General features: G+C 40.9%; 1 protein-coding gene and 1 long non-coding RNA gene across 8 annotated transcripts; both read left to right on the forward strand.

Annotated features, from left to right (window-relative positions):
* The first annotated feature begins 9,876 nt into the window (after window positions 1–9,876).
* On the forward strand, window positions 9,877–102,977 carry OLA1 (Obg like ATPase 1). 7 transcript variants are annotated; one of them, XM_083712336.1, is made up of 11 exons: window positions 9,877–10,126; window positions 11,199–11,299; window positions 13,223–13,366; window positions 17,985–18,112; window positions 51,368–51,543; window positions 60,865–60,945; window positions 61,225–61,322; window positions 94,065–94,205; window positions 94,889–94,985; window positions 96,899–97,021; window positions 102,440–102,977. In XM_083712336.1, exons 2-11 carry the CDS (start codon window positions 11,199–11,201, stop codon window positions 102,539–102,541), a joined length of 1,191 nt encoding a protein of 396 aa, XP_083568462.1. In that variant the 5' UTR covers window positions 9,877–10,126; the 3' UTR covers window positions 102,542–102,977. The 7 variants fall into 7 exon arrangements, with proteins under 7 accessions (XP_083568462.1, XP_083568465.1, XP_083568461.1 ...); XM_083712335.1 differs by lacking the exon at window positions 9,877–10,126 and adding an exon at window positions 10,904–11,070; XM_083712337.1 differs by lacking the exon at window positions 9,877–10,126 and adding an exon at window positions 10,927–11,046.
* On the forward strand, window positions 97,029–102,432 carry LOC310833536. Its single transcript, XR_014558762.1, has 3 exons — window positions 97,029–97,320; window positions 97,534–100,067; window positions 100,329–102,432. It is a non-coding gene; the product is annotated as an uncharacterized lncRNA (long non-coding RNA).
* Window positions 102,978–131,815: the final 28,838 nt, after the last annotated feature.

The raw sequence follows: 131,815 nt of genomic DNA on the forward strand, positions 1-131,815 counted from the left end.
AAGTCATGCAACTGCAACATGAGCAATACCCTCCAATATTTCCAGATCCCAGAATGTTCCGCTTTTCTTTAGGATGTCCCTATTTTTATGGGAGAGATGTTGGAGGGTATGAAATTATGTGGCTCTGAGCTAAGGAGATAAATAACTATACAGCCTTTAGAAGATGTCTATACAGTAGCCCTGTGTAGTTTTATAATGTTTTTATGTGTGTTGGAAGCCACCCAGCATGGCTGGGGCAACCCAGTCAGATTGCCCGGGTATAAATAAGAAAATAATAATAATAATAATAATAATAATAATAATAATAATGGAATAGGACGTCTCTATTTTCATCGGAGAAATGTTGGAGGGTATACAGTAAAGATACAATAATAATAAAATTCAGTCATGGATGATTTGGGGTCTGAAGCAATTGCTATCTAATGATAGGGCTGGCCCAGCTTCGCCTATGCTTTCCTCTTAAAATTCTTCTTCTTCTTCTTCTTCTTCTTCTTCTTCTTCTTCTTCTTCTTCTTCTTCTTGCCAATTGCCTCCTGGTGGGAGGCTTCTGTGACTGGAAGTAACCCCCAGGCAAAAACCAGCTTGAAAGGCCAATGTGTGTGCTGGGGAAAAATCTAGCGTCTTCCTCCTGCTGCCCCCAGCAGCGCTGGAATTTTAGTCTGCCACCCACCCCCTTCTTTATAGGAATTCAGCAAGACCCAGTTTTTTTTAAAAAAAACTAGTTTCTATTGCCAACAAAGGCCCATATAGTTAAAGCTATGGTTTTCCCAGTAGTGATGTATGGAAGTGAGAGCTGGACAGTAAAGAAGGCTGATCGCCAAAGAATTGATGCTTTTGAATTGTGGTGCTTGAGGAGACTCTTGAGAGTCCCATGGACTGCAAGAAGATCAAACCTCTCCATTCTGAAGGAAATCAGCCCTGAGTGCTCACTGGAAGGACAGATCCTGAAGCTGAGACTCCAATACTTTGGCCACCTCATGAGAAGAGAAGACTCCCTGGAAAAGACCCTGATGCTGGGAAAGATGGAGGGCACAAGGAGAAGGGGACGACAGAGGATGAGATGGTTGGACAGTGTTCTCGAAGCTACCAGCATGAGTTTGACCAAACTGCGGGAGGCAGTGGAAGACAGGAGTGCCTGGCGTGCTCTGGTCCATGGGGTCACGAAGAGTCGGACATGACTAAATGACAAAGTTTCTATTAAAGTTTTTTTGTTTGTTACAAAACAAATAAAGAGGGAAAGGTAATGTCTATTGCCTCCAGTTTCGATTTGTAGTCTTTTTTGCAGTCCGTTTACATTTAGTGAGAGACACTTTTGTCATGCATTGGGAGGGGGAGCAGAGAGAGATGGGGTATTGTTCTTTCGTTCTGTTGCCACAGTGTAGGGGGTTTGTGTCAGCATCACGTGGGGATAGGTCCTTTGTTTATATATTTATATTTCTTTTTGTTGATAGTGCAAGAGGTTAGGAGTCCCGAGCTTGGTTGGCTGTGTTCAGTTGACTGCAGTGTGGCTTGTTTGTTTGTTGTCGGGTAGGTTGTCAGGTCAGGTTAGTCATATTGATTCATATGGTGTTGCGGGGGAATAGGTCATTGTCCTGTTGTACTGTGTATGTGATGAAAGGGAGCCATATCAGGGTGAAGGCATCCTCCTTTGCTTGTCCCTGTGCTAGTTTCAGTTGGTTAACTTCTCTAGTAGGACAGCTTCGCATACATTTTGGTACCAGCAGTCTATGTTCACTCCTGATAGGTCCTTCCAGTAAGCAAGACCCAGGTTGGTGTGCATCACTCGCACATCTAATTGTATTCAACGACACCAACAAAATCTGTATGACTAGATGTAACCAGGGGTGGATCTACACACAGAAAAACCCCCGCTATAAATAAATCAGAAATTAAATAATTATCACATTTTTTTTCAAAAAAACAACAACTCTATGGAAAATCAGTTTTTGTTGTTTTTTTTGCTCGCCATCTGGTGTTGCATGCTTATAACGCATTCAAAACACTGGTTTTTGACTAATGTAGCTGAGTCCCATGAGACAAAATAAAAACTTGTGTGTGCCATGGAAAGTAAATCCTTTGTTAGATCACTTCCAGTTCTCCTAAGAATTCCTTATCTCTGTCCAAACTTAGATGTTTTGAAATCCCAGTTATGTGATTTCCAAGGTGTTTTAAGATTACATCCATTAAGACATTAGCATTGTTTCCAAGGCAAAGCTTCATACAGTGATAATTGCTACTAAGCAGTATTTATAACAAAACCCAAGGGTGGTTACTAAGGCCAGCGTATTATATACATACTTGGGATATTGCCTGGCGTGGTTATAATTTTTTCCAAATAACTTTGTCTGAATTTATTCGTTCCTCTTTTGGACCATTTGTTTGCTTGCTTATTTACTCACTTACGATTTCCTGCCCCCTCAGTTTTTCCATTTTCAGAGCAGCTTATGACAAATAAATTACAATAAGAAGAAGGTTGAAACAGTCAAACTATATTAAAACAGCAGAGCATTAAAAAAAAAAAAATGCCGGCAAAGGTTAAAACCATATTCAGATTATTAAAAGGCCTAAAGTGTTGTTGTTTTTTAATCTTCACCTGGTGCCAATAAAAAAGTAGGCATTGAGGAAACCTCCATGGCTAGGGATTTTCATGGTTTGCACCCACAAATTGAACCTATTTGGTCACTACCAATGAGCCTCTAAAGTGGGGGTGAGGATCCAAAGGGGGGGGGCTCCGAAAAGTCTCTTTACAGGCAGATTCCTGCAAGCTCATTTGTTATCTTAGCACCCAATTTTCTTAAACACCCAATTATACAACACTTTAAAGTTGAGAAGAATGCTTCCTCAGCCAGGTCAGGACATCTGAACACTTGAACAACTGAGAAAAGACCAGCTTTTCCAGAAATGAAGTTCCATAATGGCGAGAAACTGGCGGCTGAGCCTGTCACCCTACGTGTTGAAGCAAGCGTTACGCAACTGTGGGAATTTATTATCTGTTCAGATCGGTTTCCCACCAGCCTTTTCTTTCTGTCAACCACTTTGTCCTTGAATGTTGTCCCCCCCCATCCCATTTCCACGCTTCATTTCACTCTTCGAGGTTGTTAGACATTTCCACATGCTTAGTGCTTCGTATTAACTTTCCTTCGCCATTCGTTCCCGGCTTGAATCTTCCCCGAGATGCGGAAATGCATTTTGCTATTATCTCTTTTTTTAAAAATGCCTTTGAGGATTTGTTTCTCTGACCTATTGCTGTTCCGAACAGACAAGGATCTTTTGGCGCGTTAGCACGTTGTAACTGGGCCCTGTGACAGAGAAAATGCTGTCTTAATAGGCACTGGGTGAGGAAAATACGCATTATCCCTTTATTCTGAAGATTATGAAGACCCAAAATGTTTATTTTGTCTGCAGCTTCTCTGATGAGTGGCAGCTGCGTGTGCTTAGAGCATGGTGCTGATAACACAAAGGTCGCAGGTTCGATCCCCGTGAGGGACAGCTGCATATTTTTGCATTGCAGGGGGTTGGACTAGATGATCCTCGAGGTCCCTTCCAACTCAATGATTCTATGATTCTGCCTGTCACTTAACATGATAGAGTAAGAGAAAAGACGAGAGGTGGTTTTAGGGTAGCACAACCGGTGAGATCGCACTGGGTGCCACACAGTAGGGGGGCACCAAAACAATGCCAAAGTATGGAGCGCGAGAGATGGGGGAACACCAAGTTTTAGTGTAGCACAGAGTGCCACTCAGTCTGCTACCGAAAAGACTATTGGCAACATAACAATTTCACCCTTTTATCAGCTTATCAGGTCTCAGTTACTTTGGACCAACACAGCAAAATACAGTGGTACCTCGGGTTACAGACACTTCAGGTTACAGACGCTTCAGGTTACAGACTCTGCTAACCCAGAAATAATACCTCAGGTTAAGAACATTGCTTCAGGATGAGAACAGAAATCGTGCTCCGGTGGCACAGCGGCAGCAGGAGGCCCCATTAGCTAAAGTGGTGCTTCAGGTTAAGAACAGTTTCAGGTTAAGAACGGACCTCCAGAACAAATTAAGTTCTTAACCCGAGGTCCCACTGTATATAAATTAGTCCTGTTACTCTGCATAAATAAAGCAGGTTTAAGAGCTTGCATTGCACAATCATATTTTATTAAGTTTCAACATTTTGAGCACATACAATCAAAAGACAATTACGCCTTTTTTCTTATTTTTTTTTACTTCCCAATCCCGTTTTCCATGGAGCTGCTGTTTCTCCCTTTCTGCTGCACCCTATCTTCTATCAATTAAAACATAACCACAATATTATAACCTAATTACTTTTGTTGCTTATAGCTCCAATCCTGCTCATGAGTTCATTATACTATAGTGTTTCTTTAATTAATCCGAAAAAGGCATCCATTCTTCCATAAAACACTCATTTTGGATTCTCTTAATTTTGCTGCTAAGTTTTGCCAGTTCTGCATAGTCCAATATCTTGCACAAAACAGGTTTCTACATACAAGTCAGCATTCTGTTCCATGGGGAGGCAGGGAAAACAGCTTCCTGAAACTTGAGTGAAGCATTTCCAGCCTCCGGGCGGAAGCAGTGGCGTAGCGTGGGTTGTCAGCACCCGGGGCAAGGCAAGTAATTTGCGCCCCCTAAGCCATGGATTTGTGCCCCCTAACTCGTGGATTTGCGCCTCCTAACCCTAACCCCCAGATGTTGCGCCCGGTGTGGCCGGGCCCCCCTGCACCCCCCACGCTACGCCACTGGGCGGAAGAATGTATGTAATAGGGTTGCCATATTTCAAAAAGTGAAAATCCGGACACAAAGTTGTTGACCTTTTTCTAGAAGAAGAAAAAGAAGAAGTAGCAGCAGCAGCAGCAGTAGTAGTAGTTTTGGAGCTATTTTTAATGAAATTCTCCAAAATCTAGATCCCAAGCACTTGGCATCACCATTCATGGCAGAGGCAATGCAAGATGGATGGACATATGCACTCAGATCATAGCTTGTGCTTATTGAATAAGCCAATGGAAGTAGATTTCCACCAATTGTTCTCCAACAGGCTTATTTGCATAGATTCTATTCTGTGGAAGTTTTGACAGTTGGGATTTCAACCATGAGCGTAGCCAGGATTTTTGTTAGCAGGGGGCTGGCCTTTTGTTGGGGGGCGGGTAGAACCGGCACGATTGGTCAGTTAGCTAAGTAGTCCTATTGTTTTACTTGAAGGGGAGGAGCTGCCGCTACCTGCCCCGCCTTGGCTATGCCCATGCTTTCAGCTGACTAGCGGTTGGGGGAAGAAGAAGTTGGACCAGCAGTTGGCTGCGAGGGGCTGTCTGGTCAAATCTGTCAAGAAAAAGAGGGCATTTTGGAAGAAAACGTACTAATTCCTCACAACTTGGAGAAGTTTCACTTGGCTTTGAGCAACATGGCAAGATCCTGTTGCCTCGATCTAGCTGGTATTTCTTCAGATTCGTTTCCGGGGATAGCCGCTTTCTTGGGATTACTTGTGAATTGCTGGCGGATAATTTGGCAATTACTAAGGACATCCGAAGAAGTGACTGTGGTGGTGACTTTGAAGTGACTCTTTCATTTGTGCTAATCATTTCGTGATTTTCATAAGCCTAGCTCTGTAATCCTCTGCATGGTGATTTGAGAGGAAGCTCTGTTGAACTCAGGGCAATTTAGGTAAAGGTAAAGGTACCCCTGCCCGTACGGGCCAGTCGTGTCCGACTCTAGGGTTGTGTGCCCATCTCACTTAAGAGGCCGGGGCCCAGTGCTGTCCGGAGACACTTCTGGGTAACGTGGCCAGCGTGACGAAGCTGCTCTGGTGAGCCAGCACCAGCGCAGCACACGGAAACGCCGTTTACCTTCCCGCTATAAAGTGGTACCTATTTATCTACTTGCACTTAAGGGTGCTTTCGAACTGCTAGGTGGGCAGGAGCTGGGACCGAAAGACGGGAGCTCACCCCGCCGCGGGGATTCGAACCGCCGACCATGCGATCGGCAAGCCCTAGGCACTGAGGTTTTACCCACAGCGCCACCCGCGTCCCTCAGGGCAATTTACTTATGAGTAAATATGCAGAGGCTCAGGCTGTACATAGAACAATGTTAGTTTTGGTTAACATGCCCTTTTTTTCTTAAAAAATGTTTAGGAGTACTCTCATTTTGACTCAAGAAGATTGCCGGGAAAGGAAATGAAGCCGCCATCGGAGGTGGTGGCAATGAAACTGACCAATCACCGTGCTAGATTCCAACTCCTACTTCACACATTAAACACTCGCTTCCATCTGAGACTCAGGAAACACCATGACAGGAAATGAGGCCGCCATCGGAGGTAGCAAGGGAACTGACAATTCACTCTGCTAGAGAAAAAACATATATATATAATTTTAAAAATTGTTTCTTCTCCCGTTAGATTCACAAAATGTTTAGGGATATGCGTACCCCTGCATCCCCCCCAGAAAAAAAGAACTGGTGTATACAGGCAATGGCCATTGCATGTGGGGGTGCTATTCCCGCCCCCCTGTGTGTGTAGGCAGAGTGTGCCTAAGTGCGCCCTGCCCCATTTCACTCCTGTTCTATCCTATTCCTGGTCCAAAAGGACCCACGCTTCGGGGATTTTGCATCAATTGGATGCGCCTAAAATGGTTGCCACCTGTTAATAGGTCAGTTAGGTCTGTGGAAACATATAATTGGGGATGGATTAAAGCTCAGTGGTAGAGTACAGTGGTACCTCGGGTTAGGAACTTAATTCGTTCTGGAGGTCCGTTCTTAACCTGAAACTGTTCTTAACCTGAGGTACCACTTTAGCTAATGGGGCCTCCCGCTGCCACCACGCGATTTCTGTTCTTATCCTGAAGCAAAGTTCTTAACCCGAGGTACTATTTCTAGGTTAGCGGGGTCTGTAACCTGAAGCGTCTGTAACCAGAGGTAGCATTGTACATGTCTTGCATGGTTGTAAGCAAGGTTCAATCCCTAGCATCTTCAGTTAAAATTGTCTCTAGTAGCGGACCAGGAAAAAGCTAGTGATCTTGAAGAGCTGTTACCAATCAGTAAGAAGATACAGTGGTACCTCGGGTTACATACACTTCAGGTTACAGACTCCGCTAACCCAGAAATAGTGCTTCAGGTTAAGAACTTTGCTTCAGGATGAGAACAGAAATCGTGCTCCGGCGGCGCGGCAGTAGCTGGAGGCCCCATTAGCTAAAGTGGTGCTTCAGGTTAAGAACAGTTTCAGGTTAAGAACGGACCTCCGGAACAAATTAAGTACTTAACCCGAGGTACCACTGTAGTGCTGAGATTGATGGACCAATGATTCTGGAAAGAAGCTCACAGATGTTGCTCTGTGCAAGCTGAGCTAAACCAAGGCTTGGCTTAGGATGTCATCCAAACCAGAACTCCTGGTTAAGCTCTCTGCTCACTAATCATGAGCTTGTAGCCAAGAACAAACCTTGCCTTAGCACAGTGCAGTGCAGCAGTAAAAAAAACTCCAGGGGAAACCTGAGCAACTATGTGCTTCCCTCCAGGAGCCTGCATGTTTGTGTGTTTCCAGTAAGTAAATTTGGCTGACACAGCTGTGCAAACCAGTGGCGTAGCGTGGGTTGTCAGCACCCGGGGCAAGGCAAGTAATTTGTGCCCCCTAACCCGTGGATTTGCGCCCCCTAACCCTAACCCCCAGATGTTGCGCCCGGTGCGGCCGGCCCCCCCTGCACCCCCCCACGCTACGCCACTGGTGCAAACTAGGCCTGTACGCGACGTGGTAAGGCTATTGTGAGGATGCAGCAGTGGGACTATATGGTTCTTCAGCAAAACGCTGATTTAGTTTAAATTTGAATTTAAAGCAATTTGCCAACAAAAATATGAGTTGCACCGGCTGATGTCCAGCGCTGCAAACAGGCAGAGGCACTCAATAGTGAGGATAAGGAGGAAGAAATGCTTTTTTAAAAATGATGTACAGGTAGAATCTACTTGCCAATATCTGCCCACATTATTGATCCTGTGAAAAGAATGTTGACCTGCTTGGCATTTGCTGCTTGAAATGGGGAAAGGACTTGAATGCAACAGTTTGACGTGGCAACTTGTGTGGAAAGGAAGGGCAGATGGCAATGAAAAACTGGGGGGTGGTAAAGGAAGAACTCAGGTGTGGACAGTCTTAATTTGGCTAGATTAGAACAAATTCACAGTATCCTGTACACTTATTTCTGCCCCTGTCACTCCATACAGCAAATTTTAGAGGAAAGGGCCAAGGCTGATGTATTAGCAGTTCTTAGTAAGCACCTTTGCCCTACTAAGAGCATTGGCTTCTTTGCCCTGAAAGTGATGATAGTTGTGTGCAGTGCAGTAGAGGAGGCAGAGGCCACACATCAGAAATCTTAAAGGGGCTGGATAAAGCAACAGGGCCTTATGTTAAACACCCATGGCTTAAATCTAATTAGTTCTCAAAGAAAATAAACGAGATGTAACCTAGGGAACTTCCTGTCATTCCAAATGACACAGTAACTTGTTTTCTTTCCATTTGTGCAGAATGTTTTAAATTGCTGATGTTGGCTAGAGAGTGACAATGAAGTGAGGTACTCAGTGCTTTGGCTGTCATTTCTACATGTCAAATGACCAGCACTTGGGTTTGTTATTTTCAGAACAGATTATTGTACAAAGCACATATGGGGAAAACAGTCTTTGTCTTCTGCTCCTGGTGTAGTTGGAATGGCAGTTGTTAAAAAAAAAAGTGACAAAAAGAAACCCATACTGGGATGGTACTGGTGTTTACTCAGTCTGGAAGAAACCAGGGCCACAAGCATCCTTAGTTATGGAGATTCTTCGTTATCGAAGGTTTGGCAAGGTGCAATCCTGTACTGTACACATTCACTCAGGACTAAACTCAATTGAACTCAGCAGGTCTAACTTCCATGAAAACACGCACAGGACTTCATAGCCTTGGCTCCACCAGGATTGGCAGCGATAATCCTATTCCCCCAGGTGGTCACCTCACAAAGGTTTGCCTGACCTCTTAACACTTGTTGATTTGGCTAGGATTACAATGTCCAATACACAACCCAGGAAGTGCACTTACTTATCAGTGGGTCCACCACTCCCCTTACTCTTACGCTCTAATACACACAAGCCTGGCTTTTTCCACTGAGGAAATTAGCTCTGACACCCCCTAACCTTAATTAAACTATAGCACCTATAAATCTCTGACAATACGTAACTTCTGAGGATTTCAAAAAAGAAAACTTTGTTTCCCATATTTGGGAAACTTCAGCTGCGGTCTCATGCACACTTTTCTGGGAGCAAGCCCCAGTGAATTTATTCTGCCTCCCAATGAAGTTTGCAACGGAAACGAATCGAGAGTTGCACAAGGCTTAGCACATTTACTCAGAAGCAAGTCCTATTGATTTCAATAGGGGTCATTTCCCCAGGGTTTAGGACTGAAGCCTTTGTAAACTCTGAGGTCCTCTTGCTGTGCTTCCCCAAACTTGGGTCTCCAGCTGTTGTGGGACTACATCACCCCTAGCTAGCAGGACCAGTGGTCAGGGATGATGGGAACTGCAGTAAAAAAGAAGAAGAAGCTGGAGAGACCCAATTTTGGGAACACCGGCTGATGCAGGTTCCATTCCAGGCAGGCAGGCAAAACCCCTGAGGAGCCAGGCGCAAGAGTCGGGAGCAGGAAGCAGCGGCAGGGAAGCGATGAGAGTCTTTGAGCCACGTCCAGAGGCGGGAATCTCCATCTCCTTTTGCGTCTTTCCAGGTCTGGCATCCCGGAACCCGGAAGTAAGAGGCGGCATCGGCGTCGCCACCTTTCCCTGCCCCCTCCCGCCCCCACCCCTCGCGAGACCCGCCCTTCCTTCCTTCCTCCCTCCCTCCCTCGCGCAGGTATACTCAGGCAACCCAGTCCTTCAACACGTACGCACGCGGGCGCGCACGCACACCCCCCACCCCTCCTGCGTCCCTCCGCTTCCCCTGCGTGACCTTTGCCCTCGGGCCGAGTCCCCGCCCAATAGGGAAGCTGGCAGTCCCGCCTGTTCCGCCGGCTGGCTGAGTCGGGCGATAGGCAGCGTGTCGGCACGCGCGAGGGGTCTTCTCGCGGTGGGGGAGAGCGCGAGCGAGAGTCCCAACCGTCCCTCCCTCCCCCCTCACAGACAACGGTGAAGACGCTCAGCTGGGCCCGCGCGGCTTTCGTGAGGGAGGCGGGGTGGGGTGTCCGCGTTTCATTCTTCGCCGCGTGCCTCTCAGGCGGCGGCTCGGAGGAGGAGGAGGCCCAGCTCGGCTTTTCCCGCCTCAGTTGTTGCGGCGGCAGCGGCTGCCACGCGGGCCAGGCCGGCTGGAAAGAGAGAGAGAGGCCTGCTGCTGCCGTCGGTGCGTTGCGTGGCTGGGAAGCGACCCTCTGAGGCTGCGTCGGGCTCCGCTTGCCCACCGCCACCTGCCAGCCCGCTGTGGTTTGGGGGCCGTGGCCGAGGTGGGGTGGGCTGGGCCGCATGCCTTACTGGTTGTTGTGACGGGGTGGGGAGGAAAGCGAAGGTGCTCCCCTTGCCCTGTTCGTGAGGCGGCGGGGTGGCTTAAGGTAAATGGGTCGCCCGCTGTTTTCGGCCGCCCGAGGCCGTGAGGTAGGGCAGCCGGTAAGCCGAGCCCTTTCTCCGCGTGCGCGCAGGCGCGGTGCTGGCAGAGAAGCGGGCGGTGTTGGCTCGCTCGGCTCCGGGGTTTTGCTGTAGGATCCTGCTCTCCTCGCGAGCCGCCAAGTTGTGCTTCTCGCCCGGCCGGTGTGCTGCTCCCTCCGCTCAGCCCTCCCGCCAGCTCGTTTGACTGCCCGGGGAAGCCTCTGCGGCTGCCACTCGGAGCCGAGCACGTCAGGTGGAGCCGTAGCGGGTGCTGAATTTCAATCCGTCCTTTGGGATCCGAGCCGGTTATTTTTAGCACGGCATTTCTAGGGACTTTGCAGAAGCTGCAGCAGCAGTAGCCCAGTCCAGCTGGCTTGGGATTTGTGGTGCCATGCGCAGCCCTGTTGTGCCTGGCTGGTGGCTGGCCCTTGGGCGTCCCAGAGGATATTCTCCTTGCCTTGCTGTTATGTGTAGATGCCATGGCTCCCAAAAAGGTATTGGGCATGTTTTAGAAAGCTGACATGTTCGCCTCGGTTTATGTATCAGAACGCATGTTGCATTGGGAGTCCTGGAGGTAAGTAAGGGAGTTTGGGATTTAAGTGGCTTCTGTTTTTCATTTCAGATGCCCCCCAAAAAGGGAGGTGATGGACTCAAGCCACATCCAATCGTTGGAAGATTCGGGACAACCTTGAAAATTGGCATTGTTGGCTTGCCAAATGTTGGGTAGGTGATTCAAGGGGGATAAACTTTGCTTAGTCATCCTAAAGATAGTAGGCCCTCCTGAATAAATTAGTGTTATGCTGCAGTATGAACACTGTGAAATATTGGTTGAGATTAGCATTTATGCTTATAAGTTCATGCTTATGTTTTACTTAAATTAGATCATTTTTGAACAAAAGGTGTTTTGAGTTGCTGTTTGAAAAAAGACATATTTTACTGAACTGGGCTTAATGAATAGATTGATAGATAACTGATAAGAAATGAAATTATTTTAATGAATGGAAATAACTTTATAAATAATTGAATTTTCTCTACAAACATTTTAAACTTAATTATCCAACAGTTGATTTTTTTGTGATGTTATTTTGCCTGTAAATTATCTGGAAAGGAGTAGTTATTTTTATTGGAAATATCTGTAAAAGAACACAAATCTTTGTTTCATATAGGCACTTTTCGTTAGACCAGCTTCCTTGGATTGTTTAAAGATGTGAGGAAGTTTAAAAATTTACTATTAAAAGCAATGCTGCACTGAAAGCACATTAGCTGACAGCTTCTAACCTATTTATGGCTGATACATGCAGAATAATAATAATAATAATAATAATAATAATAATAATAATTTACTATTTATACCCCCCCATCTGACTGTATAGATACAGCGGGTGGAGAGATGAAGGTAAAGAACCTTGTCAGACTGTCAACTTTTTTTCTGTTTAGTTAGGTATTTAAACTCTACTTGATAAAGGTAATTATACTATGCAGAAAGAAGGGGCACAGTTTATATAGAAACTTTCTTTTGGGGTCTGTCTCTTTCAGTATTTAGTTCCAACAGTGTACTAGATGTTCTGAAGAATTGGTGCTGTGGCCTCTCTCTAGAGCTTGTGAAGTCTGAGTCAAGAACTGACAGATACATATTGGGGAATAGTAGTGGAGAGAGGTGTAGCAATAGTAATATAGGAATATATGTTGGTGTGGTTCACAAACAGAAAGGAGACCTGTTTTGGAAATGGAGCAGTATAGCTGAAACTGTGGGAATAGTACTGGAAGGTGGAGACAGCATTTAAAGTTGTTTGTAAATAGAATTATGATGGGTTAAGATGCAAGAGACACAGAGATACATAAGAATTTTGCCACTGATTTCTGTGATAAGAGATGCTGTCATGAGATATTGATGAAATAGTGGTCACAAATTGTATTGCGGGTACATTATTGCACTTCAGGTCTTCAAATAAGTGCTTTGAGTTAGAAACCAATGTAACCTAAAACACACTCATCTTTGGTAGAAGAAGTTTTTGCTGATCTGCCAGTTTTGTTAAGAGTAAATAGGCTGGCTTCGCTTTTACCTAAGCTTCTTTCAGATTATGCCATAGATGCCATAATGATGCATTAGACCAAAATGTTGGAATTGTTTTAGCAAAAGCAACTTTTTTTAAAAAAAAAATTCATCTTGAATAACTGTTTCCCAGAAAGAAAGAAAACTTGGAAGAGGCCCTATAACTGGGAAGTTACAGTGACAGATGGGTATTGGTTTCATGTTTGTGGGCTTCTCAGAAGCATGTGATGGATTGCTGAGGGAAGCAGGATGCTGGACTAAATGGAGCTTCTGTATGATTGAATAGGGCACTTGTGATAACCAAAGCCTGAACATGAGCTGTCCAAATCTAGAAAGTCATTACAGTGGGTAAGAATTTGAAATGTAACTTTAAAGAATTGCAACTTCGGAGGGATTCCAGTGGAAACCTGGAAAGACTTAGATATTTCCCATGCTGTCTGTGCAAAAATAATGCAAAGGTATAGGCGGCATTAAAAATATAAAATATAAAAGGACACGCCCAGCATCCAACACAAATGTACACTATTTAATGTTGCACATGTGGTATTATTGGGAAGCTGATCTCAAATGTTGCAACATTTTCTTTTTTAAAGGAAATCTACCTTTTTCAACGTATTAACCAAGAGTCAAGCTGCAGCAGAGAACTTTCCTTTCTGCACTATTGATCCAAATGAGAGCAGAGTACCTGTACCAGATGAAAGATTTGATTTCCTTTGCCAGTACCACAAGCCTCCAAGGTTAGTACCACACATGTTATCAGTTGGTTGTTTCTACATAAAGAAATAAGCTTCCCAATAAGCATTATTTTCACAAAATCCATTTCTAAGTATTTAAGTGTTTTGAAGTTGTGTTGTTTGGTTTTTTAAAAAAGGATTGCTTTTGAACAAGAATCTAGTGAGAGGACCTCATAGTTTGAAAATGGGAATTCTTCAGGCAACTTGAAATAATCTTGCAAGCAAGGCAACATGCCTGAACTTTCTTATTAGTCTGCTTGTTCATACATGTGAAAGCCATTGTGGCACATGAACATCTGAAAAGAGTGGGGAAAGGACTGTGTTTCCACCTACAAAATTCTCCTTACCTGGATATTATTCGTATTTACCACATACAAGTGGCTGCTTAGATGTCTGCCTTTAAAGCAGATCACATAAAAAGCTTCACTATTGCCTATTTTTTTCATACCCTCATATCTAAGGCAGAGTGAACAGTGAACCAAGAAATTAAAACCACAATTTGTTCCTTTAGTTTTAAACACTAAAACTAAATTCTTTCCAACTTCTAATTGCATTTGCCCCTGATATTTGGAGCATCAATTCCCACTACTTTCCCACTTCTGTTATATGAGCTGATGGGCCTTCTGGGATCAAACAAACTTCTCTCCCATGGAACTAATTCTTGTAGAGTCCTCTGCTTGTGACATATCTCCTTCTATCACCATTCTGTATAGTGTAGCATTATTTTCTGGGCTCTCTTTGGTGTTGACTGTAGAGAACTTAAGCCATTATCCTTAGGATGCTTTGCAGGGGGAAGTTCTTCTGCAGTTGGTGGGACTTGCTTCTGAGTAAACAGGTTTCACAATTGTATTGTTTAAAAAAGCTATGTTGAGCTCCTGGCTCTTTTAATCTGATAGTCTGTTAAATCATTTTTGTTAGTAAAAAGTTAGTTTGTTGTATATTCCAAGCTTTAATGGAGTTAAGGCATGCTAACGTGAATACAATGTCTGTAAAGATTTAGTAAATATCCTATTTTTCCAAAGGACGTTCTTTTAGTTGAAGATCATTAGTAAAGAACAAGAAATTCCAGTTTTTATAATCATACATAGATAACTTTTTTTGGTGTCTAAACATTTTGATGTGTTTTCAGTTTTTGTTTTGGTTGTGGGTAAGAATGCATTCCAAAGTTTATACAAGAATATACAGTATGTGAAGTATTGTCTGATGTCTCCTTTGTGAACTAAGACTCTTTAACATAAGTGTGGGGAATGTCAGGCCTGGGAGTCAAATTTGGCTCTTCAATACTCTCTATCTGGCTCTTGGGAGGCCTCACTGGCTCTGCTGTGTGTCTTCCTTGAGTGCTTGTGCTGTGCTGTGTATTTGAATTGTGATAATGTGTCTTGCTTGTCTGCATGATGTGATATGTTTGGAAATTGTCTGCATGGTATGATGTGTTTGGAAATTATTATTTTTTAAATTTTTTATTATTAAATTTTATTGAGTACAAAAAAGAAAAAATATACAAGTAACCAACTACAAAAAGATAAAGAAAAGTACATGTGTTTGGAAATTATTTGTTTTAGGTGTATGGCCCTAAAATATTAAACAAACAATAAAAAACCCAAATCTGATCTACTGTACAAAGACAAGAGTTCACCCCCCCTTTTTTTGTGTCTCTGGTCCCGCCCACTGTTAAGGCATGATAGCTCAGTTGGTAGAGTATGAGACTCTTAAATCTCTGGGTTGTGGATTCGAGCCCCATATTGGGCAAAAGCTTCCTGCTTTGCAGGGTTGAACTACATGACCCTGGTGGTCCCTTTCAGTTCTACAGTTCTATGATTCTGTGAGGCACTGTGGCTCCTGCCTGAAAAACATTTCCCGCCCTAATACTTAAGTCATGAGCTAAAGTTTCTGACTTTAAATAACCATTTAGGTATTACCTTGAAGATTTCATGATCATGCTATTAAGCACAGGAGCTTAACATACTCAAAATGCCCCTTTCTTCAGGAGGAATTTTCTATCCTTTAAGTTGTCCCACCCTAAAGGCAAACTAAATCATAACTATTTATGATTTAAGTTAATACTTAGCAAAATGGAATTAGAAATATAATTCAGATTTTTATTAACCTGTAAGTACTTGGGTTATTGCTATTGTGTTGCAAAACATGTTAGATATAGTGCATAGTTTAGCTATGTCAGCAATATTAAATATTTATATGAACTACTTATCTTGTACTTTTCTTTAGGAAATGAATGTTTGCCAAATAGAAGTCTGATTAAAATCAATTCTATATATAAAGTGCTGGTTTTAAGCTTTAAAGCAAGGGTTGCTAACCTGAGGCCATCCAGATCTTGTTGCCATGCTGAGTGGGGGCTGTAGTCCAGTTACATCTGGAGGACCACAGGTTATGCACTCTTGCTTTAAAGCTTTAAATGGCGTGGAGCAAGGTTACCTGAAATAATTGGTTTTTCCTATATATACCTATTTGAAGCTTAACATCTTCCTCAGAAACCCTTGTCTAAGTGCCATCCAAGATGAGGCAGGTAATCACCAGGGAGAGACCTCTTTGGTAGTAGCCCAATTATGGAAAGTTTTCTCATACAGGTTTGCTTGATGGCACCTTTGTAGTCTTTTTGGAACTGGAGGAAGAGTTTAAAAACCACACACAACAACTTAACATATTATTATCTGATTATCTTATATTTAAAATCTTAATTGTGCTTTTAGTTTAAAATCATTTTTAATGTATTATAAGTTTTTGTTTGGTAAGTTGGCCAGGCAACCTATGTTAGGGAGCGGCTCTTTAAGTTCCATTAGAATAAGATTTATCCTTGCTGGTGGAAGGCAGTAGGAAGTTTCAAAGACTGGGAAGGCCTTTTTAGGGTGGCTTACATAGAAAGGATAATTCCAATATAATACAATCAAAGTTAAAAAATGATTAAAACATTTCAAAAGCCAGCACACACCCATCTAAAACAAAATATCAAGCAAACTATTAGTTTGAAACTAGCAATAATATAAAACCCTAAAATGATTAGCACAAAGTAGCTCAGAATAAATAGGTTTTAAAAGCTTGTTCAATAGCCAGCATCAAAGGGGTTAAACATATGTACCTTGGGAGGGATTTGTAATCTAGGAGTCATATACTCCCTATAAGTGGCTTTTTTAAAATAAAGGCCTTACCACCACCTCTTTAGGCCCAGTGGAAAATTTCCCTCTTCTTGAGAGGCATTGGCCACTTCCATTATTTTAGTAGCTGCTGCAAATAATAATAATAGTTATTATTATTATTTATTTCTTATATCTTATTTGCCAGGAAGGACAAGGGTTGAATGTCCACTAGTGGCCAGAATTGTGGAAACCTTTTTGAAAATATATATTTCTGAGCTTTGACACCAGTCATTTTTAGAATAGTGCCATAAAATTATCTATCATTAGAAATATAATTTAATGCATAATATAATGCAATAAACTGTTGAATTATCTTTATTCTAGTGAAAGTTATAGCCAAATAAAATAAGTTATGCACAGAAAACCATGATAAAGGGTATCTCATAACTTCTCACCATTTCTGTTAGTACTTAGTGTGGAAACCTTTTGCTGCAGTTACAGCCCTACAATGGCATCCCATTGAGTGAACCAAAGATTTTAGTTCATCAGGTGTTATAACGTGTAACCAAGATTGTATGATTGCTTCTATCAATTGTGCTCTATTCCTTGCTTGCTTCTGACTGACAGGTTTCTTTAATCGGCTCTACAGATTTTCTTTTGGATTCAGGTCAGGGCTACTATATCACTTTCTAGGTGACTAGTCTACTCTTTTCACTCTGTTTGTCATTGGTCAATTTTTAGTTAAAGAAATCACCTTCATAAGGCAGTTGTGCTTTCTTTTTCTGATTATTGGACTATAACATTTAATAGAATAAAGATAATTTGACATAGTTTCTTGCATTATATTCTGCATTAAAATTTCTTTCTAATGATACAAAAATTTTATAGTATTATTATAAAAAAGATGGATGTTATGAGCCATCAGACCTTAGAAATGCAACTTTTTCTAAAGGTTTCCACAATTTTGGCCACAAGTATGCATGTGGTAGGTCTCAATTCTTAAAGAGTCCTTTCCACAACTTCAGGATCTGCAAATTGAAAAGTCTACAACAGCAAATATTGAAGTTACAAGGGGTGTATGTTTTCTTTATTACTAGTTTCAGCTGTTCACTTAAAACTGCATGTAGGTGTTCAGAGTACAGGGTGGGTGGCTAATTTGTGGCCCTCCGGGTATTTCTGGACTCCAGCTTGGATCAGCCCTAGCTGGCATGATCAGTAACCAGGGATGATGGAGGATATAGATGGAGGATATATAGGACTATATGATGTATAGGGAAGTTTTTAATGGTTGGTGTTTTTCTGTGGTTTTGTATGTGTTGTAAGCAGCCCAGAGTGGCTCGTGAAACCCAGCCAGTTGGGTGGGGTATAAATAATAAAATTGTTATTATTAGTCCATCAACAACGGGAGGGTCACATGTTCCCCAGCCCAGCATAGATTTTTCTGGGTGTGTGTGCTCTGAAGATACTTGCAGATATGTGGTAATATTGAACTATGTTTCTAATTACAAAAATCTTAAATTATCTTTCAGCAAAATTCCAGCCTTTCTGAATGTAGTGGATATTGCTGGCCTTGTGAAAGGAGCCCATGCTGGACAGGGACTAGGAAATGCCTTTTTGTCACACATTAGCGCCTGTGATGGAATCTTTCATCTACTGCGTATGTAAACTTTTGAAATTTTTTTATATTATTTAAGGATGTGGCTTGCCTAAGAACTGGGGCCTCAAAAGACAAGCTACTCAAGCCATATTAAATGTGCATCTGCTATGATTAAGTCATAACAATATGATAACCTTACTCCACCGTGGTATTCTGAGGAGAACACAGTACAGTGGTACCTCAGGTTACATACGTTTCAGGTTACATAGGCTTCAGGTTACATAACGCTTCAGGTTACAGACTCGGCTAACCCAGAAATAGTATCTTGGGTTAAGAACTTTGCTTCAGGATGAGAACAGAAATCGTGCTCTGGCGGCACGGCAGCAGCAGGAGGCCCCATTAGCTAAATTGGTGCTTCAGGTTAAGAACAGTTTCAGGTTAAAAACGGACCTCCGGAACGAATTAAGTACTTAAGCTGAGGTACCACTGTAGAGGCTTCTGCTGAAGAAAGGGGTGGGTGAAACTCATTTTTTGGCTGTTTTCCCCTTGAAAACCCTCTCCCCAGCCATTTCCTACACTATTCTATAGGGTCCCCAGTCCACCCAAGCAGATTTTAGGGGCTCAGGAGGATATAGGTAGAAGAGAGTATCAGCAAAAATAACCCATCCTCTAGCAGCTGAAATGTCTTGTTAGTGGAGTTTCAGTGCTGAAAAATATGGACCCAATCTTGTGTTTCCATTGTAATGCGTGGCTTTGCCCAAATATACTTAGCATTTAGTATATGATGAAGAATAATTTATTTCAGAGATACTGAATTGTATTTTTCATAACATTTCAAAATGCTGAGCAAGGTAACAGTATTTATTTAAGATGTGAAGGAAATAAGCAGCTATCTTATCTTTAAAAGATATTTGAAGGCAGCCCTGTTTAGGGAAGTTTTTAATATTTAATGCTGTATTGTTTTTAACACTCGATTGGAACCCGCCCAGAGGGGCTGGGGAAACTCAGCCAGATGGGCGGGGTATAAATAATAAATTATTATTATTATTATTATTTATTATTATTTATTAAGGTATAGGACCAGGGAAATATTATTTAACCATAAAGAATAAATTTTTCATCCAGTCTAAATACTTTGAGGCAAAATGTTTATGTCCCAGTGAAAATATCCATTTGATGTTCAAAAGTCAAATCCATTTAGAATAAGTAGCAGCGGCACCGAACTTGGGCCCCAGATTCTTGGTGCCCACCGTTCGTGACATGACGTCATGACATCATGTGCCCTGTGGCCTCAGGACCTATCACTGGAAGTCAGATCCCGAGGTCTCACAAGGCTTCGGACATGACTTGTGGGTGCGCGGGCCGCCAGGGCCCCCTAGAGATGCTGCCACTGATAAGTATTGGACTTAAGTTATATTTAGGATAATTTCCCACTGCTATGGATTTGTAGTAGTTTTTGCTTCTTCATTTTGGAAAAGCACTACTGCCAGAACATTTCTAGTGTAAATATATGCAGATTGAATTTGGTTTTGGTTAGAGGAAGTTGCCATTCCCCAAGAGTGGCAAAAACATATTGGTGAATCAAATTTCATTAGGATAATTGTGGTTTGAATGCATTGAGGATCAGAGGCTAGTTCTACTGTAAGGTAAATCTGTAAATAAATCAATCTATTGATATTGATTATTGGAATTTGGTCTGCTAAGTCAGTTAATATTAAATTACTGAATAGTGCTAGATTGAGTATTCAGCAAATGATATTTCCCATGGGAATAAAAGTTGATATTGTTCTGCTACACAAAGTAAACTTAACAACATACATAGCGAAAAATAATTTTCTTCAAGATCAATACACTGTAAAGCAATGGAAAGATAAAATTACTGTCAAGTCTACTCAGCTCTTGTAGTCCTACTTCAGACCTATTTTTAAACAGTTATCTGCTGTTACAAGCAATGCTGAGGTGTAACTTCAGATATGAAATGGTGGTTACTTTATATCTTATTTTCTCCATGGGAGCCAATGAGACAATATTGGTCTCTTATCCTTTACTGTGGTACCTCTGGTTACAAACACTTCAGGTTACAAACGCTTCAGGTTACAAGCTCCGCTAACCTGGAAGTAGCTGCTCCTGGTTGCGAACTTTGCCCCAGGATGTGAACGGAAATTGTGCACCGGAGGCTCCTTTAGCAAAAGCGCGCCTCAGGATAAGAACGGTTTCAGCTTATGAATGGACCTCCGGAACAAATTAAGTTCATAACCAGAGGTAGCACTGTATTGCATTCTGGTTCTTCCATGAAGTCAGAATGAAGTAGGGGTGTGTGTGTGTGTGTTTCTTTAAACACAACTGAGGGCAACTTGTTTAGTTTGTAAAGGTTTTTTATTTTTTATATAAACTCTGCTCAGTTTCAAGATACATCCAGGAATATGTTTGCACTTCCAACTTAAAAAAATATGTTTTGTAAGACTTGTTTGTTTTACCTCCTGCAAGCTGAGTTTTTGTATAATGTGGTTGCTAGATGGTGACAGCTTACCTAGATGTCTTCTTTGTGGTTAACACACTGTTGTAACAAATCACAATTAGTTGAATGCTACGTATACATTTTTGCTTGAACTTTTGGCAAGTTTTCTTACTTAATATGTATATCAGTATTGCAATTTGCCAATACATGCTGTTTGAACTCAGAAAATATGCTTTCATGAACGTGTCACAGCAAAAATAAGCAATGTGCTCTGCATTAAAGGTGATTTGAAAATGCAAAGTTTTGTGAGAGAGATTGGTTGGTTTGACAGTCACTTCAGGAAAAAGCTTCTACAATGACTAAAAGTTTGGGGTGTGCACTGGATTTTCAGTAATCCTGAAACTAAAGTGGGCCACTTCAGATGGATTTGGGGCTTATCCAAGCCGAAGAGGAATCTTTCTTAAGCTCTTTAAACTGAAGAGGGGATCTCCAAAGCGTTTTTGAGATTTCTATGTTAAACTCTGCAGACACAGTGTCTGCAAAACCTGAAACTTTTCTCTCCCAAGCTTGTCATGCGAGGAAAACACTGTCAGGAAGCTCTTTTGTGTCCGACACATCTTGCTTCTTACCAGAGAAAACCAGGATTTAACCAGGTCTCTCCAATAACATTGCTTTAGGGTAGGGAAGTTGAAATAATGTAACATTTTTCTTGTCTGTTCTGTGGTCATTTGCTAGTTCTGCCTAGTGGTGCTTGGTTGGAAAATGCCAAAATATTCAAGTCCTGCCTTTGTGTAGCATGTCCACAAATCCTCTCATGTCAAGCCAGCTTGGCATTTAGTTTTTGTGACTTTGGATGGCACTTCATCAAAATGCAAGCCCGAAGCTTTTCATTTTATGCATCAGAACTCCTTAGCCCTTACACCTAGCCTTCTTAAAATTTGCAGGTTATTTTCCCAGGAGCACATATTCATAAGAAAGTTGTTGCCCGCAAAACTAGAGGGAGGGCAGCAAATCCCTTTAAGTTCACCCATGCCAACAAAGTCAACTTTAAAGGTGCCTGGCACAAAAACTGCCATATACCAATTTGTAATTTGGCAGATTTCTTACTTAGGGACATCTCTGTCATGTATGCTATTTTATACAAGTTGCTCATAGAAGAATAGGGGAGCGTAAGTGAATCCTTTTAAAAATCACTCCCCAACTGTAAAGGCTAGCCTTTCAGGAAAGTCACTGCAATTTTCCTTCTGAAAATTTGGCAGGTCTCAACCTCTCAGAAGTGACAAACAATCCTGCAAATTTAATCCATTTCTGCTCCCCCCGCTCCCCCAAATCATAGACAGTTCCTTTAAAAAATAAATTCTAAAGGTGACCAGCCACCAACCCTCTGGACCTATTTGTCTGTAATTTTGCAGACTTTATTTAGTCAAGTGGGGCAACTTTGCATGAAAATTTCATCCAGTTCTGTCGAAAGGGACTTGGATGTAGCATCTGCAACATCTTCCTTTTTTTTCAAACTCTGTATTCCCCAGGCACATTGTATTTTTATGTTCTCAAAGTAGAAATCATCCCTGCTGATAGATATTGCTGGAAGCTGCTTGCAGCAGAGGAGAGACGTATGATGATATCACTTAGCCACACTCCATTGCACCACCATTTTAGTGAACAAAGCAAGAGCCACATCTCATCCCCTCAGCATGTGTGGCTTTCCTTTGCCAATTATAGTAGTACTGTTTGTGCAGCTCTATTTACGCTGTGACACTTTAGCACATCTCTGAAAACTTGTAACTTTAGGTGTCACATGCATTTTGAGATGAATTTAAAATCGCAGAAGTGACAACGTATAATGCTTCATTCAGGTAGGATATATTTTTAATCATTAATGCAGGGGTGTCTAATCTCTGGCCTGAGGCCTCTGAAACATATTTATCTTCCCTCCACCCCAAGAAAAAGAAGGCACAGTATTGGGCATGAAGAGAGGTAAATTTGGGTTCTGTGTGGTGCATGTGCAGGAGTGTGGGGTGCCCACATCTACGTTTAGCCATACTTACCCTTAGAAGGCTGGCAAAGAGTGAGCGCTATCTTAACGACTCTTGATTTAAGGACTGTAAATCTTCCATTATACATGCCTAGACACTGTTCTGAAACTGTCATTATTAGTTAAAATCTTCTATCTCCTTTTTAGCTTCTGAAGGCTTAGACTTGGCCAATACCTTGCCTTCAGACAGCTTTTGATTGATACAGACCAATACCTATTCAGTAGATTACATAGATAACAATGGCAGGGACTGAAATGGATGCAGGGGGTATGCTGTACAAGCACTGGAACCTTTCAGTTTCGCCTTATGCTATCCATAAAGCTTCTCCTGAAGGTTGCGGAGCTTCTAGAATGAGATTTAATGTGGTATAATGGGATTTCTGGAAATGAAAATGAGCAACTCCTCCCCTCCTCTGTGTGTGTGTAAATAGTAGTGGCTGGTTCAGCAGCATGGGCAGGGCAAGCATTGCTCACTTGGCTTCCCATTGCTGGCAGGAGTGTCATATTGGCTCTGCTTTTGCTTCCACACTGCATTAAAGTACTCCTTGCTGCGCCCCTCCTTTTCTCGCTCTTGGTAACTAGCAGCAGAGAGGAGAGGGTTTGTTGCGGTTGTTTCTGGTTGTTCACATCACTTTTAAGATTAGCATGATGTCTCTGCATGGCCCATGTGTCTTAAAGATTTGTGGCCAAGGAATGTTGCAACTTTTACATTACAGTGTAACACGCGATTTAGTTTTGCATCTTACATGGTTCTGTTTGTTTGGGGGGCGGGGATGCTTGACTTGAAAGATTGTGTCACTGTGAGTATTTTGAATCTACCATTGCAACAGGCTTGTTTTTGGCGAGTCATAGGTGAAGGCTAAGGGTGGCCTGTTTTAGTATTTTGTAGCTTGTCGCGGTCTTGAGTAACTTCACAAAATGTGAACTTGTATACTGCTGTGTGATTTTAAATTGTGTACTCTGTTTTTAAAGTGGTTAAAACTGCTAGAATGTGTGATCTACAGCACATGGCCGACGTTCGTGCTTCATTGTTTCAGAGTTGCAGATTCTAGAGATTCTGAGGACAGATATCTACATAGTCCAGGCTTCCTCAAACTCGGCCCTCCAGATATTTTGAGTCTACAATTCCCATCATCCCTGACCACTGGTCCTGCTAGCTAGGGATCATGGGAGTTGTAGACCAGAAACATCTGGAGGACTGAGTTTGAGGAAGCCTGGCATAGCCTGTGTTGATTAGTTTAGTGTTACAGAATTCCTTACCTTTCCCTTCCACTTCCTGTCTGAATTTTCATCACAGTTGCTATTCTAACAGTTCATGCAAACAGCCTAGTGGGCACCCTGTGGATTTTGGCTAAAAGACAGAAGAAGGCATAAAGAGGACCAAACAACTTGGAGGGAAATGTTCTGGGGTGGGAGTGGTATCCCGAGCATGTAATTTCTCACAATTCAAAATAGGAGTTTATGTCTCATTTTGTGTTTGGTTTTCAGCAACATGAGATTAAAATGTTGTTCCTATATGATGGTTTCTCCTTTCATCAGCACTTTTGCATTTAGATGTGGTAGCGATGTGAGTTTTTGGGAAGAAATTGAATTTATCCTTCCCCTTCCCCGTATAACCTTCTTATGCAAATCAGTAGTTTGCACCAGAATATTTTCAGTTTGCATTGGGGAAAAATTCTGACAAACATTGTACCCACCCATACACCACAAGTATATGATCTGAAGTATTTGAAAGGAGGGGGGGAGGAATTAAAGCACATCTGATGTGCCTTTATGTATAATTTTTAATTTGAATATTTGTAAGAAAACAAAGACAATAGCATGTTCTTAACTTAAATTGTTTAAAAGTGAGAGTTGGAATCCAAAGGTACACACTAATACATTTCAACAACTCAAAGAACTGTTCATGATATGCTGACTTACATATTTCCTAGGCATAATCCCTTGAAAAACATTAATAGCTTTGAAACTGTTGTGCTTGCCCAGTACTGTAGTTACAGCTGGCATCTATTAATTGTTACCAATGAACTTAGGGAATTGAATGTTGTTAGTGGAAAAAGAAGGCATGGGAAAGTTTTCTGTACATTCTTGAAAGTTAACTTAAAATATTGCAGTTCTTGGTGAAGAGAAGACTTCATGCAGCTACACTCTTGTTTTACTTTAAAATGCAAGTGAGATTTATTTTAGAAGCTTATATTCTGCTACTTTTCAAAAAAAAAATTGGAAGTGGCATTTAACAATAAAATATGCATACAGTTTGCACTTTAGTCATAAATCTTGTCAAATTGAGTGTACCGCACTATATTCTTTGTTTGAATTTGATGATATCACTCTGTTCTAGCCTAGCTTAGCCTAGCTTTTGGACCAAGATTGTTCTAAGCACCTCTGATCTTTTTACACAGCAGATAAATCATAAAAAGCCCATATGTCTGAAGGACAACCATCTCTGGCAATAAAGTAGTGACAAGTGGCATACTATTTATAGACAGCATTTGCTAAGTTTCCCAGCAGGGACTTATATATCTGACATTGTAGTCCAGAAACAAGAGAGCTGCCTGCTAAGCAACAATGACAGTTTTTCTTACTATTCCAAACAGTATATCAAGATAATATACTGTACCAAGAAGGTTGAAGAGTAATGTGTTGCCTTGCAAAGCTTACTATACTTTTTATGGCTTCTTTTGGAGTGAGTTTTAACTTTTTAATCCAAGCTCCTTGAAACTGAAATGATAAGTGTGTAATTAAAACAACAATCTGGTGAAACAGTCCCAAGAAAGACCAGGGGGAAGCTCATCATTCTGCTTCTTATCCACCAAGGATCCAATTTTTTTGGATAAAGGGTAGCATATAAATTTAATAAAAACAAAACATTAAAAATGCCCTGTTCTGTCAGGGTAGTGTGCATCCCACCCTGTTATAATTGAAAGTACAGGGGGCAACCATTTTGTTCGAGGGTTCCGTTCCTGGCCTCCACACACATTGGTGTAGGAAGCCAACCTCACGGTTCCATCTTCTGGGTCCAAAAGGACCTGCATGTCAGCGGCCGCACGTCAATTGGACATGCACAAAAAGGTCACCCCACCTGTACTGTAAGGAAAGTACTAATTCTTCAAGAGTCCACATTCTCCCAAAGTCCCACTGAATCATAGTCTGGCTTTGCACAAAATGTGAACCAGGTCATTCTCTGCTTGCATTTCTTTTGCCATAGTTTGTGTTCCTTTTTGTTCTCATTTGGACCAGATTGTCATTTTCTGAAGGAAGCCTTCGTGCCTTAGCTTCTGACATTCAACTTGTTAACCATGCTAGAAGTTTCATGACCTTGGTAGTGAGTATTCTGATCTGTGGTATATGTTCTAGCTGAGCTTCTATTATTGTGGACTTTAATTATCATCCTAAGCATTTTGGGGAGATTTGACCCTCTTGACTTTCCTTTCAACTTCCCTTTTACCAATCCCCTCATTTTAAAGAAATTTTCTCTTTTGAAGTGAAATCTGACTGTACTAGCCTTTGTGAGCAATTACTCACGTATATGTTAAATTTGAAAGCACTATGGTCACTGTTTCTAACTGCCCACAGCGCTTTTATATTGCACCAGGCCCTGGGCACCACTTAAGTCCAGGGTTGCCTCCCCTTTGGATCAACTCCATGACCAACTGTTCTTGAGCACAGTCATATAGGGTATCTAGAAATTTTATCTTAGTTGTGACTGGAGCAAGCATTTATCCTTTTTTTGTTTGGGCAGTTGAAGTCATCCATTACTACAACGTTTCCTCCTTTGATGCTTTTTTGAATTCATTATCTCAAGACCACTCTAGGCATCTTGGTCATGGGGATGGTAATACACCCTCTTTCCTAAGCTACTCTTGGGACTTGGTGTGCCACTTGCATCTATTCTGTGGTGAAATCTACCCCTTTTGGGATTTTCAGCTCCTTGAACACTATGTCCTCTTTGATGGTGCAGAGTAGCATTGTCTCCAGCATGCCATTCCCTGCCCTTCCTATAGACTTTGTACCCAGAGATAATTGTGCCCCACTGATTCTCTCCTGGTTTTATTATAATGCCTAGGAGAATACCTTCTACTAAAGTGCTCACTCACATTGAATAGTCATGATACCATATGATTTTTATTTACTTTATTGCACTAGATTTTAGCTTCATACATTTTATATTTCAGCATTAGGTAGCTAATACTTGCATATTCCAGCTCTAAGCTTGATTTTAAATGTCAGTGCTATTGTACTGGTTTCATTTAAATAATTTTGCTTTACTTTGTAAGTCTATCAAACTAACATGTTGAGTGTTTGGCTGTTGGAGACTTTGTAGGTGATCTAATAAATCATTTTGTAAAAATGCTGCTCTGAATGGGTTAAAACAGTTCTTTTCAGTGTTTCTTTTTACAAGCCACCTGTTGCCTTCGATGCATAAGTGTATAAATTTGAACAAAGTGCTCATCACTTGTCAGCCATCAGTGGCAGCATAAAAATTACTTGTGGTGCTTGCTTTGCAAGAAGTTCTTTTGTGTTTGTGACACCAGCTTTGTTTTATACAATTAAAGTATTACACGCTAGAATAATCTAAATTGCAGCCACTAAACGGTGATGTAGTTCTTTTTTTTCATAGAGCTGAATTTGTTTACTGATTGTATGCAGCTATTGACTACTGCTTTAACATGACAGGTCCCTTGGAGAAGTGCTTTTCCCCCTGCTAGTATGGAAAGCTTTTCATGCTCATTAAAAAGTTCATTTATTTATGATTAGTCTTTTATTCCCTATATTTTTTTAAAATAGCAAACTAAGAGCATTTTTAAGTGATTTTGAGATCTATAATAAAATGAAGTAATTTATACTTCAAGGGAGATTGTATAATGTTTTACAACATGGTTAGCAGTTACAGTGTATAACATTGGAACTGTGCTAGTCCCTTAAGGGCAATTGGGCTCATGTACCAGGTGCAGCTCTATGCTAAGTGACTCTGTCTGCTGTACCTCCAAACTTTGCAATTCTTTATATATATATGGGGATGTGTGGGGGTGTACACCTATCTATATTGAAAATCCTCCCATCCAAAACATGTAAAGAAAAACATTGTCTACAGCTTGGCTCTTGGAATCAAATGCATTTGCAACAACAAAGATAAATATCAAAAAAGGATCGTTGGACTTAAAGAGCACCTTCTACATATCCACATGTAATTGATTGCAACACATGTAATTGATCCACTGGGCTTCCATTGTGTCTAGAGAAAACCTCCTCCATCAAAATGAGGTGTCAGTAAACAAAGAATGTTTCCCATTTGTGGTAGCTTTCCATATATCTTCCATTGTCTGGCAATCAGAGAAAGATACCCCTGGTTAGCAAATTCTGAATGTCATGCTAAAGCTGTCAACAAGCCTCCTGGTAACAGCATTTTGCCAGCCTCCAACTGAATACATGCAGACTATCAGTGAGAGCTTTATTGAATCCACTTAACAACATTCCTGGATCTCATCTTTGTAACACTAAATACTGTATCACCTGTTTGCATCTCATGGAAACCGCTACTTTCAAAAGCACCAGGACAGGTAGGACATACTACATCAAGCAGAATATCACTTGCAGGTCCTGCAGTATAATCTCTATTGAGTGCAAAAAAAAAGAAGAAGATGTCATATCCAGTACATAGGTAAAACTACAACTGACTTATGCACACGTGTTAGAAACCACAAATCTGCAATTTTGACAAAAAATCGAGCAATCAGTTGTTAAAACATTTCAGTTCTGAGAAACACAGACTGTCAGGCATATCAGTAACTGCTATAAAGGTGCTAAAAGATCCAACAATTTTGGTTAAGAGGCAGAACGTCAGACTGGGGCCATGTGGTGCCAATGTGTCCAGTGTGTACATGCAGGAAGATAATACTAGTATCACTTAGCATCAGCAAGTGAAGCCCGTTTGAGCATTCCATCTTCATCACAGCAGCTGATGAAGGTGGAAGCCAAAATGTTTTGCCACATAATTTTTAAAAATACATACAGCTTGGAAGAATCTTTTCTGACTTGCCAGAATAATCTGAAATTGAACTGGTTTCTCCAGAGAACATTTCTTTAGAAAGCAGAAATATAGAGGAAAACCCAAGATCAGCATTCAAAAATCCCCATTGTTCTAGGTACATTTTGTGACAGGGAATTTCCTTAGCGTGAGCAGTTTCTGAGCTCTGAGTACTGCACCTAAGATATCAGATTAAAACTGCAGAGTGGAAGGAAAGGAGGACCTTTTTCTGCCTCCCAACTTCCAGCTACTCTCTGAAAACTGGAGAAGATACCCTCTTAAGAATATTAGGGGTGTGGGGAGGGGACGGACTAGACCATGTGAAAAATGAACACAATATTTTAGCTGCAGTTCATTCATTTTTAGCTTTGAATAAAAAAGTGCACCTAGACATTCCGTTGTTGCGCCCATAACCTAGGTTTAAGGTGCCATTTAGCTTCTAGCTTTCATATCTGTTTCGAACACTGCCCAAGAGTTTCTCAAGTGAAAGCATTCAACAATGGAGAAGCAATGTAGCTCAGTGGTACACATCTGCCTTGCATATCAAGGTCTGAGGCTTCATCCTCACCATCTCCAAGTATAGCTAGGAGACACCCCTATCTGAAACCTTGGAGATCTGCTACCAGTTAGTGTAGACCGTACTGAGCTCAATGGAACAATGGTCTGACTCAACATAAGGTGGATTCCTACATTCTTATGTCCCCAAGCATGAAATTGAATGATCAGGATCTTCTACAAGTTTGTTCTGGTATCTTTTTAATGACATTCAGTCAAATAAGAAGCAAAGAACAACTTTTTTGTAGGGGAAGTGGAGAATCTAGGCCAGTTTTTCCCCAATTTGATGCCCTCCAGAAGTTTTGGAGTACAGCTCCCATCATCCCTGATCATTGGCAGTGCTGACTGGAGCTGATGGGAGTTGAAGTCCACAGCATTTGGATGACACCAAGTTGAGGAAGGCTGACCTTGGCTAAAAGCAAGCCTCCAGTTGCCCTATACTAGCATAAGATTTCGAGGCTTTATATGTGAGTCCTGAGAATCATTGCAGGTTGCAGAAGGTCCTTGTGTGAGTAAGCATTTGTGTATTTCGGAATCCAAAGCTCTACAAAACAAGGTTGGTTCTGTCCTCCCCCAGTGTGCGGAATATGACATGTATCAATTCAGTTGCTAACATATGTCCCTCTTGCAGGCCAATCTTCTGCGTGGGGGATTATGTAGCATGCTTGGAAGTTACCAACTTATTGAATTGTTTCTGGATTTGCTTTATGGCATAGGCATATCCAGCAGGTTTCTTGGTAGTGGAAGTAGGAAGTAGGTATTCTGGCTTTCTTTGTCGTGGAAGTCGGAAAGGGAAACCAGCGCCCTCTTGCATTGATGTTTTTCATCTGCCCCATAATTTGCTGGAGATGATCAGCAACAGTGTCTAGGAAGAGAATTGCCAAGATGCTACAAAACTCCAAACAGCAGAAATTGAATCTTCCAGTGATGGTTAGCATAACTGGTGACGATGGTCAGGAGCAGTGTAGGGCAGTGCCATTAGTCCCACATAATCAAAGGCAATAGTTGAAGCTGGGAAGTGGAAGGCATTGCACACTAAATCTGGTTCTAAAACTGCTGTTTAGTAAATTAACCCATTAAGCCGCCCAGGAGCTACTAGGGTGGCACTGGCTGCCAGAAAGGCGGTGGGAGTGGAAGACTACATTTTACCTTTGTATTTTAAAACTACAATAGCTTTGAGTGTTAATGGAACAGAATTGCTATCTTCAAGCAAATTATTGTTGATTTTTAAAGAAACCTTTTAAAGTATTGCTGTTAGGCTTCTTTAAGGCTATTGTTACAAACTGAAAGTATAGTGTAAGTACATTTAGTAAGGTAAAGGTACACCTTCAAACTGAATTGACCTGACAACCCCCACAGTGATTTTGTTCACTAAAGCGCTACAGGATTTCAGTGATTAGACCCTAAAAGGAGCATGCAAACAAGGTTACTACCTGTTTTGATTGTTTTCTAAATGACAACCTGAAACTAGTTGGAAGCTTTAAGCACATGTGAGTACAATTTCCTATAGTTTCTCCCTATTTTTGCGGTGTGCTTAGTGTGATGTTACAGTGGTAAAAGTGTCATCTACGGTACTTGTAGAAGTAAAACCGGCGGATGCTGGCAAATGTGGTGGAAGAAGAAAAAGTTTGTATAAATATATAGAACTGCTAGCTTCAGTGTACATTTGTGTGCTATTTGTGTGGGGCAGCAACGTATGTCTCAGAATTATGAGAACAATGAATTATGCGAACAATTGCAAGTTCATTAATTTTGCAATTGAGATTGAAGATACATCGGCAGAGAGTGGCTTTGAGATTTTTTAAAACTAAGACCTTAAAATATTTTATTTAAGAAAGTAGCTTCCAAAAAGTAAGCAAGAATGGAAAACGTAAACAACCTTGTTACATACATTGTATTGGCCTCCTTGTTTTGTTTTGTTTTGTTTGTTCAAATATTCTTCACCACTGCCAAATAAGGAGAATCTGATTTTCCTATTAAAAAAACATGTACAGTCATCAATATTTTTAGAGAAATTATTTTGATATTTCCATGTATTAACTTTTCTGCTACTTTACATGGAGTGAAATGGAGCATGTATATAAGAGTAAGGCACTGTGAGTGTTGCTGCTGGTAGCAAAGGGGCTGGTGATGTTTTACCCCAGAAATTATACCCTAGCAGCACATTGTCTGGTTCTTCCATAGTTTCTTATACAATAGGCAGTTCAGAGATCAACAGTACATTCCTAACTATGTCTACTCAGAAGTAAGTCCTACTGAATTAATTGGAGCTTACTTCCAGGTAAGAGGATTTAGGGTTGCAGCCCGTCTCAATTCCCTAACAGGTAGATTTTCCATAAGCGAAATTCTGTCCATTTGTAAATTGAAAATATCCATATATTTTATAACATCATTGGCCTTCTGCTAAGTGAAGCTTTTTATACTATTAATTAACTAGTGAATATTGTTTTCATTATTCTTCCATTACTGTATGTTTTGAAATAATTGTAATAGCTTTCTGGATTGTTGACGGTGTCTTAGCACATCAGTGAGATTTAGGTTGTTGCAGAAGAGGTAAACAAAAAAATGGTACCTTCTCCTGGGTTTCCTAATAGGTGACTATTAGGTAATAGTTACAGGTGACTAATAGGTAAGAGTTACAGACTGTCTGCAATACAGTGGTGCCTCGCTAGACGAAAAGAATTTGTTCCGCGATTCTCTTCATCTAGCAGTTTTTTCGTCTTGCGAAGCAAGCCCATTGACAGCTTAGCGGATTAGTGCTAGAGCTGTCAAGCGGCTTCCAACGATCAGCTGTTAAGCAGCTTATCAGCGGAACAGCTGATAAGCGGCTTAGCGGCTTAGGAAAAGGGCAAAAAAAGCAAAAAAAAACCCCGCCGGGGGATGCAAGATTTTTTCGTCTTGTGAAGCAACCCCATAGGGAAATTCGTTTTGCGAAGCGTCTCCAAAACGGAAAACCCTTTCGTCTAGCGGGTTTTTCGTCTTGCGAGGCGTTCGTCTTGCAGGGCACCACTGTATTGGAGTGCCCCTGTAAAGTTGTGGCCTATTGAACACAGTTCTGTTTGTGCTCTTGACCTTTTGGTTCATCCTATTCTGTTTGATGGGATGCGGGTGGCCCTGTGGGTTAAACCACAGAGCCTAGGACTTGCCGATCAGAAGGTTGGTGGTTTGAATCCCCGCGACGGGGTGAGCTCCCGTTGCTGGGTCCCTGCTTCTGCCAACCTAGCAGTTCAAAAGCACATCAAAGTGCAAGAAGATAAATAGGTACCGCTCCGGCGGGAAAGTAAATGGCATTTCCACGCGCTTCTCTGGTTCGCCAGAAGTGGCTTAGTCATGCTGGCCAGGTGACCCGGAAGCTGTACACCGGCTCCCTCAGCCAATAAAACAAGATGAGTGCCGCAACCCCAGAGTCGGTCACGACTGGACCTAATGGTCAGGATTCCCTTTACCTTTATTCTGCTTCATATTTTAAGCAAAAATGGATTTCTATATACAGTATAAAACAAAAGGGAATAAGGTGTGCTGACTGTGTTCATACATCATGTTAAACCATAGTTAATGTTTAACTATTGTTAATATGAATGGGAAGTGTATTGGTGCATGCTTCTCAAAAGTCATTGCTTCATTTCTTCTCTGCTCCTAGCCATGCCAGGAGCAACAAACCACATCACATATGTCATCTGATCCTGGGCTTATGGTTTTAAACTCCAAAACAAATCAAGAGCAGTAAGCAAAGAATGAACACTGCTTATAATTCCCACAATTGTGCCCATGATACAAAAGTATTTGTATGTCACAGTAACTACATGTGGTTTTAAAGGGAATTTCCACATCAAGGATCTATAATAGGCTACCTCTGGAACTTCATATGAAAATTCTATATTAAAAATAAGATCATTTTTGCCATATATAACACAGCCTGGCTCACATAGAAAATATAGCATCAAAGTGAGTCTAGGGCCTGGTTCAGACTGTCATTCCAGCCTTCATAAATATGGCTTATTTGCCTGGTTCATTAACTGACAAGCATTAAGCCAGAGTTGCTCATTATGGAAATAATTGTGAACGCGGGCTTAGTGCCATCTTAGATCTTGGTTCAGAAGCTGGTGCACAGTGAGAAGAGAGATGGGGAGTTGCAAGAGAGCCATGCTTGGCTTAGGTGGTCACACCCAACTTCACAAACCATGGCATGACCCATGTGGTTAAACTACTTTAGCTTCCCTTTAGACCAGGGGTCTGCAACCTTTAAGACAAAAAGAGCCACTTGGACCCATTTCCGAAGAAGAAAAAAAACTGGGAGCCGCAAAACCATTGCGACATTTAAAACAAATATATCTCCAGAGCCGCGATCTGACAGCGGGTGGGAAGGTGACGTCGGGACAGTGCGTGACTAACGCACGCACCGCCCCCATGCGACATCACAGCCAGTACAGCGCCCGTCACAGTGGGGAGTGTCAGGGCGCACAATGCGCCTCCTCCCCTCGCTAGTATCCGCCCCGGAGCCGCGGCAAAGGTGTAAAAGAGCCACATGCGGCTCCGGAGCCGCGGGTTGCAGACCCCTGCTTTAGACTTATTAAATCTGAGTAAGATAAACAAACTGTGGCTTATGAAGCCTTGAATGGTTGTTTGAACCAGCCTAAATCTGTTTGCAGTGCAGATTAATATGGGTTTTAGACACAGAAGCAGATCAAATGCATATTAGTCCAAACATAAGCTAATAATTAGAAACCAATTTCATTTTATTGGCAGTTACTGGTTAAACCTCTTTTTGGTCTTATTCAGGCTGGGTAATTAAATTTTATAGTTTATTGTTGAATTTGTTTTTAAAAAATATTAGGACTTGAATCTCTCTAAATTTGTCCTTAGTATATTTTACTAAGATTTAAACATTTAAAAATTTAAAACTATTTTTTTATTAAGCAGTAAATGCAGATTTCTAAATAATTAAGCAAAATCTGGTGAAGTTTGTTGTGTAGATTTTATTAAGGTTGGACTAAAATGTTAAGAATGTGCCACCTACCACATTTAATGCTTTAGTAATTAATGGCTGCAGTACTTAAGAGAAAAAAATGTTGCTTTTCAGGAGCAAACCAATATGAGGAATGCCTTAGGAACATTATTAATGCTTTAGTTTACAAACTTTACTGGCACATATTCAAACAACTTCAGAATTTTACTGATCATTTCAATTCTTTTTAAGTGCTTTAAGCCAAATCTAGTATATAGAAATTTTCATTTATTTGCTTCCATGCATTTGTTTTTAAAGAAAAGTATGAATACAGCCTTTTTACTGTTTGTAAGAAACATTTACAGAAGCAGGCTTAGAGTGCAGAGATGCATGTCAGTATTCAGAATTCATATTTCCCTTGAACAGATGATTGTGATAAAAATGGTGCATGGTGTGTTTTCATTGCCTGTTGAAAGACTTGCATGCAGTTAAAATAAGCATTTTGATGGTGGTTGAATTAAGAGTTTTTTTTTTGTCAGTCTCTTCTCATCATGGATGATTAGACTAAAATGTCTGCTTGTCTTGACTTGAGATCACCACAGCTTCAGATAACATGCTTTGTGATTGAAGGTCGAAATATTTTGAATTCTAATAGGCTGCCAGATGAATTGCTTGAAATAGACTGTAAAATTTCAAGGCTTCCTTTTCCATCTGCTGTGAAAAGAACCATTGGGAATGGTCGAGCTTGATGATCATAGAATTACTGGATGGTGATTCTAAAACCCTCAAAGGGAAGTTGCTATGGCGATCTAGTTCCAAACTGTGAAATGATTCACCTTTGAAAGGCTTCAGGGTCTGAGAAGCTGAACACATCATTGTTCAGGTGGTCATTGGTTAGGAAATTGCTGGTGCCTGTGTAATCAGCACTCCTGTGGTAGTTAACGATCTAAAAAGGTTTGTTCTGAATGATGTGGGACAACAGCAATATGCATGAGATGGCTTCTCAATCTTAGTTTGTTAGTCTGGTGCATGTAAAATATAGTCAACTAAATGTGGGAGAACAGAACTGCTTTATCTGGAAGCCTTTTTAAAGACAGAAATTTGCTCCATGATGGATGTGGCATGTAAAGTGGATAGAAGTGGAAATACGGTCTTCTAGCATCCATCTGGGCAAAAATCCTTTTTAAATAAATGAAGGGAATATGGTGTGTGCATTGGGTGGGGTATTCATAATCACATTTTTTAAAAAAAAATATTTGTAATACTACTAAAATGTGATTTTATTGTAACTCAGGATCTACACAATATTTAGAATGAGCCTTATTACCAAGCAAATTCCAATTGTTCTTGGGCCTTCAAGGAAATACGCTGGTTACATTCTGCTTATGAAGAAGTAGACTACAATTGAGTTGGGGTGTTGAGCAAGGATTTAAACGTTTTTTGGTTATTTGGCATCTTGTTGTTCAAGATGGAGAAGCTAAGAACCTCAGCTAGCAAAGCCCCCAGTTTGCTGTTATCAGGAAGGATGGACCTGTGTTCCTTACACAGCTGACTTGCCAGCGTTCACTTATTTATTTAATTTGTCTATTGTCCAGTAACACATGTTCTCTGGGTAGTTTACAAGTGTAAATTCAGATAATGAGGTATAAAAACAGGACTTGAAATATGAAACAAAAACAAATCTATATATAAAGGATGCCAATTCACAATGATATTAAAGGTAGTGACGGATCCTACAATACGGGAAGGAAATAAATTTATGGAAAGAAAGTTTCCCTTCTTCTCTGCTTCAAGCAACCTTTTATTTTATTTTAAAAATTTTGTTTCCAAAATACAAACACAAAGAACAAAATGGTTACATAATGCTGTTACTAACAGAAGGTGATGATGTACGTAAGATTCTTTGGCATCTTGGCAATTTTCTGTATATTTTATCATAATATTACAGTTTGTACTTAATTTCCCTAATCTGAGGAAAGCCCACTGTGAACAATGTGTTTGATCAGTCATGGGCGGATTGCTGCTGGGGAGAGTGGGTAGTTGCCCAAATTGAGACACCTACTGGTTTGGGGCTGTAGCAGATCCTGCCTCCCCACCAAGGCTTTTCAGGAGACGGGAACCACAGGGGTGAGGAAAAGATAGAAAAGTTTTCTTCCGTTACCTTTTTGCTGTTTACATTTTAAGATCCAAGCAAGCATCTTCCAGACTTCAAAATCTCCTTTTACAGATTATTTGGCAGATTCCAATCATGCTCTCAACAGTCCCATTTAGGCTGCAAAGTTGATAACTAGTTAATTGCAACATGCAAAAACAGTAGTTCTGTTTGAGACAGCTTGAATTTGCTAGGCCATTCACTATTGACTGGATCAACCTTTTTCAGATGTTTCAGCAGCAAGAAAAGCGTATTTCTTAGTTCTCATCACCCTTTCTTAAAAAGAAAATGCCACTGTTGGCATCTGAACAGTTGAGTGCTCCTCTTCCATAGCAGATCACTATGCAACGTCTATGCACCTGCAATGATTGCAGAATTTACTCAATTTGTGCCCTATTTCAAAATGGCTAGATAACCCTTCCCCATAATCAGGTATTATTATCCAGTTACTCTACTCTCTCTACTTTACCCCCTGCATAGCTCCTGTGCCCTACCTTATTGCCTCATCTCCAATATGAGATAATTGAACTAATGACCATTAGAGGCCCATGATCCCAATGAGGTTGGAGAACACACTTCGGCAAATCTTGGATCTCCTTTTGACTTATACACACATGGTCTAAATTGTTCTCCTGTGCTAGTGCCCCACTTCATATTAGGAAGGCATTTTTATCTTTTAGCCCTGCCTTGGTTTGAGAACAACTGGGTTAGTTATCATGATGACTAAGCTCTTCCCATTCACAGCAGTGCATTTAAGACATAAATTTAGTACTTGCATATTATTAGTCTTACCGTTCATAAAAGTAGGGGGAATTGGGACAAAGAGATCCTCTCTGATCCTTGCAAGATGATGGTAGATGGGGTGGGTGGGTGAGTAAGCTAGTATTGCTATCACTCAAACCTATACAGTACATATTTACTTGGAAGCACTTCAGAGCCTTTGTCCTAGTTCTTGTGTGTTTCTTATTTGTCACTGGCTGGGTCCCTTGATCCTCCCTAAAGGTTATTACAATCTAATAGAATTTCAGTTAACATTAGAATAATCTCTCTCTCTCTCTCTCTCTCTCTCTCTCTCTGTGTGTGTGTCTGTCTGTCTCTGTGTATAATGTATGTACATTACGTATAAAATGTGTGTGTTTGTATGTGTGTGTGTATATATATATATGTTGCACACACTATAAGTTACTAGTTCATTCGAACTAGTGAAAAATTGAGAATTAAAATATGCTTTAGTGGCACAAACTCTAAACTTGTAAATCAAACAAAATGATTATTTCCAAAGTCACTGAGTACTTCCCTTTAAACTATTTATACATAATATTGAAAAAAATATGTAGTTAACTTTAAAATATGTAAGTTCTTGCCATTTAGGGTTCTATGAAGCTGATCATCAAGAGGATTGCAAATCATTGACTGTTTCTATTTTCAGAATTCCACATCCCTGAGTAATTTGCTTTAATTTCACCCAATCTAACCTATACTTCACACCGTCACCATTCAGCTCTTAATAGCTATGTTCTGTGCATAAGAAAAGCATATAAATGTCCACAATTACACTGCAAATGATTACAACTAGTTAGTGTTTTATGAAGCACTGTAGAACCAAAGTTATAAAGTATTTGAAAAATTATTCTCCCGAATGCATTTGTCAAGAGAATTTTCTTTTTCAGCTATATATTTAACTTGTTGACATGCATGCCTCTAGCTGAAAAAAAATGTTCATTCTTACAAAATGCTGAAGTAGAGATTGCATAAATTGACTTTTAATTCTTTCAGCATATGTTTATGTGTTATCCTCTTTACATAGAAATTTATTGTCATGGAATCAAAGCTAGACTTCCACTCTGACTTCACAATATTATCTCCCACGAAGTTTATTCTGGTCTCAGAATATTCTATACTTTTATCGAACAATTCTGGTAAGATAGTGTGTTAGGCTGAGAGAAGGCATTCCTTCCTTTCAATTGAAAGTTTTGAGCAGGCTTTAAAAAGTTTATTGAACAGGTGCATCATAATACTAGCAATTGGACTGAGCAGCCAGTGTTTTATCTTTCCCAATTACTGGAAGCTGTCTGCGGACAAACGCTGACTCTCTCGGCCAGTATGAACGCCACAACCCCAGAGTCGTCCCCAACTGGACTTAATGGTCAGGGGTCCCTTTTCCTTTAATTACTGATGACTTAGGGGGAATAACTTTGGCTTCATCAAGAGGAAGCCAAAGCAAAAATGGACAGAAATGCTGAGAAAGTAGTTCAGGTCACTTAGCCAGTGTTTTCTGCCTATTACCTGATTAAACCAAGAATGAGCTTTTCTCTTTTTTGGCAGAGTTGAAGCAAGAGCAAAGAACTTGCATAAATACATTCCAGGCCTTGAATCCAATATTAGAAACTGGGGTAGGAATGCTAGGAACCATGTGGCTCCTGGGACCTAGGTTGTGGGCACCAAAACAAAAGGTCTAGGGACCTATTGTTGTTGCTGCTGCTGCTGGTGCATCAGGTGGTCAGCAGGGTAGCACGGTAGGAAAAAGAGGCTTTTGCTACCTCTGTACCCTGCCAAACACCTGATTCACCTGGCAGAGCAGTGAAGAGCTGTTTGGCGGGGACAGTTCTGCAGCAAAAGATGTGTGTCTTTTGCTGCCATTGTGCCCGGCAGACCAGCTGACTGCAGCCAGGCAGGTGGAGATGCTAGGTCTGCTTGATTGCCTCTGGATCCCACCTTGTGGTTTCATTTTCACATTTCTCCTTCTGTGAGAGTCCAAATATCCAGCCAGGCAACTCTTATGTCTCTGCATCAATAGCCACAGGTTACAGGTCATTTGTTTGTTAGAGAGCAATTCATCCCTCATGCTCGCTAAGCAGGGGGGCCAACTTGAGAAAAATATTGTGGTGGCCCAGGTAAGCCTCACCTCTGCATCACATGAGGCAATGCCCACACACAATTTGAATGGGAATGCCCATCAACTTTGTGGTGTCCCAGCCCCCTCATTTTATTGGGGGATCAAGCCCCCATGGCCCCTAGGTGTTGGCTCCTATGTTGCTGAGCTTTCCCAAGGTATATATAGAAGCTACAGTATACTTACATTGCAGGCTAATGTTTTGTAGCTGAATTGGTATTTTTTATCTACATAATGTATCAAAAGAAAGAGACCAGTTTCTTTCTAATGAAAGTATAAAAGTGAAATAAGCAAATTGGTAGGTAAAAGGGACATGTTTAGAAAAATGTGAAAGAGCAGATTTGTCTATTGGACCATAACAGTTATTTATTCCATGTTTGCTTAGAGACATAAATATCAAAAGTGAATTGGTGCACATATTATTTTAGTTTTCTGCATTACTTTCCACAGTAGACAAAGCACAGGCTCCTTCATATTTAAGTCAAACTAGTTTCCTGTGCTGTATCATAAAACTTTCAGTCCAATCAGCAACTGCATTTAAATACTGCAAATTGTAGCAGCAAAACAATAATTCTGCTGATTAGCCCCTTTCCATTTCTTGTAAGTGAACTGTTTATGCTGTTGAGTACCTTTTGAAAAAAGAAAAAGCCAAAACAGCCTTGATTAGTCAAGGAGTAATTGGATGACTTGATTTTAGCAAGAGAATGAATTGGTTGATGATAGCCTGTAACTAAGTGTAGTGGTTCTGTTCAGAGGAATACATAACATAGAGTCATCAGATCTTGACAGGTATAACATAAGCACTGGCAAAATCTCTGGATGTTTTGAAATAATTGTCATATGGACTGTGTAAGAAATGGCATAAGAGTGTGCATATTGTAGAATATATCTGAAGGCAACTTATAATTTAAAGTGTGCATACAAAATGTAGATAGATTATGCCATACTAAAATATGGGGGTGGGGAGAAGCAAGGTAGACTGCTAAGAATGTCTTAGAAGATCATGGTGCTTTTACTATAGTGCAGAAAGAGAAAATTCAGCCTGTGATTGAGAAAAAAAGTGCTGTTGGTGAGGTGTGGTCCTTAAGGATGGGGAAAAGGCCCTGAATAAAGCTGCATAGAGTAAGGAAAGAACTCCGTGTAAACTCCGTGTTGCTGCTGAATATTTGTGGTTATTTAAAAGTTCTGCTTAGGGACGCAGGTGGCGCTGTGGGTTAAAGCCTCAGCGCCTAGGACTTGCCGATCGAAAGGTCGGCGGTTCGAATCCCTGCGGCGGGGTGCGCTCCTGCTGCTCGGTCCCAGCGCCTGCCAACCTAGCAGTTCGAAAGCACCTCCGGGTGCAAGTAGATAAATAGGGACCGCTTACCAGCGGGAAGGTAAACGGCGTTTCCGTGTGCGGCTCTGGCTCGCCAGAGCAGCGATGTCACGCTGGCCACGTGACCCGGAAGTGTCTCCGGACAGCGCTGGCCCCTGGCCTCTTAAGTGAGATGGGCGCACAACCCCAGAGTCTGTCAAGACTGGCCCGTACGGGCAGGGGTACCTTTACCTTTACCTTAAAAGTTCTGCTTAGGTGAATCATGAATTGGGCAAGGAAGGGAGGAGGAATGCACAGTCAACATTTTATCAAGATCAAAGGAGTAAAGTGATGAAGACAAACTGGAGATGGTGTGAGGTGGGATGCTGGAAATGTTTGCTCCTGGCAATGATGCAAGAAAGGGAATTTGCTATCTGATAGGGGTCAAACTAACTACAAGAGTACTCTTTTGAGGCAGACTTACTGTGTGGCCCATGCAAAGCTGGGATTTCAGATCAAATGGAATTGAGTTGCTTATTTGGTTCATTAAAATCTGTAATGATTTCCTTGAATAGTTGTTGGAAGGTGTTCTTGCACCTAGTTAGATAAAGATGGCCTTTATAGATGTTCACATAATTTCTTCGTTTCATACATTAGGCATGGTTCCATGGTTTCAATAGGGGCTTGCTTAGGAATTTTGAGCCTAAACAGGAAGAAAACTTGTGCTTTCTATGTCTGTGTCACAGGAACATCAGTCATTGAATCCTTCTTCCTTCTCTTGTGACTGTGTCCTCCAAGAGGCAGAATATTGCTCTTGCATTTGAGAGTTTTACTCTCAGTGTACAAACTCAGGACTTGCTTGTACAAAGTGTACAAGAATTATAATTGCCTGTTACTGTACAAAGCCTTGCATGGAGGGGTGTGGCTTACCCCGCTTTTAGATCTGTCTCTGCAAATATAAGAAAACTTCTTAAAAATAGCCCATTGATGGTTCTTGACTCCAGTCCACCTTGCACATATAAATAGACTTGTTTCCCCTATGTGTTGTGAGGGGATGTAATGAAAATGGAAGCTATTAGCACATGTGACGGTGTTGTAAACATGTATACACATTTTGGGAAAAGATGATGAAGGAAATCTCTGAAGTAATAGTTTTAGGTAAAGGTAAAGGTACCCCTGCCCGTACGGGCCAGTCTTGACAGACTCTGGGGTTGTGCGCCCATCTCACTCAAGAGGCCAGGGGCCAGCGCTGTCCGGAGACACTTCCGGGTCACGTGACATCGCTGCTCTGGCGAGCCAGAGCTGCACACGGAAACGCCGTTTACCTTCCTGCCAGTAAGCGGTCCCTATTTATCTACTTGCACCCGGGGGTGCTTTCGAACTGCTAGGTTGGCAGGCGCTGGGACCGAGCGACGGGAGCGCACCCCGCAGCGGGGATTCGAACCACCGACATTTCGATCGGCAAGCCCTAGGCGCTGAGGCTTTAACCCACAGCGCCACCCGCGTCCCGCCAGTAATAGTTTTACCAGTGCCTTAAAATCCCAAAATTATGTCTTTTATCAATATGCACTTAATGTGTAAACAACATGCAAGTTTTCTGTTAGTAGATTTTGTTCTACCATATTACAGGACTGGAAAGAATCCTCAGATTTTTCTTTAAATATTTGGTTTAATAATGTTATTTTTATCCTCATTTCTGAAAAAAAAGACTAATAAATTACAGATATCTCAGGTTGCAGTGAAACCTATGGGGTTTGCCTCCATTTGGCAGCCATTTGTTATTTATATCATATTATGCCAATTCTGGGAATGGCAAACCTTGGTGAAATATGGCTTTATTTGATATTCATAACCCTTTTTTTGTGCAGTGGTACCTCTGGTTACGTATGCGTCAGGTTACGAGCTCTGCTAACCCGGAAGTAGTTGCTCCTGGTTGCTACCTTTGCCCCAGGATTCGAGCGGAAATTGCGTGCTGGAGGCGCCATTGGCAAAAGCGTGCCTCTGGCTGAGAACGGTTTCTGGTTACGATTGCACCTCCGGAACAGATTAAGTTCGTAACCAGAGGTGCCACTGTATTCTCTTTGTATCACATCACTTTTATAGTAACATGCAATTTGTTGCATTGTCTCTAGAAATTGTACTTTCTTTTAGGTGGTAACGGCTGTGAAACCAGTTTCTTGTTTTGTATAGGTTTTCTTTTGTATTTTTTTACAGAACTGCTATTTCAACTTCATAATATAATTTTGATTTTTTTATGTATTTAAAGAATTGGGTAGATGACCTGTTTTATATGGAAATATTTAAGGAACAGTTTTCTCACTGGTGGCTCAAGTGGCTTCAGTGGTGCAGAGTGCCTTTTTTCAGCTTCATTTGGTTTGCCATTCTACAGTCATTTCTGGACAGAGATAGCCTGTGCTCTGATAGCTACCTATTTTGGTTTACTGTAATTGCACCCAACAGTCTACCACTGAGATATGGGTGGGGCTGTAATTCAGTAAAAGAGCAACTGCTTTACATGCAGAAAGTCCCAGGTGTGAACCCTGGAAACATTGGTGGGGTGCTTTACATGGCCACCATAAGACCTGACAATCAGCTGAGCGTTGGGTCTTGTGAAGCCCTTATGAAGTGCCCCACAAGACCTGATCAGTGCTGTGGACTGTGTATTTGTTTGCATAGTTGGATTTAAAATCATGTGGGTTAATAAGTGTTGGCTGATGTCATTATTATGTCACATTTAGCCTGCAAGGGGTGGGATAGATAACAGTCTGACCTACTGGACAGATCCAGTTCACCACTTCTGCTTTATATGTCAACAGATGCAAAACGTGTGAAGTGTAATAATGTACTATAATGTTGCAATGTTCAGTGAATTTGTTTGTGACTTCCTCTGTTATCATACAAAACTTACTCTTCAGAGGTTTTGACAAGCATTTGCTTCCAGAAATGGAACTCACTGAGTGCTTGTATGAATGATACAGTATTCAGTGTCCTACCTAATGCAGTTTGTACTCTTTGAAGCAACAGCACCACTCATTTGATTGATTAGTTCTGCATTCTCTTGCAGTGCTTTCTGCATATCAGACAATATTTTCCAGATCTTCTCTGCAAATGTAAAAAAGAAAAAGAAGGCAGCTTTGTCAATCTACACAGGACACATATTCCAGAGAATGATGTGTATTCTAATTATGTGTACATCTGTTCATTAGATGTTGTGCCGAACTATAATATGGTTCCTCTTACAAACTCTTGATTTCAGAACCCTGAAGGCCATATTCTGGAGCTCTGTTTCTAAAAGTTGCAAGTGCCGCAGTTACTCATGGAGTTCCCTTCATCAAGCCACCTTGAGCAGCATTTGGTAGAATGTGAGCTACAAATGTAACGAATAAAGTAATAATATCATTGTAGTACTATCTTCTTGCCCTGTTCCAGTGTGGCACACTGTGTATTGGATAGAGGACCATGTGTATAACCAGATGCGGCACATGTATTTCCCCTATCTAATCCAGTAGCTGGGAGTGCATTCCTGGATTTTAGAGTACTGAAGAGAGCTCTGGCTAGGATGGGGAGTCTCTCAGTTCTCATTGTAGATGGTATATTGGTCACTACTCATCAGTGCAAGTTTTATTTGATGTCAGGAACTGGTTGAAGGAATGGTGGAAGGAACCAGTTGCTGAACCCTCAAGGGAAGAAGGCTCAGAGCCCGGGGATTGGTGGTGGGACGAGAATGAGTGGTCAGAGGGCAAAAACAGGGAGGAGGAGGTGTTGGAAGCTGAAGAGGTTACAGGGCTTAATGATCAGTGAGAGCCTGTGGCAGAGAGAAGTCCAGAATCAGAAGCTGATGCAAGAGAGTGGGATGAGGGAGGCCAAGATGAGTTTGACTAGTGAAGCGGCATGGGTGCCTCCCCCTCCTGCTGCGACAAGCTCCTGTCCCCACTAGTCTACCAGAACCAGGAGAGGCATGAAGAGGGCAGAGGAGAAATTCGTGTCACATAGGCACAGTCTCAGATTGCTTAGGGAAAACCCTGGAGAGGAGGTGACTTTAGGCAGTTGGGAGGGGAGGGCCTGGGACCTTCTGGAGATTACTTGCTGTGCTCATTACGCCTGGCACTGCTGTGAAATTCCTGTTCCCTCCTCCTAATAAAGAGTTTACTTCTCTTTACTGCTGGCTTGTTAACAGTCATTCAGCCTTGTTTAACTATGTTTTTAAAAAGACATTTTTTTTGGTCTAGAAATAACACTTAAATAAGCTGCCTGATACTTAGTCAGCCTGTTGATCCATCTAGTTCATTGTTGTCTGTGCTGACTGGCAGCAGCTCTCTAGGATTTCAGGCAGGAGTCCTTTCCAGCCCTACCTGGAGATTTTGGGGGTCTTCTGCATGTGAAGCAGCTGCTTTGTCATGAAGCCACAACCCTTCTGCATAATACCACCTCCTTGTCCTCCTTCCTCAGGCTACAGAGAAACAGAGAAACACAAGCTGGATGTAAAGCACTTTGCATATGATTCATAAACAGCAGATACCGTAGTTTTCCGAGTATAAGACTAGGGTTTTTTCAATAGAAAAGAATGTTCAAAATTGGGGGTTGTCTTATACACGGATAATGCAGAGGGGGCACAGGAGATTGGTTGGAGCCATGAGCAGGAGATTTTCAGCGGCGATTGAGCAGGTGACTGGCGGCTGCAGCAAGGGCTGTTGTTGATTGGCTGCCACTGCGGCAATTGTGCGGGTGATTGGTGGCTGCTAGTGGCAAGCAGGCAGACGATTGTTGTCTTCGGCAATGCGTGAGATTGGCAGTGGCGTTCTGGCGGGTGAGTGATTTTCGGCACCCCCCCCAAATCTCAACAACTTTGGGCAATCCCCCACCAAAAAAAAGCTTCAAAAAAAGCTTAACAACTCTGGGCAATCTCCCTCATTTTCTGACTTTGGAGTCCCCCAAAATATGGGTCGTCTTATACATGGGGGCGTATTATACATGGAAAAATACGGTAATTCTGGGAAGATAGTTGAACTGGTGGCTTGTGACTGCTTTTGCTTGGTGGGTGATCTCAAGAATTCAGGGCTAAATGCATACACTCTCCTCTTCACTGGGCATTCACATTGTCCTCAAATGGGAAAGGGACACAAACTATTGATGCTTTCCCACCACTATATGCTGTGTGCATAAGGAGTCTGGCAAGGCAACTCCTTTTGTTGGCCAGGTGACATTAGTTTGAGTAGTTGCTAATCTGAAGTTGTTTTTGTTTGTAAAATACATTTCCAGGATATGTGGGGAAATGCTACAAAATGTAGGAAAGGTTTGATGGCCATCGATCAAGGATGAAGTACTAGTACATTTCCTGAACTGGCAGAGAGTTGGACCTTTAAGAGTCTTACCAAATCTGCTAGACTGTGTTAGTTGAATGGAAAAGGCAAGGGGAGGGGGTAAGAATGCATCTACTCATGGAATCTGAGAGAGAAGTTGCAAGTTCTGAGGATTTGCAGCCTATTATCTCTTCTGTGGTTAGCTGATAAGATTTCACTTGCTGTAGGTTGTTTTTGTTGTTTTTGTTTTGTTTTTACAAATGAGAAAATAGTTTCAGCAATTTGTTAGTGTAAGCTCTCCTAAAATTGTACATTGTGATTACTATACATATTTAAGCTAGACCCTATCAGTTCATTTGTATAAATAAAATGTTAAAGAAAATTATTATTACAGTTGTTCATTAGTATAAATAAATGTTTAAGAATGTTGTTATTATTTTTTCAGTAATATATAATAACCTTCAATTATAATACATTGATAACAAAATGTGTAATAATAATAACTATTATTATTATTATTATTTATAATTTCACCCTTCACCAAATCATCCCAGGGTGGTTTATACACAATTACAATAATGAAAAGAGTAAATACAGAAAACTAACAGCTAACACTGGGGCAAGACAGTTTGAGCATATAACGCCAATCCTGACTTGATTGCACTGGCTGCCTGTTAGTTTCCGGGTCAAATTCAAAGGGCTGGTTTTGACCTATGAAGCCTTAAATGGCTCAGGACCACAATACATCAATGACCACCTCTCCCCATATGAACCGACCATGACCCTGTGATCATCATCTGAGGCCCTTCAAAATGTGCCGCCTCCATGAGAGATCCGGAGAGTGGCAACATGAGAATGGGCCTTTTCTGTGGTGGCTTCCTGAATGTTCTCCAGAGTGAAGCTTGCCTGGCGCTTTCGTTACATATATTTAGGTGCTAGGCAGAAACATTGCTCTTTTTCCAGGTCTTTGGCTTAATAATAATAATAATAATAATAATACCACACCCATCTGGCTGGATTAAAAAACTTCCCTAAACAGGGAATTCCCTAAATTAAATAATCGATGGCCTTTTAAGCGCGCTCTCTCTCTCTCTCTCTCTCTCTCTCTCTCTCTCTCTCTCTCTCTGTGTGTGTGTTAGGGTTGCCATATTTTAAAAAGTAAAAACCAGGACACTCCAAAAGCTGTTGGGTTATTTTTTTAAAAAACAAAACAACGTGATTTTTCGATTCATTTGTGAAAGTTGCTATGCTATGTGATTTTCTCTTTTTGCACTTTGAACTGTCCTGTGGTCCTTGGATGAAGTGCAATATTATTATTATTTAACAGTAATAAATAAGAATAAACATGTTTGAAGATCAGGAGGAATATTTTAAATTTCGTGTGAAAAACAATTGGTAGGCGATGCAGTAGATGATAAAGAATGAAAATTCGCTAGATATGATGAGCAAAAATTTAATAAGGACCATGGAATTCACAGAAATTAATGTGTGTGAGAAAACGGCATAGAATATTACAAAAGTTAAAATGGGAGATAATACTTCTAAGGCTATGGTCCAGGTTAACATCAACAGAGAGAGAGAAGGTAAAAAATAGAGATATTCTAAAAGAAGAAACACTTACTGGGATTTTATATATATATATATATATATATAAATATTTATTAAGATTTTTATAAGAGAAAAGCATAAGTAACAAACAACATTGCTTATATCATACACAAAATTTCATAACTTGTTTGGACTTCCTCACGTCTCCTGCTCCCACTTACATTGTTAAAAAGTTTTTTCAAGCAAATTATCATCTTGTTTACAATCTTATATCCACTCGTTTAAATATAATCTAATAGTTCTCCCAAAGGGTTTGTCTTTTCCTTAATCTCACTTATCATCTAATTCCAATCTAGTTTAGTGGTGGCCAATTATTTATGATCAAGCATCCTTCTTAACATTCAATCAAATTACAATATTTTTGTAAATAAATTTTAAATTTCTTCCAATCTTCTTCCATCCTTTCTTCTCCCAGGTCTCGGATTCTGCCGGTCATCTCTGCCAGTTGCATATAGTCTATCAGCTGCATCTGCCATTCTTCCAGTGTGGGTAGATCTTGAGTCTTCCAATTCTTGGCAATGAGTATCCTTGCTGCTGTTGTTGCATACATAAAAAATGTTCGGTCCTTCTTTAACACCCTCTGGCCGACAATACCCAGGAGGAAGGCCTCTGGTTTCTTAGTGAAGGTATACTTAAATACCTTTTTCAACTCATTATATATCATTTCCCAGAAGGCCTTCACTTTAGGGCAAGTCCACCAGAGGTGAAAGAATGTTCCTTCATTTTCTTTACATTTCCAACATTTATTATCAGACGAATGGTGTATTTTGGCAAGTTTAACTGGGGTCATGTACCATCTGTATATCATTTTCATTACATTTTCCTTCAAAGCATTACATGCAGTGAAGTTCAGCCCAGTGGTCCACAACCTTTCCCAGTCCTCAAACATAATGTTATGCCCAATATCCTGTGCCCACTTTATCAAAGCAGATTTAACCATTTTGTCTTGTGTGTTCCATTTTAACAGCAAGTTATACATTCTTGATAGTACCTTAGTCTTTGGTTCTAACAGTTCTGTCTCCAACTTCGATTTCTCCACCTGGAACCCTAGTTTTTTGTCATTTTTAAAAACTTCTTTAATCTGGGCGTAATGTAACCAGTCTCGCACTTTACCCTCCATTTTCTCCAAACTCTGCAATTTCCAATTGTCACCGTCTTTTTCTAATATTTCCCAATATTTTGGCCATTTGGCCTCCATATTGGGTCTTTTTTGGGCCTTGGCTTCCAGAGGGGACAGCCACCTCAGAGTTTTGTTTTCCAATAAGTCTTTGTATTTTGTCCAGACATTAAATACTGCTTTCCTGACAATATGGTTCTTAAAGGCCTTATTGATCTTAACTTTGTCATACCATAAGTATGCATGCCAGCCAAAAGCATTGTTAAAACCTTCCAAATCCAACACATCAGTGTCTTCAAGAAGTAGCCAGTCTTTTAGCCAGCAGAAAGCTGCGGCTTCATAGTACAATTTTAAGTCTGGCAGGGCGAAGCCCCCTCTTTCTTTCGCATCAGTTAATATCTTAAACTTAATTCTGGGCTTTTTGCCCTGCCAGACAAATTTAGAGATATCTCTCTGCCACTTCCGGAAACACTCCGTCTTGTCCACAATTTGCAATGTTTGAAACAAAAACAACATCTTTGGCAATACATTCATCTTAATAGCAGCAATTCGGCCTAACAAAGAAAGCTTCAATTTTGACCAACTGTCCAAGTCTCTCTTAATTTCAGACCAACATTTTTCATAATTATCCTTAAATAGACTCAGATTTTTTGCTGTTATGTTTACCCCTAGGTACTTTACTTTTTTAACCACAGTTAGTTCTGTTTTTCTCTGAAACCGTTCTGACTCTGTATCTGTCAAGTTTTTCCCCAACACCTTGGTTTTCTGTTTATTTAGTTTGAATCCCGCCACCCGACCAAAGTCTTGAATCAGTTGTAATACTCTTTTTGTACTAGATTCTGGCTCCTGCAAAGTCAAGACTAGGTCATCTGCAAAAGCTTTAAGTTTATATTGTTTCGCTCCGACCTGAATCCCTTGCACCAACCGGTCCCCTCTAATCCTATTCAAGAGCACCTCCAGAACCGAAATAAATAACAGAGGGGAAATCGGGCAGCCTTGTCGTGTACCTTTTTCAATTTTAAACTCTTCTGTAACCACATTGTTAACTATCAATTTTGCCTTCTGTTCTGAGTATATTGCATCAATCCCATTCTCAAAACCCCGTCCCACTCCCATTTCTTTTAAATTTCCCTTCATAAATTTCCAAGAGATATTATCAAAGGCCTTCTCCGCATCTATAAAAATTAACACTGCTTTTGTGTTTATGTTTGTTTGCAAAAGTTCCAGGATGTCAATGATGTTCCTTGTGTTAGCAAACATATGTCTACCTGGGAGAAAGCCTGCCTGGTCTTTATGAATTACTTCATTTAAGACTCTTCTAAGTCTGCTTGCCAAAATATCTGCGAATATTTTATAATCCACATTTAAAAGGGAGATGGGACGATAGTTCTTAAGTTGTGTCTTCTCGATTTCCAATTTTGGTATCAATGTGATAAAAGCTTCCTTCCACGATTCCGGCGCCTTCTTTCCCTCCATAATTTCGTTACTGACCTCCATCAATGGTTGTATCAAATAATCTTTTAATGTCTTATAATACTTGGAGGTCAGGCCGTCTGGCCCTGGAGATTTGCCCAATTTCATGTTCTGAATGGCTTGTTCAATCTCTTGTCGTGTTATTTTGCTGTTCAGGAGTGATCTTACTGGGATTTTTGACTTTGAACAATGTTGTACCTTTCAATGTCCACATGGCAAAATGCATCTGATTTGCCCTCAGTATGCTAATTGAGAAGCTGCTGTTAATGATTCCAGTTGTGTAATTAGGACAATTTTTTTTTAGCTTTACTCTTCCATGGGTCCTGAGGTGTAAGTATTGTGACATTCTCCATGTGAGAGGAAAGTGATGTGTGAATTGTCTCAAAATGTGGTAGACTTGCATCTCTCTAAAAATATGTAGATGTTCCTTTATTTTTTATGACCTCATATGAAAATACAGTAGCTAGCATTCATTCTTTAAAATGTTTTAAAGTCTCATTTCTAGAGTCAGTGGGATTGTTACTAAATAGTGCCTAAAATTTATGTTGCGCATTAATTCATGACTAGGTCTAAATTTTTAAATTATAGTTTGCTACTAAGACATATTTTTAATTTTTGTTTTCATGCTATTATTTATTGATAACTCAAGAGTATCTCAGTTGAATTACATTGCCACATTATGTCTTTAGAGGGGCATAAAGTCAGTACACATGCTTCAGTAATATCTGGTTGTTTTACCCTTATGTTTCCATTGGCAATTTGAAATTATGGCTTCAACTGCACTTTAAATATGTGATAATAGCATGTGTTTCTAATAAGGGCCAGCACCATTTTGTTGAGATAGTGTGAATGGTTGTCACTCATATATGACAAATGCACCTTCATCTGCTTCTTTGATGGCCCCCTAAAAACCATACCCTCAAATCAGACCGATGAAATTAGCTGCTGTGTAAATTGTGTGTCTGAGTGGTTCATTATCTAATCACCGTCAGAACCATAGTGATAAAGTAGTTTGAAGCAGAGAAGAGGTCTGCCAGATGATTTCAGGCCTCCCCCCCTTTTTTGTAAATCCTGTTTCCCTTGGAAACCCATTAGTACTGTGTAGAACTTCAGAATTCTTTGACATAAACTTCATAGCAATTCCAATGTTTACTGTGTCTAATGAGTGCCTTAAAATGTTCCTATATTATTTTGAACCATTTATTTATTAAGTGCTATATAAAAAAATACTTTTATTTGGCTACCTCTAATACATTGTAAGATGCAGTGACCCCGATACTGAAAATTACTGACAGATTTCTTGTTTGAAAAACACTGAAAATGCTTGTCATTAAGTTTTGCTCTGCCCTGGGGCCTATGACTGGTAGATTGTTCCTACTTTGTGTATCTTTCTTTCGTCGTCGCCCCCCCTCCACTCAGAATACTGCTTAACATCTGAATTTTGCTCCCCCTCAAAGGATCATTTGATGATGATGATATCACACACGTTGAAGGAAGTGTTGCACCTGTTCGTGACATTGAAATAATACATGAAGAACTTAGGCTAAAAGATGAGGAAATGATCATGCCCATTATAGACAAACTAGAAAAAGTGGCTGTACGAGGAGGTGACAAGAAATTAAAACCTGAATATGTAAGTAAGAATATCTTCAATTTTTAAAAGATTTTTTTCCAGTGTAGGAATGATTTTACACAGGCATGGTGCTTATCAGCTGCAGACTTTATTGTACTGGGAAAAAGGTGCTAGTCTCAGTTTTAAGACACCTCAACTTTCTACCTCAAAATTATTCCATCTAGTACGTAACGTGTTGCAATGTGTTAGTTACCTCAATTCTAGTTTCATATGTAAATGGTGACTGAGTAAAACAGTTCAATAGTGAAGACCATTTGCTATACCTATTTTTTAAAATTGCTTGGAAATGCTGTATCAGTGTTTTCATCCTCAGTTTCCGATTCTAGTACTAAATGTATTTTAGGAGAAATCATAATTGTTCTGGTCTCTATACTTTCCACACTGTATTTTGAAAAAACACTCCTCATATGTTCTGTTCTTCTATTCATATTTCTTTAGTTATTTCTGTATCTAAAATTTGGTCATTGTATGATATGTATTTGTATACCAATTCCAGAGTACACAATAGGTTGTATCAATAGAATTGCAAGCACCCCTTCTTCTGCCTCCCAGAAAGCCACTCCCGATGCTCAGGAGACCCACTGGAATGAAGGGGGGGCGACTCTCATACTCATCCCACACATTTTACAGGCTCCCCCAAGCTTTAAGAATGGATTTTTTGGGAGTGCAGTAGGAAGAAGAAATTCATTTGTGTGAACATCTTCATGCTCACATTTCCAATAATACAATCTAATATGGGTATTGCATCTGATTTCACATATAAGCTTCTCATTAAATATTTTAGAACAGCAAGTTGTATTCACTGTAGTTTAAGTATTGAAAGTGGTATAGTAACATGAACACTATTGGGCTATAGATTGATTTCCATGAAGGTGAAGGGGTACCTTATTTCAGAATTCCTATATTAATCACATTGTTAATTGGAATAATATAAGTGATTGTATATATCCAGGTAAGTAAGACTGTCAGCCTGGCTGTTTGATGTTAGAAATCTAGATGTAGTCACAATCTAAATTCAAATAAATTGCTATAAATAACATAATATCCTCTCTGTATATTTAAAATTTTGCTCACCACAGTTAAAAATCAAGAAAAGCCTATAATTTTAGTGCTTCTGAAAGGACAAAGGGACAGGGTAGTTTCTAAAAAGAAGAAGAAAACCAGTGCAGGTGGCAGAACATGATAAAATGCTACAAACAGGAACAAGACAATTGTGTCTTTGAAGCGGTGAAATGATTCCAGGGCCTTCCCATGGACATTGTTTCCAGACCACTTGGAAAACCTGAAGAAGGATTTGAAGACCTCTGCAGATAGAAGGACTCTTGTTTCTGCTCCGAAGAGGAGATTTGTGGTGGTAGTTGGTGACCCCACTACTGAGAGGGCCCCAGACAGTAGTTTGTCCTCCTGACAAGTTGTGGGATGTTTGTGGTCTCCAAGGTGTGTGCATTCAAAATGTCTGCAGTCTACTGACTGTTATCCCTTCCTGTGGATCCATGTGGGAACAAATACTCCTGCTAGGCACAGAGTTGAAAGTGTTACAAGCCCCTGGCTCTGGGTAGGAAGAGGAAGAATATTGGGGCATGGGTGGTGCTTTTGTCACTTTTCCTGTTGAAGGTTATGTCTAAGGAAGAGAGAGAATACTGGCTATGAATTTGGTATCATTGGGAAAGGTTTAAATTCTTAGAACATGGTTTATGCCAGGATGGGCAGATGCAACTGTGGTCCAGATGCAACTAACTCATTTTGTTAGTGGAAGCCAGTTCAAGGAGTCCTGCTGGTGCAAGCTTTCCCCGTTTTCTTCCTCCCTTGTGTAGCTGCTGTCCCATCTCCCAAATCTGTACTGGAGGGAGGGGAGAACCTCCAGAACAGCCCATAGAAGAGGGAAGATTGTTCCATTGGGAAGGCAGAAATGCTTGCACTTATGGAATGATCTCCTTGGTACTACTTTGAATTCTACCCAACTCTAAGAATTAAGGGTAGGATCGCTATTAGCACCTGATTACTCAAGAACAAAACTCCATTTTCTTCAACATTTGTAAGTTCCAGCAGCCTAATTTAGCACATGTCTGGGACCTTTTTAGTTGTTGCTGCTGTTAGACGATTGGGATTCAAAACTCTTGCTGATGAACTGCAAAATCACCGGGGCATCTACCAGTGGACCCTGATATACCTTCTGCCTGGTCTTTACTTTCAAGGGCAAGGACATTTGGCAGAAGTTGGATTTGGACTTTTGGCAGAGGCACATGACAAAGGTTTGGAAGTACAGTATGTGTTTTGCAGGAGTCTCCCAAGCTTCTTCAGAAGGTATTTAAATGATTCCTGCCAAGGGGGGTGGTGGCAATGAGGTGCTAGACAGCATGACTCCATGTACTACCAGGAGAGTGAGTGAAAGTGGGACGGTGATGAAAGTTCCCGCAGACATATAGGGAAAAACTGCAAGGGATTTGTCAGTGTATAGCACACAATTGTTGATGTCTCCATACTAACAGACATATATACACACAATTTCCTTTTTATAGCCTGGTAGATTAAGGAAATTGTGGGGGTGTAGTTTATTTTGATTTCGGCAAGACTTTGAAAAGGCCCCCATGATAAATTTTTGACAAGCTGGTAGAATATGGGCTAGATGCTACTACTGCTCTTTGTGGCTGGTTGATGGACCGTATGAGCAAATATCAATGACTCCCTGTCACCCCGGAGAGATGTGATAGCACAATTTTGTCCTGGGCCCATTGTTTAACATCCTTATAAATGAATAGGATGGAGAAGGAGAGGGAATGCTCATCAGATCTGCAGATGATACCAAACTGGATGAGTTATGAAGAACCTATTGGATGAGGCCAGTGGCTTCAAAATCTTAAGTTCAGAGATGGCAATACTTTCCTTAAACAAATATTTAAAGTCATGGGTAAACAGGAAAACATTCAAGGTGTGTGTTTGGAATGTGAAAGCTTGGTTACACTATTGTTGACAGTTCATCTTTTTGAAAAAGAGAGTAAAGAGAGTTGGCCATTTAATTCTCTTATTATTATTATTTTTGCTGTGGCATGTGATTTTATTTTCATGATACTCCTGTAGTCTGGCTGCCCCCCCCCCCAAAAAAAAGAGTACATGCACATTGTTAAGCATGGAAGAACAGACCTTTCTTCCTGCACATAATTACTTCGAAGTCTAAAGATGGGGGTGAAAACATAGTATCAAGTTATTTGTCTTTTAGTTTAAAGCAATGTTACGCTAACTAGGATAATTAAGTATTTATAAAAAACACTGTTAGTTAACAAAGGCAGTAAGTTAAAATTTGTTTTTAAAAAGGAAATGAAGTTTAGTCCATGGCTCTCACCCTCTAAAGCCAGAAATGTAAAATTATCTGAAATGCTGTTGTTGGCTCCCAACTCATACCTTTATTCCATGAATATATGTACTAGAAATGGGTACCTTAACTTGCTTACCAATGTTATTGTTTGATTAGGTTGTCATTCATGATTTAAAAAATCTTACCCTCTCATTGTAGTGTTAAAATGTTACTGTTAAGCTATTAAATATGGCATGTGAGATGTCCACATTTCTCATTTGTGTGACAGGCCTTTCTGCATACTGCCTCCTTGCTTTGAACTAGGTCTCAATTCTAGGTGACAGAGTTGATTTACAAGCTTTGTTCAAGTTTCTGATCTGTTTTGGCTGCTTGTTCTCTTTTTAAGGCTGTTTGGATTTTTGGAAACAAGTCACTGGTGAAAGAATTCTCCTGTATTTGCAGTGTAGCACAACAGGCCCTAGCTACCATAAGCTTTTACAAATGGAGGACCCCTGAGAGACAGATCTAGTTTTCCTCTGGTTTCCCCAAAAGCTACTGTCATCACTTTGCCAAACTTAAAAATAGTTGTTAGAATGTTGAAATCCAGGAGAGAGATTACACCCAAACTAGCTAACAAGCACTTTGTTTTTGCAGATGCCATTATGGAGCAATTTAGGATCCCACAGTCAGGAGCTCATATAATAGCCTTGCTCCCCAAGCAATCATGCTAGCTTGATGGTGAAGGATTTCATAGGCTCTCCTGCATTGAGTGAATCTTGGCAGTTCTCAAGAAGGGCTTTGAAGTTTCCGCTGTGGCAGTTTTGCACATTTAACAATTCTCTGTTCACCAAGGTTGCCTGGAGTGTACCTTAGTTTGGAGAGCAGAACCAGATGTGCCCCAATACCATGAGGTATTGAGGCTTTCAGTCACATTTGCCCAGTTTTCTTTTGGCAGGCCTTGGGGATCCTTGGGGTGTTGCCTTTTGCCTGTCCTGGTCAAAGTAGGAAGAAAGTCTTCATCTTGACAAGGCAGAGCTACAGAGCTAAGGGAGGTTCTGAAGGTCTGAGATGGGCAGTGTGCTGTGTTAAAGAATTCTGCATTTGTCCATGGACTTCCTGAGTAGGCTCTGAATTGGGTAATCAGACTCTGATCTGTTCTCCTTTTGAATTGACACTGCAGTTCGGAGGTTCTCATAGGTGGGTGTACTGTCAGCCAATAAGGAATGGTGTATCTTCGTCAAAATGAAGTATTGCTCAGGTCTTCGCCTTTGCATGTGCTAAAAGTCATGTTTTTCACAGGTCTTGGAAATTTGATTTACCAAAATTCTGCACTCATTCAAAGGGGGTGGCAATGGCATTAGCTTGATCATAGAATAATAGAGTTGGAAGATACCCTGAGGATCATCTAGTCCAACCCCTGCACTGCAGGAATACGCAGCTGTCCCATATGGGGATCAAACCTTCAACCTTGGCATTATCAGCACTATGCTCTTAACCAACTGAGCTGTCCAGGCTGATGTGAGAAGTGCTCTTACATTCTAGCCTGTGAGAACAGCTGACACCAGAGAAATGAAATATATTTTCTAGGGTTTCATGTTGCAGGCCAGAAAACGTCATGAAGGCTTAAGGAGGCCGCCATTTCTGCTTGGGAAGCAGTGGATATCAGCTGCTGGTATTACTGCACTCACATTGATCCATAGCATTTGAGGGCAGGTTTCTCTTGGAGGAGTTCTATAACTATGCAGTGTTAGCATCTCCTCACATATGTGGACATCCCATGGATGGAGGCTTCTGTTTCCAGAGTTGTGACCTTGCATAAAGCACAAACCTACTGGAGGGAGAATACTGGGTTTAATTAAGAAAATATTCCAGATAGAGAGGGGAGCCCTCTGTACATGGTGGGAGGGAGGAGAGTGAGACTATTACTTAGCATATATTTTTGTTCTTCTAGGTGTACCAAAGGTTGCTGGTCTCCCCATAATTTTGTGTTTTGCATGATCCACACTCATAGGCACCACACACAGTTTCTTGCTTTACTGCTTTGGTTCTTTTCTCTTCTTAAATGTTACTGTTTTGGTATCTGGTTATGGTTATACTTCGTTTTCCAGTTACTGTGATCCTCCCCTGCACTCTCACGCCAAGTAGTTTGCTTCCTGCTCCGCCAGTTAGGGTCAAGTAGGGAAACCATCCTGTTGATAAGATCAAATTTTGTTCGTCTCTTCCTAACAGAAGAAGATGCTATCGCTGTTTTGTTTTGAAATATTTATATCCCACCTTTCTGCTTGGCATCCAAAGCAGCTGAAAAGAATGAAATTACCCCAAGGCAGGTTATAAATAAAACAGTAAAGTAATTAAATTCAAAATACAACACACCAATTCACAAAACATGATAAAATGAATAGTCACCAGCATATTAACTCAATCCCTACCAAAGGCCTGCAAAGAGGTGTGTTTTGAACTGCTAATATAATGGCATTCTCCATACAAAACCCTCCCCTGGCATATAAGAAAAGGGGCATTAGAAGGGAAAGACAGGGGTTGGAAACCTCCTTCTTGAAACTCAGCTCTATACCTACAAGATTTGTTTTTTTAAAAAAACAACAACCATGTAGTAGCATTCAGGTATGTGAAGTGTTACACACATAGGTTTAACCACCTCTCTGAAAACTAGGTTGGTAGAGACTGCGTTCCATACACTTAGGAGAATGAAAAACTAACTCCAAAGTTCCCTTTTCAACCACTATTCAAATATGGTTAATAGTTCAGAAGTGCTCCCTCTGTACCTTCAAACTATTCACATTACATTATACTTATTTTATTTACATTTCCAAAAGCTTCAAAAATACCATTTCTGTTTCTTTGTTTGAGTCGTTTATCTGGTCTCAAAAGCAGAAGGAATGTCATGCAGTACTTTACTTCAGTAGAATACCATAATCATTCATAATGGCCATGGTCCAGCAAGTCTCCAGAGCACATGCTGGTGACTTTATTGTTTTTTTCCTCCAAAGGTTTTGAAGTACGGCTTTTCTGTTTGAGAGGGGGGGGGGTGGAGGATGTGTGTGAGAGGGGGGGGGAGAGCCTGCTAGAATGGAAAGAAGAGGAGAAATCCCAGCAGCTCTCACAACATAACTTGCTGGATCATAGACAGCATGTAGTAAGGTTTGCTGGTAACTTTCCCAACCTTTCCATTATTTTGGTTTAATTTGGTAGTTGTGTGCTCTTATTCCTATAAAGCAAAATATTTGAAAACTCTTAAAACCACCAGATGGAACAAGAGGAAGACCAACTATAATTCACGTTGCTCAGGATGATCTTTTAAACCTAATTTTCTGAGATTTGTGAATTAAAAAAAAATCTCAGATGCATCTTTATTACATCTGTTTAGATTTAGATTTGGGACTGTGCTAGTATATTAACCACTTAAGGATAGGACTTCAAAATTCTCTCTGTTTATTTCATGTTCAGTGTTGCTTTCATTGGAAAGCTTGATTTGAGTAGCACATAAATGCGGTACGTGAAATATAAAATGAAATATAAAACATTGTAGTGTGTGTACTTAAATATCCATGTTCATGTCTGCTTCACCCTGGTCATTGAAAACCAGCCCAGAGAAGTCTTACAAACAGTTTTTAGCAGATATTTAGGCTCAGGTTTGTGACAAATTTCCAGGGGAATTGAGTTTGACTGTTGAAAAGCATCTACGAAGTGGCTCTCTGCCTATTCTTTATTTTTAGTTTTGGGAGTAAAAAGGTATATTTTCACTGATCTGAAATATTGTTAGAATTACCTTTAAACTAGAGCTAGTTTGCCATATATGAGTTGAGGTACCTAAGTTTAAACTAGAGCAATATATTGTGTGCTGTTTTTCATATTAACAGTGAAGACGGTCAGTTGAACAATTGGGACAGTAATGGAAAATCTACATTGACACTTCAACTGCTGTTTGCTTGTGCAGAGATAGAGGGATAAACCAAATATAAAAGACAGCTTTCTAGTCATTATCATGTAGAGTCTAGAACCTGAACTGTTCAGTCCCAAAGATTTACAAAATGGAATATATCAATGTTTTGGGGAAACTATAATACTAATGGCTTTTTAAAGATGAAATTTGTAACTAACATTATGTTCTAAATTGTAAAACTGCATAAAATTCCACCACTAGTAAAGAAGGATTACTTGAGGAATTCTTCTAATAACGAAGAGAAGTTTGGCTTTAGAAATGCATATTTTAAACTTAAGTGAAGTATTTATTTATTGAATAAAGCACAAAACATAGATAGGTCCCCAAGATAAGATAGTTCTACTATGTTGTTTTTTTTGAAATGTGTAATCTTGTTGCATGTCTCTACATAAGCTATTCTGGCCACTCATCATAGTAACCAGCTGGGCCATTTCACCTGCTGGAGCCATTAAAGAGGACTCTCTCCCCCTAGATTAATCCCCTCCGACATTAGTTTTTAGCTATGACAACTGGAGCAGGCATTCAGAACTTGCAGGTGGCCAGTGTGACGCACATAATTGCCTACAATTTTAGGCAATGAATAAAAATGGTCTACATTACTTGTCAAAGGTTGTATATGCAGTGCCAAGTGAGATCTATGGGAAGCCTTTTAGGGTTTAAAGAACATTTAATAGCAAGGCTGCACAGTGCTTTTTTAATCATAATGCATTTGTAATATAGCACTTTGATCTTCTCCTTGTAGGAAATGGTGTTACATTAGCCACTTTTAAAACATTTATGAGTGAAAATCAGTTATAGGAGAGTAAAAGTGATTATTCTTAGGCAGAACGTGTTATATTTCATTAAAAGTTTTCAGCTAGCCCCTTTCTTGTTAAAATCTGTGGGGAGCCCTGTTCCTGGAGGGTTACAAATCAGGATCTAAGGATTTAGAAGAGCTTTCCTCTTGTTTTTCCCCTGAAGCAGTTGCGAGATGGGAAACATTAGTACACTAAATACTGAAGCTGTGTGTTTGTAAATGTTTAACCTATTTATTGAGAAGGTAAACATGTGCTTCTGAGAAAATTCTGATGACTAGAAATCCATTTAAAATTATCTAATTGAATATCATACCCGTGGTAAATTTCGTGAAATGCAATATTTAAAGCATGACCATAAATTATCTCTGGCAAAAATTGACACTAAAACGCACTACTTCTAGAAGAGCTTGGTTTGACCTTTCAGACCTAAGAGCCTTTTATTAACACCTGCCTGTAAGGCAAACCTTGCCACACGCAGCTTTCAGATTCAGAGCCACAAAACTGATGAGGAAAGGCTTGAAGGGTTCAGTTTGTGTCACTTGCTGTTTGCCGTTTCCATTTCACAGATGATTAATCTTTCTGTGAAGAAAGGCCAGAGAAACAAAGCACATTGGGCTCTTCCTGCAGTTACTCCTTCTGAATGCACACTAGCTTGCTAACTAAAAGGCCTTTAGATTTCCTGCAGGGAGAGATGTTCTGAAAGTGAATGCAGCTGGTTGGAGGTCACTAGTGCAAGGCTCTTGCCATTGTGTAATGGAAGCTTTGGCAGGTTTCATTTTTGGAGGAAAGGAGAAGGTGTTGACAAAAAAAAATTAATGTCGAATATTGAGGCCTTTGGCCATTTGAATTAATATCTTGAATGGTAGATCATCAATAATCAGCTCAGTTTCTTTGGCTGTCAGTGTTTTTTTTTTAAAAAAACACATCACTTTTTGCACCTATTCCTTTGTCACAGCAGCATGTTTCTCTCATATATGGTTTCTTATAAGGGATGCTTAATTACTAATATTTCATCCAGCTTGGGGAGCAGAAAATATCATTCGTATTTCTCAATGAAGTCACTAAAAGGTTTATTTCCTGTTCATCTGCTCTAGCCCTAACGTGACTCCTGTGTCCCTTTCTCATTCATTATATATGAAATTTCAGTTAGAAGGCACATAATATTTTGTTACCTGAAACGACTCCCTCATGAGAAATAACTGATAACAGTCTGGCATATAACTGAGTATATTCTACTTTAATGTCTTTTGTTTCTTCCTAATTCTGTGCAGGACATAATGTGCAAAATCAAAAGCTGGGTAATAGAAGAAAAAAAGCCTGTCCGTTTCTATCATGATTGGAATGACAAAGAGGTAGGCTTATGACTATTACCTCATCCACTGTCTAATGCCTTTCCTTTAAAAAACCAACAACAGCACAAAAGTATATCATATCTTCGTGTAAACCTTTTGATTTACCTCCAGTAAATTAATGCCAACATTTGGAAATCATGTGCATTCTTTTTAACAATTTACTTTATACTTCAGATGTTAAACAGATAGATAGATTTATTTATTTATAATCTAATTCACAACACAACACGCTGTCTCTTGTTGTCTGTGTTAACGTAGCTTTTATTTTCTTACTTTTAGATTGAAGTGCTGAACAAACACTTGTTTTTAACTTCAAAACCAATGATCTACTTGGTTAACCTCTCTGAAAAAGACTATATTAGAAAGAAAAACAAATGGTGAGTTTGTTGCCTTTATATTTTGTAGAAAATTCATGATGCTTCTGAAAGGCACCTTTGTCAAAATAATGGTTAGTCGTGATTTTTGTACTTGGAGTAAATCTAAATGTCTTAAAGCTAATATTGGCAATGTACCTATTACCTTGTCTTTGGAATGCAGTAAAAGTAATAAAAAAAACTCTCTTGAAGATCTATAAAACTAAAGTAGCAATTTTCTCTCCTACCTTTTAGTTTATTTTGCAATATTGAAGGAAAAATAACCATAAATAGTCTTGTAAGTTGTCTATAATATTTAACTTTAGAAAGAAGTCATTTTTCATGCCAACCTTCTATTTATTGGATGTTGAAGGGTAAAAATGATGCCATAATATGGTTGGTAATATGATAAAAAGGAGATGGAGTGCTCCATATATATGCATAGAATCATGTGTCCCATATAGTTCAGGGTAAATTCAAGGTGTTTACAACATTCTGCTTGCTGGACCACTTCTTAAAATGCAGCAGATGTCATGCATATGGTTTGCTATATGCTGTTCAGAAACTTTTATTAATGTTGTCAGTATGAATGCATATATAATGGCTGAAGAATAAGATGTCTGTCAAACAGGCAGTGACCGGGATGAAGATCCAACCCCAGAGTGTGAGGATACATTAGAAATGGAGAGATTGAAAATCATGCTGCATTTGCTTTTTGTGCAAAAGTTTCAGATGAGATAAAACAGTAGTTTTAGGGAAGAGGCGCTTAAACTGTTGCATTGGAAGGAAACATTAAATCACTCTTCTTTTAGTTTTGTTACACATTTTCATAGCATACAAAATTACAAAAATATCGCTCTGAAACACATTTAAGATTTGCTTATTGCTTTGTCAAAGTATCCAGACCAGTGTATCAGAATTCTCTTAGAACATACCCTTTCACTCTCCCTGTACTTCATTAAGTACTTAGATGCACATGGTTTCAATTTTCCATTAAAATTTCTCATTTCCATATGATATCAAAGAGTGAGAAGGCTTTAAACTGAAAAATAAACATTCATAGACTGGAAGCCCAAGCAATAATTAATGTCAGATGGTTAACTCCAATAAGTTATTAGAATAAATTCTGTAAAATAATTTCAGCTGAAAACTGCCCTGCTCCTAGTGTTGTTGTGCATTTATATTTATTCTAAGGAGCATAATGCAACTTTAAAAATGGTCACTTTAAGGGCATTTTAAAACTTCTGGTTCAGAATCTTTCCCCATAATGAGTTACTGTTTTTGAAACTGCATCTAGCCTTCAAGAAACTTTGTGCAATCAAGCAACTGTGCCTTCAGTGTTGTGGTCTGGAAGGCATTTTCAAGTTTCACACAAATGTAATGCAGTAAATCTTAGCATTCTTTATTAAGGACTCTTGTAGAGGTTTCTCAAGTGCCACAGTAAAGATAATAAGCATCAGAATTTATTTGAAAATGGGCAAGTTAGTTTCCGTACACAAAATGGATCATCACGCCTACATTAGGGTGATCACAGGTAGAGCTCACTGCCTTTAATTGTATAGTAAATACATTTTCTCAGACCTTAATGGTAGACAGTCTGTTAGGAGACGCCAGTCTGTGATTTAGCCGTCTCCAGAACCACAACCACCCCGCCTTTTTTGGTGAGACCAAGTTGTGATGATGGAATGGAAAACTTAGCATATATATTACAATTTTTAAATTTATAACTATTTTATTTATATTGTGAAATCATAGTAAAAAAAATCTTACTGTGTTCATGCAGAACTGATGGTTGAGGTTTGGTTAAAAAAAAATATCCTGGTTTTACAGATGTTAGTGTAATTGTAGCTGAAAGATCAAAGCCTGGGATAGCTGAGTGATGTTCCAGAAGAAAATTTACCACATAGCCATTTTCAGTACAGTTTCAGCTGCCTGCTGTTCCTATTTTCCCTCAGGCTAGCCATTGACAACCCCCTGTGCATCCCTGCTCGTAAAAAATGATTGAGGAAGTATTTGTCATGTATTTATGAGTGGGAAACATCGTCTGATATGGAATGGCATCTACTGAAGTCGGAATGATGACCAGTTTTTCCTCCCTTCTGGCAGAGTTGCTGATCTTTAAATCCACTCTTTTTATGTTGTATATATATTTTGCATTAAAGAGCAGAATAATTTTTTTTATTATGAATTCTGTAATGATGAGCCTTTCATTGTTTTTGGCAGTGTAAGCAGATGCAAACAATTAGAATATATTTTATTGGCAGATGTATTTTAATTTGCTTTTTGGTTCATGTTCTTAATCTGAACTACAGTTGGATTAGTTGCTCAGCTAGCACGACATATTTCTTGATTTAATTTGTGGTAATGCTATAAGGAGGTTAATGTTAATTCAGGAAGGATGCAGCAGTAAATATTTTCATAGGGTTTTCTCTCTTTTTTTACAATGGAGTAGTATTTACATCAACATCAAAGAGTTGTTTTAAGGTTGTGGCAGAAGGGGGATATGGAAAGCTAAAGTGATCATTTTTTGTTTCCTGTATATCACCTTTTTTCAACAAATGAACATTTTTAATTGCTAGTAAAACACACTAACATTTAAATAACATGTCATTTTTCAATCTTAGGGGAGAAAACAGTGTGAATGATAGGACTTTTGTGTACTAGAGAAGGTAGCGTATTGACCTTTTGAAAGGTATAAAAACTGGAATGACTCCAAGGAACTACTTACTGGCATTAACAATGTTAAATTAGTCATTCAGTTGATTTATGATTAAGACCTTGTTCCTGAGGTGAAGCTGACATGGCAGCTGTGTTAGTTGCACTTTTATTATGATCAGATGACACTAATCATGATGTATATAGGAATCTACTTCAGCATTTTAAAATACAACTTACTATTCTTTAAACAAATAGTTAAATAATCAAAAGCCTTTACAGTAATTAAAGCTTTCTTTAGAGAATGTAGAAATCTGACTCTTTATCTAGTACTATTTCTATACTATATACTGGAAATAAAGTGTGATTTCTGCTAGTAAAATGCTGCCTTGTAAAACCTGAGCTATGAAACTGGATGGGGCACAAACATTCTTGTGGAATCAATTGGGGATTAAATTTATTGTAGCTGTGTATACCAGGGGGCCATTGCAGTGCATGCTGACGGATCATCTTATACAAGAGTACATATGTCACCCATGTGTTCAGTATGTTGACACATTCTCCCTTTAGAACAATAAAGTGAATTGTATATTATGTACACATCCCAATGCAGATTTTGGAAACACATCTTCTCTGTTAATGCTTGCATTTATTTGAGCTAACATTTGCAGATGGAAAGATAATTTTGTATTCTGCTTTAATATTATTTTTGAACCTCAGAAAGTTAAGTAAGTTAATAAGTTTGCACATTCAAATCAAGCAGCGAAAGAATATTTGGGGAGGTGAGTGCTTTTTAGTCTGGGCTTTAGGCTCTTAACTATTGAAAATCCCAACACACATGATGACCCTGACATTTCAGGAATATTTGTTGTGTACCAGTCAACAGGATAAATATGTGGTCATCTTTAGTTGTATTTTTAATTCTAAAGTGAACAAATTTTAAAGTATTTAACTTTCAGGTTTATTTGCTTCTCAACAAGTTTCCCAATTTCATGATAAAATGATGAAAACAATACTAGTTTCATGGTATAAGGATGAAAACAAAAATTCATGAAACTACTTCCCATGCTCTTGTAGTGTTGCTGAACACTGTAGAGTTGTTGTTGTTGTTACTTTTTCTTCTTCACTGTTCACCACAAGGTCCCAGGTCGGTTTACAACAATATTAAACATACAAGAAGAATAGATTGGGTCATATATAGGGTTACAAAAATGAGGGTAAAGAGCTGCATTGCCAGCATATGATGAAAGCTAGGGTTGCCATATTTCAAGAGGGAAAAATCCGGACACAAAAAGTTGTCTTGAGCTTTTTTAGGACAATTGCCCGATAGCCCTGCCATTGCCCAAGCCTGAGCCCAGGCCGTGCATGCCAGAGTCTGAATCAGAGCCTGAACCAGAACCAGAACCCGGGCCGCCCATGCCAGAGCCAGTCCCTGAATCAGAGCCCGGGTTTCTAAAGCCTGAACCAGAGCCACCCCCAAAAAAATTTCCCCAAAGAAACAAAATATCCAGCACATTTGCTTTAAAATGTAAAATTCCCCCTGGATGGGCATGTAGGACCCCCCCCCCCAAGAGGACACCTCCAGGAATTCCCGGATACATGGCAACCCTATGAAAGCTATGCAATTAAAGTGCCAGATGCAGACCTGTAGGGAGGCTGCAACAGAGAATTCCCTCTCCTGAGGTGCTGCTCCCCAAGTTTCTAAGGGGGGTGGATCTACCAAGAGGGTCCCTTGGCGAGCCATAACATCTGAGAAGGTCTGTAGGCAAGGAGGCAGTCTTTCAGATATTTGTAGCCTAAGTTGTTTAGGGCTTTAAGCATTTAATGTCCTTGTCCCCTTGTGATGCATGTTTGTCTTCCATGAACACGGTCTTAACAGTGAGCCTGTAAGTGGCTGTGGAGGCTGATTCTGGATCCCCACGTCCTTCCGCAGTAAGGACATAGGTTTCCGGGTGGGAGTTGATCACAGTGAGGGTTTGCCAAGAGTGCCTTCCTCTTAGCTCATTTCAGTTTTTGCCCTGAGTTTGTGCTTCTTCAAAGTCTGCAACACCTTTGGTAATAATAATAATTTATTATTTATACCCCGCCCATCTGGCTGGGCCTCCCCAGCCACTCTGGGCGGCTTCCATAGAAACCAAAAATACAGTAAAATATCACACGTTAAAAACTTGCCTTAAGATGTCTTCTGAATGTCAGGTAGTTGTTTATTGCTTTGACATCTGCTGGAAGGGCGTTCCACAGGGCGGGCGCCACTACTGAGAAGGCCCTCTGCCTGGTTCCCTGTAGCTTTGCTTCTCGCAATGAGGGAACCGCCAGAAGACCCTCGGCACTGGACCTCAACGTCCGGGCAGAATGATGGGGGTGGAGACGCTCCTTCAGGTATAGGCTGGTAAAGGCTGTTCTCCTGTTGGAGCATTCACAGGCCAGTGTTTCCTTGTGAGTACATGATGCATGTATTCACCATGCCATTACTAGAAATAGAAGGCTTGGAGATGAAGAAATTTGCATCAAGGAAGGAAGATAATATGCATTGGGGGGCTCGATACTAACACATGAGACATGCATTTCTTACCATGCACCTGTCATAATGATGGAAATGATCGAACGCTCCTTGTTGAGCCTTGTGTGGTCATACACTGTCTGCAAAAAAGTAATAATAAAAACATATTGAAGCACATACAACCAGTAAAATCAGACTCATCTGCTCCAGGTGGGTGTAGTAGACAAGAGGAGGCAAGGCATTTGGGACAGACAGCTTAGTGTGGGTTTCAAGCTGAAGCAAGTTTAGAACATTGCTTCAGCAATACATAACCCCGCATGGACTTAAATAAGGCAGCTCAGTCTGGTGGGTAGCTCCACCCCTAGTAGAAGGAGCTTCTGGTTAAAGGGACTTTTCCTGTTCTAGCAGCCATAGACTCCTAGTGTGGGAGAAATGATAATTCTGTTGGAGCTTCTGGACTGGAGTTCTCCGAGCTGGATGGGCAGCAGTGCAGTGACCCAAAACCAGAAAGGTATTGACAAAATGGCCACCTCCTGTGCTGGAGCTTCCAGTGTATTTGGGGGCCATTGTGCCCGGCTCTGTGAGCAGTTCTCTTTTACCATCTGGTTCTTCCATAAAGTCCATGGCCTTGTCGCTTAAAGGGGAGAAGTTGAACTCTGAGGTCATGGCACAGACAAACCAGTACAGCTGATAGAAATGTAAGGATGTAAAAAGAATATCGAAGGAAGAATTCCTTCAGCAGCCTTCACTGTAGAAGATACTGGAAAGAATCCATACTGAAGTCCAGGTTATTTGAACAGCATGTGCACAGTCTAACCAAATAAGATTTCTTCAGCTTCACCATGGAGAGGTAGAGAATATCGCTCCAAAAATGAGAAGCTTCCAAAGTTATCCAAGATTTTTCACTTCAGGACCAGTTAGCTGTTATTTTACCTTTTTTCTTTCATGTTTTAGACTTTCAATAAGTGAATGAAAATGAAATGATTATAGTCCTCGGGGACACACTTTCCCCTCAACATCCTTACTAATTTGTCCCTCATATATTTCTCTAACATTTCTTCTTACGGCGTAGAGAGGGCACTGTTTAAAAAAGTAGCCTAAGATTGGAGCTAAGTAGCCCGTTCAGACAACTGGACTTTGCGTTACATCAGTTGTTAATGAACAAAAGGTTAATAAATGTGAAAATACCCAGCATTTATCCCATATGGCAAAATTTGACTGAGTGTTGTGGCTAAAGGCAGGTCCAGGGAAAAGCACTTTGGCTTGGGATGAGGGCAGTTCACCCCAAAGCAAATCAGTGTAGGGGCCGTTAGCCATAGCATGTACCAAGAAGTCCCTGAAGACTTTTAAGCTCAGCCTAGAACCAAGAAATATAAAAAAAATCAGTGTGGTCATCAAAACAACTCAGACTGCATTGCCTCAAAAGAAAGCAATGGGAAATGCTAAAGACTGGAAGACATCAACCTCAGAAGCAGAAGAACCAGAAGAAGAATTATCCATGGTCTCATATGCCTTCCCAGATTTTCCTGGAAAAAAATGATTAATTGGATCTTTTTCAGTCTGGCTTAGAACTGAAATTGCCTTGGTCATCATGGGTTGACCTGGAGATGAGTAGGGGGAGTGTTGCCCTGTTCATTATTTTGGACCTCTCAGTGGCTTTTTATATAATCAGCTGTGAATATCTTTCTAGAGGGGGAAGCCTCAGAAGGTGTTGCTGGAATACTGCTTCTTTGTGCCATCCAGCCAGCATCTGTGTTATCGCTTTTGGTAGTGGTCTGGATAGAGGTGGATGAAGTAAGATTTCAGTCCACACAGATGTATGGCTGCTCTTCTGTGATCACCTGGCAGGGGTGGCCAGGAATGCTTTTTAACTGATATGGCAACCGTGACCATATCATTTAAAAAATGACCTGGCCACAATTATTCAAGCTATAATACAGTAACATCCTTATTGAAAACAACAAAAAAAAATGCTTTCCAGTAGCACCTTAAAGACCAACTAAGTTAGTTCTTGGTATGAGCTTTCGTGTGCATGCACACACCAATATGCTGTACACGAGGCTGCTTTTGGAGAGTGCTTGGAAACAACTGGCCCAAAATACAGCAGCCAGACTTTTAGCAAGAGCTCACTGCATATAATTTTGATTTTATCTCAATTTATTTCAGTTTGTAGCCAAGCCCAGTTCAAGGTGCCCCAACCCGTTTGGGGCCAAGATATCGAAAAGACTGCCTTGTCCTGTATGTACCATCCTGTGCGCTCAGATCCACACCTGAGGCTGTTTCCTTTGTGGATTGTGCGTTAGGCAGAAGAGTTGGGACCTTTTCAGTTCTGGTGCTGCATTTTAATTGAATATATTTAGTTCATTTGTATCCCACCTTTCTTCCGAGGAAGTCAAAGCAGTATTCATAGGCTCCCCTCTCCACTTTATCCTCACAATACCCCTTGCTATAATGGAGAAATAATTGAAGGTTCCCCAGTGAGCTTTAGGACTGAGTGTGTATTAGAATTTGGATCTCCTCAGTTCTAGTCTGAAAGTCTAACCACTATGCTACATTGGCTGTCAATACGCTTCAGAATGTTTTTCCAATAGAGATCTGCTTGATCGCTGCTTGGCAAACTGAACTCTTTAGAAAAAAAAGCTATTGCTGATTGTTGTTTTATTTAGATGCTGATCTTGTTTTATATAATCTGATTTTGATGTATATTTTGTCATTTTCTAAAACTACATTGGTACAAAAACCATAGGATGTCGAATATACTAAATCAAATAAGTATATCAAGCCACCTGCACTGGAATCTGCAGTCCTACGCGCACTTACTTGGGATCAAGTCTTGTTTTAATTCATTGTTACTTACTTCTGAGTAAATGGTTTTTGAGGGTAGACGGTAAAGGAGATAAGAGCATAAGATAAGCCCTACTGTTGCTGTGGAAAAACTTAGACCAGCAAAATAGTTAAGTTGACAAGTTTTGAACCATCTCTGGCATTTAGTGTCTCATCTGCTGTGACTCCCAAATCAATTAACTACATCTCTGCTTATGCAACATAATATGTGTACCTATAGCAGCCATAAATATCATCAAGGTTACCAAGTAACTATGTTCCTCCTGCTTTCCTCTAGTAATAGTGACTCTAGAAACTACTGCACTGCAAGAAACTTCTGTAACTTTTTATTCTGTGGGCCTTTGAAAAGACTTCGCCTACAATGCATTTATATCTGGGTGCATACTTTTTTGTTCCAAGCTTATATTATTTTCATTATCAATCATCTTCAGTCTAGAAACAGACTGTCAACCACTGCAGCTAAGAGAACACCAATTTTACTTCTTCCTGCTAAAGGGTAGGCAGCTGTATTGTAGGCTTGGGCTTCTTTATAGAGAACCAAAATATTTACATTTTATTTTAACATTAATAAGGGGGGAAGTGGTTATGTTGGCTCCATTGGAATAATACATGGCGTAAGGCACTCTAGACCATGCTCACTTGCTGGTAAACGACAACTCGCTAAATTTTGCCCATAAATTAATCTCAGTATCAGTTTTAGCCATTCCCACTGGCTTACTCTTTAGATGTACAGTAGCTAAGTATTTGCACTAATTGAAGTTTCCAAACAGTCTTCAGGGTCTTTCTCTTTCTTACAGTAAACGAGCCTCATCGTTACCAGGACTTCTGTCATAATGGCCAGGAGTGGCTACAACTAGCATCACAGCCTGAACTTAGGAAAAAGAAGCTCTGGCCATTTTTTTTCCTTGCCACCTGGAGCAATGGTTGGTCCAGAAGCATCTCCAGTAGCATCCGCCTCTTAAGTGGTTCTCTAGTGGGAACCACTTGCTGCAAGTGCATCATTACTGACTGGCTAGCACTCAGCAGCCTGCATCTTAGAAATTGTGAAACATGTGCTTCCAATGTGCTAATTGAGCTGTCTAAGGTGATCGAGAGCAGGGAAGACGAGGGGAGAAAGTAGCTCCTGCCAGACCAAGACTTCACTGGCCACTGGCTACTTGCCGCCCTTGGCTTCCCTCAAGGCTCAAGAGTCCTTCAGGAGAAGTGCCAGCCTTATGCAACAGAAAATACAACTCCCTGATCAGTTTAGATTGACAATCACAGGGTAAATCACCTCACTGCAGATGTTTCACAAGCCTACCAGGACATGAATAACTTTGGCAAGATCACTATTGTGCAAGCCAAAGTCCTTGTGCAGGGCTTCTGCTGACGGGACTCGTTAGATTAATCCCACTCAGAATGATGGACTAGATGGACCTTTGGCCTGATCCAGCCGTCTTTTCTTATGTTTTCCCTTGAATATAAGGATCTGCTTGCTGAACTGCTATTCAGCACCTAGGATTAAATGCGCATAGGGTGTTGCACTTGAATTTAGCTGAGTATTTTATTTTGTGTTATTTCCTTTGTTACTTTTTGTTACCTACTCTGAATTTTTTGAAAAGCTAGCAGTTTAACAGCAGCAGCAGCAAAATAGTGCTAATAAATAAAAATAGTAACTTTCTTTGAACCACACATGATAACATAACCAGTAGGGGCATTAAATACATAGATTTTTCAGTCTCTAGATTACTGCATGCCTCCCATAGAAACTTTATAAGCAGATTGTACATTTTGAACCTACTGCAAATGACTGAATATCCTTTGTCTTGTGAACAAAAAACTCTGTTCAGTGGTACTAGCAGTTAATATGAAATTCAGGCATTAATGCAGTGTTAGGTCACCTATAATTTGGGGGTCTTAATTTTTTTTTTTAAATTAAAAAACCTTTCAGTATGATAAATGTTTGTCTTTGGCTCCCTCTATCAGTCTCTCTTATTTGACTTTGGGAATTACTGATTTTCCACAGTGCATGCCTGTCTAACAGACTGAGTAGGTATAAATGTATCAGCAGGTACACCCCTCCCTGTGTGTTCTGTTTGGTTAAATAAAAATATAACAAATCATTCAGATTGCAAGGGGTGGTATGTATCTAGCTGCCCCTAAAAAATAATTGCCATATGTCAGTGTGAGGCCTTCTTAAACATTTCTTCTGGCAAGAAGTCTGCCATATTCTAGGGTATCAATATGTTATATATGAAAGTCTTCCTTGTTTTTTTAAGTATGTTTTTTTTTTCTTTAATGGCAGTGCATTATATACATTTTGAGGAGTTTTAATATCCAGCTATTTCATTGCCCTGCTGACATTGTGGGTAACTGGATTGTTCTATTCATGGTTTGCAGCAGATCAAAATGATTTGATATGCTAAGCTTTTTCTGACAGAAGATACAAAGTTTTGACAAACATGCATGGCACAGCAAGTGTCCAATTCTAAAGAGCAAAAATAAATGCAAACCACCATTATGGGGAACACAAACAGGCTGAAAGCAAGTTATTAGTAAGCAAATAATTGTTGAACTGTTATGAATGGAATAGGATGTTGAAATAAGACATGATTGGCTGATGTTACATATGTCCTTGATTACCTTCCCTGTGCTTTTATCCTAATAAGTGACATTCTTTGTATTCCCTTGGATGGCTAGACAGTCTGACACGAAAGAAGAATAAATATTGCATGTGGTACACATTAAGCTGTCATCTAAGACAGCATTTATAAAAAGTAACTGGAGAAATTCATAAGAAATTCTGCGGTGCTACAGTTTCCTGGCTCCAGTCATAATTGTCAAACTTCTTGACACATTCAGGTCTTCTAAATGCCTCCAGTTTACCATGGCTTAGTGTGTGAATATTTTCATGGATTTTTATTTTCAAATATTGTTGACTATTAACATTGGTTTATCTTAATTTAATCTGTTAGCTGCTGGATATTTACTTTAATGGAGCAAGGCAAAGAAATAGTAGTAAAAGACCTGGAAATGCATTAGATGGAAACCTTGAAAGCCTATGAAGAAAATAGAATACTTTAATGCAGCCCATCTGATATGTAAGTCGATACAGTGGTGCCCCGCAAGACGAACGCCTCGCAAGACGAAAAACCCGCTAGACGAAAGGGTTTTCCGTTTTTGGAGGCGCTTCGCTAAACGAATTTCTCTATGGGGTTGCTTTGCAAGACGAAAAAATCTTGCGAGTTCCCGCGTTTTTTCTGCTTTTTTCTGCCCTTTCCCTAAGCGCTAAGCCGCTTATCAGCTGTTCCATTGATAAGCCGCTTCTCAGCTGATCGCTAAAAGCCGCTAGACCGCTAATAGCGCTAATCCGCTAAGCTGTCAATGGGCTTGCTTCGCAAGACGAAAAAACCGCTAGACGAAGAAAATCACGGAACGGATTAATTTCGTCTTGCGAGGCACCACTGTATCTATGTACAAGCTACTAGTTGAATCTTATAGAGCAAAAGCAACCAAGATTGGAATTCTTTATAAAATGATAGCAGAACCTCTCTGGAATGGTGTTAGATTTTTTTTTTTTGGGGGGGGTGCATTTTGCTTTAGTAGAGCAATTACCATTCTTTTCTGACAAACTAAAATACATAGTACAGTGGTGCCTCGCAAGACGAAATTAATCCGTTCCGTGATTCTCTTCGTCTAGCGGTTTTTTCGTCTTGCGAAGCAAGCCCATTGACAGCTTAGCGGATTAGCGCTATTAGCGGTCTAGCGGCTTTTAGCGATCAGCTGAGAAGCGGCTTATCAACGGAACAGCTGATAAGCGGCTTAGCGCTTAGGGAAAGGGCAGAAAAAAGCGAGAGAAAAACTCGGGAACTCGCAAGATTTTTTCGTCTTGCGAAGCAACCCCATAGAGAAATTTGTTTAGCGAAGCGCCTCCAAAAACGGAAAACCCTTTCGTCTAGCGGGTTTTTCGTCTTGCGAGGCGTTCGTCTTGCGGGGCACCACTGTATAGATACCTTTCATTGGTGTAACATGATTATAAACACAATAGACTAAACAAGACCTGGCATTTATGTACTTAAGAATGAATAGCCAGATCAAATATTGTAACAGTTCCCAGAAAAGAAGCAATGGTTCTTAATGGTGCCCATTGACATTTGAAAGCCCACCACTCTCTATAGTAGATTCTACTTTTACTTCGAAATATGACTGTTCTGAACAAACCTTGCTGGTGTCCTGCATTTGCACCATCAGATTGATCTAATATTTATCTACTGACTTAAATGAATGTCACCTTTAAAGAAGGAATTATTAAAATAACTTGGGTCTCTGGGTAGTTTGTTCTGTAGAAGAAGGAAATCCATAAAGTTTTGTACAAGAATTCAAAGCAGCATTGTTGACTTGAGGGATTATATTGCAGCTGTAATGTACATTCTAACAATCTTTCGTATTTACCAGCTTTCTAGACTACATGTAAATGTTCCAGGTGTTGTTTTTTATGGTGTGTTTTCAATAATTTAGTTCTAAAATACTATGTTTCCTGTGACTACCAAGTCATTTTTGTTGCATTATATCAGTGCTCTTATCGTGACCTGAAGAAATATAGCACACCCTGGATCAGAATTTACTTACACCGTATTTTTATTATTCTAAGATGCTTTGGATGGGCATTGCCTGAAAAAGCAGATTAGAAGTATTTTAAGTTAATAAATAAAAACTCCATGTTCAATTTTATATAGTTTCTGGCAAAGTGATTTTTTCCAGGTAAACAAAAGACAAGTTCAAATATTACATTTCTGCAGTTTCCCCTCCCACAGATACAGTATTGACTTTGACATCTGCAAAACCTATAAAACATAAAATTTGAATTAGCGTATCTGCAGTTTAAACGCATTTCCCTAGAAATAATATTGATTGATATGAATGAGTTTTATTGTAAATAAAGTGCCAGGGATTGGGATGTAAATAACCTATTTGGCTTGAAGAAACTTTTCTCCAAGTATAACACTGCTCAAATGTTAGCTGTAACTGTTAACTCTCTAGACCACTACAGAGCACAAAATATTTGCCCAACTGGTAAATTGAACTGCAAGTCCCACTGTGGGAAATTGCTTTGCTGTGCTCCAAACAGCAGTTATCTTAGTAATTGTAGCCGAATTCTTTTGTAGCTAATAGACCACTGATGCCCTTTTCCAGTGGCAGAATTATTTTATCGTTAGTATTTTAATTGCAAAATGAAAAATACACCATGTGTTCTAGTGATTTAAAAATGATTAAGCAGCACCATTTTAATTGGCGTTCAGAGATAGCTCTATTTTTGTTCCAGTTTATAGTGTACATACCTAGCATTTCACATTCTAAACTGGAGCTCACAACAAGGAGCTTATCAGAGCAAATTGTCTAGTCCATCCCCTTCCTCACTCAAAACCTAATGACCCTTTATCATCATGGTTTAGATTGCTGGACACAGATGTGAGAAAATACAAGTAATCTACAGGTAACTACAGTAGCTGCACTGATGTTCTCGGAAAACTGACTGCTGAGAAGATAAAAAGCTTCCCACAGAGTTTGTGACTTTCCAGCAGCAAAGCACATCATGAGCTCATACATGAAGTTTTATTTGTTGAAGACTCACAATAAGATGCATTAGGACATTCAGCAGGGACTCTTTTTAGATGAGCTCAAAATTTTTGTGAGGTTGATGCACTTTTAGTTGATGTACTAGTGCATAGTATCAGACATAATAGTTCCGACAATGCCAATAAGCTTTTCTTTTTTGAAAAGACTTCAAGGAGTAGAAACAAGTAAAGGAGTATTAATATTGAAATAGCACATTCATTTTCTATAGAATCTAATGTAGTTCTGGCATTCCTTTGTTATAATATTGAAGTATTTGTGCTAAGAAGCATTTTTTGTATGTTGGAGAGAAGTTTTCTGAAGTTTTACAATGAATGGTATTTGAAAGGAATTGTTTATGGGCAGACAACTGTTTTTGTATTCTGCTTTTGACTGATCACAATGCTAAACACAATGCTAAATGTGTTAAACTGCTAGTTGCAAGAAAGGGGGTCTTTAGTCTAAATCAGGAGTAGTCAACATGATGCCCTCCAGATATTATGGATTCTTATTTGTGCCCATTGGACATGCTGGCTGAGGTTTATGGGAGTTGTAGTCCAAAACATATGACGCTACCCCTACTCTAAAAGACGATGTTCACCTTAGTTCTTGTTAGCACCTGCATTTGCATCATGAGGAAGCATACATAATATCTTTAAAAGTATTTATATTGTCATAATCTTACTTTAATGTTCTAGTGTAGGCGCAGGAAACTTGTGAACTTTCAGACTTTGTTGGATTCCCAACACCCATCAGACTCAGTCAGCATGAAGGTTGATGAGAATTGTAGTCCAGCAAGATCTGGAGGGGCACAGTTTTCCTATCCTTGTGGTAAATGGAAGTAAGAGCAGATGCACATCTTTGCTCCTGTCAGTAGAATAATAGAATTGTAGAGTTGGAAGGGATGCCGGGGGTCATCTAGTCCAACTCCCTGCGAGGCAGGAATCTCAGCTAAAGCATCTATGGCAGATGACCACCCAACCTCTGTTTCAAAACCTTCAAGGAAGGAGAGTCCACAACCTCCCGAGGGAGTCCATTCCACTGTTGAACAGCTCTTACTTTCAGAAACTTCTTCCTGATATTTATAATAGTAGTGATTATTGATTCTGTTTACTTAAGCATAAATAGTTATTATTTATTAAACATATTCACGTTTTAAACAAAAAGTAACACAGAGGCTTAAAACAAGCAAAATAATTGATAAAGTTTTGTGATTCAGCTATACAGATGAAAGACTTGACTTCTACTATATATACTTTAATTTCAAAAATGAATACGTGACTTAGACTCAACTGAGACACCAGTGGAAAACAACTTGGGCACCAGCATACATTCCGCACATCTTCTATTCTTTTTAAATCTATTCCTTCCGGGGTGAATGAGCAGTCCTTAAAGACTGTATATAGATTGCACCTAATCACCCTTAGCCAAATATCTTCTTCCAGTTCTCCCACATGCTAGAGGGAATGTGGCGGATTAGGTACATATATTCACATGGGGGTGGCATCATCCACTTCTTGAGATATTTTGGAAGAAGATATTTTAGGAAGTTAGTCTTACTACAATTCACCAAATTGCTCAGAATCCTGGAATAGCACCCCTTTCAATATTTGATGAAGAAGATTCATCATTGTATCTACATTGGATCTACTAAGAATTTTATTTACAGCAGCCAGGCTTAATGTAGAAATATTTTAGAAGTCTGTATTGCCTCACATGCTTGAGGCTTGTTTCCAACAAATTATGGACCCTGGTCAGCTCAACATTAATTTAGAGTAAAGAGCATGTGAGTAGATACATTCAACACAATGTGGTATAGTTTTATTATATACATAATTAGAACAACATAATTATCAGTCCCTTATAACACGTAGTACTTAGTGGAAAGACATAATGAAACAATTGGATACTTGCTCTGTATTAAGTGGTCTCTTTGTAATTGAACATTGTATTGAATCGAAGGCTCAACTCTTGTTATACTTTTGGTTTTTGTTAATGTATTTATAGTCTGAAAATAAATACCATTTTTAAAAGTGCTATAGTTGTCATGGTTTATGAAAGCTAGCTGAAATCATAAACCATGCTTTAAGTTAGCTTGTTTCCTAAATCATAGTTAACACTAAGCACATTTGGTCTGGGTTTGCATAGAACAAGTAATCATGGTTAGCTGAAACAGAAGCAAAAGTTTCCAGTCTTTGTAACCTTGAGACACTGTCAAGTTACGTTTAACCATAGTTTAGTGTTATGTGGAAAGTGCACAAGGTGTTAGCCTTATGCTGTACACTAGGGAATAGGCTCTGTTGAGCACAATGAGACTGAATGCAACTTGTATCTCTACCATAACATTAAATACATTACTGCATTGAGGAAGGTTCTTGTACAGTTCATCAGAAAGGTGTTTTAACAGACAAATAAAATAAAATAAATAAAAATCAACCATAAATTTCCATACAAAAACCAATGGTATATGATTAGATTTAGTGGCCCTTGTTATGCACATGTCTTGATCTTATGATAGATAAAAGAAAATATCAGCTTCATTCTGGCTACGTTTAACTAGAATGCAAACATTGATCATATTTTGCAGCCTTCCTGAATATGTGTGTTTGCATTAAAATACATTTCCTGGTTGAAGAGGATTATGAGCATCAGAGGCATAACATTACGCAGTCCGTTGCCTCCTAGGTGCAAAGGAGTCCACTCTTCTGTTAATTGAAATCCTACCAGATTGTGAGTGTTGTAATGTCAGCAAGTGTCACTTAAAGTCCCTTCTCATTTTACATTTGGGGTATGGGATCACTGCCATGCACCTTCTTCCTGTGCTGCTCAAGTAACATGGGAAGCTATATGGGAGGAGTGCAGATTGCGGCTTCTCACACTTTACAGTTGCTCCTAACAGAAATGGGAAACAATATTGGTAGTGGTTGGAGCTGCTCTGTAGCAGTTCCTATGATGCTGTGGTTACAAGAGAAAGAACCTTTAGAAGAGAGCAGTTTCATAAAGTCAGCTATCACTGTTTTCTTCTGTCTTTGATGAAGTAAAGGTAAAGGGACCCCTGACCACTAGGTCCAGTCGTGACCAACTCTGGGGTTGCGGCGCTCATCTCACTTTATTGGCCAATGGAGCTGGTGTACAGCTTCCGGGTCATGTGGCCAGCATGACTAAGCTGCTTCTGGCGAACCAGAGCAGCGCATGGAAACGCTGTTTACCCTCCCGCCGGAGCGGTACCTATTTATCTACTTGCACTTTGATGTGCTTTCGAACTGCTAGGTTGGCAGGAGGAGGGACTGAGCAACGGGAGCTCACCCTATTGCGGGGATTCGAACTGCCCACCTTCTGATCAGCAGGTCCTAGGCTCTGTGGTTTAACCCACAGCGCCATCCGTGTCCCTTTTGGTGAAGGGGACTTGGATAAAGACATGACCTCAAAGCAGGTGACATCATTCAGTGGGCTCTGTGGGGATGTTGTGATATTTCCTAGCAATAACTATGTTTGTTAGTACACAAAGATTGGCTCTGACCCATGGGAATTGTGAAACAATAGCCATTACTGACCAGTGGCTTGCCATTGGCTCCCCATGCTTCTCTTTGCATGGGGGGGTCAAATCCTTGCCTTGGTGAATCATCAGTAATATGCTTCAGGGCTGGAAGTATTGAATAGATATTTTCCTTCAGCATTCCAGACTATATGAAGTCTCATTGATGGACCTGGATCCATATTATACTGGTAGCTGTGTAAAGAATGATTGGAAAGGAGATCAGGCTGGTAGGAACATGTAGATGTAGCTTTAATATTAACGTTCTATCAAGATGACCAAGATGGTTTCAGCACCTCTGCAATGAGTCATGCTGTATTCAGCACAATAGCAAATCAGTAACAATACCAGAGCCCTAGACTACTACTATAGGAATCCATTCTTGGGTATTGCGCTGATAGAATCTGAAATATTGCTTGATAATTTGCATAATACATTAAATGTGTATTCAGTGCCTGAATGAGTACGTTCATTCATTTTATCACCACTTTTTTTCCCTAGGAAGGCAAAAGATGAGAACTGGCATGTGCCTGTAGTCAGACAGCCATGTGTAATCCTGTTTTGAATCTGTTGGAATGCTATGGATGGATAAGGATGAATAATGTTGTCTGAGCTACAAATTTTCACGTTTTATTACTTTTCTAAGCATATTTATGAAAGTGTAGGTGTAATAAGTTGCTGTATTGCATCATTAAGTCTTTCATAGCAACTGTTTTATATGGCTGTATAATGCAAGAGACCATCACCTGAAACCAGGAATAAAAATATGTGATATTAGCCATCTGTGGAATTCCACCCCCCCCCCCACCTCACCCCCTGGCAATCTTTTCATAGCCAGATGATATGTTTTTGTGTTCTGCATGCTTGTCTCTCTCTACCTGCTACTTAGGTGGTAGCCACATATAACTGCGTGCCAGAGGTAGCCTTTTCTATATTGAAGCGCGTGGGCTGCAATTCAGCAGCAGTCTTCAGTGGAAACTACACAGGGCAACAGATGTGATTAAAAACAATTGGTATTGGCAAGGAGAAGCTCCCACCCAGGTGAGCATCGGGGGGAGTAACTTTTTGTTGTAAGATTTGCTTGCTAGTCATTACTTATCATTTGTACCAGACACAAGTAATAGCTAGTGGCAGTTAAGTCTATTAAACAGCAAATACAGTAGTGCCTTGGGTTAAGTACTTAATTCATTCCAGAGGTCCGTTCTTAACCTGAAACTGTTCTTAACCTGAAGCACCACTTTAGCTAATGGGGCCTCCCGCTGCCGCCACGCCGCCAGGGCACGATCCTGAAGCAAAGTTCTTAACCCGAGGTACCATTTCTGGGTTAGCCGAGTCTGTAACCTGAAGCGTTTGTAACCTGAAGCGTATGTAACCTGACGTACCACTGTATAGTCATACCTCATGTTGCATCCGCTTCAGGTTATATGTTTTCGTGTTGCGTCCCGTGGCAACCCAGAAGTACCAGAACAGGTTGCTTCCAGGTTTTGCCGCTCACGCATGCACAGAAGCGTTAAATTGTGCTGTGCGCAGATGTGGCACTTCGGCTTGCGTCAGTTCCATGTTACTGATGGGCCTCCGGAACCGATCCTGTCCGTAACACGAGTTTCCACTGTAGTAATGAAGCTGAATTAGTTCATTGCTTCACCTTCCATTACAGAAGATGTGCAGAGGAGGGCAACCAAGAAAGATAGATGATCCAAGGGTCTGGAAACGAAGCCTTATGAGGAATGGTTAAGGTAATTGGGTATGTTTAGCCTGGTAAAAAGGAGACTGAGAGGAGATGTGATAGCTATCTTCAAATATATGAAGGGGTGTCACATGGAGGATGGAGCCAAACTTGCTTTCTCCTGCTCTGGAGGCTAGCACCTGAACTAGTGGATTCCAAGTCATAAGAAAGGAGATGTCAACTAAACATTAGGAAGAACTTTCTGGCAGTAAGGGCTGTTTAACAGTGGAACAGACCCTCCTTCTTTGGAGATTTTTAAGCAGAGGTTGGGAGGTCAGCTGTCATGTATGATGTTGAGATTTCTGCCTTGCAGGGGATTAGACTACATGACCCTTGGGGTCCCTTCCAACCCTACACTTCTATGATAGCATATTGACATTTGAATCATTACTTCTCCCCCCAAAAAGATGGCAGCTGTGAAGCTTTATGACTCATTGACATATTTAAAAGCTTCCCTTCATACGTAGACCTAGGGGGCATGGGAGATGGTGCGGTCTCACTCTGCTGCTGCATGTGTGTGGATAATGTAGTCACATGCACGAGACTGTTTCTTCACCTTCTGATGGAAGAGTAACATGTGAATGGAATTAACCTAATAATTCCTACTGCAAATGTGGCCTTATAGAACTATTAACTAAATTTATTATTTAATAACAAATATTAAATTTGTTACCTCTCACTAGGTCAGCCCCCTTACAAGAGGACTTGTAGATGACAAGTCTTTATAAAAGAGGAGTAATACAGTTGATGCTATACTTGGGTCGTCATAAAACTTTGACGTTGCTGAAAATTTGATATTTTAAATACAGCAAGCTTAAGTTATCGGAGCACAATCCTGTCCTGTTTGCTTGTATTGGTTTTGGCTTTTCTCATCTACCGAAGGATGTGTTCAGGAGTTATGTCCATTTTGCAAGCTGGCCTCAGAAATAGGTAATTAAAACCAGAGAAGGGACAGAATAGAGCAAATGAAATAGCCAGAGCTCACTTGCTATGAATAAAAGTTTTAAGATGTTGGGGCATTATAGTGTTTTGTTTTTTTAAAAAAAAATACAATTGGGAGTATAATAGATATTTATAGCACTGTGGATTGTGTGACAAGAAAAATACAATGGTGTGTCTGAAGAAGTGTGCATGCATATGAAAGCTTATACCACAACAAGCTTAGTTGGTCTATAAGGTGCTACTAGACAATTTTTTATTATTTTCCTTTTTCTTTCGACTGCATCAGACCAACACGGCTACCACCTGAATCGAAAACAAGGATCTTGTGATTAAATCAGTTGGCAAGTGGATGCAGGGCTAATATGCAATGCATGCCTAAAATAAGAGTTTCAGTGGCACAGAATGTGGGAATGGGCACTATCATAAACAAGGTTTTTTTAGGACTAAATAAATTTATAGAGGAAAAGGCTATCCAGGCCCATTAGGTATGACTGCTTAAAAATGAAAGGTCTATGTCAGAGGCAAGGCATCCTGATTATCAAAATGCTGAGGACATACTGGCTACCTCAGTACATCTTACTATCCCGGGGGGGGGGGGGTTGACTAGTAGACCCTTCATTTGATTCAGCAAGGCAATTCTTACAGTAGCTAGTTTAAAAGAAAAAGCCAAGGACTTGAATATAACACAATACTGAAAAGCATACCCTTTCTGACACCCCCCCACACATTATATGGAAAGGTAGTATAGAAGTAAATACTCCATTAAGTCCTTTTTTATTCCCCCCCCCCCCCAGAGAGTAAGAGATTATTGGGTCTATACATGTGAAATGCAATGAATCTATATTTTTAGTGGCCTTAAATTCTCTTATACAGTCAATACACAATTAAAAAGCTTGTCTGTTATAAACTTTTGTTTGAGCTCTTTAAACTGAATGATTAGCAGAAATAATGACCCTGTCAGACTTAATCACATTAAAATGTGGTTAACATCATTTAATTTTTTCTACTTAATATGCGAAAATTTCCAGTAGATTTGCAGTGAAGGCCATTGAAATTCCATTAGAACAAGAATAAAAATTTCAGGCATCATTTATTCAGAGAAGGAATAAAGGTCTTGATTGAAAACTGCTGAATCTTTCTATTAGAGAACCTATGAATCACTACATTGAATTGCACCTTCAGTTTCTGTAATTCTGACTGTTAGGTTTGGAGGGATAGAAAGCATTTATACTGTGCTTTTATTAAGGGACAACAGAAATTTGACTAATTCTATACATGATAGAAACAAAAGGTCATTCAGTGTTTTAAAGTATTGTGTTCAGAAAATTTAGTTTCAAGTTATCTTTCATAGTTTACACTTTTATTGTCCTAATAATTGATAATTATGAGTGGTTATAATTTATGTAATGGCCAAGAACCTTTTCTTATAATGCATAGTTGTGCAGGAGCTGTTTTCTGTGCATCCAACAATAAACCATGTTTTAAGGCTACACTTTCCTCTGTCCAGTTAGTTTACACGCCAGTGGACGACTGAAATGGAAGTGATTGAGCTGCACACACCAGCCTATAGCTCATGTTCAGTATGCTTTTATTATGCCACAATTATAGGCACATTTGACTGTTGGTTGCAGTCTGCTGTTATGTGGCTTATCTTGACAGCAGCAAACCTTAGTGCTGCTTCTCCTCTGGCGTGGTTGCTCGGAAACTTTTCTTTCCATTTTAGTTAACTACAGTGTAATGTTCTCTCTGAAACCTAAACAGTGGTTATTCTTAACTATGTTTTGTTGATAACTCATGGTCTGAAGTTGGCTTTTTCCAAGCAGCCCACAGTTAAGATTAAGGTAAAGGTAAAGGAACCCCTGACCATTAGGTCCAGTCATGGCCAACTCTGGGGTTGCGGCGCTCATCTCGCTTCATTGGCTAAGGGAGCCGGCGTACAGCTTCCGGGTCATGTGGCCAGCATGACTAAGCTGCATCTGGTAAACCAGAGCAGCGCACGGAAATGCTGTTTACCTTCCCGCCGGAGCGGGAAACCTGTTTATCTACTTGCACTTTGATGTGCTTTCGAACTGCTAGGTTGGCAGGAGGAGGGACCGAGCAACGGGAGCTCACCCTATTGCGGGGATTCAAACTGCCCACCTTCTGATCAGCAGGTCCTAGGCTCTGTGGTTTAACCCACAGCGCCACCCGCGTCCCCTTTGGTGAAGGGGACTTGGATGAAGACATGACCTCAAAGCAGGTGACATCATTCAGTGGGCTCTGTGGGGATGTAGTGATGATATTTCCTAGCAATAACTATATTTGTTAGTACACAAAGATTGGCTCTGACCCATGGGAATTGTGAAACAATAGCCATTACTGACCAGTGGCTTGCCATTGGCTCTCCATGCTTCTCTTTGCATGGGGGGGGGGGGGGTCAAATCCTTGCCTTGGTGAATCATCAGTAATATGCTTCAGGGCTGGAAGTATTGAATAGTTATTTTCCTTCAGCATTCCAGACTATATGAAGTCTCATTGATGGACCTGGATCCATATTATACAGGTATTCTCTACTTGCACTTTGATGTGCTTTTGAACTGCTAGGTTGGCAGGAGCTGAGACCGAGCAACAGGAGCTCACCCTGTTGCGGGGATTCGAACTGCCGACCTTATGATCGGCAAGCCCTAGGCTCTGTGGTTTTACCCACAACGCCAGCCGCATCCCACAGTTAAGAATAATCACAGCTTATTGTAGAATGCAGTCATACCTCGAAGTTGAAGTAGCTTCGGGTTGAGCATTTTTGGTTTGCGCTCCGCGGCAACCCGGAAGTAACGGAGCGTGTTACTTCCGGGTTTCGCAAGTTGCTCAAGAGAGTGGTGGCTATGCAGTTTCAGATGTACTTGGATGAAACTGATTTACCTAGACCCCTTTCAGCCTGGCTTCAGGCCTGAAATCACTTTAGGCACACTGTTTTCCTTGAACTCTCAATGGATTTTGATACCATTGACTGTGGCATCCTCCTGGACCAGCTCTGCGGTTTGGGAATTGGAGATGCAATGACACACTGGTTCCTCTCCTTCCACTTCTGGAGTCTGCTGCTTGGGCCCATTGCAGTTTGCATGGAGATTCTCTAGAGTTCCATCTTGTGCTCTTCACTTTTTATACATAAGAATGTTCACACAGAAGAATGCATAAAAAGATGTCTGAGCACTTATTTTTACTCTTCATGTTTGTAACCATGGTTTGTTAATGTTTGTAGCTGTAAACAAACTGTTTAAAAAAAACTTGAAGGGAAACCTTTTTACTCTCTATATATTAATCTCTGTGTATACAGTGGTACCTCCGGTTATGAACTTCATTCTGGAAGTCCGTTCTTAAGTCAGAACTGTTCTTAACATGAGGCGCGCTTTCGCTAATGGGGCCTCCTGCTGCTGCCGCCACCTCACGATTTCCGTTCTCATCCTGGGGCAAAGTTTGAAAGCCGGAGCAACTACTTCCGGGTTAGTGGAGTTTGTAACCTGAAGCATTTGTAAGGAGGGTGGTACGTACCCTGAGGTTCCACTGTACTTACAAATGTCATTACATTTATAAATTTTCCTTCCAATTATCTGTATGCAAGGGGAAAATTAAGTGCAACAAGGGGGGGGGGACATTTGAAACGTGGATGTTCTTAGCAATTTGTGTTTAGGCAGACACTGTCAACACTTGCATTATGTTGAGATTTTAAAAACATTTTTTGCTGTATACTCTTCTTCATAAGCTTGAATTTCATCTAGAGCCATTCTAGTATTTTAGTAATTATACAGCAGGTGGTTGTTGTTTTGTTTTTTAAAAATGGTATATTGTTGCAAAGCTATTTCAGCCTATTATGTAATTATACTGCTTGCTTGTACAGTAAGTGTATCATCAACTTCAAGACTTTCAAGTGTGCGCCTTTGCTGGTAAATTAGCAAACAAAGTTTATAATGCGTAAACTGCAAAGGTATAGGAACAGGTCATCTTTGTTTTCTTCCTTAGCAATTCAAAAAGATGTAGAATGTGTGAGCATAACTTTAGTTCATTACCTGATGAGCTGCTCTGGTACACTTTCAGTGTTCTTAAGCTTTTTATTTGTTTGTTTTTAGTGAACTGGGGATTAGTATATCTCCAGTATTGGTACCGCCACCATGTCTGCTTTGTTGCATTGAGGAGGGAAGCATGAATGAAGAATTCTAAATATGCTTCCTCCTGGAATTTATGTACTTTAAACCCAGAAGTACCGGAGGTGGGGGGGCAAAATAAGGACGGATGATCCAACCAAAAGAAATCAACAAATTGGGTGCACTATTTGCTTATACTAAAAATGGATCTTGGGAGGAGTATGTGTCCCAAATGTAATAGCTGTAGCTGATTCTTCGTCTGCAATGATACAACCCTTGCACTGATTAATATTCTTGTAATTGCTATAATGCCAACAACATTCATGACTTCCTGTTTAAGATTCCATTGAGATTGAGCCCAGCGATCATGCATTCATCAGGAGCAGGCACTGAAATAGGGTAGTGGAGTGTACATCATGATAATCCACCGCATGGATTATTTCCTGTGACTTCTTCCTAGGCTTCGTGGAAATGCCATTTCCAAAGTTTGTCTACCTCAAGAAGGTGCGGAAGAGAGATAGAAATATTTATGGGATCGGCTGTCAATATGGAGGCTACAGTTGACACCGAAAGTTATTTGAATGGTGGAAGGAAGGAGATCATTCTGCTCCACCATGTTGAATTAAGCTCTAGAATCTGGTGAATGTATGAACCAGCATATTCATTTGATTGTTTAGAAATATTTATATCAAAGACTATGACTATATGGAGCAGGCTTATATGGAACTAACAAGTCATAAGGATGGACAGCGAGTGGCATCCAGTGCACTTGTTTTGTTAGCACAAAGATTTACACTTGCACAATGGAACTCACCAAACCCCCAATCTGCTTTGGAGGGATGTGGGAACAGATTTAAGGGCCACTGGGGGAGGAGAGAGGAGAGCGTAAATCCTTCTGCTAACAGAACAAGTTACTTAGCGTTGCTTTGGATACAATCCATTATCACTAAAGAACATGTCTATAATAACACAGTCTTTGCTTTGCTGCCAGGGTAGCCTGTTTATGTTGCTTCTACATGAGTTTAATGGCTGACCTTCGAAGAAATGCAGTGAAGGAATCCATTGCAGTGGCGTACCGTGGGGGGGTGCAGGGGGGGCCGGCCGCACCGGGCGCAACATCTGGGGGTTAGGGTTAGGGGGCGCAAATCCACGGGTTAGGGGGTGCAAATTACTTGCCTTGCCCCGGGTGCTGGCAACCCACGCTACGCCACTGCTCCATTGGGTTGTTCAGTTGCCACCTGCTTTTATTCTTGGGAGATTTGCTGGGTGTATACTACTAAACTTGTGTATCAGCTAGAAGCTGGATTTGGCAAGTGGGCTAATTTTCAAGCCATTGCCTCTGAGACTGAGGATAGCATTATGTCAGGGTGTGGCCCATAGGACTTTAAAAGATCCACACGCTAGATAGAATCCTAGCAGCTTATATGTATTCTATCCCCAAAACACAGCTCCATATTTTGTGGAATTGTCAAGTCTTATACCCCTTTTCAAAAAGACAATATGGAGGCTCACTGCATCAGGGAACGTGGGAAATCCTGAATCAGAAAGGTCTAAGATGAAAATAATTATTTATGCTATCTATGGAAAGTAGACCTAGCTTCAGCCATGCATGCACTTGTTACATCCAAGCTGGACTACTGTGAAGTACTTCACATGGGGCAGCCTTTGAAGAACACTCAGAAATACTATGATTATTTCCATTTACACACTGCTTACCTTCTGGAGTTCTCAAAATGGTTTACAATAAATAAAAATGCATAATCAGTACAACTTTTAAGATACCTTCTGAGTCTGTCCAAACACCAGTGTTTGCATATGTAAATAAGTATTAGGCAGCCATGTTAAAACCCTTTGCTTCTCATTTTCTCATGCCATTATCCCCAATGCAAACTATTTCCAGATTTCTGTTGAAATATTGAAGCAGCATAATTAAATTTAAAAATTAAATGTTTTGAAATTATACATTTAAGACTTCGCTCTGAAGAGACAGGTTTTCAATGTTTACTTCATAACTTTGAAACTCGCACAAGTACAGAAGATTCCTAAATGGTATAATTATCTGCTTACTGTCCTTGATCCTTATAAAATAGAAAAGCAGCAAAGACTAGAGCTTTCCAATCTTTGCTTTTTACTGTTTTGTGTGTGTTTTCATGAGATCTGCAGAAGTGCAGCAAGAAAACCCATTTTCAGTTTCTGACAGATATCTAGTAGTCATAATGTATTTTACTTCATTGTGCCTTGTTCCAAAGCCAATAGTTTCTCTTCTTTGGCGTGGTTTTGAGGATGATTTGATTTGTATAGGTGAAAATGTGTCAAAATCATTAACAGACTCTGTTCAGGAATTAAGCTTCAGTTTATGAGATTGCCTTTGAGCAAATATTAGATATATCTTTCCTCCTTTTAAGGATCGTACTCTTACCTTCTGTCCTATATCTCTTCCACTCATTAAATGCATGTAAATGAGCAAAATTGCCTCGGGTGTCTCATGCCGCTTAGACAAGGGGACAAAAACTAAAAAATTAATTCTAAGCACTTCTAGAAATGTTGCGAAATTCTACCTTAATGGAATTTTTAGCCAGATTTCTGGGTTCTGATTGGGGTGGACATGCAAATATGTTGTAGCTCAACTCCAGAAAAAGCAGGTGACAAAAAGCACTGTCTGATGATGTCACTAGACATGCATGGCTTCCCTGAACACTCAAGGCGTTGAGGGGATGATAGTATCACTGACTCTTCAACAAACCAGATGCCTCTGTAAGTGTACAGAGTTTTTAGTGGTTCAGAACCAGTTTATTTTAGGTTTTAACTAATCTTTTACAATCAAATCCCAGTGCCACCTTTCATTTCTAAACACTTTAGGAGCACATCAGGAATCATAGTTTCCTATTTTCATTTACTTCTGACATGTTTGTTTATGGTTGTGGAAGTAGGAGTCTGGAACTGGGTGTGGCCGAAAGCATTCAAGTGCCAAGCCATAAAACCTCAGTACTTCAAAGCAGCTGTGCAGGGAGGCAAAGACTGAAGCACTACAAAGAAGAACATTGCAAGAGAGAGAGAGAGAGAGAGAGAGAGAGAGAGAGAGAGAGAATAGTTGACATTCTTTAGGTGTGAGAAGAGACCTCTTAAGTCTACATTATCTGCATTTTCCAGAACCTTTTTTATTCAAACTGCTGTATTTATCTGGAAAAGAAAATAATATAGCTGTGTCTGCAGAAGTGAGTTGATTATGGAGTTGGTGTTAGCATTTTTAGATGAAGTTTGGTAGACAGATTTTTTGGGTTGATATGTGGAGCCAAAGAGCTAGAAGTTCATTCTGGCAAATGGATAGGCTCAAGTCTTGCAGTCCAGGGCAAGTGATGCTTCACTGTGTAGCATACATGGAAAACTAAATGCCTTTTGCCTTCTCTCTGACCGATTGCTATGCTCTCTTTCATAGTGCAAAGAATGATGTTGGGCAATGAATCCTTTTAGTTATTATTATTAGATAATAATTAATTATTTAGTCATTCTTATTAGATAAACCCAGAACTGGTTTCTGGAGTAGATACGATGGACCGGAATACCTGTTTGACTATCCAGTTTTTTGCTTGTTTGACTATCCAATTGACTACACTACACTTAAGAGTGGTGATATGTTGGTGTTGTTTGATATCAACATAGCTTTGGATAAGTATCCTTTACAATGGTGGTTTTGTTGACCTAAACGTAAGAGATTGCTGCTTAGAGACAGCCACCTTCCATTTTAGTTTCATTAGTTTATATTAATGTTTTGAGTATTCTGTAATGCATCTTTTAAACTATTTTTTATTTTACACTGAAAGTCACAAAAGTGAGCTGTGCAAGCAAAGAACCTGTCTTTGCAGGATGATGCAGTACCCTATTTGTGTACTGAGCTAGTGGCAGGTCTGATGTCAGTCACTTCAGAGACCTTTAGACCTCCATGCTCATTTATTGCTAAAATGTACCAGCTCTGCTTCTGCATTATGAAGATCATCTGTCAACACTCTGAGATATTCTCCTTTGTTATTAAGCTTGTGATGCTCTACACACTGTCAGGTTTTTTGCCAATTATAGTTAAGGTACAATAGTGTATTCACTGGATCAAAGTCTCTCACTGGCAGTGGAGGAATGATTTGTAAGTCTTTATTCATCTGAATTGTACAATAGAATACCTGAGGAATGCAAATAATCTCTCTAAGGACTCGACAGAAAAGCCCTTAAAATGAGTGTAGCACTATTATTATTCGGAATTGGTGTTTTAGCCAAAGTAATTATTTCTTATCTTGTTCCACAGCATTCTTAGTTTTAGTTATGATGACCATTTTTAGAAAACAAAAACCCGTATTGAATTTTAGAAATATATTAAAACTGCTTTTTGCTTTTATGTTTTGTGCTTTCTTTTAGATGTGGTCACATGGTACATTATCTCAATTAGTCCAAAAACACAGCACATTGATACAAACCCAAAATAAATGCTTGCACACCTCTGCACATTATTAGGGAATTTTTTTAGTAGAATGGCAATCTGGTAGCTTGGGATGAAATTCTGCTGCCCCACACATGTTGAACTAAAATGAAAGCTGCTCCATAGAAGTTAGTATAGACCTCTTACCATGCTGTCCCGCACCCTTAAACCCCTTGTTGGGGCCTGCAGCATTGCCATCAGCCCATGCAAAGCTTTCTTCACATTCCCCGTGTGCACGTTCAGCAGTGAGTTCTCCCCACCGCAGCGCCACAGTGTGCAGGCAGCTGCTCAAAGAAGACTGTGCAGAGCTGCAAACAGTGTCCTGGGGGGACAACAAACTTTCTGGAAAGGAATCGTGAGACCCTCGACTTGGAATGGGCTGGCTATTGCCGTGTGAGGGGGTGTTATGAAATTGCAGGTGTGGGAACTTTTGCTATCCAATTATTTTATAGACCAAAGCTGTCATAGCTATAAAATAAAGCTGCTGTTAAATTCTTAAAATGCCAACAATGACTCAGTAACTGTCTTTGGTGCTAAACTGTGTCCTTCCAATATTCTGGAGAGGAAGCAGCAATGCAATATAAAGAGCATTGAAAACTATGGACTGGGCATTTGCACAAGTAACGAAAGGACAGCGTTATGTAACACACGTGTGCAAACTGTTGAAGGAACTTCTGTATTCTTTGTCCACCGTGCACGTAATCTTATAATAGCTCTGATCTCCTGCTGTTTTCTTTGACAAATGAGAACTGATGAACTTTTGGTTTCGTTTAATTTCGACATTTGCATGAATTATTTAAAGGTTTGTATGCCCACAGTTTCAAACTAGGTTACCAAAATAGCATAAAACCCATAGTCCAGAGCTGGAAAATGAATAGGTCTAAAAATCTAAATAAAACTCGCTTCAGGCCTGTATGTGGCTTGCTTCCTTATATTTCAAAGTGTGTGTAACATCCACAATATTACAACCCTCACATATCTAGTCTTAATCCTCAGACAACTACATTTAAATTACATCCAAATTGATTGTGTACTATGCTACAAGCATCCTGTGTCCACTAATGTGAATTCTGTGGAGTTCAGCAGCAACATGAGACGAACAAAGTCTTGTTTCCCACAGCTAACTGCCAACCAGGAAAATGGAGTAATGTATAATGTGCCTGGGCCTGCAGCCTACTAGTGTGAATCTTTTTACCAGCTGGAAACATCGTTCCAGGCCTCTGATGTCCCTGTACCTGTGCTGGGTGCTGCTTGGCCACTAGCAGCTATTAATTTACAGGGTGCTGACTCAGTTGTCTCTGCTGCTGTCTCCAAAGGCCAACAAGCCTTCTGTTTTCCTCTGTAGTCAACTGGCTATTAATTTTTACTAAGCTGGCCGCTGATGATCGCTTGTTTTCTGGCAGGATTTGGACATTGTCCAAGGCAAACCACAAGTGGTACAAGAGGCTGTTATGCCCATTACTCTCTCCACAGCCTAGATCAGCCTTCCCAACCTAGTGCCCTAAAGGGTTGTGGGTTTCTTTGGACACATGGGGCTAAATGGAGTTAACATCCAAAACCTATAGAGAGCACCAGATTGGCCAGTGGTAGCCTAGAAGATGGCATGCAGAAATTGTGTTCACCACTGTATAGGCAAGTAGGTCAGGGGATAGGCTGTGCCTGAACCTAGTTTACTGTTTAGGATGGGCATGTATAGAGTTCTGCACCGGGTTGTACCTCTGGTGATCATAACGTGCTCCATTAGCAGCCTTATACGTAAGCGGTAGGGAGGTTTTCAAGTGGAAATGTGTTTGCTCACAGCTTCCTCCTGTTGGACTGGAGTGCCATCTGTTTGCTATCCTAATATCTTGTCTGTGTTTATAACCAAGCGCCATTTTCACACTGACATTTTTGCTTGTGGAGGAATGTTGTGTTTCTTACCCCCATCACCAAGGTTTTAATCTATTCCACGGAACCAACTTAGCATCAATGTTACACTCAAATATTACTGCCATTTGTTTTTTTTTGCCATATATGCATTATTGTACTAATACTGGTTATTGCTGTTTAATCTGGCAAGTCAGTAACCATAGATAATGAAGTATTTTGTATATTGAAGTGCAGGGGGGGGTTACTGGGTTGTTTTTATTTTGATTTATGTATTTTGTGGTTTTATATTCTGATTTTATCCTGTGAACCGCCCTGAGACCTGCAGGTATAGGGTGGATAATAATAATAATAATAATGGGCTAGTTTAGCACATAAAGCCTAAGAGGGGAACACTCCCAAAAGCAGCCCATTGAGAACAGAATGTTCACTTGGCACAGAATACTAATTATTTTCTGAACTGCCCTAAGATGCCCGGGTATAGGGCGGTATATAAATTCAATAATTACTACTACTACTACTAATAATAATAGTAATGGTTGAGGAGGGGATTATGGTTGAAGAAGGCATGACTATAACTGGTAAGAACTCTGAACAGGAACATTTTACACTGCAATGTTTTGTTGCAGTTTTGTTGGTAATAGCGGTAGTGGGGAGCTCAAGCAGTCTAACGTTGCCATTGTTGGTTGTTACAAAAACTGGCACATGCGCTGCTGGTACCGCAGTGACTAAGTAGAAAAAAGATGGTGGGTGGTTTATTCAGAATGTTGACCAGGTGTATGGCAACTTTGAAAAAGACGAATTCCGTGTTGGGAGTTCAGTAGGGAAAATAAAATGAAAATTAAACTGCCAGTATCCTAATGCTGTTACGCAGATCTCATGGTGCAACCACACTTCAAATATTGTGTACAGTTCTACTTTTTGCAACTCAGAAATTATGTTGCAGAGTTGGAAAAGATGCAGGAAAGGGCAGCTGAAATGGTCGAGGGGCTGGAGCAGCTCTCTGGTGAGGAAATGCTTTGGGGGCTTTTTAGTTTAGAAGAAGAGGAGAAGAAGGGCGGACATGATAGAAATGTATAAAATTGTTCATGAGTGGAGAAAGTGGACAATTTTTTCTCCCTCAAAATGTTAGAATCTGAGGTCATGCAATGAAGCTGAGGATTCAGGACAGGCGAAAGGATGTATTTCTTCATACGAAACCTGCCACAAGATAATAGCGATGACCACCAACTTGGATGATTTTAACAGGTGATTTATGGAGGATGACATTATCGAAGGCTGCTTGCATTATTAGTGTGTTCACAACATAAAATCGCAATATAAAGACACAAAATACACAATGGAAACAAACACAAAAACCATTAATCCCCCTCCTCCCCAATTTTGAAAAGGGCACCGGATGTCAATCAGCCATAGGCCCGGTTAAAGAGGAACGTTTTTGCCTGATGCCTACAGGTGTATAATGAAGGCGTCAGCTGAACCTCCCTGGGGAGAGTGTTCCACAAATGGGGAGCCACTGCAGAGAAGGCCCGTTCTCGTGTTGCCAGACCTCTGGACTTCTTGCAGAGGAGGCACATGAAGAAGGACCTTAAGAGAATTTGCTCAAGGTCCTGGTAGGTCATATGAAGAGAGGCGATTCTTGAGGTCTTGCGGTCCTGAGCCGTTTTAAGGTTTTGTAGGTCAAAGCCAGCACTATGCCTTTGTATAGGAGTTGCTGGGAAGCACTAGTGGGGAGAGCGCTGTCGCCCTCCAAGTCCTTGTGGGGTTTTCTTTAAGTATCTGGTTGGCCACTGTGAGAACAGGATGCTGGACTAGACAGGCCTTGGTTTCATCTATTACTAAATGACATTTGTAAGCATATTTGGGGGTGGGAGAGGTTATGGGGTAGTACAGTGAAGAGGATGTGCCTTGTAGAGTTAGTGGAGATGTAGGTAGTACTGGGAGAAAGATCCTGAATGCATTTGTATCCATACAATACACATGGCAGAATGCAGATATTGCCTGGTCTGTTGTCCACAGATATTTTTACAGTTCCAAATTGTAGCTGCTCTAGGCAGTTGGAAACAGTAATAAAAAGAAGGCCTGCAGGGAATTAAGGCTCTTTTTGGTGTGATTTTTTATTTTTTTTTATTGTAACCAAATGAGATTACTTAGGATAGTCCTACTTCTTTGAGCTCAAGACACAACGCTTGGAGCACACCTAAAGTGTCTTTCGAATGTGCAGCTTTCATTTGAGATCCCTTTCAAACCCTAGCCAGATTTTGAGCCCGTTTAAAAATCCGTTCGTGTTCCATGTAGATTATAATGTGCGAGAATAAAAGCAGATAACAGTAAAATATTAATGGAGTACACCTGAAGCAATTGCTGCCTGTTAATGCCTTGACCTTGGAAAGCAATACACAAAAAGATGGCATCATAAAACCGTGCAATTCTTATGAATATGTATGTGCTACTTGATAATAATGAATGTGGTACAGTCATGCATGCACTACAAGATAATGTTGTGCCCTTTTTTGTCTACAGGTTGATAAAAATTAAAGAGTGGGTGGACAAGCATGACCCAGGCGCCTTGGTCATTCCTTTTAGTGGGGCCTTGGAACTCAAGTTGCAAGAAATGAGTGCTGAGGAGAAACAGAAGTATCTGGAAGAGAACATGACACAAAGGTTAATTAGCATTCATTTTCCCTACACTTTATTATCAACTATTTCCTTGCAGTAATTTAATTGCTTGCGCTGATAGAATAATAAATGACAGAGTAATTACCATTATAAAGAGGGAATCTTCTCCTTTCTTTACCATGAGACAGAGTGAAAAGATTTATTTTAAATTAAGTTTTTAACTGTCATCTGTCATCTCTGTACAGTGTTTTAATTATACCATAGGTATTAGTTATGTATATTTTTTAAAAGGAATGATCACCAAAACTCTCTGGTCATCCACAGGGAGGAGGCTGGGTTGGGGGGAAGAGAGAGAATATGTCGCTGTTAGTTTCTCTGAATAACAGCAATAAATTATTTCAGTGTTTTAATTTTAGTCAAATAACAATGCTCTCGTGACTTGGGGTCCTCCAATAACGGGAGACCCAAACGCTGCCTTTCTGCATTTTGCCAAATTTATGAAGAAATCAAGTATGATTTCTATGGCTGCCATTTCAGAATAGCATCTGAGAGCTTTTATTATGCACTTATTACAATTATCAGTATGCTTAAAAGTAGAGATGAGAAGAAAGATTCAGAATCTTTCGAATGGATAGTCTCTTTCCCCCCTCCCAAAATGGAATGGTTGAGGCATTTAGGTTTTTTTTCTTGTGTATAAGTTGAATGGCCTTGTTTCCATTTTATTTTAGTGCTTTACCAAAGATCATTAAGGCTGGGTATGCAGCACTCCAACTAGAATACTTTTTCACTGCAGGCCCCGATGAAGTGCGTGCATGGACCATCAGGGTAAGATTCATACTTATTCATCAGCTATATCCAGTTCCACACTATTGAATTCAGATTGATATCACTGACTTTGAAGTTTGTCATGGTGGCGGTTAGCTAGTCATTACAGATGAGGTTTTTGTCCAGGATAACTTTAATTATTTGTGAGCTGCTGAACAGTGAAAGTGGAGCTGCATTGATTGAGGCAGGTAACAATTGATTCTGCCTATTACATAGTCTGAATTTCTTCATCCTGTAGAATCTGTCTACCCTCCTCCTGTGGTCAGAGATAAGACATACCAGTATTGTGCTTGCTTAATCTGTGTGACTGGGTTTGTCTGCAGTGAAATTGATGTTGCTTTTCATTTTGTATTCGCTAAGTTTGTTTGGGTTGCGGGTGGTTCTTTCCTCCTTTTGCTTTGCTCGGATTACATTTTCAGCAATAAAAGCAATATAACATGATTATACTCTGTGCGGGTACACAGTTCTGCTGGGGGGAGGGGAAATACAGATTTGAATATTTAGGAGTAGTTTATTTTGATGGTTTTATGTGTTCATATCAAGTCTTTACATATGCCTTAAAAATGTATATTGATGTAAACTGATTACTGTCAGGGTGGCTAATTTATTCCCTGAGGACAGTGAAAGCTGAGCTGTATAATGGTTTGCTTTTTTAATGTAAATATATTTTAATATAGAGGGTAGCTCTCTTTTCAGATGCATGTTACTACAAACTCTGTTTTTGATCTAATGAAAACATAAGTTCTTCAAGATAGTAAATGCAATCTTTTGTCCATTAACAGGCTTCTGCTTCAGTTTGAGTTTGCTATGTGATGGATATTATTAGTACAGTTTTTATATCTTTTTATAATAATTTGGTTTGGCCTGACCAACTTCAGTAAATTTTAAATTAAAATAATGCTGCAGATATTTAGATACTTCACAACAAGCACACTAAATCATTTTGAAAAAACATAAAAGCATATTTAGTTTGATGGTGCACTTTGGCATAGCTCAGGATAATGTGTTCAAAGACACTTGCTCACAGAGTAGCAGAAATGCCTTTCCTTTGCTAGAAATCTGAAAGCTGGTTTATCTTAAGACTGATTGTAAGTATCTTTGATTTAATGTGCTGAGAGATTTAGTCAGGTAAGCATCAGTGAGTAGCCATATTAACCCAATACATCTTTTATTGTAAAAACTATGCTTTACAGTGTCAGACTCCTTAGCACTTTAACATGGTTTATTAAGCAGCCTTTAGGTCACCATTATTTCTCAAATTTCTTTCCATGCTTGTGTGTGCATAGAATAGATGCCCTTGTAGTTTAACACATGAAGCAATTATAATGCATTCTTCATAATTTAAATATATCAGGGCTATTTGCATGTAAATAGGTGGTTATGGATTGTTTCGGTTGTTACATAGCATTTTAAATATACCATTTAATGACTTTAAAATGTTAATTTTTAATATACTTTATTTCAGTGTTCTCATGCTTAGACAATGTCCATGTTTTGGATCAATGCTGTAAATAAATTGTTTTTATAGAATTTTAAGATAATAAGAATCATTTATTTTGAACTAACACCTGGGGCCGTATAGTTTTTAAAGTTATTTAACGTGTTTATTTCTCTTTCACTGTAAAGATCGAATTCCTGCAAAACCTACACAGTATCCAAAATCAATATAGCAGTTGATATGCATTAGGAAGAAACAAAGCCTGCCTTTTTTTAATACCAGTTTGTTTATCTCTGCTAAAAGTGTCTGTCTGTGGCCCAGTGCTGAAAATTAGCTATTTGGATCCCTGACGTTTTAACTGATACCTAACTAAGTTTCAGCAGATCTTGAAAGCACATTACAATAGAGAAATCTCTCTTGCACAATCAATCTTCCTAAATACAATGAATTTTCTCCTGGTTTTTCTCTTTGACAGAAAGGGACGAAGGCTCCTCAGGCTGCAGGAAAGATTCACACTGATTTTGAAAAGGGATTCATTATGGCTGAAGTAATGAAATTTGAAGATTTTAAAGAAGGAGGTTCAGAATCAGCTGTCAAGGTGAGCTTCCTATCCTTCCCTTAACACAATTTGCTTATTTTAAGACTTGGTTGGAGAGAAGTCAATGCTAAAAATAGAGCACATACTGTTTACATTTTGGCCAAGAATTAAGATACAGTTAAAGATATGGCATAATATGGTATGACAGTTACTAGGACAAATGTAAACATTAAAGAGCAAGCAATAACACTTGATGTTTCAGACTGGGCAATAATACTAACATTTTAACTTTATTATTGCAAACTGCACCACTTGTTAATGCTAGCATATATAGCAGTTGTTAGATCATTGTAAGATCAGTTAAAGTAAGATAATATGTATCTAAAAGACCAACTAAGTCAGTTCTTGGTATGAGCTTTCATGTGCATGCACACTTCTTCAGATACACTGAAACAGAAGTTTCCAGACCCTTCTATATAGTGAGAAGGTGGGGAGGGGTATTACTCAGAAGGCTGGTGGGAATGAATTTTTTTAGGAATTTTTTTTGTTTTGACTATGGCAGACCAACACAGCTACCTATCTATAATATGTATCTGTTTGTTCTGTTACATCTGTTTGGTGTAACAAAACTATAGTTCTTTGGCAAACATTTAGGGATGTGTTTTATATACAGCATGAATGGGATATGATCTATTCTGTTAAAATGGTTAACCTATTTGTGGATTGAATAAAACACCTGAACACATAATTAAGCAGGTAATTTCTGAAGTATAGTAAGCTGCAAGATTTTCTTCTAACTCTAGCATCTGAGAACGTTACTTCCTGATTGTTTCCTTTATTATTATTTCCTTTATTCTAGCCACATAAAATAATGAGAAGGGAACACTTATTCTAACAGATGGTTTGTATGTTGCCTTACCTTTATGAAGATGGGGAGTTTCATCTTCTTTCCCAACACTAGAGGGCAGAAACTGATTAGGTGCCCAAAGTTGTGCCCTGCTAACAGCCCATAACTGTGTTGTTATCAGATAATAACAGATACAATCAGATTTAGATCTTACTAAATCTGGAGTTAAATAACCACATTTTTGTTGTTGCAATATGGTTCAGATTTTCAGTCTTTTAAGGTGGACTCATTTGGGCTTTCCTATCATGTTTGCTAGCACGGTAAAAAAAGAAGAAGAAAAGAGTTCAAATTTGGCAATATTCAAAGCGTTCTTTCAGAATGCATTAAAAGGTTTAGAAGATTGTATCTCTTTGTCTTCTGTTTGATAGCTTTTAAGGTATGCAGTAACATAATTTGAAATGTAGGTTATTCTCAGTAGTGTCACTAAAGAAGATTGTGCAGAGCAGCAGGGTTTTAATAGGTCTGTTTGAACCCCGGGAAGTGTATGTGATGCCGGGGAGGGGAATCCCATTATAATTGGTTTGTTGTGGCACGCGAACCACCTTATAAAAGTGAAATCGAGCTCTAGCCAAACAAGTAGAATGCAGCCATAAATAAATCTCACATTATTTTGAAGCCAGGAAGCTTATTCATATATCAAATAATAAATTATACAAAGCACACACATTACTGTTAGTTACAAATATGAAAAATATTTCGTAAGAGGTGTCTTGTGATCACCTAAAATTCTCTGAAGACTTTTCTGTGTTTTGATCTGAATATTAAATAAATTTGCCTTGCTTAAAGAAATATTGTAAAACTGCAAATCTCGAAATATTTGTAAGCTGGAAATCCGAATAGTTAAATAAATAAGCGTGCAAGGTACCTCTGTAATTTTTAACAAGGTACACTTCAAAAATGCAGAGCTCTAGGAGTGTATGTTTGGGAAAGCTACACTTTTCATAGGCTTTACATTGGAACAGATTGTGATTGTAGACAATACAGGCCACTATTTATTTCTGTTTATATATCAAAGCTGATTTTGGGAGTTCCCAGATTTGGCTGAAACAACAGTGGTCATGGCTGTTGGTTGCTTTGTATGTTATGAATCTGATCGATTTTCAAGTTTATTTTGTGTGTGTCTAACACCAGTACAGCATAACTAATTTAATGCCAGTGCTGTGAACTATACACTGAATAGCTCTGTGTGGGCTTTGTAGTCTACAGGGATATCACATTATTAGCAATCATATCTGCTTAGGCAAAGCTGGCTTCTACAGATGGCTGCTTTCAAGTGCAAATGAACTGGTTAGACGTGTCTTGTTTAATACATACTCAAGACTCACAAATGGGTATTGATTTTTTTTTCAGTCAGTGTTTCTGATAGCAATGAAAATGGATTAAATGGCCTCTGGGGAATTTAAAGGAACACAGCCACTTTTAATTAATTGTGAACTGGTAGCTAAAATACTTAATACTTGTATTAATATGTCAGAATGTATTTCATTAAAAGTGACTATGCCCACTTTGCGAAAGCAATGAACACAGACACTTTGAACGAAACAGGCTTATCCCAAGAATGCTTGTACATTAAGCCACTCTACAACAGAAAAGCTAATAATTTCCTGGCCATCGGCTAGTTTTACTGGTGGGATCTAAAGTTGGCTGCCGGCAGGTCCTTTTGTGGTTTGCTGTTTCAGCATCCCCACCCCCAATTCTCTCAGATCCTCCTCCTTCTCACCCCGTAGGAAAGAGAGGAAGGATTAACAAAACAGCCTTGCTTAGCGATGGCCTGACATGTCTCATCTTGGCCAGATAGTCCAAACCTTACAGAAGTGCACAAAATCTTGTTGCCTCATCCAACTGGGTGCTTCCTGCTCTCCTGGGTTGCCAAACCCAGAAGCGAGACAGTGAGGAACCTTGGGATCTATACCTGAATGAGGATGTTACACGCATGAGATAAAGAAAGCCAAGTGATCCAGCCTTACACTTCTATATGCCTCTCAGTCGCCAACCCCTGCGAGAGATCGGGGCTTCCCTTCTGCACTGCCTGACATGGTTTCAGGGATAGGAAAATGCAGCTTGTGAAATGAGGCTGTAACACACACATGCAAGCCCACGTATTGGAACTCTCGGGCCACCAGATGCAAGCGTTGAATTGTATAATCTTAAATGTTATCCATGACCACAGCTTATATTTGTAGAGAGCGTTTTCTACATGTCACTAATTAAACTACCATATTTTTCGCTCTATAAGACGCACCAGACCACAAGACGCACCTAGTTTTTGGAGGAGGAAAACAAGAAAAAAAATATTCTGAATCTCAGAAGCCAGAACAGCAAGAGGGATCGCTGCGCAGTGAAAGCAGCGATCCCTCTTGCTGTTCTGGCTTCTGGGGTAGCTGCGCAGTCTGCATTCGCTCCATAAGACGCACACACATTTCCCCTTACTTTTTAGGAGGGAAAAAGTGAGTCTTATAGGGCAAAAAATACAGTAATTACTCCTGACTTTTGGCAGGGGTGTAGTCTTCACAGTCAGAATACTGCGGTGCCTGTGTTATCTATCAAATGTGTAGAAGGCTATTAACTTAACACAGTTAGAACTTTGACTAATTCTGTAGTTATAAATGTGCTGTCATGGGTTAAAGGCAGCTACTGCAGCACCCAATGCTCAAAAAATAGTGCGTCCTTCCTCAATATGGTGCTCTCCAAATGTTGTTGGATTGCAGCTCACATCAGTCCCAGTCAGCATGGCCAGTGGTGAGGAATCTTGGAATTTGTATTCCCAACAGTATCCAGAGGGCACCAGGTTGGGAAAGCCTGGTGTCGTGTCTTGTTTCTCAGATGCTTCTCAGTGCAGTCCTGTACAGGTCTACTCAAAAAGTAAGCTCCACTGAGTTCACTGGGACTTTCTCCCGTGTAAGTGGGCATCGAATCAAGAACCTGTATGTAGCATGTTGGACGTATAATATGGCATAATGTCAGATTGAGAACAATAGTAGCAAGTTTATAGATCTCTATAATTCCTGTCACTGAAGTACAAGAAGTAGCTTGTTTTGAAAAGCCATTAGCTTCACAGAACACTTGTCTTAAAGTTATTCTTCTCAGCCTATAACTTGTATTACTTACATTCCTGCCAAGAGATTGATATAAAAGTTGCCTCTGGAAACTGCTGGATAAGAATGCCTCGTTTCTTGTTTTGCCTTTAAATTGTAAAGTTTTTTTAAAATATATATATATTCACTCCCTTTGCCTCTTTACCTTATTTGCAATGGTCCATGCTTTCCCTTCAGTACTTAGAACCGTTTTCAAAAATGATTTAGGTCATAGAGAAAAAATAACCAGTCCTGCACAATAAATTCATTCCCTGAAATACTGATTGCAGGTGTGTGATTTAGTTTTGTGGACAGACTCCGTGTGGATTTATTAATGCCAACCTTTTCATCTGCTTCTGGTTGCATTACAACCCATCCATGCTAACTCACAAGTTAGATCATGGCCCACTTGCTTCCTTAAAATTCATTACTGGCACACAGACTGGATCCCAGGTACACTTCCCCCAACACGTATTTAACAACATCACATTAAGATGCTTATTCTGCTCTTCCATTTTTTAAGTTGGGTTGTTTCCAGGAGATATAATAAATGCCAATTTATTATCTGCACCAACCAAGCTTCTTCCTTTGTTGAGTCCTCACCTTGCCTGTTCCTCATTTGATGCTTCCCTCTCAGCATACTGTAGGAATCACAGGGCCCAGTAAGTTCTTCCCTCTCTGTCATAGAGTATGAGAACTGAAAGTGATATTGTATTGGCTCCCAAGGTACCTTTCGACTATGTAAAACAGTGTATGTTCATTCTCAAAACCTATTTATGGTTTGAGTGTCTTCACAAGAACCTGTTTTCCCCCCATTATACACTGTTTCTTATTCAATAATGCATCCCCAATATTTGGGAAATAGTATTTGCAATGTGTCTCCCATTCATTTTAGCACAAGAGAACACAGAAGAGTTCTCCTTCCACTCAGGTCTTTGGATCCAATGATGTTTCCGCATCCCTCCTTTTCCTTGGGAAAAGAAGGGAATTGGCTGTTTTCAAATTGCATGCTGCTTCATTGACAGAGGGGAAGAGAAATATATTTCCCTAACTAATTTAGTCAAGACATATTTACTCTTGATTGAAAATAACTCTTAAAGTGCTGGCTCTTCTGTTTATCAAGAAAACTGTAGAATTCTTTTTTTTTTTAAAGGAGGAGGTAGGGAGGATTTAAAAATACCTTCTGTTAGCTTTGTTTATTTTAATATAAAATAAAATAACACCTTGCTGTTGTTTTGAGGGACCCAAATCAAATACACAATTGACATTACATGAGAAAATCTCAAAGCAGTGTTGTTTTCACTATCAGCAGTGAAGAATAAATTGTGATTATATATTTGTCAATCAAATTCTGCCCAAGTCAAGAAGTTTGCAGCTACCAAATGTTTTTCTGAGCGGATAGTATTTTATTCAAAATACGCACTGCATTTCAAAATAGTGTTTTTTTAAATACTTGCATCATTTTAATGCAGTAATCTATTCTTCTATCTCTTCTAGGCTGCTGGAAAATACAGACAGCAAGGCAGAAATTACATAGTTGAAGATGGAGATGTTATCTTCTTTAAATTTAACACACCTCAACAGCCTAAGAAGAAATGAATATCAGATCTGTTCATTACTCAAAATTAAACTCTGTTACTTTAAAAAGCATATGGGTTTTTTTTTTAAATTTAGATAGGGATATCTTGAAGACAAAAAATAAAATAAAAAATCTGTATACATAAGGACAAATAACCCCCACAAATGAAACCCCTTGTGTTTGTTTTGAGTTGAATTATGACACCTCCAGTGAATGTACAAGTTCACTTAAATGTGAACAGCTCTGCATTTCAAATGATTAAGACTACTCCAAATTGCAGGAGCTTTTCAGGAACCATATTACTCTCATGATACTTCATTAATCTCCATCATATATGCCAAGCCTGACATGTTTGACAGTGAGGACAATATGGCTTGCTCCTTTTTGAATCTACAGATAATGCATGTTTTACAGTACTCCAGATGTCTACACTCAATAAAACATTTGACAAAACCAGCCTCTGTGTGTTTGGGGATGTCTGTATTGACTGAATGTGGTGTGCTGAATGTGATACGGTGCCTGGCAAATGCTGATTACAGAATTTTAAGGGATGTGTATGAAACAGTAACTGTCAGTGTGGGGCAGCTGCAATTGTATCTTAAGAGGGAGCCTTTCATTGGAATCAGATGATTAGGATGCCAATGATTTGTCTCAGAAAAGTTAATGCATTTGTAGATTGCGACTACCTTCAAGTGGGTGGCTAATACGATAAAAAGATACACAGTTTAAGTGATTTTGAGAGAGGGCAAAGATTGTGTGCTGAAATCATATACTTTCAGCACTTGAGCAACAATATTTTGAGCATGGCTTTCTTTGAAAATAGTCAGATTGTAGCGCTTTAATGCGTTCCCCTTTGAGAAGCAGGACTCAAAAGGAAGATGCTGCATTGCTTTCCTGGTTTTGTATTTCTGGTGCCATGCTGAAACTGTAGTCAAGTCGTCATCTATGAGTTGTAGAAGAATGAATTGATGAATGGGCTGCAAAAGTTTTAACTGTGTGTTTCTTTCAGCCTCTGGAAGTACTGCAGTTCATTTAGATAACTTGGGGGAAAACATTGGAGTGAAAATTTTAATCAGGCCCCAAGGGGATATAAAGAAAAAATTCTCAAGACATACAGAAATTTCTCAAGTCATACGTCTGCAGATATTCAGCCTGAAAGAAATGTTTCCATAAAGACCCACATATTTGTGCATAGGAAACACTAGTGATGTCACAAGTACCCAGCCTGCTCTTGTTATTCTAGCAGCGTTCATTTAGGCTTCTCTTTGCAGCAGACCAGACTCTAGATCAAAGTCCATGATGCCATAAAGCTACCTATTGTAAAATATTGGCAAGTGTGCCTGAGTGGCATTTGATACAGGAAATCTGTGTGTGTCATACAGATGGTATCTTTTTTGTCACTGTAGTGAAGAAATAGCAGTTTATATGAAAAAGGGAAAAGATCACACTTAAGAGTTAGAAATCCTAACAGATTTCCAAAGAACACTATTTTCAGATTTATTTATTTTTAACCAACATGCTCTCTTACAAAGCATGTTACAGGTCTGATTTTCCCCCCCTCTCCTTAAAAAATAAATATAAAAGTGTATATACTGCAGTGAACATTATGAGCTGAAATGGACTCTATGGTGCTATTGCCACATTGTCTACTCTCTTGGTTCAGGTAAGAACATCAATACGTTTCCGAGCACAATTCAAAGTGTTGGTACTGAGCTTTAAAGCCCTAAACAGCTTTGGCCCTGTATACCCGAAGGTGCATCTCCACCCCCCCATCGTTCAGCCCGGACACAGAGATCCAGCGCCGAGGGCCTTCTGGTGGTTCTCTCGTTGTGAGAAGTGAAGTTACAGAGAACCAGGCAGAGGGCCTTTCCAGTAGTTGTGCCCACACTGTGGAATGCCCTCCCAGCATCTCGGGTTAAGAACTTAATTCGTTCCGGAGGTCTGTTCTTAACCTGAAACTGTTCTTAACCTGAAGCACCACTTTAGCTAATGGGGCCTCCCGCTGCCGCTGTGCCACCACCGTGCGATTTCTGTTCTCTTTCTGAAGCAAAGTTCTTAACCCGAGGTACTATTTCTGGGTTAATGGAGTCTGTAACCTGAAGCACCTGTAACCTGAAGCGTCTGTAACCCAAGGTACCACTGTATGTGATTTTTAAAAGACATCTGAAGGCAGCACTGTTTAGGAAAGTTTTTAGTCTTTGATGCTGTATTGTGTTTTTGTTGAGAGCTGTGTGGCTGGGGCAACCCAGTCAGATGGACAAAGAATTATTATTATTATTATTACCCAGGCCAGATACTCTGTTGCCTTGAAGGAGTGTAACCAGCCCCCAGGTCCATTTCCCAAGAATGTAGCTTTCTGCCATCACAGGCAAGATGTGTTATCCATTCCCAAGATCTGCCTCTTGGGATGGGATGCTTTCACCCCTAACCATTTCTTTCTCCCTGCCCCTGATCTTTTGTAACTCGAGAACTGGAAATGAGACCTACCTGGTGCAGGAGCCAAACAGTCAATCTTCTTAAGAAATAATAATAATTTATTATTTATACCCCCCCCCCCATCTGGTTGGGTTTCCCCAGCCACTCTGGGCGGCTTGAGATAAACCCAAAGTAGCAATTCCATTTCATCCTCATTCAGTACAGAGATGGGTGCCCTCCTAGTTAAATTTATTCTTCCAAATACCAAGCCGGTTTACGGACAAAAACATAGGATCATAGAATCAGTATTTCCAAAGTTTAAAATGCACAAAGGTATGTTCTAAGCAGCAGTCACTAATAGCAATAATAGCTGTGGGTAAGTAGTACATCTAAAGAAAAGGAGTATTTCTCCCATGAAAGTAATTTTAACAGCCCCAATGACCTGGTAGTTGTTAATATTGTGATACAAGTTTTATATAAGTTCTGCTGCGGTTTCCTATAATAAAACTTCCAGAAGAAAAGAAGAAATATAGCGTAGCTGAGATAGCTTTTAACGTCCAGTCTGTGGCCTAGAGTCATGTGGCAAAAGCTATCCAGCAGGTTCCCGTCTCATGGCTCTTTCTGCCTGAGCTGCCAGGGCTAAGGCAAAGTGCAGAAGGCACTCGGCTCTCAGCAGGTAAGGCTTTTGCCCATAGCAGAAATTGCCGGGCAATCATGACCGTATTATTATAGCTTTGAAGGGAGCTCATTTAAGGCATCACAGCTTGAGCATCCTCATTGATACAAGAATCCAACATCATATGAAAAGAAACATTTTGCAAGGATGCAAAACAAGGCTCTCGTATTGCCACAGTTTCAACGCAACTCGCACTGAAGTCTTTTGACCCTACAGAATTAACTTGTCTCCAGCCAAACTGCCGTTTGCATTCGTGGTGAATATTCAGCTTACAAAAGCAGGTTACCGGGCACAGATTTGTTCAGAGGCTGGGAGGGTGAGCGGCCAAAGTCAGTGGGAAACGGTCAACATTAGTGATTTAAAGAGAACTATTCCATACACTTTGAGTCTGATGGTGCTGAATGACTTGTACCAGCTGTGGTTTAGTTAAGCAGCGGCTAAAGCTGAAATCACATATCCCACCTATATTCTATTCTGTCATGATGGATGCTTTAACTGAGATTCCTGCATTGCAGGGGGTGTGACTAGGCAATCTTCAGAGTCCCTTCCAACTTTACAAGGCTATGATTCTAAGCTGAAAACCTGCAGGCCTTTGTACCCTTTCTGATATGAAGACTTATTATTATTATTATTATTATTATTATTATTATTATTATTATTTCCCCCGCCCATCTGGCTGAGTTTCCCAAGCCACTCTGGGTGGCTTCCAATCAAATGTTAAAAACAATACAGCATTAAATATTAAAAACTTCCCTAAACAGGGCTGCCTTCAGATGTCTTTTAAAAAGAAGATAGCTGCTTATATCCTTCAAATCTGAAGGGAGGGCGTTCCACAGGGCGGGCGCCACTACCGAGAAGGCCCTCTGTCTGGTTCCCTGTGACCCCTCGCAATGAGGGAACCGCCAGAAGGCCCTCGGCGCTGGATCTCAGTGTCTGGGCAGAACGATGGGGGTGGAGACGCTCCTTCGGGTATACTAGACCGAGGCCGTTTAGGGCTTTAAAGGTCAGCACCAACACTTTGAATTCTGCTCGGTAACGTACTGAGATGAAAGATGACAAGATTCCTCAGAAACCACATGTGGTTTTCTTCTTTCCTAGATTTTAGCATATTGATATAGACTATGTATTATTATTATTCAATTTATACACCGCCCTATACCCGGAGACACAGGTGGCGCTGTGGGTAAAACCTCAGCGCCTAGGGCTTGCCGATCGAAAGGTCGGCGGTTCGAATCCCTGCGGCGGGGTGCGCTCCCGTCGTTCGGTCCCAGCGCCTGCCAACCTAGCAGTTCGAAAGCACCCCTGGGTGCAAGTAGATAAATAGGGACCGCTTACTAGCGGGAAGGTAAACGGCGTTTCCGTGTGCGGCTCTGGCTCTGGCCAGAGCAGCGATGTCACGCTGGCCACGTGACCCGGAAGTGTCTCCGGACCGCGCTGTCCCCTGGCCTCTTGAGTGAGATGGGCGCACAACCCCAGAGTCTGGCAAGACTGGCCCGTACGGGCAGGGGTACCTTTACCTTTACCTTTATACCCGGAGATCTCAGGGCGGTTCACAAACAAAACCACATCATATAAAATCAAACCAAAAACAATAACCCAATAATGCCCCTCCCCAAAAACGAACCACATTCTAAACATTCTTTTTGCCTGGCATCTAAAGGTGTATAATGAAGGTGCCAGAGAACTTCCCTGGGGAGAGCATTCCACAGACGGAGCCACTGCAGAGAAGGCCCCGTTCTCGTGTTATATTTTTAAATGTGGGGAAATAGGACCCTCCAGACCTCTGCTTGATCCTCAGTATTCTTCTCAGCCATGCCCCCTGAACAGCCCTGTTCACACCTTTGTGTGCTTTTGCCCTGGTGAAATGCATCCTTGAACTCTGGTCGTGTCTTCAGCTTGCCTGGCTGACAAGATGTGTGCAAGTGTCTGCAGAAATCTGTGACTCTGTAGTCTACAGAGCTGAGAGTTGCATCTGTCGTGGCGCCTCTTGTTCCACGTCCCTGGCATGTGGGCCCCAGAAGATTGCACTTGAAGGCTGAAAAGGGTTCTCTACCCCTGCTTTAATGGAATACTTGCATGTCCAGTCCAGCACCAGTCATCTAAGATAACAACTTAAGCCCCCAAACTTAACTGGACGGCACGTAAACCAGAGAAGATCTAGTTACTCTAGCTGTGATTTACCACAATTTTAAGACCTACAAAAGAGCTTTTATTTTTATATAGCGTCTGAGAGGATGTGACATGAAAGCTTTCATAAATTTGCGTTACCGTGACACCTCTGTTTAAGAACAGTCCGGTTTAAGAATGATTTAGTTTACAAACTCTGCAAAACCGGAAATAGTGTCTTGGTTTGAGAACTTTACCTCGGTCTAAGAATGGAATCTCAATGGTGGAAGGGCACCGGGGGCGGGAGGCCTCATTAGGGAAAGCGTACTTCGGTTTAAGAACAGTTTTGGTTGAAGAATGGACTTCCGGAACGGATTAAATTCGTAAACCGAGCTACCACTGTATATGCTGAGTTTGACATCCTTCAACAAGCTTGGGAAGCAGGATTTGGGAGTATTCTAGTGCTTCATTGGTCCCCTAGAAATACTCCCACCCTGATTCTCCCATTCCTTTGCATCAATTTCTAGCAGTAGAGATCACTGCACGTTTCGCTGAAGAACACAAAATCCCCAAGCATTGCACACTTGAAAAGTTGCATGAGAAACACGCAGTGGAATAATATATTTTCTTGAAACAAAATATTGATTTAAGAGTTTTAAGGCCCATTTTCTTCATCAGCTATAGGTGCTCAGAGTAAAAATAACAGCTATTATAAGTCGGGGCTGTTCTTAACAAAGCTGTCTCATGCTCTTTTGAACAAAGGATCTGGAAGGTGTGAGTGAAGAAGGGTAAACTGAATTGGAGGCCATCTTCCTTTTTGCTCAGCGGACCCAAGTATGTAGACACATTATACATTCTTGTCTCTTTTCCCCTGCCCCCTTTCTCAAACCAGCAGGAAAGCGAAGAAAAACTCCCATGGTTTAGTTTAGTTTGTGTTTTGTTTTTAATCTCCAGTACTGTTGAGTTTTACAGGACCGTTTAAGGTACGAGAGTGACTCCAAATGAGTGAATCGTAATATTATCACAGCAGGAGATAAATCAGAAAGCACACTGAGGTAAAGAATCTTTTCGGGTCAAGCTAAGGATGACCACGTGACTGCTACTATAATCTCTCTCAAGAACAAAGGCAGTGCCTGAAAATTGTAAGTAATACATGGTTGGCTGATCAATAAATTATAAAGACATCAGCTCTTTCAAAGCTGAATTGAACATGTGGGCAATGGCACTTCAGCTGCCATGAATGGAAAAACTAGATGTATAGGATTGGAGAATATGAAATAATTATGCCCCAGAAGTGTCTTCCTAAGGAATCCACAGCATCGACTGGCTGGAGATCGCACAATCACAGGTGTAGTTTTCAAATCACATAGCAACCATGGCTGAGAGCGATTCCTAGCCTTTTCAAACTCTTAGAATTCATACAGCGACAGAAGTGAAACAGCTGTAAATGCAGCTAGCGTCTACTTTGGAGAATTCCATGGCGCTCCTTTCTGTTACAGCTGGAAAATCTCTGCCAAGGTATTTGCCACCTCTGGTTTTCCTGTGTGTGCGGAAGTAGTTCCTGCGACAGTGTTCAGTTTTAGAAAGAAATGTAGTTATAAAAGAAATGTGAAGCCGGAGTTATAAATCCCATGCTACTTCTAAAAGCAGTGCCACCATAAACCCGAAGGCCAAATTGTAACTGTAAAAAGAGGTGCTACCCTTCCAATGTGGACAGTCACACCTGCCATTTCCCTGATAATTCTTTAGCACCTGCCACTCAAGGCATTGCATTTTACAACTACAGAGAAAAAAATATTTTTACTTAGATCACCTCTTTTGCAGGTGCAACATCATGCCTTTGTTATGTTTAGATTACTTACGGTATTTGGATTACAGCCTGATCCCCACAGCTCTACCCAACTTTTACCCTCTTGTGATACAGAAAGAGAAACATATTTTGTAAAATAGTACATTTTTGCCATATAGTGGTGAACCCCATGCAAGGAAAATGGGAGACGATTCCAAATCCTTTTGTCCAATGCGACGGTGGAAAAATGAACAGTTCAATTTCAGATATTCCAAGTGTCCCTATTTTCCAGGGATGTCCCTGACTTAGAGAAGCTGTCCTGATTTCTGATTTGATCCTGGAATGTCCCGCTTTTCCTTTGGATGTCCCTATTTTCATTGGAGAAATGTTGGAGGGGATGGAGTTCTCTAACCCCCACCCTGAGATGTCTGAAGACAACCCTGAACAGAAAAGGGCTTTTTTTTTTAATGTTTAATGTTTTATTATGTTTTTATATATGTTGGAAGCTGCCCAGAGTGGCTGGGGCAACCCTGTAATATGTGTGGGGTATAAATAGTAAAAGTATCATTATGGAATGGGACTCCCTATTTTCATTGGAGAAATGTTAATGGATATGCAATTTGTTTTCGAAATATACAGATCTATTCATTTATGATGTGCTGCAATTCATTTAAAAACAACAAACACATTCCCCCATCCTTAAAAATAATAAATCCTCAGGTTATCTTACTAGCTGAGCATTATAACAAGCTAGCAATTTCCATTGTCCTATGACAGCATTCCTAATCCTATGATTTCTCTCCCCCCCCCCACTCCCTCCATGGTTTCTTCCTGAAATAGCTTCAGCCAATCGGCAAAAGAGAGACAAAGGAACAATTGATTTGTCCGATCTCTCCTGTTCCCCGATTTGTCCAGTCTCTCTCCCCTCCCTCTGTCCATGGTTTCCTGACTGAAAATGGCTGCCGCGGACCAGCAAAAGCACAAACAAGGAAGTGGGCAAACTCTGGCTGTTTGGATATCTGAATCTGCTGTGTGTAAAGTGAGGTTTGGACATAATTCTTTATGTTCAGATAACTTGATTTTTTGCACGAGTGAGCAGATGGTGGAACCTGCATGTACACCCAAAACCATCTTATATTTTCAGCTTTTACTGACATGTATTTTTCTCAAAGCACAAGCGTGTTTGAAGAAGGGGACTAGGGGGCTAGGCTTTTAACACAGAGAAGGCAAACAGAAATAACTGACATCCCTCCCTGGCGTAATAATAAAAAATAAGCAGAGGGGCACCAAGTGAACATCCAAAACGACAAATTATAGCAGACTTTAATCCTATGCACCAGGAATGGGAAGTGTTTTTCACCCCCCAAGGGCTACATTTTTTTCTGGACAATATTTAGTGGTGGGTGGTTCCAAAGGCAAAAGTGGGTGGAGCCCCTAATGTATATTTTACATTAGATTACATTTATGTTGTTTCTAGGCACGCGGGTGGCGCTGTGGGTTAAAGCACAGAGCCTAGGACTTGCCGATAAGAAAGTCAGCGGTTCGAATCCCCGTGACGGGGTGCGCTCCCGTTGCTCGGTCCCTGCTCCTGCCAACCTAGCAGTTTGAAAGCATGTCAAAATGCAAGTAGATAAATAGGTACCGCTCCAGCGGGAAGGTAAATGGCGTTTCCGTGCGCTGGCCACATGACCCGGAAGCTGTACACCAGCTCCCTCGGCCAATAAAGCGAGATGAGCGCCACAACCGCAGAGTGGCCACGACTGGACCTAATGGTCAGGGGTCTCTTTACCCTTTACCTTTATGTTGTTTCTAGATAGACACTATCCAGGCAAGCAAGAGACCTATCGGAATTCAAGGCCAAAACACCCAGGGAGGTGAAGCAAGGCCCATGAACTAAATGGGACTAGCTTCTGAGTATACATGCATAGGATCGCACCGTTAAGTTAGCTATTCACGTGCTCCAAATGAGCATGTTTACATTTCTCATTCACAGGCATGTTTGCAACTCTTGAGCAGATGTCCTTTGTTTGTTCTTCCCCCTCCTCCCTCATAAATAGAAAAGCATCCCCCCCCCCCAGTGCTCTGTATCATACTGGTAAGTTATAAAAGAGACATTTATTCAACACATACCTCTTTTTCTCAGGTCCAAGGGTCACGTTTCTGAACTGTGGATTCCCGCTGAGTTTATGCTTATAGCCACGGCCACTGTAGCACAAAGCAAGGTGGAATACCTCCTCCATAAAGATTACGCTTGCATTTCATGCCGTTAGAGATGTCATTGTGTTATTATTTCCAAGGCATCTCTAACCGCTTACCATCTCTACGCTTTCTGTTCTGATTCTCACTGGATGGAAATCATTTGGTTTTGGTGAACAGCGGGGGGCTGTGGTCTGTCTTGTTGTTTGTTTGTTTTTTAATACATAGAAATATATAGATTGATATTTTTAAAAAGCAGATAACACAACCTACTTCATAATAGCTTCATCTTTAAGTTCATGCAAGTTTGGGGGAGTTGTAAGTGTCGATGGAGTAGCTCTACGATTCACTGAGTGATACAAGAAGTGAAATAATACAGGAGTGAAGGAGACATAGACCTTTGCCCATTACATCAAGAAAATGAAAAAGTTAGAAAGGGGAGGGGAGAAAGAGAGATTCCGATGTGATACATTTCAAGTCCTTTCTCCAAAAGGAGGGGGTAACCAGCCTATTAGTATAGGTGCCAAGAATCTTGCTTTTGTGACATTCCACCAAACACACCTACATTCCCTGGACCACAAGAAGATCAATCCTGTTTGAAAACCACCCATTACCTAAGACATCTAATTTATATTAGAAGCTCACAAAAAGGCACTGCCTGGCCTCCCAACCTCCCCTTACGACGATAAAGAGGCTGTTTTACACCATGTGTGACACTTAATCAAAACCGATATGCTTTAACAAACCCTTAACCTCTCGCACACAGGAGTCGCCCGGGGCCAAGGGACAAGACACAGACCCAGCTCAGGGTGGCAGATCCTTTGATTAAGATGATAAAGATTTCCCGGTTTGTTTTCCCCCCCTTTATCAGAAGTGCACAAATTCTAGATATGCCCCTTTTTGATTTGTCAGCATTAAATCCCACTAAGAGGTTCAAGCTAGAGGGAGACCACGGACTAGTTCTGTCTTCAACTGGGTATTAGGAGATAATTTTCAAGAACCCTTGACTGTAATGCTCTTCGTATCTTTTGATCTTTTTGGAAAGCAAGTTTTCCCAGAGAATCTGGATTTTAAACTGGTTACAGGCTTTGCTTGCATCTGGGTTATTTCTGAAAGGGGGAGTGTATAAATACACTTATTCCATCAGTTCCAGATCAGACCTTCCACCCCCTTTCCTTGGTCCTTTCTCTCTTTTTTTCAAAGAGGGAGATCGTCAAGTTAGTTCATTCTCCCTCCCTCAGATTTCTAGTGCATGGAGGTTTTACTTCCCCAGCATCTACTGTACTTTCGCCATAATCTATGGCAGGCTCTGCTGTCTGTACTGGAATGCTTGCTCAGGCCCCTGTTTTAAGTTTCCAGGTACTATTCTAATGGGATTATACTAAAAAATGATCCCTGAAAAGATAGATTACCTTCCGACAGATAGCTGACTCTTTGGTGATTTATAAGGTGTTTATTTGTACTGGATGTTGCAAGGATCTGTGCAAAAGTGCTTTCAGAGATTGCAAAGATCTGTGCAAAAGTGCTTTCAGAGATAGATCATACAGAATTGTCATGGTGATCTCCTGATTTGATTATAACTTTATCCTTATTTTTATTGCTTTGCTTGCTTGTTTTTCTCATCCCGTTGTGCTTTTTTTAATTGCTTACTCTTTTTTAAAACCCTTCTGGCACCTATTCACTATGTTTTTATACACATAGTACAGTATATAAATAACATTTATATTTGCAAATTTGATTTATTGCATACCTTTGTGCCTCTATGGATTTCTGCAAAGGTCTTTGGTTTTTAAGCGATAAAAGTTGGACCAGACCTGAATATTTACGAAGTAGGGCTTGCAACAAAACATTGGCAGGTGATGTCTTATTGCTCAAGGTTCCTGCCAGCCAGCTAAGCCCTCCATTGTATTCCCCCTGCCAGTTTTCCTGCCACAAGATGGTCAGTATTCTGTACCACTGAGCATGCTCAGTCTTTGTTAGGCTATTGTAGGTGTGTGGATTGGCCCGTTAGGTTTTCTTCCTTACTACTTTATTTACTTCTACAGAGGTTGGGGTAGGGCTGGGCGATATCCGGCTTTCAACATCGTTATGTATCACCAGCTAAACATCGTGATATACCAATATATCACATTGTCTGAAATCAGGGTGGAGCTACGTAGAGGCATTGGCTGACTTCACAGGTTTTCCAGCAACAGAAAAACCAGTGCCTGCTCTTGTGATTTGCTGCTTCCTACAGGAGGCAGAGGGACACGGGTGGCACTGTGGGTTAAATCACAGAACCTAGGGCTTGCTGATCAGAAGGTTGGCAGTTCGAATCCCCGTGATGGGGTGAGCTCCTGTTGTTCGGTTCCTGCTCCTGCCAACCTAGCAGTTTGAAAGCACGTCAAAGTGCAAGTAGATAAATAGGTACCGCTCCGGCGGGAAGGTAAATGGTGTTTCCGTGTGCTGCTCTGGTTCTCCAGAAGCAGCTTAGTCATGCTGGCCACATGACCCGGAAGCTGTACGCCGGCTCCCTCGGCCAATAAAGTGAGATGAGCGTGCAACCCCAGAGTCATTTGCGACTGGACCTAATGGTCAGGGGTCCCTTTACCCTTTACAGGAGGCAGAGGAGAGCAGATCTGGCAGAGTTAGCAAGGCCTATAGGAATCGAGAGAAGCATTGGCTGGCTTCACGGTTTTTCCTACATTGTGATTTTTTGCATAGCATGCGTGCACATATCATGATTCACAATATACTGCCAGGTCAAAAATTATGAAACCAACTTCAAACAGGTTTTGAATGATATATCAGTATATTGCCCAGCCCTGCAGTTTGCATAGTCATCAGCGCTGCTGTCACAGGAATGGTTACTAGGCATTGCTTACTAGAAGCAGCTGCCTAAGCAGCTTATGCAGAAGTTTATATCTCTTCTGCATAAATCACAACTCTCACTTTTTAAAGGTGTCTGTTCATTGCACTTTGGTCAGAATGCCCTTGTAAAGAGCATGATGTGCTGACAGAATTGCTGAATTAGGTGGCATCCAGCTGCTGGGAGGAAATGCCTAATACATAAAAAGGCATTCACATGCAACACACAGCAAACATCAGTTCCCATCGCGCACTCTGCTGCGGCGTCCGGCACACAGCCTGCATGCCATTGCTGTCTTTTCTGGGTTCTGCAGTTGCTTCTGTGAGGCCGCAGTGCTTGCAAATTGGTAGCCTATCCTCACCAAACCTCTGGCGAGGAAGGGATGGGACTTTAGGAAATGTACTGTATTTTTTGCTCTATAAGACGCACCAGACCACAAGTTTTTGGAGGAGGAAAACAAGAAAAAAAATATTCTGAATCTCAGAAGCCAGAACAGCAAGAGGGATCACTGTGCAGTGAAAGCAGCAATCCCTCTTGCTGTTCTGGCTTCTGGGATAGCTGCGCAGTCTGCATTCGCTCCATAAGACGCACACACATTTCCCCTTTTTAGGAGGGAAAAAGTGAGTCTTATAGAGCGAAAAATATGGTAAATTGAAGATTCAGCCACTCATTATTGAGGGGAAGTGTGTGGAACAGGTCTCAGTGTCTCGATTTCTGGGAATGGAGTTGAGAGATGACCTAACCTGGGGAGAAAACAGCAAAGACCTGATGAAGAGAGCACAGCAGAGGTTATATTTTCTGAGAATCCTCCAGAAAAAAATAATCTCTCAAAGGACCTGTTGATGGCATTTTAACATTGTACTGTTGATAGTGTATTAACTTAAGGCCTGTATGTGTGGTTTGGGAGCTGCACGGTCAGGGAAAAAACAATGCTGTCCAGGGTTGTAAAGACTGCGGAGAGAATAATTGGGTGCACTCTTCCCACCTTGGATCAAATCTATGCTTCCAGGTGCCATAAGAAAGCTGCAGAGATAGTGCAGGATAGTGCGTACCCCGGAAATGATTTCTTTCCGCTTCTGCCTTCTGGAAGAAGGTACAGGGTTATAAAGACTAGGAGTAGCTGCCTAAGAAACAGTTTTTATCCAAATGTGATTTTGGTTTTAAACTCAGTGTAAGGTAGTCTCTATGGGACATGGGTGGCGCTGTGGGTTAAACCACAGAGCATAGGACTTGCCAATCAGAAGGTCAGCAGTTTGACCGTTGCTCGGTCCCTGCTCCTGCCAACCTAGCAGTTCGAAAGCATGTCAAAATGCAAGTAGATAAATAGGTACCGCTTCGGCGGGAAGTTAAACAGCGTTTCTGTGTGCTGCTCTGGTTCGCCAGAAGCGGCTTAGTCATGCTGGCCACATGACCCGGAAGCTGTACGCCGGCTCCCTTGGCCAATAAAGCGAGATGAGCGCCGCAACCCCAGAGTCGGCCATGACTGGACCTAATGGTCAGGGGTCCCTTTAGCTTTAAGGTAGTCCCTATGGGAGTATATTGTATTTAATTATGGGGTATCAGAAACAATCGTTGAGACGGCTAGAGCGCCGGTGGCGGAGAACTCATTCTGAATCAGACTGGACACGGGTTAGAGCTCAACGTCGAGCCTACCAAGTGGCAATGGCGACGGCGAAGAGGGCCTTCTTCGCTGCCTCCATTGCATCTGCAAAAAACAGCAGCAGGAGACTTTTTCAGGTGGTTCGCAATCTATCGGAACCACCTGTTCCACCAGGGCCTGGTAGGGACCCCAAGATCTCCTGCAATGCTTTTGCAAAGTTTTTTGCAGATAAAATCGCTCAGATTCAGAAGGAGGTAGACTCCACCGTGGGAGCAGGGCCAGGGCGGGAGAGTGCTAGAGTTCTGTCTGGTCCTGTTACATGGGATCAATTCCAATCTGTTACCTCCGAGGATGTGGACAGACTGCTTGGACGAGTGAAACCCACCACCTGTCTACTTGATCCTTGCCCATCCTGGCTGATAAAAGCGAGCCGGGAAGGGCTGGGCGATGGGCTCTGCGGGGTGGTGAATGCTTCCCTCTGTGAGGGAGCCTTCCCAGACCCGCTGAAAGAGGCGGTCATCAAACCGCTTCTTAAAAAAACATCTTTAGACCCAGCCAATTTGGCCAACTATCGCCCAGTCTCAAATCTGCCATTCTTGGGCAAGGTGATTGAGCGGGTGGTTGCTGAACAACTCCAGGCACGCCTGGAGGAAACGGACCATTTGGATCCCTTCCAATCGGGATTCAGGCCTCACCATGGGACTGAAACTGCCTTGGTCGCGCTGGTTGATGATCTCCGGCGGGCTAGGGACAAAGGTGAGAGCTGTTTCCTAGTTCTGCTGGATCTCTCAGCGGCCTTTGACACCATCGACCATAACATCCTTCTGGACCGTCTAGAGGGGCTGAGAGCTGGGGGCACTGTCATACAGTGGTTCCGCTCCTTCCTCCTGGGCCGTGTCCAGAAAGTGGTGGTGGGGGGTGAGTGTTCAGACCCCTGGGCTCTCACTTGTGGAGTGCCTCAGGGTTCTGTCCTCTCTCCCATGCTTTTTAATATCAATATGAAGCCGCTGGGAGAGATCATCAGGGGGTTTGGACTGGGTGTTCATCAGTATGCAGATGACACCCAGCTCTACCTCTCCTTTAAATCAGAACCAGTGAAAGCGGTGAAGGTCCTGTGTGAGTGCCTGGAGGCGGTTGGAGGTTGGATGGCGGCTAACAGATTGAGGTTGAATCCTGACAAGACAGAAGTACTGTTTTGGGGGGACAGGAGGTGGGCTGGTGTGGAGGATTCCCTGGTCCTGAATGGGGTAACTGTGCCCCTGAAGGACCAGGTGCGCAGCCTGGGAGTCATTTTGGACTCACAGCTGTCCATGGAGGCGCAGGTTAACTCTGTGTCCAGGGCAGTTGTCTACCAGCTCCACCTGGTACGCAGGCTAAGACCCTACCTCCCCGCGGACTGTCTCGCCAGAGTGGTGCATGCTCTAGTTATCTCACGCTTGGACTACTGCAACGCGCTCTACGTGGGGCTACCTTTGAAGGTGACCCGGAAACTGCAATTAATCCAGAATGCGGCAGCTAGACTGGTGACTGGGAGTGGCCGCCGGGACCACATAACACGGGTTCTGAGAGATCTGCATTGGCTCCCAGTACGTTTCCGAGCACGATTCAAGGTGTTGGTGCTGACCTTTAAAGCCCTAAACGGCCTCGGTCCTGTATACCTGAAGGAGCGTCTCCACCCCCATCGTTCAGCCCGGACACTGAGATCCAGCGCCGAGGGCCTTCTGGCGGTTCCCTCATTGCCAGAAGCCAAGTTACAGGGAACCAGACATAGGGCCTTCTCGGTAGTGGCACCCGCCCTGTGGAACGCCCTCCCATCAGATGTCAAAGAGATAAAGAATTACCTGACATTCAGAAGACATCTTAAGGCAGCCCTGTTCAGGGATGTTTTTAATATGTAATGCTGTACTGTTTTTTACACTGATTGGGAGCCGCCCAGAGTGGCTGGGGAAACTCAGCCAGATGGGCGGGGTATAAATAATAAATTATTATTATTATTATTATTATTATTATTATTATTATTATTATTATTATTATAGGGGGTTAACCAGGCTGGGATAGCTGGGATAGCAGGCTTGTTGGTTTTTGAATGTCTGATGTAGACCTTTTCAATTTTGTTGTTCTGTATGGGACAATGACAATAAAGATTATCGTATCGTAACAAGATCAGGAAGCAAGCAGTGATGTGTGGTGAATTTTTTCATAGGGAGCAGTTGAGGCCAGAGGTGCCAGCTTGCGAGGGTGATGGGGGGGGGTTGACCTCATGCGTGTCAGCATCGCACCTCTCTCCCTAAGCTGGGCAGAAGCTTCCTGGGCTTTGGGAAGGAGGCACAGGCCTCTGAAAGGATGCTGGAGATCTGCTGCCTCCTCCCCAAAGTCAGGCAGGCTTTGGGAAGGTGGTGGGAGGACTCTTGTAGCCTTTGGAGCATCGTGCCTCCCTCCCTGAGCTGGGCAGAAGCTTTATTGGGAGGGAGGTGCCACGGGAACATTTAGGGGACTCGCCTAGTCCCCATAGTCAACTGACTGCACGCCACTGATAGCAAGTGATAGAGAAGACCTCTGCCAGAGACTCTGGAGATCCACTCTCGGCCACTGAGATGGGCCAATGATCTGGCCATACTATAAGGTGGCTTCGTATGTTCATAAACACTAACCACACCAGGAATCCCTAATGCAGGTTCATCAATGCCCCTTAACAAGTACAGGTGTACCTTGGAAGTCAAATGGAATCCGTTCCAGAAGTCTGTTCGACTTCCAAAACATTCAGAAAACAAGGCGCGGCTTCCGATTGGCTGCAGGAAGCTCCTGCAGCCAATCGGAAGCCCCGTTGGATGTTCGGGTTCCAAAGAATGTTCGCAAACCAGGACAGTCACTTCCGGGTTTGCGGCGTTCGGGAGCCAAAACGTCCGAGTACTAAGGCGTTCTGGATCCAAGGTATGACTGTACAGCTGCAGGACTAGCAGTGCCATTTGTTCTGACGAGACCAGTTTGTTTCAGCCAGTTTATTGAACTTTCGATTTATCATAAAGCAGAATTGCCGGGGGAAGCAGCCTTCGTATTTGAATATGGAACATTTGTAGGACAAGATAATTGGCGCCAGGGTCCACTTTCTTGACAGTAATTCTTGACATGAGGCTGGAGACTACTGGCTTTCCGCTCCATTGAAGGCCATTTAAGAGAAACCATTTTTAACTTACAAAGATGCACACAGTCTCTCAAATACAGAGTCTGCTTTACAGCAACTAAAAGAGAGGCTGTCAAGAAGCAAGACCGGGGAGGAAGGGGGGGGGGGAATCATACTATTACATGGCAGGGATTTGAAAAGTAAGGCTGTCATCTGCCTTCTATCCATTACAGCAGAATATAGACAAAAGGCATCCATTACGTTATATGGCATTACCGCTTCGTGTTGACATTTCCTATGTTCGAGTGTCGGCAAATGTTAATAGCAAAAACTCAATTAAATATTAGGCTCCAAAGCAAACTCAGTTTTGTAATGGCCTGGTGATCTGGGGCGGGGGTGCTTCTTGTTGTATGTTGTATGATGTGTCTATTAAAAAATCAGAAGAATATACCTTGGCTGCCTTTTAAAAATAATAATAATAATAATAAGAGGAGTAAATGACTACTTATTTTGCAGCTCCAATTAGGTGGTCGTGTAAAATTGCTGACAGTTTCTCAAAGTGATCAAGGTATCAAATGTCCCAGCTTGCTGTAAAGTAAGAGAAGGGAAATGGCAAAATGCAATCTATTGCAACAATGTCTTACGATACGATACGATAATCTTTATTGTCATTGTCCCATACAGAACACCGAAATTGAAAATCTACATCAGACATTCAGAAACCAACAAGCCTACTATCCCAGCTATCCAAGCCTAGTTAGCCCCCTAAAAACTGTGATACCCCATAATTAAATACAATATACTCCCATAGAGACTACCTTACACTGCGTTTAAAACCAAAATCGCATTTGAATAGAAACTGTTTCTCAGACGACTAGTCCCAGTCTTTATAACCCTGTACCTTCTCTTTTGTTTTCTTTAAGTTAAGGAGTAAGTTGTTTTTCCTGCACCACTCCCCCAACTGCTCAACTTACTTCCTATAGGCCGCCTCCCCCTCTCCAGCCGTGATTAAACCAACCACTGTTGTATCACCGTTGTATTCTTTCAAGCACAACCCAAATTAATTGCTATGGAAGTTTATAATTCCCTGTACCTGGGTAGCAGGAACTCCCCCACCCCCGACCACCTTTTTAATGTCCCTGAGTGGTGATTGTTTTTTAAACATATTTTTATTTTCCCATATGTGGTCATTGTATGTAGAAATGGCTAGTTTTAGGCTTAAAGATGGACATTTCTATCAATTTATCTGAGTTTACAAAAATAAAAAACATAATAAAACAAAGTGAAAATAAATACGTAATATGATAAAAATGAAACAAAATTTTAACTAGGCAGCCCATTCCTAAGCAAGTACCCATCATCTCTTAAATGGGTTTCCTCCCTCACAATTTGAACCCTGGACAGGTCAGGTTTATCAAGTTAACCTCACAATCCCCAAACAAATTGACATACAAGATTTCCTTCCTTACTGTGTGAAGAAGCCACAGTGAGTCGTTATTTCTTTTTGTGACTATAAGGAGGAGAGTGGAAGCTTTAGGCTCAAAAATTTGCATCCAAACTGAGGGAAACGTAGTTAGTTTAAACTGTAGCTGGTGAAAAAGCCAGAATCAGAAACTTGTTATTTGATCCTAGTTAGAACTAACTCGTGTTTAAACAAACCACACTTTCCCGAGTTTGGATATAATGAGGAACTTTTTTAAAGACCTATTGTCTCCCACGTTGTCTGCTTGTATATGGTTAAGATAATCAACAGAGGTTATTTGGGGGTGCTCTCTCCATCTATGGTGGGTGGCTACTGGGGAAAGGGCTTTCTTGGTGGTGGCACCCCAGTCATGGAATACTCTCCTCAGGACCCACTTTGATGTAATTTCAGTGTTAGTTTAAGACCTTGTTTCTTTTCCCAGGGTTCTAAACACAAGTTATTTACCTTTGCTGATCACTTTTACGCTGTTTTTATATTTGTTCCGCTGATCGCTTTCAAAGATTGCACTTTCTAACTTTTGCTGTTTTCAATAGTTTAGTTTTATATTTGCTTTGTGGTCATTTTGATTTCTTGTGAGATGCTCTGGGGATTATTTGTAGGGCAGAGTATATGCCCCTGTAAATAAACATTAAAGTGTGAGCTCTTGCTCAACTCCGTGTGATTATGAATTTGTATGAGAGGAGAGCAAGAATCATGCAAACCCAAGCTTGCTCACATAGCAGAAAACCATGGTTTCCTGTTACACTTGAACTGAGCCATGTTGCACTCCCAACCGTTCATGACAAAACTGGTGTTGTTACAAGTATGTGCCTGAACCCACATGCGTGTCTAGCACTTGTGTATTCACACACACACTACAAAAAAGGTTCGGGATCTTTTGCTAGAGTTACAACGTGAGTTCTTTTATGAATATGTGTTTACCCATATCTGTCGGGTACTGGGCAGAGGAGGCATGATGGAGACTGCCTCCCCAGCCTGACCCTTCCAGAGAAGAAGACAGTTAAGAATTACAATGGGTTTGAGGGAGGTGACAGCTCAGAGGCAGATGAGGGGGAGAGCTAGGAAATAATAGGAGAGGGGGAGGCGGCAGAGACGGAGCAACTAGCTGACACATTATCACTAGAAAGCATTCCAGACCCACCATCTCCCAGAACCTGGCGGGCCTTGAAAGTAGGAGAGCAAAGAGCTCGGAGACAGATGGTCCTAAGTGGCAACCGTAAGAGGGGGTAGTGCTGTTGAATATTGAATAAAAGCAGATGGTAAGGACTTTTCCTTGTCTCGTCTGTTCCTGGCAACCTGCCGTGGGGGTTGGTTTCTCTGCCGACATTATCCTATGCCCAAAAGAAGTTCCCACACAAAAGGCGTAAAGAAAGTTTGGCTGATTATAGGACATGAAAGTGACAGAACAGATAAATGCTGCTTTAGACAGCAACATTACAGTTCAAGCAGGCAGCAAAATCCTGCAACACATACAAGCCTTGAGCTAAAGAGTGAGAGCATCTATAACTATTCTCGTAAGCTGACAGAAGTGAGCGGGACAATTTTGCCACAGAACTCACACTAATAGAAAGTTTTAAAATGGTGGGTGGGAGAGAAGGAGGGTTATACCTTTCCTTAATGTGACACACGTGTGGGTTCCTTGAATTCTCGTTGGACCTTTGAGAGGTAACTAAGCATTCAAAAACTAGAGTTTTCGTACTATTTTTAGTCAGGCTGCTGTCTCAAAGTTATCCCACCATTATCATGATGGCATCCATTCAGGTGTTAAGCAGATTTTAATGGTAGCTTGAATTACATGTGCCGATCCTTATACTGTATAAGGTGTGAGGAGCTCAGGATTTTTCTAAATGTCTTCCAGGATAAATTTTTGAGATCAGACTGGTACCAGGGTCAGGAAAATTCAAAATGGAGGGTCTCCTGTCATATTAAGTTATGCCAACCTTTTCACTTATGCAATGATCTGCAGCAGGACTTTTTCTTCAGCTGGAACTCACCAGAACTCACTTCCAGTACCTCTCAGGTGGGCGCCGTTGCCATTATAAGAGAACAAGGGAGGCGTTCATGGTGAGTTCCGCCGCCTCTTTTTCTAGAAAAATAGCACCGATAAGCCACAGAGAAAGTTCAGACTGACGTGCACCTATTTGCGGTGTTTCCAAGTGAATTGGTCTGTGCCATCTCTCGCATGGCAAACAGAATATACAAACAGCAGCCAACAGCATTCTCAAAGTGTAGATAAATCAATAGTTTTACTGCAGTCTGAGCTGAGCAAAATCAAAACACTTATATTAAAGATGTTTTCCCCATTCCTTTTGGTCTGTTACTTAACAGTGTAAAAATTCAGCGGCAACACTTGAACGCTATAAAGAACATTACAGAACACTTCAGAAATCTGACTCTCAGATCTGATTGGAATACAAATCCGTCCAAATGTTCTCATGAACCAGGCTGTGATTACTTTGATTTGGCGACTTCCTCACAACAACGGTAGCATATTTTCAGCATTTCTGTGCTTACCAGACAATCACACTGCTTTTTTTGGGGGGGGGGGGTTCCTGTAATTTAATACATCTTTTGATGATAGCAGGTTCCTGTAATGCTCCAGGTAATCTTATCTGGTCTTATAAGTACTTCGCAGATTGCTATATGCTATAGGTGCTTGGTTCTAGGTGATATTGGTCATTGTCACAGCAAGAGTTTCTAATGCTACCCTCATCTCTTGTCAGGAGGACTGATGCTCAGTAGGCTCCCACAGTTTCCCCCCTCAAAAAGTGGATTCTTTCAGCTTCTGTAAGCACCATCTGTGAGTATCGCTTTCTGTGTAGCAATTATTCGCACAGTTGAGGTGATCCTTCTAATGCACTGAGCAAAACAATGTCTCCTTCCTTCTGGAAAAAAATAAAATAAATCTACACAACCTAACCACCTGGCTTTGTTTCTAGATAATGTGTTCAGTTTCTAGGTCCAAAATGGAGTCTTTTATAAATGGAACCTACAACTAAACACACATACAGTGGCACCTCGGTTTCCGAACATCTCCGTTGACAAACATTTCGGTTTCCGAATGCCGTAAACCCAGAAGTAAATGCTTCTGTTTTCAAACATGCCTGGAAGTCAAACATGAAACATGGCTTCCACTGAGTGCAAGATCCTGAGGCCTTGCTGTCGGGTACAGTGGTACCTCGGGTTACAGATGCTTCAGGTTACAGACTCTGCTAACCTAGAAATATTACCTCAGGTTAAGAACTTTGCTTCAGGATGAGAACAGAAATTGTGCGCTGGCGGCATGGCGGCAGCAGGAGGCCCCATTAGCTAAAGTGGTACCCCAGGTTAAGAACAGTTTCAGGTTAAGAACAGACCTCCAGAACGAATTAAGTTCTTAACCCGAGGTACCACTGTATTGAGTTTTGGGTTTTTAAACGTTTCAGAACTCAAATGGTCTTCTGGAATGGATTACGTTTGAAAACCGAGGTACCACTGTATTTTGAAGTCAGCCCTGTTGAAGTCTATGGAGCTTCAGGGTGGGGAAAAACATGCATAAGATTCTGCTATAGGTCTTTTTATTCTGTGTCAGTCTGTATGTAGTCAAGAGATGCAGATTTTTCAGTAGTCCTGACCTGTTTTTAAAAACCAGGATATGACAATATATTGTATTTTTATTGATTTGGGCATATTTCACATTTATAGGGCATCTTTACGAACAGAAGTCTCCCAAGCTGGCTTGTACACAAACCACAAATTTCCACAGTGATGAGATGAAATACAGTACAAACATTCCAGTATAACCACAACATTAATAAAACCACCCATAATAAGTACCTAGCCAGCCCAGAAATAAAACACAGTTTGAACATCAAATCTGTCAGCTGAAAGGAGGGCAGTAACAAAAAATAGCTGCTTCTTTTTTTCACTCATTCATTTTATAGGCTTATGCACCGCACAATAAACAAAGTGTTTAGGCGGTGAACATCACACACCCATAAAACAACATAAAAGGCCTGTGTAAAGAGACTGGTCTTAAATGGGCAGCTGAAATAAAGTCCTGATGCTACTTCCTTAATATTATGGTGCATGGTGTTTGCTGTTTATGGTGGCATGTTTGGATCACGATTTATTTTCTTATTATAGAATAGAAACATCCATTTAAGGACTAAGAGTTATTTTTAAATGTGTGCGGGTTATGATGAGCCATCAACAGGCAACCTTACACAGTTCTTCTCAGAATTAACCTCTGTTGATTTCAAAGGGACTTGCTCTCCGGTAATGTACACAAGAATGCAACCTAAAGCACTAATTTATTGATCTTGGTGGAGCTGTGCTCTGCTTTGTGAAGCGACTACTTTGAATAGTTAGAAAAAAAACACTGCTTCCTGTTTATTAACTTTGTGAGAGCTATTCCATTTGCCTTTATCTGTTTTATGTCTCCCCTTCCATGTGTTTTTCTAAATGGTTAGGAGATAGAGTATACTGTTAAGATAGACTGTAAATCAATTTTATTCAGTGGCACATGGTTGTAAGTACATAGCATATGTTTCAAACTGGGACAGCAGTCAATGTAATAAGTGTTTAGATTGCAAATCCTTTAGGAAGAGAATGCATTGTTTATACACCCGAAAATGCTTTGGGCGGCCTATCAAATACTAGGAGAAGCATTCGCTCAACTGCTGTGATGCCACAGCATGTTCACAAACATTTTAATTGCTTATGGGGAAATAGTTGTAATAGCTGCTATTATAATTATATAATGTTAACTATTATCATTATTAACTATAATTATAACTATAGTCAGGGAAGAACTATATGACTGGAGTTGCCTTGTCTTACTGGCCTGGAAAATGTCACAGGATCTATTTCTGGATCTGACCTGAGGGGGGGGCAGGGGGGACAGAAAAAGTCAGTGTTGGACTCCTATCATTAACATATACCCTTCAGAGATCTTAATATGTACGATACAGTTCGCCCACCTAGAAATGTACTTTTCTCCTTCTGTACCCTCCCTGATTTTTTCTGGTAGCACCTGTGTCCCCCCCCTAGAGAATTCAGAGCAACCTTTCTCTCTCACCCCGCCCGATTTAAACAGACCCTCCAAGTGTCCCAATTTTCCAGGGACGGTCCTGGATTTACAGATGCTGTTCCAATTTCCGATTTGATCCCAGAATGTCCCGCTTTTCCTTAGGACGTCCTTATTTTCTTCTGAGATATGTTGGAAAGTAAGGTAGGATGTCCCTGTTTTCATTGGAGGGTATGGAGTTATCGAGTCAAGGAGATAAGTAAGTTATGCAAGCCTCTAGAAGACATCTGAAGGCATCCCTGTACAGTGGTACCTCGGGTTAAGAACTTACTTCATTCTGGAGATCCGTTCTTAACCTGAAACTGTTCTTAACCTGAGCCACCACTTTAGCTAATGGGGTCTCCTGCTGCTGCCATGCCACCGGAGCACGATTTCTGTTCTCATCCTGAAGCAAAGTTCTTAACCCAAGGTACTATTTCTGGGTTAGCGGAGTCTGTAACCTGAAGTGTATGTAACCTGAGGTACCACTGTATAGGGAAGGTTTTTTTTAAATGTTAAAAACAGGCCAGTTTTTAGTGACTACTTTCAAATGCGGTTGGTGCTGTGGGTTAAACCACAGAGCCTGGGACTTGCCGATCAGAAGGTCGGCGGTTCTAATCCCCGCAACAGGGTGAGCTGCCGTTGCTCAGTCCCTGCTCCTGCCAACCTAGCAGTTCAAAAGCACGTCAGAGTGCAAGTAGATAAATAGGTACCGCTCCGGCGGGAAGGTAAACAGCGTTTCCGTGCGCTGCTCTGGTTTGCCAGAAGCGGCTTAGTCATGCTGGCCACATGACCCGGAAGCTGTAGGCCGGCTCCCTCGGCCAATAAAGCGAGATGAGTGCCGCAACCCCAGAGTCATCCGTGACTGGACCTAATGGTCAGGGGTCCCTTTACCTTTAAGTGATATATTGGGGGGATGACCCCAGGGTCGGAGGAAGGGGGTGCTGTGGGGGCGCTCTGCCCCGGGTGTCACCACTGAGGGGGGTGACAAAATGCCGGGTTGCACTCACCATGGGGCCTGCAGCCCTGGGAGAGACCTGATGGCTTGGGTGCGCACAGGCTTTGCGCTGCCCAAGCGGTCCACCCACTGCCTCTCCCTCAGCTGTAGGGCGGCTGAGTGTACGCCGGCTCCCTCAGCTAATAAAGCAAGATGAGTGCTGCAACCCCAGAGTCGGCCACGACTGGACCTAATGGTCAGGGGTCCTTTTACCTTCAAATGGCAGTGCTTTCGCAGGCAGATGCTACCTAGCTCCTCCAAGGGCGTCCGTTCTCACTGCAACTGTGCTTCACAGCATGGTCAGGTCACAGCTGCAATTTGTCAGAGGATTGTGAGGTTTGCCAACTGCCTGGTGAAGGAAGGGGGCACAAAAGCATGCAGCACTGACCTGTGCTTTGTTCCTTTTCAGTGAGATACCTCCACTTCCCCTACGTCTGCTGCAACGAAGCAGTAGCAGTGGGAGGCAGGTGAAGGCTTGGGATGAGCCTGTGTAGAAACTATGCACATGGGCCATGTCAAACACAGGACAGGAGGAGTAGACAGATCTGTCTATTTCTGGTCCATTGCAATGCCACACATGCTCATTCATAAGCCCTTGAGAGGCTCCTACTTGAGAGGTCCGGAGGGTGGCAACACGAGAACGGGCCTTCTCTGCAGTGGCTCCCCATTTGTGGAACGCTCTCCCCAGGGAAGTTCGCCTGACACCTTCATTATACACCTTTAGGCGTCAGGCAAAAACGTTCCTCTTTAACCAGGCCTTTGGATGACCCGATCAACATCCTCTACCCTTTAAAATGTGGCTCTTTTTTTTGGGTGGCAGCGTGTTATTGGATTACTGTTTTCATTTTTATTTCATATAGTGTGACCTTTTTGTGAACTGCCATGAGACCTCCAGGTATAGGGTAGTATATAAATTCAAATAATAATAATAATAATAATAATAATAATAATAATAATAATAAGAAGAAGAAGAAGAAGAAGAAGAAGAAGAAGAAGAAGAAGTATGTGTGTGCATGTTTTTAAGGAATGGAAAATGCCAACAACGTGTATTTAAACATGCACTTAAGTTTATCAAAAAAAATATCATATATGTTTTATCTAAGTGTATGTATGTCTGAGCCTATTTTATCCTAAAATATGGGATTTTTAAACAGACGAGAACCTAATAATAATAATAATAATAATAATAATAATAATAATTACCCCACCCATCTGGGTGGCTTCCAAAACATACAAAAACATAATAAAAATTGCAAAATGCAGAGAAGTGCAATATCTGATAATTACTTTCTGGTTCGTGTTGTAGCCCAGGAGGTGCGAATATATGTCTGTTTGCTTAAAAATGAGGGCAACAAAATACTTGATGATGATCTGGCCCTACAAGGGAGGGGACCAAGGAAGTCTTTCTTCCAGACCATGCCCCCAGGTCTACACCTGCCTAGCTCCAGCACCTCCACAATATCCAAAATATTCCCTGAACATCTCCTGGTTCACTGTAACTCAATTCTCCTTGTGCAAAAACCTTGCTAAAAGATTGCAAGACAGGAAAGAGTTATCTGACAAGTACAAATGAATGATAGATTTAATTAAGAACAGACAGCAGGAGAAACATATTCATCAATAGTTCTATAAATACGAATGTACATAAAATCATATCATTGCCCATTTAATTCCTCATATTGAATTATGAAATCCATTAAATACAATATTGCACAAGAGCCAAACATATGTGAATGGTATGATAGCCTATTATTTCGACAGCAAAGAGAATTTTCATAAGTCATTCATACTCAACTGAATTAATGCTAAGACTTACTGCTGGCTGTTAATTATCCTCTATAAAGATCTGGTTATTGTGTTCAGCCTTAGTAAAGGGAACAATCATTATTGTGCTTGTTGAATGAACGGTTCCTGGGGGAGAGCTGGGGAAAAAACATGCTTCCATGAAATTTCTAACTAGCAGGGCTTTGCTGCACAGAAGGAATGCTTTAGCTGTGATTTTAGCTCTCCATTCTGAGATTTGGATGATGAATGTTTCTTTTTGATAAAAACAGCGGACCATGAATCTCCTCTGCTCAGGGTTCGTGTTGTTGCTGTTAAAGTTAGGAACATGGAAAACTGACATACTGAGTCAGAACATTGGTCTATCTAGCTCAATATAGTCTACACTGACCGGCAGAGGCTGTCCTGGGTTTCAGGCAGGGGTCTCTCCTAGCCCTACCCAGCGATGCTGCAGATTGAGTCTGAAGACCTTCTCTTTGAGAACCAGAGGCTGTATCACTTAGCTATGGCCCTTCCCGTTGGAAAGGCAACTAACTGAAACTGCACCCAGTATTTCAGAACCTCAATGACACCTATAGACTAGGACAGGCATAGGCAAACTCGGCCCTCCAGATGTTTTGGGACTACAGTTCCCATCTCCCCTGACCACTGGTCCTGTTAGCTAGGGATGATGGGAGTTGTAGTCCCAAAATATCTGGAGGGCTGAGTTTGCTTATGCCTGGACTAGGAGGAGAGAGCAACAGAATGTAGCTTGATGCGCTGCATGTGCTGCATGTGAGTCAGCAGCAAAAAATGAGAAAGACGTTTCAAGCACCGTAGGTGTAAACAGTTTATAGTAGCATAAATGCTATCAGATTGTAACAAGTAGACCAAGAAAGGTGAGAGTTCTCTCAGTTTCAACCACAGATGAATTTCTTAATGGGGCAACTGTCTTTATGATTTGTCATAGGTTAAGTGATATATTAAGGGACGCGGCTGGCGCTGTGGGTTAAACCACAGAGCCTAGGACTTGCCAATCAGAAGGTCGGCGGTTCGAATCCCCACGATGGGGTGAGCTCCCGTTGCTCGGTCCCTGCTCTTGCCAACCTAGCAGTTCAAAAGCACGTCAAAGTGCAAGTAGATAAATAGGTACTGCTCCAGAGGGAAGGCAAACGGCGTTTCCGTGCGCTGCTCTGGTTCGCCAGAAGCGGCTTAGTCATGCTGGCCACATGACCGGGAAGCTGTACGCCAGCTCCCTCGGCCAATAAAGTGAGATGAGCGCCGCAACCCCAGAGTTGGTCACGACTGGACCTAATGGTCAGGGGTCCCTTTACCTTTAAGTGATATATTGGGGGGATGACCCCAGGGTCGGAGGAAGGGGGTTCTGTGGGGGTGCTCTGCCCTGGGTGTCACCACTGAGGGGGGTGACAAAATGTTGGGTTGCACTCACCGCGGGGCCTGCAGCGTGCCCGAGCCATGCATCTCTCCTGGGAGAGACCCAATTGCCTGGGTGCGGCAGGCTCCGCGCTGCCCAAACGGTCTGCCCGCTGCCCAAGAGGTTTCCTCCACTGCTGGATGACCGCAGCTGACATGCAGGTTTTCCCATTCTGAAGAAGAAGAAGAAGAGTTTGGATTTGATATGCCGCTTTATCACTACCCGAAAGAGTCTCAAAGTGGCTAACAATCTCCTTTCCCTTCCTCCCCCACAACAAACACTCTGTGAAGTGAGTGGGGCTGAGAGACTTCAGAGAAGTGTGACTAGCCCAAGGTCACCCAGCAGCTGCATGTGGAGGAGCGGGGAAGCGAACCCTGTTCCCCAGATTACGAGACTACCACTCTTAACCACTACACCACACTGGCTCTTTAGGGTTGAAAATTTAGGGTTGAAATTTAAAATTTAAGGTTGAAAATTAACCAAACTTATATAGGTGCACTTCTGTCAATTGAGCATGGCACACCTATGTTTGAAACCCTTTGGACTGATAGAGCAGGATACAAATATATGAAATAAATGCACAAATAAAATGTTTAAATGGCTGTTTCCCCCCAAACAGGAAATGCAGATGTGGTAGTCAGAAAAAGACTGAGCTGCTCTTTACATGTTTATTGTTGGGAGGCGACATTTTGGTCTTAGATTGGGGAATGGGAAATTTGGGAGTTTTCCCAGTTTCTCGTTTTTCTAATCAAAGTTCACTTCTCCACATTTCTGCATCAGTTTGCAATTATTTTCTCTCTCTCCCCCACCCAAGTTCTCATGAAACTTCACTGGCATTTCAAGGCAAATTTCTCCTAATAGATATTTTGAGATGCAATTTTGCTTAATAGACACATTTGTGCAAAGCAATTACCCCTAATACAATTGATTCTTTTTATGTTATTTCCACTAATATGTGCTCTGTTCAGCTTCTTTTTTCCAATGACAGAATCGTCCACTGAATTCTAGTTCTGCAGCTTTTCACTTCAAATTTGTTTTTGTACATTGGGTTTCTTTTTTGCTTGCCATTTTGTTGTTGCTGCTGCTGCTGCGAACCTGCTAAGGATAAACACATTCATTGTGTCACAAGCCATACCAAACACGTTCTTCAATGCAATGCAATGTGGGAAGGAGAAAGGAAGCCCTCTCAACCTGTTTCTCAGCTTTTCCTTGGCAGTTTTTGGTTAATAGCTATTTCGCACTGTATAACAGAAGTGTGCACTAGCGCCAAGATTGGCCTAGAATCTGCACTTGTGCAATTTTAAAAATTCTGATCTGTTTCCGTGTGGCTCTCTCTGCTTTGAGAGTGCGTGTGTGTTGGGTTCTGAGGCAATCGGCACAAGATCCCCATTCACCATTATGAAGAATATAGCAATAATATTCCTCCCTTTGGACCAAAATGGATGAAATTTACAAGGCACTGGAGTCCCTCTAGAGTGGATTCTGCCTGCCACGTTGCAAACAAATAGATCCATGGGCTTTTTTTGTGTGGGAGGAAGCAAAAGGAATTAACTTTCCTCCATAAAAAAGGTAAAGGGACCCCTGACCATTAGGTCCAGTCGTGACCGACTCTGGGGTTGCGCGCTCATCTCGCTCTATAGGCAGAGGGAGCCGGCGTTTGTCTGCAGACAGCTTCCGGGTCATGTGGCCAGCATGACTAAGCTACTTCTGGCGAACCAGAGCAGCACACGGAAACGCCGTTTACCTTCCCGCCGGAGCGGTCCCTATTTATCTACTTGCACTTCGTGCTTTCGAACTGCTAGGTTGGCAGGAGCAGGGAC

This window comes from Podarcis gaigeae, assembly GCF_964106915.1.
Source record: "Podarcis gaigeae genome assembly, chromosome: 1".
NCBI classification, from domain to species: domain Eukaryota; kingdom Metazoa; phylum Chordata; class Lepidosauria; order Squamata; family Lacertidae; genus Podarcis; species Podarcis gaigeae.

Excerpts from the sequence above, each read along its gene's own strand:
- OLA1 (XM_083712335.1), top strand. Across the intron at positions 11,300-13,222 it reads GTTGGCTTGCCAAATGTTGG|GAAATCTACCTTTTTCAACG; the intron begins GTAGGTGATTCA and ends TCTTTTTTAAAG. Across the intron at positions 61,323-94,064 it reads ATTAGAAAGAAAAACAAATG|GTTGATAAAAATTAAAGAGT; the intron begins GTGAGTTTGTTG and ends TTTTGTCTACAG.